Source organism: Heloderma suspectum, chromosome 4 (assembly GCF_057233095.1).
Source record: "Heloderma suspectum isolate Gila_16-S chromosome 4, 16-S_ref, whole genome shotgun sequence".
In the NCBI taxonomy this organism is placed as follows: Eukaryota; Metazoa; Chordata; class Lepidosauria; order Squamata; family Helodermatidae; genus Heloderma; species Heloderma suspectum.
This window is the reverse complement of record NC_139461.1, coordinates 297,204,823-297,349,001: the sequence shown is the minus strand read 5'-3', so window position 1 is coordinate 297,349,001 and position 144,179 is coordinate 297,204,823. Positions and strand designations below refer to the sequence as shown.

Genomic DNA, 144,179 nt, shown 5'->3' with positions numbered 1-144,179 from the left:
AGCCTCCATTGCTCCTCCTAACCCATCTGGTTCTTGCTGGCAGGCCTTAGGATAGATGGAGAGTCTGAGATCGGAGCCCTCTGTCTAGAGAGCACTTATCCTGTAGGATTGCACTCTAAAATATAAATATTTCGGGGGTGGGGGGTAAAACAATTCTCAAAGAACCTTGGCAAAAAATAATATATATAAAATGCAAGTAGGACCTGCAACAGAAGTGTGCAGTGCTCCTGTTCAGGTTTCCAGTCAGGTTTCCTAATTCCACGTTAGGGGGATAATCAGGAAAGGAATCGAACATAAAACTGCCAATATTATAATTGGATTTAAGGCACAATCCTATGCATGCTGGAGCATGCTGGGAGTTGTAGGACGTTTTTCTGTCTAAACTTGCATAGAACTGTGCCCTTGTGTCCAGATCTGTGGTGTGGCCACCACACTTGGAATACTGTGTACACCTCCACACCTCAAAAAAGGATATTGTAGAGCTGGGGAAAGTGAAGAAAAGGGCAACCAAAATTATCAGAGGACTCGAGCAACTCCTCCAAGAGGAAAGGTTCCGACATCTGAGACTGTTTAGCTTAGAGAAATGCGAATGATGGGAGACATGATAGTGGTGTACAAAATTATGCATGATGTGGAAGAAGTGGATAGGGAGACATTTTTCTCCCTCTCTGATATTAGAATCCAGGGTCATGCCAGGAAGCTAAATGGTGGGAGATTTCAGATTCATAGAATAGTAGGTTTGGAAGGGGCCTATAAGACAATCGAGTCCAACCCCCGACTCAATGCAGGAATCCAAATCAAAGCATCCCTGGCAGATGGCTACCCAGCTTCATCTTGAATGCCTCCAGTGTGGGAGAGCCCACCACCTCCCTAGGTAATTGGTTCCATTGTCGTATTGCTCTAACAGTCAGGAAGTTTTTCCTGATATTCAGCTGGAATCTGGCTTCCTGTAACTTGAGACCATTATCTGGGACAGATAAAAGGAAGGAACTTCTTCACACAGCACGAAGTTACACCATGGAATTCGCTACCGCAAGAGGTCTTGATGGCTGCCAACTTGGACAGCTCCAAAAGGGGCTTAGACCAATTCATTAAGCCCCCTTTGAAGCCATCCACATTGGCAGCCATCACTACATCTTGATTCATAGAAACTAAGGTTCCCAATAGCTACTCGTCATGAAAACTATATATTACCTCCAATATCAGAGGCTAGAGAACAGAAGCAGGAAGATGCAATTGCACTCATGTTCTGCTTGTGGGCTTCCCATAGGAATCTGGTTGGCTACTGTGGGAACAGAATGCTGGACTACATAGGCCTTTGGTCTGGTCCAGCACAACTGTCCTTAGGTTTGTAAGTTCTTATATATGTATTCTGAGTTGGGATTCCCACGACTGAAGTAATGCACCTTGTTGTTGTTCAGTCGTTCAGTCGTGTCCGACTCTTCGTGACCCCATGGACCATAGCATGCCAGGCCTTCCTGTCCTCCGCTGTCTCCCGGAGTGTGCTCAAGTTCATATTCATTGCATCGGTGATGCTATCTAGCCATCTCATCCTCTGCCGTCCCCTTCTCATTTTGCCTTCAGTCTTTCCCAGCATCAGGGTCTTTTCCAGAGAGTTTTCTCTTCGCATTAGGTGGCCAAAATATTTGAGCTTCAGTTTCAGTATCTGTCCTTCCAATGAGCACTCAGGGTTGATTTCCTTTAGGATGGACTGATCTGACCTCCTTGCAGTCCAGGGGACTCGTAAGAGTCTTCTCCAGCACCACAGTTCAAAAGCATCAATTCTTCGGCGCTCAGCCTTCCATATAGTCCAGCTCTCACAGCCATACGTTGCTACTGGGAAAACCATAGCTTTGATTAGACGGATCTTTGTCAGCAAGGTGATGTCTCTGCTTCTTACTATGCTGTCTAGGTTTGCCATAGCTTTCCTCCCAAGGAGCAAGCGTCTTTTAATTTCATGGCTGCAGTCACCATCTGCGGTGATCTTGGAGCCCAAGAAACTAAAATCTGTCACTGCTTCCATTTCTTCCCCTTCTATATGCCAGGAAGTGATGGGGCCGGATGCCATGATCTTAGTTTTTTTAATGTTGAGTTTCAAACCAGCTTTTGCACTCTCCTCTTTCACCCTCAACAAGAGGCTCTTTAGATCCTCTTCACTTTCTGCCATTAGGGTGGTATCGTCTGCATATCGGAGGTTGTTGATAATTCTCCCAGCAATCTTAATTCCGACCTCTGATTCATCCAACCCGGCATTTCTCATGATGTACTCTGCATATAAGTTAAATAAGCAGGGTGACAATATGCAGTCTTGTCATACTCCTTTCCCAATTTTGAACCACTCGGTTGTTCCATGTCTGGTTCTTACTGTTGCTTCTTGACCCTCGTACAGGTTTCTCAGGAGACAGGTAAGGTGGTCTGGTACTCCCATCACTTTAAGAATTTGCCACAGTTTGTTGTGATCCACACAATCAAAGGCTTTAGCGTAGTCAATGAAGCAGAAATAGACATTTTTCTGGAATTCTCTTGCTTTCTCCATGATGCAGCGAATGTTGGCGATTTGATCTCTAGTTCCTCTGCCTCTTTGAAACCCAGCTTGTACTTCTGGTAGTTCTCGGTTCGCATACTGCTGAAGCCTAGCTTGTAGGATTTTGAGCATCACCTTGCTGGCATGTGAAATGAGCGCAATTGTGCGGTAGTTTGAACACTCTTTGGCGTTGCCCTTCTTTGGAATTGGAATGTAAACTGACCTTTTCCAGTCTTGCGGCCATTGTTGAGTGTTCCAAATTTGTTGGCATATTGAGTGCAGCACTTTAACAGCATCAATTTTTTAGGATTTTAAATAGCTCAGCTGGAATACTGTCATCTCCACTAGCTTTGTTGTTAGTAATGCTTCCTAAGGCCCACTTGACTTCACTCTCGAGGATGTCCGGCTCAAGTTCAGTGACCGCACTATCATGGCTATCAGGGACATTCAGATCTTTTCTGTATAGTTCTTCTGTGTATTCTTTCCACCTCTTCTTAATCTCATCTGCTTCTGTTAGGTCCCTGCCTTCTTTGTCCTTTATCATGCCCGTCTTTGCACAAAACGTTCCCTTGAGATCTCCAATTTTCTTGAAGAGATCTCTAGTCTTTCCCATTCTGTTGTTTTCCTCGATTTCTTTGCATTGTTCATTTAAGAAAGCCTTCTTGTCTCTCCTTGCTATTCTCTGGAACTCTGCATTCAGTTGGATATATCTTCCCCTTTCTCCCTTGCTTTTCGCTTCCCTTCTTTCCTCAGCTACTTGTAAAGCCTCATCAGACAGCCACTTGGCTTTCTTGCATTTCTTTTTCTTTGGGATGGATTGAGTTGCTGCCTCCTGAACAATGTTACGGACCTCCGTCCATAGTTCCTCAGGCACTCTGTCTATCAGGTCTAATTCCTGAAATCTATTCCTCACCTCCACTGTATATTCATAAGGGATATGATTTAGGTCATACCTGAATGGTTTAGTGGTTTTCCCTACATTCTTCAATTTAAGCCGAAATTTTGCAAGAAGCAGCTCATGATGTGAGCCACAATCAGCTCCAGGTCTTGTTTTTACTGACTGTATAGAGCTTCTCCATCTTTGGCTGCAAAGGACATAATCAATCTGATTTCGATATTGACCATCTGGTGACGTCCATGTGTAGAGTCGCCTCTTGTGCTGTTGGAAAAGAGTGTTTGCTATGATCAGCGTGTTCTCTTGGCAAAACTCTATTAGCTTTTGTCCTGCTTCATTTTGTACACCAAGGCCATGCCTGCCTGTTATCCCAGTGATTTCTTGACTTCCTACTTTAGCATTCCAATCCCCTGTGATGAAGAGGACATCTTTTTTTGGTGTTAGTTCTAGAAGGTGTTGTAGGTCTTCATAGAACCGATCAACCTCAGCTTCTTTGGCATCAGTGGTTGGGGCATAGACTTGAATTACTGTGATGTTGAATGGTTTGCCTTGGATTCGTACTGAGATCATTCTATCATTTTTAAGATTGTACCCCAGTACTGCTTTTCCCACCCTTTTGTTGACTATGAGTGCTACTCCATTTCTTCTAAGGGATTCTTGCCTACAATAGTAGATATGATGGTCACCTGAATTAAATTCGCCCATGCCTGTCCATTTTAGTTCACTGATTCCCAAGATGTCGATGTTCAATCTTGCCATCTCATGTTTGACCACCTCCAGCTTACCCTGATTCATTGATCTGACATTCCAGGTTCCTAAACAATATTGTTCTTTACAGCATCGGATTTTCTTTTCACCACCAGACACATCCACAGCTGAGTGTCCTTTCGGCTTTGGCCCAGCTGCTTCACTCTTTCTGGCGCTACTTGGAAATACCCTCTGCTCTTCCCCAGTAGTATATTGGACACCTTCCGACCTGAGGGGCTCATCTTCCGGCGTCATCTCTTTTAGCCTTGTGATACGTTCCATGGGGTTTTCTTGGCAAGAATACTGGAGTGGGTTGCCATTTCCTTCTCCAGTGGACCACATTTTGTCAGAACTCTCTGCCATGACCTGTCCGTCTTGGGTGGCCCTTCACGGCATAGCTTATGGCTTCACTGAGTTACGCAAGCCCCTTCGCCACAACAAGGCAGTGATCCATGAAGGGGAATGCACCTTACAGTTATTTAACTTCAGTTATTGGGCAGCTTACAGACTGTATAAATAAATATATCACACGCCCTCAGGAAATAATTGATTTGGCTCTTAGTTTCTAAATCTGTCCATTCCCATAAAGAATAAAATGTTTTTAAAACTCATTTGGCCACACATGTTTTTTAACTGTCTGTATTTCTCAATGTGAGTGGTTTGTTCATAAATGCATCTCTTTCAGGCATTAAAAAGACAATAAATATGTGTTTTGTTAAAGAGGGCTCGGCAGCCCAGTGGAAAGAAACAGTGGTTTGGCCATCTTGAAGAAATTATTTAGCTTTGGGTTTTATACTCAGCAAACATTCGAATGGCTAAAAATGATAGGAAAAATTATCTTAATATATTCCTCTCTTTTTAATAAAAAAAATCCACAGAGTTAAAAAAATATATATAGAAAAATGTATTTTTATTTATGATTCTTTTTTCTAAGAGCCAGCACAGTGACTGGTATAAATTAATGAATTTATTTATACATAAGCTATTGCTCATATCATGATCATATCTACTCTGGTTGCAATTGAAGTCTTTTCTGGTTAAGGAGTGCCACCTTTTTTCCCTATCAGAGCTTCTGTGACTTTAAAGGTTGTGTAACTATCTGAAATATAACAGATCCATTACTGCATCTCTATGCTTGGAAGAGCTGCAGCTGTTATTTCTTGCAGGTCAAAGGACCTTAATTAAAGGCACAGAGGCCTTGCCAGAAAAAAAATACATGGCAACACTACTATTGGCTTATCTGGCACTGTAAATATTCCCAGCCTTGGGTATTCCTTCAGAGATAGGAAGCCTAATACAGTTGGGGTCACAGGATTGCAGGATCCGGATAAGGAATAATGAATGCAATCAGATAATAGCGATTACCTTTAAAGCAGGGATAGGGAACCTCCAGCCCTTGAGCCAAATTTGGCCCACCAGCCCAGCCCATTTGGCTTGCAAGGCCTCAGGTGAGGCCCCACTCCATCCCTGAAGCTCCTCCCACACAAGCCCCACTGTCTGAAGGTATCAGGGAGAGGACTCCCCACTGTGTATTTGCATTCAGAGATAACAGCAGCAATTCCCCTTAGCGCATCACTCACTCTCCCAACTGGGTGGACGAGTGGCACACACCTAGACTCTGGAATATCCTGCCCAGAGAGGTCCACGTTATCCCTTCCCTGATCGTTGGCTGACACAGTGTGAAGACCTTCCTTTTTAGGACAGCCTTTGGTTGTTAGTGGTTTTAGATTGAAACTACACAATACACTAAATATGTAGCATGCAGCTCATGCTGCCTTTGTTTTTTACTCACAAGTAAGTATATGGGATTCGGACCACTGAGACTGGGTAGGGGAGGTTTAAATCTTCTCACCAGGTGCTTGGTGTACTGCTGAAATGCAGTGCGTGCGCACACACAGAGCTAAAAAAAGGAAACTGCCTCCATAGCAACCAACGGCCCAGTTCTTGGCACAGGTCATCCACCATGGCCACCAAGTCTGTTTTCATCCCAAAAGCAGGTCTGAACCCAGAAGGTTGAGTCTTAAACTCTTTCCAGGCTTTTTATTTACCACCACTGTTTTCCAGTTTGTCTGACTCTGGAAATCGTCCCCAAACAGATTTGAAAATAAATATTTGTCTCCTGTTGGAAACATAACCTGACCACAAATATGTACCACAATCCCAAATGGTGATTTTTATTGCCATTTGTTTGTCTTACTCCTTTAAAATAATAACAATGCATTGACTGAGTATAAATTTCACTATTAACAGTAGAATAAAGGAAGGAGCTGTAGATTTCCTGGGAATGTACTTACACAGCTTGATAGCTTTTGAAGGGACTCAAAGATAGCAGCAGCTTGATGAGAAAATGCTGCAAGAGTTCAGGCAGATATATGTCACCCTAGTTAAATAAACTTCAGGACTGCCATGGAAATTCTTAGGCAAATGTTTTTTAACCTGAGAGGCTTACAGGGCTGCCGATTTGCCAGAAAATACAGCACTGAGCGGCAGCAAGAAATTCAACCATGGAACAAATGTGAGAACTGCAGGTTCTTGGCCAGTGAAGGCTGCTTAAGCTTGGTACTTCCATCTCTTCACATCAGCACCCTTTCTTTTGCTTCCACAAAGTCAACAGCCACATGCCAATGGCAGAGTATCATGTGTTAAACTCAGAGAATAGTACTCCTCTTTGAACAGACTCAGACTCGTGCAGAATAATAGCAGGAAAATGATACATTTTGCAAGCTGAGCCATGGCTTCTTCGGGGGGAAATTTTCTTTTCAATTCTCATTTTGAGATTTACAGTGCGGGTGTGTGTACACTATATAATACACACACACACCAGTTAAATGAAAGGACCATAGCTCAGTTGTAGAGCACGTGCTTTGTATATAAAAGGTCCCAGTTCCAATTAGGGATGGACAGGCTTACCCAAGCCCGCCTTGAACGCCACTCATCAGACCCACCACCCATCAGCCATCCCTGCTCCCTCCCAGTCCCTCGCCCTGGGGGCTTGGCCTGTTTTGTAAAGGACCATTTAACGCAAATGGCAGCTGTAAGGTAACCCATTTACACAAGATTACAGGCTGCCATTTGTGTAAAATGGGCCTTTACAAAAAAGGCCAAGCCGCCATTTTGCAGCTTGGCAAGGGACCAAGTTGGGCAAGCGCAGGGATCTGAGGTCCAGGCCGCTGAGCTGGCAAGAAATCGCTGGGCCTTGAGCCCCAACCAGATGCCCACAACATCCCTAGTTTCAATCCTTGGCATCTCCAGGCAAGGCAAGGAAAGAATTGTTTCTGAAACCCTAAAGAACTAGCTGCTGGCAGTCAGGATAGCCTCTTTTCCTTTCCACTCATGGAACAGCGTGTTGCTGGTCCAGGACATAGAAGAGGCGTGAACAGCCTCAGGCCTGTGGCCCAAATCTGGCCCATTGATTGTCCCAATTGAGCCCTCCAGCATCCTGCAGACAGCCACGCCCCCTCCCCTGGCCCCACCCCTTTCCCTCAGCCACAAATCATTTGGTGGTTTCCCAGCTTTTGTGCATTTTTTCCCCATTCTGAAAGGTTGAAATAACTCTCCTAAGGCTCAGTTACTGGCAGTGAGAGCTTTACACTAAAATAAGCTGCTATTTTTTATATGTTGTGCCTTAGCCCTGGCCCTGCTCCCTTTTGCCTTTGGCCCTGCCCACCACTGGAATGCTACTGGTGGAATGACTTCTCTCTGTCATGCCCTGAGTAGAGGAATCCTCCTCAGAGAAGCATCTAGAGCCTCCAGAAACCAAGGATACACTAAATCAGTCACTGGCAACAGACCCAGCGGAGCTTGGGCCTTCAGGGGAGATGGCTCCAGGTCCCTCCCTGTCAGGGAGGGGACTCTGATTCTGGAGCAGAGGCTGAGCAACTTTCCTCAGGAGAAAGTGACTACTCTTGTGTAGGGCTCTGGCCAGAAAGCTCTAATGGACAGCAGCTGAGTCTGGGTGGCACTGAGCAGCCTTTGTGGTTAAAGCCTTCTGTCAGAGCTGGCTAGTTGCTGGGATCAATGTCTTATCAATTCTTCCTGGTTTGTGTTGTCTTGTGATTGAACCTCTGTGCTACAGGCCTTGGATTCCTGCTTGAGTCTGCTGCTGGATTGTATATGTATCTGACTACCTAACTGTGTTTGACTGCTCCCTGTCTGACCACTCCTGCTCTGCCTGACTCCATGCGCTGGACTGATTGCCTGTGCTTTGACTCTGTGCCTGTTACCTCCATCACTTCTGCCCTTGAACTGAAACTTGTCTGCTGGAACATTGGTCTGGTTTACTACTTGGCCTTGCGGCCAGCCCTATCACTGAGACTGCTACAGCCAATGCAGGGCACTCTCAGAGTGAAAGAGGTTCTGCACTGCTGGCATAGAGAAAGGATAGATGGAGGCAGGAAGTTATGGTTTGCCACATAAGAGGGAAGGCACTAGGGTAATGGCAAGGAGGTGGCCCTAAGCACAATGTAGAAAACTTGACTTTCAGTGGTACAAGGTTGGATGGACAAGGGACAGAACAGGTAGATATTGAGAGATATCAGGAGAAACAAAGTGAAATTAACTTAAGCTGGCATATTTACTAGCTTTAAGGAGAAAACAGATGGCTTCACAGCCTGGTTTTTCACAATCACTTTGAAATTAGCAATGGTCCCATGGACTTTGGGTCATTAATGCAAAACAGTGGGATAATCACCCTATGAGGACAAAGACTACAGTGCGCGCAGTCATTTCCTGTCCCATATAGACCAAAGCTACAAGGGCAATGAAACAACCAAGGGCCAACTTGGCTGTTTTTAGCATCCCTTGAGATGACAGACTCAGCCCTTTTTAGGCACCCCTGAGACCTGATTGGTGTGGGATGCAGATGCAAAAAATAGAGCTTGAAACTGGAGGGCAGTGAAGCAGGGCTTCTCCTGAGGCCCTAACTATCCTGACAGAAGTAACAAACCTGGAGAGAGGCAAGGGAACTGAGAGAAAGAGGGAAGCCAGCAAAGTGTCAGGCACACTTGGCTTGAGATACTGCAAAAGCCCAGCAAAATGCCCTTGGCTTTTAGCTTGGCCATAAGAGGGCTAAAGCTAGGGATGTCAGAGAATTCCGCCACAGATCTGGGTGAGGGCGAATGCCAGTGCATTCGGCCCCCCGAAATCCATGGCGGAACAGCCTGCCACCACCCCCGCCCCCCGCGGATCCCCCCCGGGACGAGACTTACCTGGGGCGGATGTTCCGGACGGCGGCGGCTCCAGCGGCAGTGGCGGTTGATCTTCCAACCGGCTGCCGCCACCGCCATTTGCAGTCTCGTCTTTTCTCTTTTTTTTTTTTACATAGTAGTGATAGGCTATGTAAAGACTTAAGTAGCCTATCACGGCTGGGTTAAAAAAAACGCGTACGTAAATGGCGGCGGCTATGGCCGTCGCCATTTGTGTTCCTTATTTTTGGTCGTCTTAGTCTATGTAAATATTTACGTAGCCTAAGACGGTGAAAATAAAGGGGAACGCAAATAGCGCCCGCTACGCTATTTGCGTCCCCCTTCTTTTCTTTGTCTTAGTCTATGTAAATATTGACATAGACTAAGACGACCAAAAATAAGGAACACAAATGGCGACGGCCATAGCCGCCGCCATTTGCGTATGCGTTTTGTTTGGTTTTTTTACCCAGAACCCTCCGCAGCCAGAAATCCGAAATCCGGCTGCGGACAGCCCTGGCCTGGGCCTGGCTGGCTGCTCCGCGGAGCCGCTGTGGAGCACAGCCGGCCATCAAGGTTTCCAGGGGGGGAGGACCGGATCGCCTCCCCCCCGCATCGAGGATTCCGGGGGGAGGGACGGAACGCCTCCCCCCCCATGAACAGAATCCACGAAAAGTTAAGTGACTTTCCTACATCCCTAGCTAAAGCACTGAAGTGAAGAGGCATCCATCCGTAACAGTCACACCACCTATTCTCACTGTGAGCCACGGTCCTCCTGGATCTCTGAGCAACACGACAAGGTCTGTAGCCCAAATACCGAGGCTGTACACACAGTGTACAGCAGTTCCACAAGTACCTTGGACAGGTAGAGTGGTGGCACTAACCAGAGTGTGAGGGTGAGTGCCCCTCTGATCCCCTGTATTGCCAAAGTGATTTGGTTCTTGATTTTACCTCATATAAGGCAGATCACGGCAGGCAGCTGTCCTAAGACTTTATTGGCTAACAAAAATATTACAAAATAGACCCACTGGGTTTTAACCATGGCATATATGAACACCAGCGATCATTCAAGTGGTCCCAAATTATAGCGTGTCCCCCAGGCAAAGGCATGATACCTTCTTTCCCTTGGTGGACTGGATCTCTTTCCAGGTTGTAGTCACAGCACCTCTCTGGCTTCAGTGGTCTGGAATCCCAGAGGCAAGGAGAGAGGCAGCAGTGAAGTCAGCAGCTTTTGGTAGTGAACTCTCACACCAGGCATCTACTGGCATCCTTCCTTCCTGTTTCTCCTAGGGATGTATGAAAGTCACTTACCTTTCCGCGGATTATGTTGATGGGGGGAGGCGTTCCGTCCCTCCCCCCAGAACCCTCGACGGGGGGGGGGGGAGGCAATCCGTTCCTCCTCCCCCAGAATCCTCCACGGCTGGCTGTGCTCCATGGCAGCTCTGCGGAGCAGCCAGCCAGGCCCAGGCCAGAGCCCTCCGCAGCCAGATTTGCGGCCGCGGAGGGCTCTGGGTAAACAAAAAACAAAAAAACCCACGTACGCAAACGGTGGCAGCTACGGACGCCGCCATTTGCATTCCTTATTTTTGGCCATCTTAGTCTACGTAAATATTTACATAGACTATGATGGCAAAAATAAAGGGGAACGCAAATAGCGTAGCGGGCGCTATTTGCGTCCCTTTTTGATTCACCGTTTTAGCCTACATAAATCTTTACGTAGGCCAAAATGGTGAATCAAAAAGGGACGCAAATAGCACCCGCTACGCTATTTGCATTCCCCTTTATTTTCACCGTCATAGTCTACGTAAATATTTACATAGACTAAGACAGCCAAAAATAAGGAACACAAATGGTGGCGGCCATATCCACCACCATTTGCATACACAGTTTGTTTGTTTTTACCCAGCCATGATAGGCTACATAAATCTTTACGTAGCCTATCACGTCTTTTAAAAAAAAAAACTCAACAAGACTGCCAACGGCGGCAGTGGTGGCAGCCGGTCGGAAGACCAGCCGCCAAAGTCACTGCTGCCCGGAACATCCGCCCCAGGTAAGTCTCCTCCCAGGGGGATCCGCAGGGGGGTGGCAGGCCGTTCCACCACAGAGTACAGGGGGGCAAATGCACTGGCATTCAGCCTCACCAAGATCCATGGCAGAGTTCTCTGACATCCCTAGTTTCTCCAGCTGTCTTTTATAGTCCATTAGTGCGGCCTTGGCAGTCTGTCCTGTAGGCTTAATCCGTCCCACCTGTGCTGACTGCCTACACTTGTGGGAAATGCAGCATCACCACCCAGTCCTAGCAGTCTCTGCTTAAAGGGATATTCCCATGGCTGCTCATAGCAAGCAGCCCTATAGCTTGGCAGCTTCTAGGAGCTGCTGTGTCCAAGCTTTCTCCTCGGGAGTAAAGGCATGAAGGGAAGCTGTGACAGGTCACACCTGGCTCCTCGAAGCACAATTCATCTGCCGGTAGGTTCCCAATACACCCCCCCCAAAAAAAGAAAAAAGTTTTTAAAAGGAATTACCACCTGCAGCCAGCACATCCCCCCATCTTTGGTCTCTTGGGGGCAGCACACAGCAGCACTGGCTGCCGCTGCGAGATATGGTGGGCATCTAAGTCTCATTTTTTAAAATCATGCATGTGCCCGCAGCATGCATGTGTGCAGTCAGCCTTTCCCTGGTGATAACTACTGGTGGAGATAACACTGTGAAGCTATCTTACGGGAATGCTACAATGATTGATATGGTTATGTATTTGCAGGACTTTGAAATGTGATATCTGAGGGCCAAGGTGTAGATATTCTTTCCTCTTGGAAGCAAGCCCTGCCTCTGGTGATGCCTTGGCTCCACCCCTGATGACCCACCTCTGTCCCACCAGCCACAGTGGCCACCATCCACCCTGGGCAAGCAGCCATGCTCGTAATGTGGTTGGGCAGCACCACTTGAACGGACATTGCCTAAATACAGCAATGGGTGGTTCACCGTGTATGACGCTCTATCAGAGTATACAAGGCAGCGAGGTAGCATAAGCAGAGGGGAAAGCTCTACACCTGGAAACATGGGTGTAGCCGCTGGAAGGGTAGTGCTAGGTGTGGAATAACAAGGAATGGGCAGCTAACCAGGTAAAACCAGGGAAGTCACAGGTCAATGCAACAGAGTATCTGTGTGTCTTGAATGCTGTGAATGATTTCTCAAATAAGGGCTTAGACTCAAAGGTAGTTAAAGAGTTCAGCCAAGAATAACAAGGAGGCATTGACTTTGGATGTATCAAGATGGGTTAAGCAAAAGACTCCCTAGTTTAACTCTTGGAATGAATCGGAACCTTCCAGAAGCATCTGGCCACATGATTAAATTTTGGCTGGCAGTTTTAGGCATTGCAAAGCCATAATTCAAAAAGACAATTTAGATAATAGTTCCTTGAATAAAAAGGACCATGAAGGATAACCTGGTGGTGCTTTAACATTATAGTCTATCCGGAGGTGAGGACACTTCAGGGTTGCAGGATATTTCTCACTGGGGTTTTAGACTGTCTTATAGGTTGCCCAACTAGGGTGGTGACATGACTATTAAAAAGACATTTGCCTATAGCCAGGGTCCCCAGACTTTACATCCTTATTTCAATTAGGTGGGAGGACACATAGGTCATGAAGTATATATACATCAGGTTCTAGCAGCTTGCACATTACCATTAGGATCCTTTTGCTTCTAGGTGTTTTATACAGCCTTCCAGAGCAATCCAACATACTAGACAAGGTCCCAGGGTGTCCCCAACAAAATATACATGGATAAGCCATCACAGCTGAGCTTCTCAGTAACATTGCTATGACCACCTCACTCCAAAAGAGTCCACTTGCACACAGAGGTCTAGCCGACAGGCACTACGGACTGTTTGTCTCCATGGCAGGTTAGGACAGCAACACCTAGGAGCCAGACGTTTCCAGTCACGGTACTTTCAGAGGAATTGCAAAACCTTGTTCTTCCAATAGGCTTTGGCTGAACTGGGTCTTTTCCATAGTTGTTTTAGTTGGTTGTTATTTGCTGTTTTTATTAATTTATTCTTTATGATGTGAACCACTACTTGGAAAAGTGAAATTAAAAACCATAAATAAAGAAGTTAAATAAAACAAGAATTTCCAGTGCTAGACGACTTTAGGAAATACTCCAGCGTAATACGTGGCATTGACAGCAGAACTAATTATCTACATGATTTTTCTAGGGTATGTGGATTGACAGAGAGGATAACATGGGCTGGCCTGGACCCATAGAGCAGTTATGCAGATAGCAAAGCCCTGGGTGACATTTAGGAAGGGGGATCAACTTTCCAACCCTTTTCAGTCCACCTGTGATTATTCCTTAGAATATTTCTGGTTATTGTGTGAGGTACTAAGAAGTAACTATTTAAAAGGATCTTAAAATATGACAGTGCAATCCTATCCATATCTACTTAGAAGTAAACCTCATTGAGTTCTAGGAGACTTACTCCCAGGTAAGTGTGTATAGGACTGCAGTCCTAATCTATTGAGTCAGTGTTGGGTCATGGTTAGACTGTCAGGATAGGACTGGGTAGACCCAGCTTCGAATCCTCACTCAGCCATGAAACTCATAGGATAACCTTGGGCCAGATGCGCTCACCAGTCCAACCTACCTCACAGGGTTGTTGTGAGGTTCAAATGTGGGGGGCAGAAGCATGAATGCCATCCTGAGCTCCTTGGAGGAAAAAGGTAAAAGAAATTTAAAAGAAAAAAGATCTTAAAGCAGGCCTGTTTTATCTTGTACAGTTACCTTTACGTGCACACCCAGGCTGAAATCCTATCCCCTCTTACCTGAGAGTAATCCCCACTGAACTCAATGCTACTTACTTCTGAGTAGACATGTATAGGATTATGCTGTAAAACCTGAAATGCTCCTCTGAACAAGGACTGGCATACCATGTTCACAAATACGTGTTTACACGGTTATTTGACAGACTCATGTTGTGCATGACAAATAGGTTGACCAGATGCAAAAGATGATGGGGCTACTGGTTGTGTAGAAGCAGGGACTTCAGAAGATATAGCGTATCATGACAAAAGTAGACGGGGCTCCTGTACCTCTAATTATACAACTAATAAAGATGCAGGACCCTTGCCTTATTTTGCACCCTAGTGCCAAATGTACTTTTTACTTTGGTTTTGTCCTGTAGCTTTAAACTTTTAGAAGTTTTACACAGTGTTTTGTCATGTTGCTGTATTTTATGGTTTTGACTACTGCTGTGCCAAAAATTTCTCCCACTTTTTTTTTTACCATTCTCATTCAATTTGACAGAAGAGAAATTGCTTCCAAAAGGAAATTCAATGATGAAGAAATTTCGGAGAACTCGTGGGTTGGGTTTGGGCTTCTTGGGCTTACATTACCTAGGAGGTTGCTGTGGAGTGAGCACAAGTGTCCTGTTTTTCATTGCACAATCATCTCTCTGGCCACCTGTGGCCTCCTCAGCTTCCCACACTTCAATTAAAGCCCAGTTTAAGGCATCATGAGGTAATTCCTCCCATGGGGCTTTTTTGGATCAGGACATGCAGGCAGTCTGGGAGGCCAGCTGTGATGAGGTAAGCTCAAAACACCACAAAAATACATTATAAAACATCCTGAATGAGGGAGAGCAATGGAAGCCCTTTTCATGGGGGAAGAAAACTTTCAGGAAATTAGAGGGCAGATTTGGCAGAGCATTAGCTCCACCTCATCCCTGGAGCTGGACACAACACTGCCCCCACCTGCATTGTGGTGGATGCAAAATGAGGGCCAGCCTGCCAAGACACTTAATGCTGTTGCGGCAACCCCCCCCCCCAAAACCCCTTACCAAAAAAGAAGAAGCTGTGCTACAAGCCCTGCCAATGGGGAGCCCTAGCTAGCTGGGAGAAACTGTGGAGAATTTCTCCTCCCCCTAGAGAGATTTGGTGAAATTGTCTCCCAAATTTCTCTGCCCACAAGTAAGGTGGAGAATTTCAAGAGGCCATTTGCACACAGCTCTAGTTTTACCTGTTGTGAACCACCCAGAGACCTTCAGCTATTAGGCAGTATAGAAATGTGATAAATGAATGTAATAAATGAAAAGCCCTTACTTCATGGCTACATGAGTGAGTCAGGCATTCAACCAAACAGCCTCTTAGAGAGCAATCCTATGGCCCCTAGACAGTGTCTGACACTGCTCCAGCCTCGGAGGGGGGAATCCACACTACACCCACCTCCCCCTTGCAGCGGATGCCGAAAAAACCATGCCAACTGCCTCTCCAAGGTCAGGAACATGACTTTCGAGAGGAGGAAAGGGGGGTCAGGGAGGGGGGATTGAAGAGGCCAGGCTATGAGCTATCCAGAGTCCTCTTCAGCCTCCTCTCCCTCCCTCCAAAGTGCCCCAGCTAGATGGGCAAAAAAACCTGTCTAATGAAAATTCAGAGCAGGAGGAGCAGGGAGGCACTGATTGCCGCCTCTGCTCCTCTTCTTCTGCACAGAATGTGCCGAAACCTAAATGCAAGTATTTATATACGGGCTTTATTTCAAAACAGAAAAGGCATTCCCCCTTGGTACATGAGGAAAAGCTTACCCCCACCCTGCCTTTCGGCTCGTAGCATTTTTGGCCATGGTGAGGAAGAAGGGAACAAATAAAAACAAGAAGCTCAAGAAAGCGCCAGCAACAAAACATTGCTCGTAAAATAAAGATTAAATAGCCAGAAATGGCAGCAATTAGGACTGGAGATCTTTTCCCCTCTCAGCCAAGCTGCATAAGGCTGGCCCTGTCGTAGCACAAACCATTGGCAGCGTTTTCCCTGCCCTCACAGTCTAGCGTCGGGATGGGGTTAGCCTGGCAGTGGAAAGGTAGCAAAGAACATCACTGACATGGGAGAGAAAGTGCCTTTACAAGAAGTAGTCATTAAAAGAGGTGTGCAGTCCAGCACTGTAGATTGGCAACAAATTTGGAAGAGGCAAAATAAAATGTTTAATTGCTTTTCTGTTGTAGCAGCCTGAGTGTAGAATGCCTTTTCCAAACATATTCATCTGGTACCTCCATTTTCTTTTAGATGCCAGGTGAAAACTGCTTTATTTATTAAAGCCTATGGCAAGTTTTAACTGTGGGTGGCTTTTGACTTGGATCTGTTTAGTGTGTTTTTTATTTGTGTTTTGTAACTGCATTACATTTTAATTTGATTTTAATCTTAGTTCTTGTTTTTTAATTGTTATAAGCTGTCTCAAAGTTCAATTTGATGGAAAGGACAGGGGTGAAGGGAATATTAAAACCATCAATAAACAATGGGAATTCCAATATAGACTTCCCCCCTTTTTAACCACCCCATGGGAGATTTCAGGGGGGAAATGGGTGGAGGGAAGGTTTAACCCCCCTCCCAGAGCACCATGGTCCCGATCCATGGTGGAAACAAATTATCACACATAGCTAGAGCATGCATGATCAGCAGAATGTTTAGTTTGGCCCTTTTGGCCCAGCACGTGGGAATGGGCCTGATACTTGAAAGAAGAGTTAGGCAAATCCATGGAGGGTGTGTCCAGGACTGAGTCCAGGGTTGAGGGGGCCCTGCAAGGCCAGTGTCAAGGGTAGAGATGATTGGGCTCTTGCCAAGGACCCACACCCCAGCAGGGGCCCACCAGCAGGAGTCCTGTGGACTTGCTCCTCCTCTTCACCCAATATCCCTTGCTTGCTCACCTGCCTCTCATTCTGGTCCAGAGAACTGCAGTAGTGAGAAGGATGAGCAGTAGATGCCAATGCCTGTTTGCTCACTGGCTGCCTTCAAGCAAGCAAGTGGTGAGGAGCAGAAGCAGGAGGTGCAAATGGCGGTAAGAATGCAATACTTCTCACTGTAGTGGGGAATACTGTGAATAGGTGACCTGTGTGCCTGCTGAGTCTGCTGTCCAGGTGCTAACTTTATGGACAACCTCAAGCCCCCTGCTCTCCCTTATAGTTTCTTTATCTTTAAGCGGCACTTGGACTTCAAATGGAGGAGGGCACTTTCAAATAGAGTAGGACTCATGGCCACCTTAAAGGGGGTTGCTTGATTTACTGTTCCAACTGAGGATCTACATCAGAAACCACTGAGGGGGGGACTTTCAGGATTGGCTGTTCAAGAGGGTATAGGGACCACATCATGAGGTGGGGCTTTGGAAGCACCAGCCGACCTTCAGAAACCCTACTCACCACTCTATGGATCCAGGCTCTACAGTGAAAATATGTAAAACTGAAAATATATAAAACCAACACATTTCCTTTCCATTGTTCGTTTGTTAGTTAACCTCTCTTTTCTTTTATCATGGGAAATACACGTTGACAAAGGTATTTAAGCTACACCCTGTAATTCTCTCTTCACTTTATCATCTCAGGTTTGTTTTAAAATTTCAGGAATCCTGTTTCACATACAACATTGTTTGTTGTTACTCTTTTTTTCAACCTTGTTTCCTGGCCAATACTGACCCACCTGCCCATCAGCTTTCAAACTATCTATAAAATTACATAAATACATTAAAATAAAATGTAATGAATAACATTAATGAATAAAGCTGCAGATAAAACAACAGCAGTGATTAATTAAACAATAGCATGAAGGTTAAGAGTTCCAATCGGAATGGCAAACAATTTATTTTTTAAAGTAAGTTTTTTGCCATTGGGATTGGAACTCTTAACTCTTAGGCTGGGTTCAGACAACACACCAACCCACCGTGGGTCGCTCCTGAACATGATGTCGTGTAGGGAGCACTTTTGCCGCCCATGATCGGTATGCTGTTGTTGTTGTTGTTGTTCAGTCGTTAAGTCATGTCCAACTCTTCGTGACCCCATGGACCATAGCACACCAGGCCTTCCCATCCTCTGCTGTTTCCTGGAGTGTGCTCAAATTCATATTCATTGCATTGGTGATGCTATCTAGCCATCTCATCCTATGCCATCCCCTTCTCCTTTTGCCTTCAGTCTTTCCCAGCATCAGGGTCTTTTCCAGGGAGTTTTCTCTTCGCATTAGGTGGCCAAAATATTGGAGCTTCAGCTTCAGTATCTGTCCTTCCCATGAGCACTCAGGGTTGATTTCCTTTAGGATGGACTGATTTGACCGCCTTGCAGTCCAGGGGACTCGTAAGAGTCTTCTCCAGCACCACAGTTCGAAGGCATCAATTCTTCAGCACTCAGCCTTCCTTATAGTCCAGCTCTCACAGCCATACGTTGCTACTGGGAAAACCATAGCTTTGATTATATGAATCTTTGTCGGCAAGGTGATGTCTCTGCTTCTTACTATGCTGTCTAGGTTTGCCATAGCTTTCCTCCCAAGGAGCAAGCGTCTTTTAATTTCATGGTTACAGTCACCGTCTGCGGTGATCTTGGAGCCCAAGAAAATAAAATCTGACACTGCTTCCATTTCTTCCCCTTCTATATGCCAGGAAGTGATGGGGCCACATGCCATGATCTTAGTTTTTTTTAATGTTGAGTTTCAAACCAGCTTTTGCAGTCTCCACTTTCACCCTCAACAAGAGGCTCTTTAGATCCTCTTCGCTTTCTGCCATTAGGGTGGTATCGTCTGCGTATTTGAGGTTGTTGATAATTCTCCCAGCAATCTTAATTCCGACCTGTGATTTCTCCAACCCAGCGTTTCTCATGACGTACTCTGCACATAAGTTAAATAAGCAGGCGACAATATACAGCCTTGTCGTACTCCTTTCCCAATTTGGAACCAATCGGTTGTTCCATGTCCGGTTCTTACTGTTGCTTCTTGACCCTCGTACAGGTTTCTCAGGAGACAGGTAAGGTGCTCTGGTACTCCCATCTCTTTAAAAATTTGCCAGAGTTTGTTGTGATCCACACAATCAAAGGCTTTAGCGTAGTCAATGAAGCAGAAATAGACGTTTTTCTGGAATTCTCTTGCTTTCTACATGATCCAGCGAATGTTGGCGATTTGATCTCTAGTTCCTCTGCCTCTTCGAAACCCAGCTTGTACTTCTGGTAGTTCTCGGTTCACATGCTGCTGAAGCCTAGCTTGTAGGATTTTGAGCATAACCTTGCTGGCATGTGAAATGAGCACAATTGTACGGTAGTTTGAACACTCTTTGGCATTGCCCTTCTTTGGAACTGGAATGTAAACTGACCTTTTCCAGTCTTTTGGCCACTGTTGAGTGTTCCAAATTTGTTGGCATATTGAGTGCAGCACTTTAACAGCATAATCATTTAGGATTTTAAATAGCTCAGCTGGAATACTGTCATCTCCACTAGCTTTGTTGTTACTAATGCTTCCTAAGGCCCACTTGACTTCACTCTTGAGGATGTCTGGCTCAAGTTCAGTGACCGCACTATCATGGCTATCAGGGACATTCACATCTTTCCTGTATAGTTCTTCTGTGTATTCTTTCCACCTCTTCTTAATCTCATCTGTTTCTGTTAGGTCCCTGCCTTCTTTGTCCTTATCATGCCCGTCTTTGCACAAAATGTTCCTTTGAGATCTCCGATTTTCTTGAAAAGATCTCTAGTCTTTCCCATTCTATTGTTTTCCTCGATTTCTTTGCATTGTTCATTTAAGAAGGCCTTCTTGTCTCTCCTTGCTATTCTCTGGAACTCTATATTCAGTTGGATATATCTTCCCCTTTCTCCCTTGCTTTTCACTTCCCTTCTTTCCTCAGCTACTTGTAAAGCCTCATCAGACAGCCACTTGGCTTTCTTGCATTTCTTTTTCTTTGGGATGGATTGAGTTGCTGCCTCCAGTCCTGAACAATGTTACGGACCTCCGTCCATAGTTCCTCAGGCACTCTGTCTATCAGGTCTAATCCCTTAAATCTATTCCTCACCTCCACTGTATATTCATAAGGGATATGATTTAGGTCATAGCTGAATGGTTTAGTGGTTTTCCCTACCTTCTTCAATTTAAGCCAAAATTTTGCAAGAAGCAGCTCATGATCTGAGCCACAGTCAGCTCCAGGTCTTGTTTTTACTGAGTGTATGGAGCTTCTCCATCTTTGGCTGCAAAGGACATAATCAATCTGATTTCGATATTGACCATCTGGTGACGTCCATGTGTAGAGTCGCCTCTTGTGCTGTTGGAAAAGAGTGTTTGGTATGATCAGCGTGTTCTCTTGGCAAAATTCTATTAGCCTTTGTCCTGCTTCATTTTGTACACCAAGGCCATGCCTGCCTGTTATCCCGGTTATGTCTTGACTTCCTACTTCCAATCCCCTATGATGAAGAGGACATCTTTTTTTGGTGTTAGTTCTAGAAGGTGTTGTAGGTCTTCACAGAACCGATCAACCTCAGGTTCTTCGGCCTCAGTGGTTGGGGCATAGACTTCAATTACTGTGATGTTGAATGGTTTGCCTTGGATTCATACTGAGATCATTCTATCGTTTTTGAGATTGTACCCCAGTACTGCTTTTCCCACCCTTTTGTTGACTATGAGTGCTACTCCATTTCTTCTACGGGATTCTTGCCCATCTAGTAGTAGATATGATGGTCACCTGAATTAAATTTGCCCATGCTTGTCTATTTTAGTTCGCTGATTCCCAAGATGTCGATGTTCAATCTTGCCATCTCATGTTTGACCACCTCCAGCTTACCCTGATTCATTGATCTGACATTCCAGGTTCCTAAACAATATTGTTCTTTATAGCATTGGACTTTCTTTTCACCACCAGACACATCCACAGCTGAGTGTCCTTTTGGCTTTGGCCCAGCCGCTTCACTCTTTCTGGCACAACTTGGAAATTCCCCCTGCTCTTCCCCAGTAGTATATTGGACACCTTCCGACCTGAGGGGCTCATCTTCCTGCATCATATCTTTTAGCCTTGTGATACGTTCCATTGGGTTTTCATGGCAGGAATCCTGGAGTGGGTTGCCATTTCCTTCTCCAGTGGACCATATTTTGTCAGAACTCTCCACCATGACCTGTCTGTCTTGGGTGGCCCTGCACAGCATAGCTTATGGCTTCACTGAGTTACGCAAGCCCCTTCGCCACAACAAGGCAGTGATCCATGAAGGGGGATCAGTATGTTACCCACCCCCAATTACCCACCCCCAATTACCCACCCTCTGCAGAGTGGGTACGGGCCTCCAGGGTGGATTACCATGCCATCTGTTGGGCGTTCCGTAGGTGAATTCAAGTGCTCCATAGATAAATCCCTGTGACCATTGAGATGGCCGCCTAGAGCATCCAGAAGTTCCGGCGATGCTCTAGCCTGCACGGCTGAACTCTACGGTCACACTCACCTAGCAGCGCAAGTGTGGCCAGCGCAAACACATTCCTGCCACAGTGGCCACTGGGATACGTGGCCGCAGTGGTGGGAGGACAGAAGAGGGAGTGTGGATAGCAGTGGGGTACGGGAACCATGCTGCCCAGCATAGTTCAGTGATCGTGTGGCGGGAGAGCTTGTCATGGTTTCTCTACCACTCCCCACAGCAAGGTTCCACTACCCACCCTCTCCCCATGATCATGTTAATGGGCCCTTAAGGTCTTAGTTGACCTTCCAAATGCAGGACAGGAACTGGCTAGATGGGTCTCCCTAGGAAGAGAGTTCTATAGAGATGGTGCCACCATAGAGAAGGATGTGAGTCTGGTAGAGACCCATGATACTTCCACTGGTGGGGGACCCCCATAAGAGGACCTCTTCAGGAGATCAGAAGGCATATGAGGGAGGATATGGAATCAGATGAAGCTAAAGGTCCAGTTAGTCCAGGATCCTGTTTCTCACAGTGGCCAATCAGATGCCTCTAGGACATGGATGGGCAGATATTTTGGACTTCAACTTCCAGCATTCCTGACCATTGGTCCTGCTGGCAGGGACTTCTTGGAGGTGAAGCGCAAAACATCTGGAGATCTACCTTCTGCCTGGCCCTGCTCTAGGAAGCCCACAAGCAGGGTATGAAGGCAATAGTGTCTCCTGCTGTTGCTTCCCAGTGGCTGGTACTTAGCTAGATGTGGCCTCTGAATCTGGTGCCTCCATTTAGCTAGATAAGATTTTTCTGCTGCATTATGCATCATTTTTCACTTGCAATTTTACCAATATACGTTTTTTGCCATTTTATTGACCATTCATCCAGTTTGGAGAGATCCTTCTGGAGCATTATGTTCCCCAGAACTGTTTCCCTCCACACAGCCATTTGTGGAATGACCTGGTTTCCACTTATGGGGAGGGAAGGTAGCTCAGTGGTAGACCGTAGTTTTCAGAAGGTTCCAGTTCTATTCCTTTCAACTGCAGCTCAAAAGATCAGGCAGCAAGTGATGCAAGAGACCTTTGCCTGAAACCCTGAAAAGCTGCTGCCCCTGAAATTGAAGAATACTGGGCTAGATGGAGAAATAGTCTGACCTGGCAAAAGGCAGCTTTCTATGGGCAGTATCCAATGGTGTCATTTTTCAAACCCAAATAGTGTCAGCAGAGCTCCATTACAGAAGTCCATCACTGGGAGATTTGGCCCTTTCGGGGCTTGCCGGAGTTCTGTGGTGTGCCCAACACAGCTTGCATTTGTGAGCCAAGCCCTGGTCCCCCCCACACCCCAAAATCCGGGAACCTTTGCCATATGCTTTTATTTGTGGAAATTGTCAAAAATTTGTGCAACTTACACAAATTGCAGCCAAAGTTTGTGCAAATGTCTATTTCTACAAATTTTAAAAAAGGGAAATCTGTTAGCTAGCCCAACTCACTGCAGACTGAATCAGGCCAGCTAGTGGAAGACAAGCTGAAGTCCAGTGGGCTGAGCCAATGAAAGCTCATCGAGCTCCAAACCCCAACCAGATTTCTCCAACATCTCTAAACTCTGCCAAATCTTTCCGTTGCACAAGTGATTGTGCATTATGCTTGTATAACAGGTTGTGTAAGTGTAATGCACAACCAGTTGCACAACAGGTTCTGGGAGCATAATGCACAACTGGTTGCACAACCATGTTTGCACAAACATAACTTTAGTTGGATTCTCCTCTTGAGCATAATTCGAAACCTAGGCTCTGTTAGCACAATGACATTTGCACTAGCAGAATGAAACAGCTGGATACTGCCCATAGTTGCTACTTCAGTTAGTGGACCTAATGGATGGTGCTCAATGGTCATGCTGGCTGGGAATGATGGGGGTTGCAGTCCAACACATCTGGAGGACACCCAGGTTTGGGAAAGCTGGTTTAGAAGATACTGTGTGATGATCTGAGCACAAGCTGAACAGTTCATAAGAAAGGCTTTCAAGTGCAATTCCACTGAAAAAGGGTTGCCTTCAACCCAAAGGATAAAACCTGAGTTAAATCAAGTCATCTGAATGGATTTACCTAATGAAGACCATACCAAGATCTTGGTGCCTGATGGATAAGTAGTTTGAAGAGCCATCTGTCAGGGATGTTTTTGGTACAGGTCCTCCTCTCTTGGGGCAAAGGCTTCCACCTCAGGTGTCTTCCATATCTATGCTATCATGTCCCCTATTTTGTATCTACCCATTTTTAATGTGCCTGAATCCAACAATCTGTTTGCCAGTCTCCTCCTTCAGTGCATCTTTCCACTCTTTCACAGGAAGAGTTTGGAAGATGTAATTAGCCTTCTGACCTGACCCCTATGGGCTTCATGTGACTCAGCTGGATGACCAGCTGGACTCCAGGCTCCCATTCCAAGACTCTGCTGCCCAGCAGGAAAGCAAAAAGGTGAGTCTTTCATGTAAGCAGATATCCTGGTTGAACGTCACAAAAAGGGTTTTCACAGGCATGGCGGGTCTGTGTGTGTATAGTTGCTGTGCAGCGGTGTAGCAGCCATATCGGGGGTCAGACTAAGTAGCCTCATGCAGTCTCATGCTTCATGTTCTTGCTGAGCTCTTTCTCCCTTGAATATATTGTTGTAAGCTGACGAGACACAAGAATTCCTTATCTTGTCAAAGGTCATACAGTTGTATATCTTGTTCTCTGCTGTTCTCTTCTGTTCTCTCCTTATCATGGCTACCCTATAACCCAGTTCTTGTATTATAAACAATAGTGCTAAGAGAAGAAATGTTGAGGATTGCAACCCCATGCGGGAGGGGGAGGAGGAGCCGTTTCATATGTGTCACAATGTCTATAAAACCAATGTGCTAATGTAAATCGGGGCTTCTGGCTCTTTGGAAATGATTCCAGCCTTAAGCCCGCGCGTTAAATAAAGAATCTCTTTTTCCTTCACTCCGTGGTCTCTCTGACTCTGGGTTCTGCAACATAAATGGTGCCATGACTCAGATGTGGCAGGCTCTGAGCCAGACAGGTGGCAGTTGCCTGCTCTTGATCGCTGCACCAGGAGGACGAGCTCGGCGCATGCCTCCCTTTCTTGGCGCCACCGACCTTTTTGTCGAGTGAATGGGAGAAAGCCTGCACCGGGATCGCCCAAACGGCAGCGAGCGGCAAGAGAACCTTGGGAAGCGGAGGAAGGAACTTGAGCCCTGCCTGTATCGCAGCTGCAATTGAGTTGAAACCCACATTGGAAGCCTTCAGGAGAAAGGCAAGTATATGGGAAAAAGAGGGCCCCGCCTTTAGGGAGAAAGGCCACTGGGCAGAAAAAAAGAGGGCCCCGCCTTATGAAGAAGGTCAGTGTTGGTGGTATACGTATACAAAAGAACCTACTCCTTGCGGGTAGAAGGGGGGCCTGATCACACCCCCGAGTGGGTGCCAGTATCCAGCACGTCAGTAGGAAGCTGGGGAAGCCGTTTTCCGCTCTGGTAAAAAGTGGGGAAAGTGGGTGGCAGGGACATATGGATGCAGTGGAGAGAATGATTGTGTGAGTGGCTACTGCGGTTTCTGAAGCATACCGTTGACCGTCCGGGTGCCCAGGCCAGTAGCAAAGTGCGTGGTGTGAAAAATCCTCTTGTGTTGGCCAGTGAGACCCCTTACTCACTGACCAATTCCCATTCCCTAATTGTGTCTGTCTTCAATTTAGGAGGGAGGCTATGGGTGGTGGGGGAAGCAAACCTTGCACCCCCTTGAGATGTATGTCAAACAAAGAAGGAAAAAGTTTTTTTAAAAAAAGATTCAGAATAGAAAGAGAAAACAGCAAAAAGCTCAAGGTCGAGCTGAGAGGAAAAAAAGAACAAGATCTGAGGCTGTTAATTAGAAAAATGTTGCAGGACAGTCTGGCTTTTAACAAAGCGTGGGAGCGTGAGAGTGTAAGGCCGAAGAAGTAGCTGTTAGCCTAGCGCGCCGAGAGAGGGGGGGCAGGAAAATTGCCCACAACGTTCTGAGTTGTACAACATCATCACCTCGCCTAATTGAGATAAAATCCCTAAGAAATGGAAACTGAAAATGAAGACCCAGAAGATGAAGGCAAAATAGAAAATAAAGGTGAAGAATCAGCCCCCAGAGCACAGGCTAGACCCCTCTTCTAGTGAAAAGTGTGCCATAAGACTGTCCCAAAGCAGAATGAAGCGGAAAGACCACGTTGAAGATCTCTGTCAAGGTAACCGTGTTTAGCTTTGAACTGTGTTAAAATTGCATAGAGCCTGTAGCTACTGACCATCAGCTATATGATATCTGAAGAGCGTAACCATTAAGCTTTTGCCGTGGGATTCCCTGCAATGAAGAAATCTCACTGATTCGAGTGTCCAGTGTTACACTGCCTAAGTGTGTGTACTAAAGAGACCGAGAAACCAGACAGCATGTTCCTGGCCAAGCCAAAATCACGCTACTGCCATGCTCCTGAAAGCTGCAATAAACTGTGTAAGCTGAGAGACCCAACCTGATTGAGAAGAAGATATTGGAGCAACTGTCTTAAAAAAACAATGAGATCTGTGTAGCTGGCTGGCTGACGCTGTCAGTGATGTTACAACTTTAAATTAAGACTGTTTTCCTGTTTGAGACCCCAGCGAAGAAAGCTGAACCGAGTTATTTGTTGCCCGTGCCAAAGCAAGAATTTGGCTGCCCTGTACCTCATCATGTCCTGTTTTAAGCTTGGGATTTACAAATACAAACAAACTGAGAAGCTTGCCTTTAAAGTCCTGCAAATCACCCCACCGCCTCCCCGAAGATTAATGGCTGCTTGAAAAATGCAAGTATAAGGCGATGCCCATCACCCCCCAGCGTCCTGAGTTTCAGCACTCAGTGTTTCAGTGCTTTCGTGTAGCAGGTTAGAAGAAAAAAAAAAAAGACTAAGTTTTTAAAATGTCTGTGAGAGAACCTGACAGAAGTAAAATAAAATTTACAGAGGAGTTGCCCAAGTTAAAGTGTCATGGCTAGAGAGCTGAGCTGTGCCGCTCTGTTTAGACAGAGGCCTTGCTAAAAAGTTAAAGGCCCTTGTCTGTCAGAAGGGGTGTAGGGCCACACTTTCCCTTTTTAAACTGATGCAAAAGTGGAGAGCCTTTGCTGGAAACATCTCATCTTCATTGCCCAGAGCCTTCACTGTTTGCCTCCATCATCATCTGGGCTTTTTAGAGACACTCTGCACATAAACTAAAATTTTAAATTGTCAAAAACTTGCCATGGACAGTGCTGTGAAGCTTTTGATAAACTTGAACTCTCATCACTGTGGACCGTGTGTCTATGTTTGTAGTCAGCTCAGTGTACAGCAGGCTAAGTTTGATCTATAACTTTTAGATTTCCTTCTGCTAGAACTCATGCAGCATAGAGTTGCCGATGCAAAAATGGTGACCTAGAACTCTTTGCGTGTGTGGGTATGTCCGTCCCTTAATTTTAATAGGCCCTGAGCTTTCAGCCAGAAGAGCAGTATGATTGCTGGATCTGCTCCATCATGCCTTACCATGCAAAAAGTGTTTTCCATTCATTGTGTTAAATTGCAGAAAAAGTTTGTTGTGTATATTTTATGATTTCTTAAATATCATAAAATATATGTTATATTTACAGATTAGTGTTAGTTGCAACTCCAAATGATACTAAGTGTGGTTCCCAATGGATGACAAGGAGAAAAGACAAAGTCAAGTAGAGAAAAGACAAAAGCAAGTAAAAAAAAAAAGGAATAGAGAAAGTAGAAGACAGAGAGAAAAAAAAAGAAGAAAGAAAAGGCAAGAGGCAAAGAAAAAACATTTATAAAAAAGAAAAGAAAAGTGGCCATAGTTGCCCCCAGGGTAAATTAAAAGCAGCTGATTGTGCCTGGAGCTTATTACCTGGGGTAAAGTAGCCACAATAATGTAATAGTTCTTTAAGATAAAGAAAATCTAACTAGAAGGAGAAGAAGAACCTATCCCAAATGTGTGTCATTGGGACTAGTGTAAGGCAGAAAGGTTTAAGTAAGTGAGTTTAACTTGAAAAAGATAAATAAAGAGACAAGGCTGGTGCATGGATCAGAAAGTTTTATATAAAAAGTTTGAAACATGATCTGCAATACAGGCAGATCAGCAAAGAAAAAGAAAGCAAAAGAAAGAGAAAAAATTTGTCTTCCCATACTAATAAATAAAAGTGTTATCAAGCACTTTGGGAAGCGAAGTTGTTTACAGGAAGCTGTGCCTGAGAACCAAACACTTCTAGCCTATGCTGAAAATGCTTGCTAGGGTTGTGCTGCCTCATGGGTAACATGTATGGTATAAAAACCCATTTAGCCCAATAGCTCGTAGTTCAAAGAAGCTGTCTGATCCAACCATTAAGTACGCCTGTGTGCTGTAAGTTACCCAATAAAGTCTCCTTGTAAGTAACCCCCCCCTGCTGGAATCCCAAAACACAAGCGGGGCTAGAGCGCCTCACCCAGTATCAAACCCTGCTGTTAAAAGCCATGAAAGCAGGTATGAAGAAGTCAGTTAATATGACCAAAGTGTCTAAAGTGCTGCAAGGTGCCACCGAGGCCTCAGAGCGCACTTGGAGCGTCTTTCAAATGCCTATCGCCAGTATACCTCCCTCAACCCAGAGGCCCAAGAAGTCATGGATGAAAGAAGAAAAGAAGACCCGGCAGAGGCAGAAGATTCTTAAAAAAGAACCAGTGTGCCCAGTGTAGACAAGATGGACATTAGTGGCATGAATGCCCAAATAAAATAAATCAAATACACAAAGGAAAAAACCAAAGGGGCCAGAATGGGCGAAAAGGGAGACAGCTTGAGAAGGGCCGTGACATTGACTGTGAGGGGCCGTGACATTGACTTCATAATTGACACTGGAGCAGCATCAAAAGCAAGCAAACGTTAGCCTTAAACAAGAAGTTCAAACACTGAGCAAAATTCTTCAAGCCCAGCATCGCTTTGTCTTAAAAAAATAAGCCATTCCCATCACAGAAGCTCATCCTTTCCAACCAAGAGTTAAAGTATAAGTTAAAGAGGGAAAAATAACCCTTTGACTCCCAGATGGAGCGGACTGAAAACTGTCATACTTTCCACCCCTGCAGCTATGAAAGCAGCTAGAATTAAACCCTGGATACATTGGACACAAGTCAAGAGAGCGAGAGGGGGAAAGTAGACTATAAACAGAAATCCTGAAAATCCTTTAAAAATCATTCTGAAAAAGCAGTAAGAAGACTCAGGCTAGACCTTACTGTGGACACACCGGGAAACTGTCCCCCTGCGTACGGTCAGACCTGCAACTGGAGAATTGAAGAAGGGGACTAGACCCTACTGCAGCTTGCCAGGTGAATAGCTGCCCAGCGTACGGTCAGATCCCAAAGAAGATCAAACATGCGTGTTGTAGTGTTAGTAGTGTTGCATTGTGTCTCCTTAATAAGGTGCAAAAAGGGGGCCAGCCCCTGAAAAGAAAAGTTTGTCCCAGTGATTTGCTGATAATTACTGGCTTCACCTGGCTAACATCACGAGAGTAAAACTTTTTTGTTTGCCAAGAGGTATACCTGCAAACAGGCTTATTAGCTCTTGCCTAATACCTGTCTGTAGACATCCTGGGAAAATTCAAAAAGATACCATGTTAAGAGTTTATGGTGTAAGTTTAACTTATTCCCAAAATGCTAATTGGGGCGTGGTTGCAAAGATCCTACCCCCTACAGAGTTCACTCTACGCACCCCCATCGTTGCTGAAACAAATGCTACGTGTGCACGAATGCTTAATTGTCAAAAATTTTCCAGAAAATATAAAGCTATCCCTGGCCCCCTTCCACTGTAATAAAATTCAAAACATATCTTTTAATAATGCCCACATACTTTTGCCTCATGGATGGTTTTAGACATGTAGTTCCCGCACTTGGTCATTCATTCCTGCCAACTTGTCTAATAACCACCCATGTTGCCTCAGCCGCCAATTAAATTGGTGCCAATTCTTCCCCTGTAGCCGGAGAAAATCCATCAACGGCAGCCTCGAGCACTCCAACTAACTAAAAATTGTAATAGTCATGTGCAGTTATATTCTGACTCAGAAAAATTGGCCTTAATGTCACTAGTTGGGGTTCCAGGTTTAGCCTTGGCTAATAGTCTAGAGATCAACCGGTTAGCTTGCAGCTTAGCCAAAAGCATAAATGCCACCTCACGAGCATTGTCATTGTTAAATAAAAAGCTGCGTGATCTAAAAGGTGCAGTTCTAGAAAATAGAGCTGGTATAGATTACCTCTTCCTTCTTCATCATTTAAGTTGTGAGACACACCAAAAGCTCTGTTGTTTTAACTTAACTGATAATGGCAATGCTGTAGATAAACAAATCAACAAGCTGCACAATATAGTAGCTTACAAAACAATAAGACAAAACAATTAGCTAAATTAGTTAACCCCTTGGCTTCCAGATCTTAGCTAACTTGAAAGCATTGTTCATCCTAATTCTACCAGTGTTGTTCATAAAGTTCTGTTATGTCTCTGCGTTCCTTGTCTTATGCGCTGTTTAACCAATCTGTTTTATGTCTCAGCTAGTAAAACTGCTGCCCTCTATGCTCTAATAGCCCAACAAGAGGCTAAGTAATATGTATGTCACAAAAAGCTTTGTATAGTTATCAGAAATGCTATAATTGTAATGAAATTATGCATTTAAGGGGGGAATGTAGCAGCCATATCGGGGGTCAGACTAAGTAGCCTCATGCAGTCTCATGCTTCATGTTCTTGCTGAGCTCTTTCTCCCTTGAATATATTGTTGTAAGCTGACAAGACACAAGAATTCCTTATCTTGTCAAAGGTCATACAGTTGTATATCTTGTTCTCTGCTGTTCTCTTCTGTTCTCTCCTTATCATGGCTACCCTATAACCCAGTTCTTGTATTATAAACAATAGTGCTAAGAGAAGAAATGTTGAGGATTGCAACCCCATGCGGGAGGGGGAGGAGGAGCCGTTTCATATGTGTCACAATGTCTATAAAACCAATGTGCTAATGTAAATCGGGGCTTCTGGCTCTTTGGAAATGATTCCAGCCTTAAGCCCGCGCGTTAAATAAAGAATCTCTTTTTCCTTCACTCCGTGGTCTCTCTGACTCTGGGTTCTGCAACAGTGGAATGGTTAGATTTGGAATAACACAGTGTCCAGCTAGTGGCCAAGAACTGACCACACAAGGGAAATTGCTTTGTTTAATGGATGCTTTCCAGTTACTGTTGCAGCTGGTTTGTTTGTCCTTGAGACACTGTGAAGGGAATGTAAACACACTATGGCTAGTGTGGTGGTATTCCTACTCCATTAAAAATAACAGGCTGCACTTTGGTATCGTCAACATATTGGGAAGAGTTAGAGTCTTTCTACACGAGGCTTTTATTGTGTGCTCATGATTGCTCACTCATAGTAGTTTGTGAGTTCTTTCTATGATGTTTTCATCCTCCAGGGCCTCTCCCAAGCTTTACAACCATTATCATGTTTTTTTCCCTAACAAGGGAAGTCTGATATTATTTAGAAATGGAGGAATGAAAGTCTCCTGTAATTGTGCAATTTTGGTATACCACAGCACCATCTGGTGGTTGTATAATGAAACATATAGAAAGGCAGAAAAAGATGCCCCACGGGGGAGGGGGGGAGCACATGTAAAGGAGCCGAACTTAATCCTGCAAAGAATCCAGAATCAGAAGCCTCAGTAAAGGTGCAGGATAAAAGCCTCATGTAGAAATACCCTTCGACCCCTACACACACCTCAACCAGTCCTTTCCACAGATAGTTGTCTCCCTGGTTGACAGCGATCATATCACAGTCTACTAAGAATACTCTAAGATTTTAAAACCTTTGGCTGGGCAAGTTGTAGGCCAAAAATCTAGAGGGCCATAACTCCCATGATCCCTCAACATTGGCCATGCTGGTGAGGGCTGATGGGAGTTACAGGCCAAAACATCTGGAGGGCCACAAGTTGCCCATCCCTTGTTTAAGAGAAGAGATAAGGCTCTTACAGATTCACGAATGCACCAAACAAGCATAGAAATTGTATGTGATGGCTTGCACCAAAACCTCCACACCTGTAAGTCAGGGAAGGACTGTGTGGCCTTCCAGATGTTGCCGGACTACAACTCCCATTATCCTAGCTGGCATAACCAATGCCAAGGCCAGCCCTCCCATGAGGCAGGGTGAATCCCCCACCTCAGGCGGCAGATCAGGGAGGGCGGCGGATCCCGTGCGCCTGCCACCCCTATGCCGCCGCTGCCCTATGCCTCTCAAAATGAAGCATAGGGTGCGTGGGTGGGCAGGAGAAAAGCAGCTGCTGCCACTCCCATCACCCACCATATGCCTGACTCTGAATAGGCATAAGTGGGCAGCCACTCTGCAGAGCCGAGCAGGCTTTTCTGCAGCGAAGAGAGGGTCTCACCAGCATAGGAACGGGCCCATCTGCAGACTGTTTGCTCAGGGGGGAGCATCTCCAACCTGGAATTGGCTCTGCTCCCTGCCAATACATAGCTAGCACGTCAAGAAGAAAGGTTCTGGCTTATACATTTCTGGGTGGATTCTACTTCAGTTGAAGCAGCATTTGTCACTCCATCCTTTACTGCAGCTTTAGGCAGATCCATGAAAGGGGCATGTCTAATGGCTCAGTCAGCTCACATAAACATTGCATTGATGGAACAACTCAGCAGATTGCAAACAGATGTCTCTCTCTGTTTCTCTACTACTTTGCAATCAACACAAACTGATCCAGAGCATTCAGCTATACGAAACTCTCCTCTTAATTACCTTATTTGCGAGGCTTCTTACTTAACCTTTTTAAAAACAAAGTTCGCTCCCCAGCTTCTCAAGCAAAGGCCTCCCACTGATTCTACTCAGCAGCAGCCCACAAGGGAAGTGTTCATTTGAAAAGGGCCCTGGATGTCCCTTATGTTTTGTTGCCGATTACTACTTTGTTATTCAGGGCACAATCCTATGCAGGGGAGGGGGGAGTCCTACAACTCCCAACTTTCCCCAGCCAGCATGGTTTTGCTGGTTATTCTTGAAGGCAGCCTGGCCCCCCGCAAATATGTTGGACTACAGCTCCCATCACCCTCTGTTTGAATCTTAAATGTGTGAGTCCACCCCACCCCCTCTGCAAGCCTCAAAAGGGGTGGTAAGTTTTTCTCTGACTGGCTTTGCTGGCTGCACCAGTGAAAGCCTCTGCTGGGGGGTGGGGGGCGGATTCTCTGCAGGGGGCATTCCCCTTCCCCAACAGTTTTCACATGTGCAGCCCCTTTAAATGTCCCTATTCAATTTCGTGGAGCAACACCTCTCTAGTAGATTGAATGGGGAGGGGGCAGATGGTGCTAATGGAAGCGAAAGGAATTACTATACCTGGGAGAAAGATGAACTGAACTGGGGCTTCTGATGGACCAGCCTCCCCCCAAAACTGGTGCCCTCCAGATGTGTTGGACTACAACTCCCGTCACATCCAGCCAGTAGGGCCATTGGCTATGGGATGCCTGACATTTCCAAGTTCCTACTCGGAAAGTTGTGTTGCCCATTTCGCAACAGAGCATCCCCCCTGCAACTTTGTGAACAATTAGCACCTTCTTCTTCTTAAGGTGCCATCTCCTATTGGAGGTTAGCTATCATTACAGCTATTTTTGTATTTGATGCGGCTGCTCTGAATAGTTGGATAGAAGTACAGCTGAACCTTTCCCTCAGATTCTTTAACCGTGATGATTAGCACCAGATTACTGAAATGTCCTGATCTTGGAGGCAGGGAGCAATGCTGGGGGCTCTACCTCCCCTCCTTGCCCATCTGCTCCATTGTAGCAAACCAGGTTTCCCAAGTTGCATTGGAAATACAAGACAGCAGGAACAAATCCCTCCCTTTCCCCTGCCCTCCCCCCCCCAAGTGTCAGCAAATACTACAATCTGCAGGCAGCTGTTTGAGAGGGAAAAGGGTCTTGTATATAGTTTATATTTCATGGATTAGAAGCTCCAGGAATGCTGAGCTTCCTCCCTCCCTCTCTCCCTCCCATCCACCCACCACCACCCAGTCTCTCCAGCCTCCTGTCCTTCCTACACACACACACACACAGCCTTCCATTCATCCATCCATTCAAGCAGGCTGCAAATACGTTTGTCAGACCCTCTGAGACATACTTGAAATACCTCAATTCTTCCACCACGGATCACTGCCTGAGGCCTGTACACGCGAGCACACACTATTAAACATTGTGGACAACACTCCTCTGGCTATTATATTTGTTTAACCTGCAATCTAGGGTGGCCACTTATACACTGCCAAAAAAAAAAAAAAGGAAATACATCACCAAAAAAGAGGACAAAGGAGAATACCAATTTGCATAACATTTGCATGTGGTTATTTATAGGTATAGAAGCACTTTTAGAAATAATAGCTATAATTTAAAAAATTTCCAGAGGGGTAGCTGTGTTAATCTGTTGCAGCAAAAAAAAAAAAAACAGACTTGTGACACCTTAAAGACTAAGACATTTATTCTGACATAAGCTTTTGTGGACATATGCCAGAATAAATTTCTTAGTATTTAAGGTGCCACAAGACTCTTTGTTATAATTTAAATAGAAATGCAATACCTCTCACCATAGAATGTAAGAACATAAGAAGAGCCCTGCTGGTTCAGATCAAGGGTCCATCTAGTCCAGGATTCTGTTCACACAGTGGCTAACCAGCTGTCAACCAGGAGCCCACAAGCAGGGCATGAACGCAACAGCACCCTCCCACCCATGTTCCCCAGCAACTGGTGTACCTAGGCTCACTGCCTCTGGTACTGGAGGTAGCACATAGCCATCAGGACTAGTAGCCATTGATAGCCTTTTCCTCCAGGAATTTGTCCAACCCCCTTTTAAAGCCATCCAAATTGGTGGCCATCACTACATTTAATTTTTGTGAACCACCCAGAGAGCTTCAGCTATTGGGCGGTATATAAATTAATTAAATAAATAAATAAATAAATACTGTGGTAGCGAATTCCATATTTTAACTATGCGCTGTGTGAAGAAGTCCTCCCTTTTTTCTGTCCTGAATCTCCCACCAATCAGCTTCATAGGAAGACCCCAGGTTCTAGTCCTTTGAGAGAGGAAGAAAAATGTCTCCCTGTCCACATTCTCCACACCATGCATAATTTTGTAGACCTCTGTCATGTCTCCCTTACCCCCATAGGGGTAAGACTGACCAGGTGATCTGTGTGCCTGATCAATTTGCTGTCCAGTGGCTGACTGGTGATGGGTAATTTCAAGAGCTCTTCCTTCTCAAGTTTTTTTTTTTTTTTTAATCTTCAAATCAGACTTGGACTGGACAGCTCTTCAAACAAAAGACTGTCCTCTGACAGCCTTTCAGACAGAAGATTGTTCTCTATAAAGTAGGACACCTGGCCACCCTACATACATGTTCTTGTCCTGCAATGGTTTAAAAGCAAAGGGGTTGCCTGTTCTTTTGTCTAGACATGCCAGACATGCACAATGCTACATACCAGCTTTCCCAACCTGGTGGCCTCTAAATCTTTTGGAATGCAACTCACATCACTCCTGACCCTTGTCCATGCTGGCTGAGGTTGATGGGAGTTGAAGTCCAAAACCTCTCAAGGGCACGAGGTTTTGGGAGGCTGCTATATACTAATAGCACACTCATCATCTGAGTGCCTATGTAGCCTAAACAACACCATCCATACACAAGAGGGAGGTATCAGCAGGCTTGGGGAACTCTTAAAGTTTGCAGAAATACAAAAGAAACTTTGGAGGAGGGAAATTCCAGAACAGCCAAATGAGGACTGAACATGTTCGGTGGGGATGCTATGCCGACTCCCTGTTGAGAGGCAGGGTGGAACCCAGAAAAACCTGGTGGAGCCAGAAGGGAATATTCTGAAAAAGAGCTTGTCTAGCTGGTGGGATCCCTGAATGGGAGCACTCCACGTTGGTATGTTCAGTTGCAGGTCTCCGCTGCCTTGTTGTCATGCACATGCATGAGCATAAACACTAAAATAATTCTGCTTATTACTCAAAGATTTGGGGAAGGGGATAACAAGGATCAGGAGGCAGGAAAGATCTCTGCTTCCTTGAGAGCCACTGCCAGTCAGAGTGCCCTCTAGATGTTATGGACTACAACTCCCATAAGCCATAGGCAATATGGCCAATGATCAGGGGTTGTGGGAGCCTAAGTCCAAAACATCTGGAGTGCACCAGGTTGCCTAGCCCTACACTAGATAATGTTGGGCTAGATGGACCAAGGATCTGACTCGGTATAAAGGCAGCTTCAAATATAACTTCCCGAAACCCAAGAGGTCTGCTGAAGGCTGAAGAACAGCAAGTCTAGCCACTCGTGCTAGCAATGTTTTTAAAAGGCATCCCCACTGTCAGTGCCAGAGGCAAACTAGGGATGAAAGAAGGACAGCTATTTAACAGGGACAGGTTGTGCCCAAATTAAATAAATCTGAGCCTGTTCCTGGAAAATAGGGATAGTTGGAGCTAGGGTATCCATCACCAAAAAGGAGGAATGCATCACCAAAAAGGGGTGGAGGACAGATTTGCATAACATTTGCATATGCTAATTTATATGTCTAGAACCAAATTTAGGGGAAATTGTTTGGACTGGACAGCCCTTCAAATAGAGGACAGCTTCAATAGAGGACTGTCATCTGCAAAACAGGATGCATGGCCACCCTGAAACATAGGGCATATGTTGTCAATGCTGAGCCAAGAGTCCACCATGATCAGACACGGAGGCTTTTCTCTTGTGCAGTATTTGCACCTGCTCTACCTGCAGCATAAGTTCCAACCATGCAGCAGGTTTCTGTGGCACCTCCGGAAGCCGCAAGAAAACTGACCAGCCTGCCTGAAGCCAGGCCTAGATTTTTGCTGGCTTCTCCAGAGCTGAGCTTCTGCCTAGTGTGGTGTAGCTGGAGGGGCTTGGCATCATCTTGAAGAAGCCCCTTTTCTGCAGGGGAGTTCCTTACCATACAGGGCTCAAGGGGAATCTAAGGCTTACCAGTGCCTGTGTTGTCTCATCACAACCCTTTCCCTGGCTGTTTGCTGATAACAAGTTACAGTGTGATGCCCAAATTTAAGGTGATCCAGCACACTGAGAATTAGAAAGAAGAGCCAGTGTGGTGTTATAGTCAGATTGTTGGACGGGGACTGGGGAGACCAGGGTTCAAGTCCCCACTTTGCCATGAAGCTCACTGGCTTTGAGCCACTCACTGACTTTCAGCCTAACCTACCTCACAGGGTTGTTGTGAGGATAAAATTATTTATTTATTTATTTATTTATTATATTTATATCCCGCCTTTTTTCCTCTTTAAGGAACCCAAGGCGGCGTACGTAATCCTCCTCCTCTCCAGTTTAGCTTCACAACAACAACCCTGTGAGGTAGGCTGGGCTGAGTCTGTGAATGGCCCAAAGTCACCCAGTGAGCTTCTATGGCCGAGTAGGGACTAGAGCCCAGATCTCCCGGCTCCCACTCTAACCGCTACACCACACTGGCTCTTAGTGGAGTGGAGGAGGATCAGGTATGCTGCCTTGAACTCCTTGGAGGAAAAGGCAGGATATAAATGTAACAAACAAGCCAGTAAATACTCCCTGGGTCAGGAGACCTGAGGTGAAACCCCCCGCTAAGGCTGCCTGGACATACATCCTATTGAACTCTGTGCAGATTTCTGGATAAACATGGATAAGATTGGACTGTTAGGCATGGAGGGGGCTGCATATGTACTGCAGTGTGCCCTAGAGTGGTACTGTCTCAGACTAGACTTGCCAAAAAGGTTGACCTGCCATGTGTCCTGCTATACAGTGGATGCTGCTCTATTTGAAGGGCTGTCAGAGGACAGCCCTCTACTGGAAGGCATCCTCTATTTCAGGGGTGGGCAACTTGTGGACCTCCAGATGTTCAACTTCCCTTAGGCCTCACCATTGGCTATGCTGGCTAAGGCTGATGGGAATTGTAGGCCAAATACCTGGAGGGCTACAAATTGCCCACCCCTACTCTCTTTGAAGGGCTGCCCACCACAAGTTAAAGATAAACAACCATAAGAAAAGAGAACGGAGTCCTTGAAGTTGTCCATCAGTAAGTAGCAGATTGAGCAGGAGGCACACCAGTCACCAGGGGAGTGTCTCCAGGAGCAATTCACTCCAAGCTGGCTGCGTTTGCAAACCATTCAACATCACAGTAATTCAAGTCTATGCCCCAGTCATAGACTTGAATTATATCATTCTTCACTGATGCCGAAGAAGCTGAGGTTGATCGGTTCCATGAAGACCTACAACACCTTCTAGAATTAACATCAAAAAAAGATGTCCTCTTCATCATAGGGGATTGGAAATAGGAAGTCAAGACATAACCGGGATAACAGGCAAGCATGGCCTTGGTGTACAAAATGAAGCAGGACAAAGGCTAATAGAGTTTTGCCAAGAGAACACGCTGATCATAGCAAACACTCTTTTCCAACAGCACAAGAGGCGACTCTACACATGGACATCACCAGATGGTCAATATCGAAATCAGATTGATTATGTACTTTGCAGCCAAATATCAAGAAGCTCTATACAGTCAGTAAAAACAAGACCTGGAGCAGACTGTGGCTCAGATCATGAGCTTCTTATCGCAAAATTTCGGCTTAAATTGAAGAACGTAGGGAAAATTTAGTTTTTGTGAACCGCCCAGAGAGCTTCGGCTATTGGGCGGTATAGAAATGAAATAAATAAAATAAATAAATAAATAAATAAATAAAACCACTAAACCATTCAGCTATGACCTAAATCATATCCCTTATGAATATACAGTGGAGGTGACGAATAGATTTAAGGGATTAGACCTGATAGACAGAGTGCCTGAGGAACTATGGACAGAGGTCTGTAACATTGTTCAGGACTGGAGGCAGCAACTCAATCCATCCCAAAGAAAAGAAATGCAAGAAAGCAAAGTGGCTGTCTGATGAGGCTTTACACAAGTAGCTGAGGAAAGAAAGGAAGCGAAAAGCAAGGGAGAAAGGGGAAGATATACCCAACTGAATGCAGATTTCCAGAGAATAGCAAGGAGAGACAAGAAGGCCTTCTTAAATGAACAATGCAAAGAAATCGAGGAAAACAATAGAATGGGAAAGACTAGAGATCTCTTCAAGAAAATCGGAGATCTCAAGGGAACGTTTTGTGCAAAGACGGGCATGATAAAGGACAAAGAAGGCAGGGACTTAATAGAAGCAGATGAGATTAAGAAGAGGTGGAAAGAATACACAGAAGAACTATACAGGAAAGATCTGAATGTCCCTGATAGCCATGATAGTGCGGTCACTGAACTTGAGCTGGACATCCTAGAGAGTGAAGTCAAGTGGGCCATAGGAAGCATTACTAACAACAAAGCTAGCGGAGATGACAGTATTCCAGCTAAGCTATTTAAGATCGTAAAAGATGATGCTGTTAAAGTACTGCACTCAATATGCCAACAAATTTGGAACACTCAGCAATGGCCACAAGACTGGAAAAGGTCAGTTTACATTCCAATTCCAAAGCAGGGCAATGCCAAAGAGTGTTCAAACTACCGTACAATTGTGCTCATTTCACATGCCAGCAAGGTTATGCTCAAAATCCTACAAGCTAGGCTTCAGCAGTATGTGAATCAAGAACTCCCGAAAGTACAAGCTGGGTTTCGAAGAGGCAGCGGAACTAGAGATCAAATCGCCAACATTCGCTGGATCATGGAGAAAGCAAGAGAATTCCAGAAAAATGTCTATTTCTGCTTCATTGACTACGCTAAAGCCTTTGATTGTGTGGATCACAACAAACTCTGACAAATTCTTAAAGAGATGGGAGTACCAGAGCACCTTACCTGTCTCCTGAGAAACCTGTACGAGGGTCAAGAAGCAACAGTAAGAACCGGACATGGAACAACCGATTGGTTCAAAATTGGGAAAGGAGTACGACAAGGCTGTATATTGTCGCCTGCTTATTTAATTTATATGCAGAGTACATCATGAGAAACGCCGGGTTGGATGAATCACAGGTCAGAATTAAGATTGCCGGGAGAATTATCAACAACCCCAGATACGCAGACGATACCACCCTAATGGCAGAAAGCGAAGAGGATCTAAAGAGCCTCTTGTTGAGGGTGAAAGTGGAGACTGCAAAAACTGGTTTGAAACTCAACATTAAAAAAACGAAGATCATGGCATCTGGCCCCATCACTTCCTGGCATATAGAAGGGGAAGAAATGGAAGCAGTGACAGATTTTATTTTCTTGGGCTCCAAGATCACCGCAGACGGTGACTGTAGCCATGAAATTAAAAGACGCTTGCTCCTTGGGAGGAAAGCTGTGACAAACCTAGACAGCACAGTAAGAAGCAGAGACATCACCTTGCTGACAAAGGTTCGTATAATCAAAGCTATGGTTTTCCCTAGGGATGGCGGAGAATTTCTCCACAAATCTCGGGGAGGCCGAATGCCAACGCATTCGGCCCCCCGAAATTGGTGGTGAAATTCTCCGCTCCCCCCCCCCCGGGATGGGACTTACCTCCCTCGAATGTCCCTCTCGGCGGCGGGTCCTGGCGGCGGTTCGGCAGGGGCAGGGCGGTGGCCGGTCTTCCGACCGGCTGCCGCCACCGCCATTACAAAGTGAATGTAAACACACACACACACACGTGATAGGCTACGTAATGATTTACGTAGCCTATCACAGCTAGATTTCCAAAGTCAGCTGTGATAGGCTACGTAAATCGTTACGTAGCCTATCACGTGTGTTTTTGGGTTTTTTTACACTTTACTTTTTTATTTCGCGGCCGGGGAGACGGGGCGCTTCTCCCCGGCCAGAATTTCAGCCAGGCGAGGCGGGGCACCTCCCTCCCGGCCTGAATTTCGGCCGGGCAAGGCTGGGCGCCTCCCCCCCCCCGGCCTGAACTTCGGGGGGAGAACCGAAGCGCCTCCCCCCCATCGCAAAGCAAGCTGAGGGACCAGATAAGTGACTTTCGTACATCCCTAGTTTTCCCAGTAGCAACGTATGGCTGTGAGAGCTGGACTATAAGGAAGGCTGAGCGCTGAAAAATCGATGCTTTCGAACTGTGGTGCTGGAGAAGACTCTTATGAGTCCCCTGGACTTCAAGGAAGTCAAATCAGTCAATCCTAAAGGAAATCAACCCTGAGTGCTCATTGGAAGGTCAGATACTGAAGCTGAAGCTCAAATATTTTGGCCACCTAATGCAAAGAGAAAACTCCCTGGAAAAGACCCTGATGCTGGGAAAGAAGGCAAAAGGAGAAGGGGACAGCAGAGAATGAGATGGCTAGATAGCATCACTGATGCAATGAATATGGACTTGAGCACACTCTGGGAGAGAGCGCAGGACAGGAAGGCCTGGTGTGCTATGGTCCATGGGGTCACGAGGAGTCAAACACGACTGAACAAAAACAATGGATATTTGACGTCGTGGTCATCCAGCAGCCACCCTGGAGCTTATCATGGAAAAACCGGATTTCCTGAGACTGCTTAAGGTCCGATTATTTTCCTCAAGTCAGGTTCTCTGCGGTATAGTTGCTGTGTGCCCCAACCCCCACATTTAGCTTGGGAATGCTAGCCCTACGCAGGGGTGTGCCTTTCACCATTACCCCAGTCAAGGGGTGTTTCCTGTCCCTGTGTTTCCAAGCACAAACCAATTCATGTCTGCGCAGAAGTAACTTCCATTGTGGTCAGTGAGGCTTGTCCCCTGAATGTGCATATCAGAATTTACAGAGATCCCCCCGCAACTGAAATAGCACTAATTCCCTAAAGTCTGTAAAGCGCTTTCTCGAAGCTGTAATTCTCCATTGTTTGGTTTATTGCCATTCGGAAGTAACTACTTCCACCTTCGATCATCCAATCCTGCACAGCATCAGGTTAGAAATGGGGCTGGTTTCCCCTCACTGCCTTTCCCAGCACAAACATAAGTGTGTCTACTCAGAAGTAACCCCCATTGTGGTTAATGAGGCTTGTTTCCGAAATGCACATTCCCAAAGTTACTGAGGCTCCCATGAATCAAAATAACGCACTTACGAGCCTTCTTGTCAAAGCTTCGAAGCATCAGAGCTTTGATTGGTCGCAATTAATTGACAGCAGGGAGAAAGCTGTGTTCTTTGTTGCTTTAAGGATGTAAGTAAGCGGGGGGGGGGAGAGAAGGAGATTGTTCGAGCTTGGGCAGGTTCAAGGCAGAGGGAACACTCTGTTCTTGTAATGATTGTTGCTTTAAGGGAGCAAGTAATACAGGGGGAGCAAGAACGAGAGTGATTTTTATCAAAGGAGAAAGCGGGGAGAGCCTGGAGGGGAAGCCTCTCTTATTGTTTGAGCAGCCCCTGCCAGTCAGATGATGTTCACTCCAACCTCACCCCCACCCACCCCACCCGGAGGTATGTTCTGTGAAGTGACTTATACTGGTGCAGTGCCTCACCCATGGAGCCCTGCCTGGATCAAAGCGCACCAAAGCCAATCCCTTGAAAACATCAAGTAACCCTCTATTCACTTCTCCTCCCATTGTCATGGAACACACACACACCTGCCCCGGTCACAGTCTTCCCCACTATGGTGAGCTAGTAATTATTTCTAAATTTGCATCTACACTTATAAATTAGCATATCAAATTTTATGCAAATCCATGTCCTCTGCTCCTTGTTTTGTTTTGCTGATACATTTTCCCTTTTCTTTATTTTTTTGGCAATGTGTAAGTGGCTACCCCACAGAAAGTCTGACTAGCACTATTATACAAATTTTATGCATGGGGGACTCTCACTCCTTTCAGTAACTGAAAGCAGTATGGGAGAGTCTTCACTTCCCACTGAGAAAGTTAGCTTAGCTTAATGTTTAATTAACTTGTTAAATTGGGGTCCAAAGGTAGGATTGGAGTCATGGGATGTCAAATTTAGGCATAAATCCCTGATATCCAAAGTGCAAGATTAATTGATAAAATAATAATTGCTGGATTAAGAAGATGTGATTTCACAAATGAGAAGTGAGCTGGAGCTAAACTTTCAGGAGACATGCAATTCAGACCTTATCTTTTCTGGGAAGCAATTCTAAGCTTTCCTTGGTTCAGCACCCAGGTCTTCAGTCTGTTTTTCATGAATTGGTCCAACTCAATTTGCATTGAGTCATTGAGTCAGGCCACTTCGCAGGTTTTCCTTTTTTTTTTTTTTCAATTTGCGCAAATAGAGATTACCACAAATTGTGGCTGCAATTTGCATAATTTGCACAGATTTCAGGGCAATTTGCACAAATTACACAAATTTCAGCTGCAATTTGTGCTGATCTCTGTGCAAATTTTAAAAACTTCACGGATTTGGGCGGAAATCCGCAGCTCAGCCCACAAGTATGAGCTGAATTGGCCACACCGGGGAGCTCCACCAGGCCAAAAAGGACACAGATTTCCCAGCGACTGACATCCCTATCCTCAGTATCTTTGCTCAGAGCTAGGTTTTAAAAACATCTAGTTTCCACTTTAACTAACTTGTCTGGTTGTTTTCTATATCCTTGGACACAACCACCAGGCAGATCAAGGAAGACAAGTTCTCCCACATCTCATACTGTATATCATTCTCAAATTTTGGCAGCATTGGAGCGACTATTTAGTAACTCACTGCATGTGCTGAGTCCAATGCAGTGCCCATGAGCACCAGTGTGTCTACAGACACCTCCCTGGGTGCCCAGCAGGCTCCCTGTCCCTCCTGATTTATATTTTATTTCTCTTAAGATTGTTTTAATTGCATTTGTTTTTAACTGGGAGGCTAGCATGCTGCAAAGTGAAGTGCCACCCTCCAGCGCCATATTTGTTTGGGTTCAAAAGAACGGTTTTGTGCATTGGAGCGCAGCCCCCCCCCCCTTCTGCCTTGTATGTAAGTTCTTGGGCAAGTTACTTTTCTTTTAGTCTCACTAGTTTCCCTTCTGGAAAATAAGTGTTTTGTGACCAGCTATGCCCTCCATGGCAACCATTTTATGACTGCGTAAGCCGCTCCTTTGCAGCCATTTTGTGGAAATGCCCACAACACTCTTTCAAAATTCCAAATGTGCCCACTGACCCAAAAAGGTTGGGGACCCCCAACCTAGAGAGAATAACCTAGAGACAATAAGCTGATCCTATTTTTCATCCCTCACCTACCTCCATGGGACCAGTCCTTATCTAGCTAGTATTGGCTGGTCATAGTGGGGGGATTAAAAGGTATACACTTCTCAGGTGACTGAGGAACCACAGTTTATTCTTTTTCTAACAATACTCCATGGTCCCATGTACATACTGAATGCCCAACCCATGTCTTGTCTAAAATTTGGACCATAATTGCACCTATGCCTTAACAACGTCCTGCTGAGTTGGGAGGAGGGTGTTTGCTCCTCTGAGCCCAATCCTATGCATGTTTATGCAAAAGGGAGTTCAGTAGACTTACTTCCTTGCAAATCCAAGAGAAAAAGGTGCTTAGGGTTTTAGCCTAAGCAGGAGACAAGTCCTTTTGAAAAATGGCCCCGCTATGTGCAAGCTACATCTCCGGTTAACAGGGGCTCTGCGGCAGAGCATATGCTGCTATCCACATTGGGTTATGTCAGCAGATGTGTCAGCTTAGGCAAACAATTGGGGCCACTCAGGCTGTTAACCTCTGAGACAGCAGGTCAAAATCACATTAGACCGGCTACTCGATCATAAATCCAACCCTGAGAATGACTTTGTTGTGACCTATGTCAGAGGTGTGCACTTAACCAAGCCTCCACCTCTACGGTCTTCTGGGTGGCATCCCAGAATGACATGTACTACAGGGAGGGGAAAGCCTGAACTCATCAGATGGGGGAAGTTCACGCAGCAGCTGTCGATGTACTGCCTGTGAACAAAGTGCTTCTGGGGGCCATATGGCATCCTTCACAATTATTTAGGTGTAAGGAGCAGATAGATAGATAGATAGATACAGAGACAGAGACAGAGACAGAGACAGATATGAATGATTGGACTGCATCTTGCATATCTCTGGCAAACATGCCTTGACAGGCGCATTATTTGATTGTATTGCATTTATCTGCTTACTTGTGTGTTTTGCCTGCATGCATTCAAGGAGCTGTGCATGACACACATAACTCGGCATGCACTCTAGGGCTAGGCATGTTGCAAGGCCAAATTCCGTCTCCTTACCTCTTCCATGTAAGGATTACACGGAGAGGCCTGATGACAGGGCCTTGCCTGTTCTTGCCTGTTACACAATAAGTAAGGTGCATGCTGCCTTATCTATGGGTCATATGGATCTCCAGTATTTCGCTGGTGACACCTTTGACCCGGAGTGCTCCTGTCCTTCCAGATGCTTGTTGACAACTTTCAGAACTCTGCGCTCCTCTTATTGCTTTGTCCCTTCCTTTTCCACGGCTCCAAGGGGGAGCATGCTTTTCTCTTGTCCATACTTTTGAACATCAGCCTTTAATTGCTCCAACAACCTGTAAGGCACCCACAATCAGGTCTCAAACAGGGGACTGTATGTCATGGGGGCAGGGAGCTACTGGGCTAGTTTCTTCTGTGTTTCAGCGCCACCACTGAGGATGGGCCAAGGGTGATATTGCAACTGTCAGCTCAGCAGGGGGCAGGTGACACAAGGGGCCAATTGGATTCCACCTGGCCTTATAAAGCTGTTGACTCTGGCCTGACTCTTTAGTCCAATCAACTCATTGCTCAGGCAATGACTGAGGTGCCCTCAACCTGCCTGCCTCAACTACCACGCTGCCTCCAGAGGATCAACCCCGATGGCAGCCATCTCTGTGACAAGCTATGCATAAGGTCGATAATGTAAGGCAAGATGGATCAAGTTCAGTTCATGCCAGCAAAGGATTCTTTCACTGCTTGCTAGTAAGAATCAGTTGCAAGGCATGGGCGCTTGACTGCTATTGTAGGAAGCAACCTGATCCACAGCACTGTTCAGAAAAATTACTTGGTGTTGATTCCGTGGTTGGCAGCAATGCCCAGCAAGACAGGGCAGCTGCCTAGAAACTGTGGAACTCTGTAAAGCCCACTGAGCCAAACCCTGGAATGATCCCTAGTCTATTCTCCTCACCCTGTTCTGATTAAGTATAATAATGGAAAAGAAATAATGGTGTGCTCTTTCCAAGGACAGACAGGTTTCTGGAGGTCGGGGGGGAGGGGATGCTACTGCCAGTCTCTTGCCAGAAGTCCCACAAGTGTTTTAGGAATCAATCCTAAGGATATAGACCAAAGCCTATCCAAAGCTCTGCCAACGAGAGCCAGATAGGTTGAGAAGAACTCAGAGGCTTTTACAGCCTCCTGTTCCACCTATTATGATATTTACAGCTAGGCAGGCCTCTGAGCCTGTCTAGCTTCCATACTGGCAAGTGGGTGGAACAGGCAATGGAGAGCCTTGTAGATCTGCAGATCCACACCTCTCCTCCCCACCTCCTCCCTCCATCCTCTTCCGAGGTCACTGTTGTAACCGCAGAAGAGAAGCCGCCACAGTGCTTCCTGCTGTGGCTGTACCAATATGAAAGAACTACTAGATTCAGACAGAATGGGTTGTGCTTCCTGGGAGGAACCAGAAAGTAGTTAAGGGCAACACCCACTGCTTCTGGCTTGAGGAGAGTGGGGCCACAACCTGAGAGAACTCTGTAGAAATGCCTTTGTTTAAATAAAACTGAAACATTTGTTTAGAAAGCAGAGTCTATAAGGTGCAGTCCACCAACTTTTAAACCGTGGCTGCGAGGTGTGGGGGCAGGGGCATGGAAGAATCCAGACATGGCTTCCCAACCCCATAGCCCCCAAACTTAGGATTGCTCTGTTATTCTCTCCTTGGCCATGCAGGGACCTGTGATCAAATGGGAGAAAATAAGAGCCCTTCCCCCTGCCTATCTGTTCAGACCATAAGGCCCAGTTCAAAATCTCTTCTAGAAAGGCTAGAGCAGTGGTTGGCAGCAATGGTTAAACCTAGGAAGCTGCCTCATACAAGTAATGGGTCAGAGGTGCAGGAACCAGGCGGCCCCTTGCCCTGAAATGACACAGTAGAGGAAGTATGATAGTACTTCTTTTTGCAGAGCTAAAAGAGATTAAAATGTAAGTCCTATTTGTTTGCTCAAACTTTTAGAGATGAGATTGATGGGCCCTGATTGAGCTACGGTCTGCCCTTCTTAAATCCCATTGAACTCAATTGGACAAATTAGCCATGTCTAACTTAAGTTGTGGTTTGCCCAGTCCAGTTCACAGCCAGTTTTTCTTACCTCCAAGCAGCTGCAGCTTCTCACCATTTTTTTCTAATCACTCGCATAATTTCTGCTGTTGATTTTTTTTTCTTTGCTTTATTGTTTGCTGGTTTAAAGTGGATATTAAATTGTTTTATTATTTTTGTTCTTCTAATTTTGCAAAGCACCACAAGTGAAAGGAGAGTGCAGGCTAGAAATGTTTTAAACAAATACACTTTCCGTGTGACTTGTTTTGGGTGAGGATATAACAGCCACAGTGATTCCCATGTTTGTGGCTGCTGGGAAAAATGCTGCTATGATTATGGAAATTGATACTGGGTGTATTCACGTGGCTCATATTAGTATCCCCCCCCATGCAATTGTGTGCATCTCTGTACACAAGAAAAGAGAAGCTGTAGTTCCCCACTTGTAGGGGAAACTGATTGTGTGAACCCAGCCTTTGGAGTTAAGTCATAACCAAATAATTTGGTTTTGCAAAATCCAAATGCTACAGGACAATGCCACTGAGACTACATCATCTTAAATCCACTCCATCTTAATTGGAATGTTATATGTTTTATCTTCAGAAAGATGCTGGATTCAAATTACAGGAAGGTCTTTCCATATGGAATCTTGCCTCCTATTTTCATAGGGCTGACAAGCTGTAATGTTGTGATTTCTGTCTTAAAAGAATAGGACCAAGTCCTGCATAGTCTATAAAAACACAATGTGTAAACTGATTTAGGCCCTGGGAATCTGCTCCCCAAATCCATGCCATTTGCTCATTTGTGATCAGAATGCGCTTCTACAAAGGCCTATAGAAACCGGAAGGTTGGGTTGATGTACTAAATTGTTTCATCTTTAAAACGCTAACCAGCTTGACCCACAGCTAACCCATGACTTGATAAATTGACACCAGAAGGTGTTGAATTAGGTCTTCATTCCTGTGAAGTTAACACATTTCCTTGGGGTGATGGGTATAGTGTAACAAAATACAAATTAAAAAGGCATGTAGGTGCTTTTATCTCACTGATGAGCTTTTGCATCTGATCTGTTGCAGGGTCATGTGAGTGCTGGGCAACTTCAGGGGAAGTTGTAGGTCAGTTCAGCGTTGTCATTGTTTCTTTCTCAAATGGCCATCAAATCGTGACATGTTGGTGATGGGGTGGCCACTTATGCATTGCCAAAAAAAGGAATTGCATCCCCCCAAAAGAGGATGAAAAAGGACACCAATCTGCATAACAGTTGCACATGCTAATTTTTATGTATAGCTGCAAATTTAGAAACAATAACTAGAATTTAAATAGAAATACAGTGCATCTCACTGCACTGATTCCTGCATTGAGCAGGGGGTTGGACTCGATGATCTTATAGGTCCCTTTCAATCCAACTATTCTATGATTCACCATAGTGGAGAAGACTGGCCAGGTGACCCGTGTGTGCCTGCTCAGCCTGCTGCCCAGGCGTTAACTGTTGATGGGCAACTTCTGAAGGCCACTGCTGCTCTTTCTCCTTATGGTTTCTTGGCTTTAAACCATTTGTGGCCTGGAGAGGCCTTCAAATACAGGACACCTTGCAATAGAGGGCAGTTTGCTGCCAGCTCTCCAAAACAGAGGACTGTCCTTTGTGAAGCAGGACGTTTAACCAGCTTATCAGCTCTTCTGGTTCTCCCAAATTCCCTTTCGAAGTTTTAAATTCATATCAAAGTATGGAAGGGAAGCAGCGATCGCACATATAAATCTCCTTTCTTCTTTGTTGCTGTAGTAAGGTTGTGCACACAGCTTCATTTCCTTCCAAACAGCAGTGAAATGATGAAGGGTCCCAGGAAAGCAAAACAAGTCACATATTCCACACGCATCTCCATCTCCATGCTGCCTGCAATTTTAGGGCACTTGGGAGCAGACTAGAGCTCGACTGGGAATGGATCCCGCAACAGCAGGCCTAATGGGGAGAGAGGAAGGGAGTAGTGATACCGCATATAAATCTTTCTTCAGACAACTAAAGGTAAGGTAGCCATATCCTCTGTTTTGCAGAGAGCAGCCCTCTGTTTTTGTCCAGTCCACTTTTAGTTTAAAGAGAAAGAACCATAAGAACTGTTGCCCATCAACTGTTATCACCTGGACAGCAGACTTAACAGGCAGGCACACAGGTCACCTGGTCACAGTCTTCTGCAGTATGGTGAGATTTACTGCATTTCTATTTATGTTGTAATAATTATTTATAAAATTGCATCTATACATATAAATTATGATGTGAATCCTTACCAGTTGATGGTTTGTTTACTCTGAATTGAGTCCAGGATTTCCTTCTCCACTAGGATGGGACCTCCACTCAGGAGAGGAAGGGCTCCAGTCATGGAAGGTCACTCCAGATGAGTTTTAGGGATCCCCCCGCCATTCTCACAGCTCACCCATTCAGCAGGGGCTCCTGGCTCTCTAATTAGCATTTTTAGGGGAATGGAGGGGTGCTATGGAAAGGAGGAGGTGGGGAAGTCCACTTCTATGAGCACAATTGATCCAGAGTAAATCTGGATCCAACATTATATATCCAGAGCAACTTTCAACCAATGTTTCTCAAATTACTGAGTGTATTACTGAGACTTGGGTGAGTGAGCTGGTTGGGGTTGACCTGACTCAGCTCTGCCCGCCTGGGTACTTGGTGCAGCACCAACATAGGTTGGAGGGCCAGGGCACGGGGTGGGCGGGAGTCGCTATGGTTCATAGAATTTCCCTGTCTGTCACCAGGAAACCACTCCACCTTGGAACAGGCCTTGAGGGGCCGCACCTGCTATTGGGCCATAGAGACAGACTGGGGATGCTATGGTGTACCGCCCACCCTGCTGCCCAGCATCCTCCCTGACTGAGCTGGCAGAGGCAGTCTCGAGTGTAGTGTTGGAGGAACCCAGGACGGTGGTTCTCTGGAGTTCCAGCTCAGGACTTCATGGCCTCCATGACAACCATGGGGCTGTCTCAGTTTGTCATCGGCCCAACACATGAAGCAGAGCATACCCTTGATTTGATTTTTGCTCCAGGTTGTGAGTTGGGTGCTCTGAAGATTGGGGGAAGGGTCCATGTAACCCCATTGTCATGGTCAGACCATTTCCTGGGGAGGTTTGAACTCACAGTGTTATTTCCCTCCTGCAGGGGTGGGGGACCCATTTGGATGGTCCGCCCAAGGAGAGAGATGGAATCCAATGGATTTCTGAATGCTCTTGGGGATTTTCCAGTGGAGACCACTGGTGATCCAGCCGAGGCCCTAGTCTCACTGTGGAACAGTGAGATGCGGAGGGCCATCAACTCGATTGCACCTGAGTGCCCTCTCCAGCACTGTAGAGCCTACTCGGCTCCTTGGTATACTGGGGAGCTGCAGTCAATGAAACAGGCTGAATGTTGGCTAGAGCACAAATGGCGTAAGACTTGAAGAGAGGATGACTGAGCATGCTCTAGAGCACATAATCGTGCCTATTGCGTGGCGGTGCAGGCAGCAAAGAAGGCCTATTTTGCTGCCTCCATTGGGTCCTCGAGTAGCTGTCCAGTGGAATTCTTCCAAGTGGTTAACAACCAAGGGTTGTTAACACCCTCCACAGCAAATGGGGCCCTGGCCCTGTCGAGGACCCACTGTGACCTTTTTGCATCGCACTCTGAGGACAAAATCTCTTGTCTCCGTAGGGAACCTGATGCTGTTGTTATCACAGTTCTAGTTGAAGTGTCTGATGCCACAATCTGCCCGATTTGGTGGGATCAGTTCCAGTTCCTGTGGCCTGATGATGTGGACAAGGTGCTTGCAGTAATGCAACCAACCATGTGTCCTCTTGATCCCTGCCCCTCTTGGCTGATAAAAGTGAGCCAAGGAGGTATGACTCGGTGGGTTCAGGGAGCGATAAATGCTTCCCTGCGGGAAGGGGTGGTCCCTGCTATCCTTAAGGAGGCAGTGGTGTGGCCACTCCTGAAGAAGCCCACTCTGGACCCAGCATTATTACACAACTACTGCCCAGTTGTAAATACCCCTTTCCTAGGGAAGGCACTTGAGAGGGTTGTGGAGGAGCAACTGCAAGCACTCTTGGAGGATATTGATTCCAGTCTGGGTTTTGATCTGGTTGTGGGATTGAATGGTCACCCTGATGGATGACCTTTATCAAGAGAGGGACAGGGGGAGGGCAACCCTGTTAATTCTGCTCTATCTCTCATTGGCTTTTGATACCATTGACCATGGTATCCTCCTGAACTGACTCCGTGGGATGGCTATTGGAGGCACTGTGTTACAGTGGTTCTGGTCCTACCTACGAGCTTGATTTCAGAAAGTAACATTGGGTGACTGTTCCTCAGCCCCTTGGCAATTGAGCTACAGGGTGCCACAGGGCACCATCTTGTCCCCAGTGTTAACATCTATATGAAGCTGCTGGAAGTGGTCATTAGGGGATTTGGAGCTAAATGCCATCACTATGCTGATGACATGCAGCTCTGTCTCCCTCTGACATCTGAATCAGGAGAGGCTGTGCAAGTCCTGGATCAGTGTCTAAGCTCAGTAATGGGCTGGATGAGGACCAATAAACTGAAGCTAAATCCTGGCAAGACGGAAGCGCTATGGGTGAGTGGTTCTTGAGTCTGGGAGATAGGCTCATTGCCTGTTCTGGATAGGGTTGCACTCCTTCTGAAAGATCAGGTTCGTAGTCTGGGGGTACTCCTAGATCCATCGTTGTTGCTAGAGGCCCAAGTGGCCGCTGCGGTTCGGAGTGCCTTTTACCAGCTTCAGCTGATTCGCCAGCTACGGGCTCTCCTGGACTGGGATAGCTTGGCCACAGTCGTACAGCCATTAGTAACCTCAAGACTAGAATACTGCAACACGCTCTATGTGGGGCTGCCCTTGAGGCTAGTCCAGCAGCTGGAGCTAGTGCAGAATGCAGCAGCTCAGCTGTTGTTGGGAGCTGCCTCTTTTCAGCATGTAACTCCTTTGCTGAGGGAACTGCATTGCCTGCCTATTTGCTACCAGGCCGATTTGAGGTATTAGTACTAGTGTACAAAACCCTAAACAATTTGGGACCAGGATACCTGAGAGAGCGCCTCCTTCCTTACCAACCTGCCTGGTCACTGAGCTCATCAGAGGGCTTGCTCCTGGTGGTTCCACATGGACATATGGCCCAGTTGGAGTCCACCAGGAAGAAAGCCTTCAGTGTAGTGAGAGCCAGTGTAGTGCAGTGGTGAGAGTGACGGACTGGGAGCCGGGAGATCCGGGTTCTAGTCCCCACTTGGCCATGGAAGCTCACTGGGTGACTTTGGGCCAGTCACAGACTCTTAGCCCAACCTACCTCACAGGGTTGTTGTTGTGAGGATACAACAGAGAGGAGGGGGAGGATAATGTAAGCTGCCTTGGGTTCCTTGCAAGAGGAAAAAAGGTGGGATATAAATGCAATAATAAATAAATAATAAAATAATAGTGCCCCCCTTCCTGTGGAATTCCCTGCCTTTGGAGGTCAGGCAGGCACCAACGTTGTGTTGCTTTTGGCACCTCCTGAAGATGTTATTATTTCGAGAGGCCTTCCTTGCATGACAGCCGCAGTTATTATGTTCAGAATCTGTTCTTTTAAAATGTTTTAATTGTTTTAATTATGAGGTTTCATTCTTTTATATTGCTGTTCACCACTCCGAGATCTTTGATGTGGAGCGGTATATAAATATTGTAAATAAATTAATTAATTAAACTGTCGGAATTGAAAATTGTTATTAAACTGCAATAATGAAACAATAGCACTTATACAAAGACAGATCATAAAAAAAAACAATTTATCAAAGAGCAGAACAAAACCAAAGTCTGTAGTCTTAAAAATGAAATAAAAAACAGACCCCCATTTGCTCTCCAGAAGTCTTTGCAAGCTTTTCTGTACGAGGTTTTTATTATGTGCTTATCATTCCCTACTCATGGTTGTGTACAAGTTCTTTAGACCATGTTGTGACCCTCCAGTTTCGCTTCTGTGTCTAACCAGCACTTTCAGCAATTATTTTTGGAGCAGGGGAAATGCAGCCTTTAATTGTGAAATTGAAAGAAACCGTTTTCTTCACATGTACATTTGCAGTATTCCGCTATACCACAGTGCCACCTAGAGGGGCTGCTATGGGAAAGCAAAAAAGCTTTCCCATATGTAGCAGAAAAGCAGGCAAGGAAATGCTCTTTGTGCAGTACTCGGATCTCAATACTGCGATGAAACCGCAAGTAGATACAGCTTGTAGAAAAGCTGTTTGTTTGTTTGTTTGTTTATTATTTTTCATTCTGAGGCCTATAAAACTGGTTCTCTTGGTGTTGTACAATTGTAATATAGAACAATAGCATAATAAAATATAAAACAAAGATATAAACAATACAAAAGCAATATGACAAAAATAACCCAGAAGCAAATACAAAAGCCAACATGGTTTTAAAAATAAAGCTGTGTCTTCACTCCCCATGGAAAACACTGAAGAAGTGTGCCCTCTGAAGCTCCAGAGGGGAGAGGGGGAGAGAGATTCCATAATGCTGGAGCCAATGTGATAAAAGTCCTGCTCCTTGCTGAAGAAATTGTTGCCCTCTGTCCTGGTGGCAACAGTTGGCTGGGAAGGGCCAGGACTGGCTCCACATGTAGGTTGTTGTTGTTCAGTCGTGTCCGACTCTTCGTGACCCCATGGACCATAGCACACCAGGACTTCCTGTCCTCCGCTCTCTCCCGGAGTGTGCCCAAGTTCATATTCATTGCATCAGTAATGCTATCTAGCCATCTCATCCTCTGCCATCCCTTTCTCCTTTTGCCTTCAATCTTCCCCAGCATCGCATCAGGGTCTTTTCCAGGGAGTCTTCTCTTTGCATTAGGTGGCCAAAATATTTGAGCTTCAGCTTCAGTATCTGTCCTTCCAATGAGCACTCAGGGTTGATTTTCTTTAGGATTGGCTGACCACATGTAGGTAGCAATTGCCAACCGCAGTGCAGGGTTAAATTGCTGCCATCAGGCAAATTGCTCACTGGTGGACTGCTCTCTCCTCCACTGGGGCTTCCCCCGTAGGTCTCCCGGTGGCAGTGGCAGAGAGAGCAGTGGTGGTAATCTTTTGAGCAGGACCAGACACCTGGATTGAGCTGCCATTCCCCAGAATGCCCTGGACTGAAACTATGTTGGGGGCTTTGGGGGAAACATAAATGGTGGCTAAGCCCAGATGCTGGGTGCCACTCAGAGTACTGGGGCAAAGAAAAATGTGTAAAGGGGGCTTGGGGCAGACACAATTGGTAGGCCCTCTTGGGGTGCTGGAACCCCAGCCACTGCCTAAGAATGCCAGATGTTGACGCCAGCCCTAGGAGAGAAGTACAGGAAGAAGACACGGAGGGGTGGTTTCTTCCCCACTGCAGAAAAGCGTAAAGGGGATGTGATTCGGAGACATTTTGGACATCATGAAAAAGTCAGGTAACAAGATGGGCAATCAACTTGTGCTTTCTCTCCCCTGCACGTCTATCTTGCTCTTAATGGATCCTGCACATCTCTCCAGACAAATAAAAGATTAGTCCCAGGAAAGATAAAAGCACAAGCCATTTGGGCATTCTGCCTGCCACTTTTTTGTCATGTCTGGAACAGCTGCCCTGTAACTTTCACCCAAGGAGTAGCAGTAGCTGGGAACTCACTCTTACTAGTACACATAGCCTGGCAATACTGAAATTTCAGCCTGGAGCAAATAGAAGAAATTAAGAGAGAGAGAGAAATGGAGATGAGATAGGGATGTATGGCTTTATGCAATTGGGTCCTTTTATCCTTAATTACATGTTGCAATTTTTTTTAATTGTTCATCTGCAAGATCTTTTCTTGCACAATAGTAAATAGACAAATCAATGTGAGAAACATTAAAGCCCATTTTGAGAACTTCAAAGTCCCATGTGGAGAACTGTTTTCCAAACATCCTTCTACTGAGGGTCCTTCTTGTATCAAATCCATATTTGCATCCAACTTACTCCTGCTTATCCACATTTCTCATGGGGTTGGATCCAGGACCTGCCTTCCACAAGAGGAAGGGACCTTCCACAAGAAGGCCTCTGCTTACAGAAGATCCCTCGGCCCGATTTTTGGAGATCCCCCTCTCTTCCCAGACATCACCACTCACGCCTTTCAGTGAGGTGTCCTGGCTCTCTGCGTAGCATTTTCAGGGAGCTGGTGGGGCTGCCATGGGAAGGGACAGTCAGGGAAGTCCTCTTCCATCGGCACAGTTGATCCAGCTTAATTCTGGTATGGCTGGTGCTCCTGTCGAAGCCCAGGTCGCTCTGTGGAATGCAGAGATGACTCGGGCGGTTGACACGATCGCGCCCAAGCACCCTCTCCCTCTGAGCAGAGCCCGGCCAGCTCCTTGGTATACACCTGAGCTGAGGGCAATGAAGCAAGAGGGGAGACGGCTAGAACACAGGTGGAGGAAAACTTGTGCTGAGTCTGACCGAACACAGGTAAGAGCCCACTATCGAGCCTACTCTGTGGCGGTGAGGGTGGCAAAGAGGCAGTTCTTTTCCACCAGCATTGCATCTTCTCAGTGTCGTCCAGCGGAGCTTTTCTGAGTGGTTCGCGGCCTGTTACATTCTGGGCCAGGGAGAGAGACGGTGGAACCCTTGGTAGCACGCTGTGACAAGTATGCGCGGCACTTTGAGGATAAAGTCGCTCAGATTCGTCATGAATTGGACACCATGATTAATGCAGTTCCATTGGTAGAGGTGTTCAGAGCACCGTCTGGTCCAGTTTTATTGGATGAGTTTCAGTTACTGAGGCCTGAGGATGTGGACAAGGTGCTTGGCCAAGTCCGATCGACCACTTGTGTGCTTGACCCTTGCCCTTCATGGCTTATTAAATCAAACAAGGAGGGGTTGTCCGGCTGGGTCCAGGAGGTTGTAAATTCCTCCTTGAGAGAGGGAGTGGTGCCTGCTGCTTTAAAAGAGGCAGTAATTAGACCACTCCTGAAAAAGCCTAACCTGGACCCAGAGGATGTTAACAATTATAGGCCAGTGGCCAACATCCCCTTCCTGGGCAAGGTGCTTGAGCGGGTGGTTGTAGGACAGCTCCAGGCACTCTTGAATGAAACGGATTATCTAGATCCATTTCAGTCGGGCTTCAGGCCTGGTTTTGGAACGGAAACTGCCTTGGTCGCCCTGTGGGATGACCTCTGCCGGGAGAGGGACAGGGGGAGTGCGACCCTGTTGATTCTCCTTGACCTCTCAGCAGCTTTCGATACCATCGACCATGGTATCCTTCTGGATAGGTTGTCTGGGTTGGGAGTTGGAGGCACTGCACTACAGTGGTTCCGCTCCTACTTGGATGGCCAATTCCAGAAGGTGGTGCTGGGGGATTATTGCTCTGTGCCATGGCAATTGTGCCATGGGGTTCCACAGGGCTCTATTTTATCCCCCATGCTGTTTAACATCTACATGAAACCGCTGGGGGAGGTTATCCGGAGGTGTGGGCTGTGGTGCCATCAATATGCGGATAACACCCAGCTCTACCTCTCTTTCTCATCAAAACCAAGTGAGGCAGTGGCTGTTCTGAACCAGTGCCTGGGCACGGTAATGGACTGGATGAGGGCTAATAAACTGAAACTCAATCCAGACAAGACGGAGGTACTGTTAGTGGGTGGTTCGTCTGCCTGGCTAGGTGATATTCAACCTGTTCTGGAGGGGGTTGCACTCCCCCTAAAGGATCAGGTTCATAGTTTGGGGGTGCTCTTGGATCCAGAACTGTCACTTGAGGCACAGGTGAACTCAGTGGCACGGAGCACTTTTTATCAGCTTAGGCTGGTATACCAACTACACCCTTATCTGGACAGAGATAGCCTAGCTACAGTTATCCATGCTCTGATAACTTCTCATCTGGATTACTGCAATGCGTTATACGTGGGGCTGCCTTTGAAAACGGTCCGGAAACTTCAGCTGGTCCAAAATAGGGCAGCAAGATTGTTAACAGGGACTGGCCTGCAAGCTCATATTACGCCAGTACTTTTCCAGCTGCACTGGCTGCCAGTCCATTTCCGGGCCCGATTCAAAGTGCTGGTGTTAACATTCAAAGCCCTTAACGGCTTGGGGCCAGGTTACCTGAAGGATCGCCTCCTCCCATATGTGCCTGCCCGGACCTTAAGATCATCATCAGCGGCCCTTCTCCGTGAGCCCCTGCCAAAGGAAGTGAGGCGGGTGGCTACTAGGAGGAGGGCTTTTTCTGTTGTGGCACCCTGGCTCTGGAATGAGCTCCCTAGTGAGGTTCGCCTGGCGCCTACATTGTACTCCTTTCGGCGCCAGGTGAAGACCTTTTTATTTTCCCAGGAATTTTAGCTTTCTAAATTTTTATCTTTGCTGTTTTAAATCTGTATTTTAAACTCATGTACTGCTGCTAGGTTTTATTGTGGTTGTATTGTTATATTGTGGTTTTAATGTTCTATATATTTTAAATTGTTTTATTGTGTGTTGTTTGGTTTTAATTTTTGTGAACCGCCCAGAGAGCTTCGGCTATTGGGCGGTATAGAAATGAAATAAATAAATAAATAAATAAATTCTGTATCCAGCCCATTATCCACAGTTTTGGAGGTGCTGAGGACAAAATGTGTTCTTTATCATTGTTCCGATTAAAAGTTCTTTGAATAAGGCCTTTTTTCTCCATCCCCTCAGACCAAGGTACTGCCTCTTACATAGTTCTGTACATTACTCCTAAATCTTTGCATACATCTGTGATTTTTCACTAGCCGATTCTTCCTCTTCTGGACTGCAATTTCCCCTCTGTCTTAGCCTGTTTGCTACAATTGTCATTTTTGTTGTAACAAGCTCCATCAGCCCAGCATTGCAATAATCCTGTCTTTAAAACCTTGACCACTGACATTCTCCCTGAGCATGTTTCGTGTCTGGGCTATTGTAGGTTCCCCAGCCCTGAAGGCTGTTTACTTCGTTGCAAGGCTCCGCTTTTATCTGAGAGCGTGTTCCACAAAAGCTCCCCTGGGTCCCACTTCAACAAGGTCTCACAAGTTCATCGGCCAGATGTGGATCTATAGCAGACTTAAACAGAGCAGACGACTCTCCTGGCCTGCAATCCTACTGCATTAAAATCCATGGGAGTTTTGTCACTGGCTTCCTTAGGTGTAGAATTGCACCCCAGTGGGGAATTTTCCATCCAAATGTATTAAAATACAACACTTGGGAAACCTGCCTAGGTTTGACACAACGTTCTAAATGGCTTTGGGCTTCCAGAACTTTCTGTTTGTAGCATCACAAGGGCAATGATTGTATGAAATCCCACCGACTTCCCCCAAGAAAGTGCATCAAGCCCTAAGGTGGCCATGTGTCCTCTTTGACAGAGGACAGTCCTCTACTTGAAGGGCTGCAAGAGGACCGTCCTATATGTCAAGGGCTCCAATTCCAGTTTAAAGATAAAGAGTAATATGAACTGTTGCCCTTCAACAGTTAGCACCTGAACAGGCAGACACACAGGTCACCTGGTCACAGTCTTCCACACTATGGGGAGATGCATGTATTTCTTTCTAATTACAATAACTATCTGAAGGTGCATCTCCTCCCAGATTTATATAGCTGGACATTAACATCATGGTCTGAGGCCCTCCAAATGAGGCGAGGCTGGTGGCTACAAGCGAGAGGGCCTTTTTAGTGGAGACACCCCATTTGTGGAATGGGGTGTCCATTCACCCTTCCCAGAGTGGCTCACCTGGTGCCTACACTATGGTCTTTTCAATGCCAGGTGAAAACCTTTTTATTATCTTAGGGCACAATCCTGTGCATGATTAGACAGAAAAAAGGCCTACAACTCCCAGCAAGCCCCACAGCTGGGAGTTGTAGGTCTTTTTTTCTGACTAAACATGCATAGGGTTGCACCTTTGGGCATTTTATAAATGGTTTTTAATGCTTTTAGATCATTGAACTTTTACTCTGCTGCTGGTTGCATTTTGGTTTCTTGTGCTGTAGTGTTTTTACTCTTTGCCGCTGGCTTTATCTTTGTTATATGCTGATTTTATTCATTGTCATGTTCTTTGTGTTTTGTGGTTTTAATATCTGTACAAATAAATCAGCATATGCATGTTTAAGACAAATCATTATCCTCTTTTGTCCTCTCGTGTGATGATGTATTTTCTCTCTTTGGGTGATGTGCAAGTGGCAACCCTAGCTAAAACAGGCTGGAATAGGGATGCCACCAAAGTAATGCTGGCATCTGGGTTGGAATTAGTCATGGTGAAAGCATTTTTTCATGGCACCAGGACACAATGGATTTGGCAGGTTCCCATTCTGAAAATAAGCAGACATCTCCTGCAAGGGAAGAACTGGGAAGTTCTTTCAATGACACCTTCCCATGCTGGAGGCTTGGAGCATGCAGCCTGCCTGCACTCTGAAGTCATCAAGAGAGGCTCTTCTCTCTTGCCTGCCACCAAGGGTGGTTAGGTAGGTGTGTATAAGTGATAAGGCCTTCTCAATGGTGGCCCCACTGACTCAGCTTCCATCAGCAGTTCATCAGGCCCTTTCTTTGCAGGTCTTCAAAAAAGCTCTGAAAACCCAGCAATTGTTGGGCTACTGGTATTTTCTGTTTTTATTTACTTGTACTGGTAATCTTTAGGTTGGATTCAGATACTTAGAGTAAACCCATTGAAATCAATGGGACTAACTTATCCCATTGTTTTAAAGGGTGTACTCTAAGTATGACTAAATCTGGATCCAAGCCTTTGTTTTCATGGATTTTTACTGACTGTATACTTACTGATTTCTGTTGTATCTACTTGTATGGTTTTTACCTTGTATACCACCTTGAGAGATTTCCACCCTTAAAGACAGCCTAAGAATAAGTTTCCATATTTTAAAAAAAGATCGCAGTCTCTAGTATAGCCTAGGAATGTCCCTAGGTCAGCCTAGGACACCCTTTGCATGCCTGAAGACATCACTTGTCCCTTGCCATACCGGCAGGGCCAGTTCCCAGTGTGAAGGGGCACTAGGCAAAATGTCCTCTGATGGGCCCTCCTCTGTCAGTGGGCCCTGGCTGGCAGTGCTATGTCAGGAGCATTGTGGGTAATTAAAAGGGTGGCTACATCCAGCTGCCTGGCATTCCTTGGCGGTCCAAGCCAGGAAAACAACTCTAAGGGCAGGAGTACCTAATCCTTTTGAGTACATTTGAAATTTTGAGAGAATGTCATGGGCACTCCCACAAAATGGCTGTCATCGAGGGAGTCTTGCCCATTCATAAAATGTCTACCACGGTGGGCATGTCTGGTCACAAGACATGAATTTCCCAAAAGGCAAACTGTTGAGAGTAAAAGGAATGTGACTTGCCCAAGATGTGAGGAAAAGTACAAGGCAGAGGAGGGGGCAACACTTTATTTTGTGGCATAGCAGCCTCTTGATTATTATTTTTTAATCTTAAGAAATAAAATGAAAGACCAGGAGGGGCAGGGAGCCTTGCCGGGGCCAAGAGACCACTATGTTGGAGACCCCAGTCTAAGGGGATCCAGGGCAGGCCTCAGCAGCGGCCCCTGCCAGGGTGCTGGGCTTATGGCAGTTGCCCAAGAATGACAGCCCTGCAGATCAGAAGCCTCTGGGCATGCACAAAGACTCAGCTGCACTTGGTCACGCTAAGGGGCCTCGAGTCTGTTGTATTCTAGAGGTTTTAATTTTGTGAACCGCCCAGACAGCCTTGGCTATTGGGCAGTATAAAAATGAAATAAAATAAAACTGAAATAAATTAAATGGGTTGAATTCATTCCAGTCTCCACAATTCACTCCAGCTTTTTGGGTAAAGGGGGCTGAACTATTCTACACTCCCGCAAAATTGCACCAAGCAGTCCCGCACATTCCAATCCATGTGCAGTTTTGAACAGACTGTCTGAATAATCAGACTCTGTTTTTGTATCCCACTGAATAACGTGCTTTTGTGAATGCAACCAAGAGTGGCATTTGCCTACTTGTAACAGCGGATTTGTGCTTTGATTGTCTGAACAGGAGTCAGCTCATATCAGCTGAGAAATCCCATTTCTCTTTGCATTAACAAAAGCAATTTATTAAAAAGAGGGCATAAAGTCTGATCCATGGTGGATTCATTCAGGCAGTATGGTGTAATAGTCTATCTATGCCATTATTTTCTTTTTTATGCTTGCCTCGACAATTATAAATAGTTTAAAATCCTTCCAGTGATATTGCCTGGATGATCCCCGAGTTTTAGCATCATGAGAAAACTTTCTCTGTATCCATTCCACAGCATGCATGACTTTATGAATGTATCGTGTCGCTCTTTAGTTGCCTTCTTTTCTAAACTAAACCCCCCCAATGTTATTTTCTTTCATTGTATGGGAGGTGCTCCAGTCCCATTATCATTTCGGTTGTTCTTTCCTTGACCTTTTCCAGCTCAATAATATCCTTTTTTGAGATGTGGCAACCAGAAGTGTATCCGGCAGTCCACGTGTGGACATTGCACCACAGATTTATATAATGATATTACGATGCTGGCAGTTTTGTTTTTGATCCCTTCCCTAATTATCCCTAGCATAGAACTGGCCTTTTCCCCAGCAGGCTTACACTAGCCCAAAGTTTCCATTGAGTGTGTTAGGGTGGTGAATGTGCTGGCTTCAAGCTATCTCCTTCCAACATAGCCTTACTAAAAGCTGGTTGTTTGCATGAATGTACTTCAAATGATTACTCAACAGTTGCTAACTAGTAACTGGATTGCAATTTAAGTCCATTGAAAAATGTGTTTGAGATGACACCAGATGAAAGTTCCATCTGCATGGTGAGATCTGTAGCGCCTTATTCCCAAGTCATCACACGTTGCTGTCATCATGGGGTGCATGTGTGAACCATAAAAATAGGTGACCAGCCAAGGCTAATCAAGCACCTGTCTTTTGATACCTCAAAATAGAGTTGGCATGCAGACAGTGAGTTCACCTATCAAGAAAGTGGGAAAGAGTTGCTTGCAAGTTTCCAGAATCATCTGGCTGGCAGCTGTTGGAGGCAGAATACTGGATACTGCTGTGCTGAAAATTACTTAAGCATTTTTTCAACCATTCTCATTCAGTTTAATTGAAGAAAAATGGCTTTCAACCAGATTTTCAAAGGAGAAGAAAATGTCACTGAAATTCTTGTAGTTGACGTGCAGGGATTTTGTCCTTACTTTACTTTGTTTGTTTGTTTATTACATTTCTATACCATCCAATAGCCAAAACTCTCTGGCCTGTTCACAACAATTAAAACCATAAAATACAGCAGAAGATGCGCTATAAAAGTTTAAACATTTAAAACCACAATATAAAATACAAGTAAAAGCCAAAATCTAGCAGCAATACAATGGTTTAAAATACATTAACTGACTTAAAACTGAAACTGAGGGCTCATCTACACCAGATTTTTACTCTGGTTGTGCTCTACCAGTAAGTCAATCAAGTCAGATGATGTATGCCCTGCCCCATAACTAATGCAGTCTTTCTTGCCCTAAATCTGTTTTTTTAACTCTATTTGTGACAGGTTTTCCAGTCACAGCGGCTTCAGTGCAGTTTGGGAGTCCATGTGACCTCAGCTGGCTTCAACATGGGCTGATGGAAGCAGCACTGATTTGCGGAAGGGAAGAGTTGCATGGGGCAGGCGCTTTTGTCTACCCAGAAGTAACTCATTGCCGTTGGGATGGCAGTCAGCCCTGGTGCTTTGAAAGGATGCTGTTTTGACCCCGCGCTTAATTGCTGCCGGCGCCTTTAAATATTCACTGAGCACAGGAGTGGGGAACTGGTGCTGTTTTGACCCTGTGCTCAATCGCTCCCTGTCCCTTTAAATGTTCACTGCATGCAGGAATGGGGAGCTGCTTAGAAAGGGTGCTGTTTCAACCCTGCGTTCAATCACTGCCTGTCCCTTTAAATATTGTATGCAGAGCCTTACTGATTTTAAAAGCTTCGGGGGGGGGGGGAGCAACCCTCCTCACTTCTCCACACCTACCCATTTGATGACGTTCAGCTCTACTCATTTGCCCCATGCAAATGGATTTTTTTAATGTATACACTGCATAACTGGCTATCGTTTGCCATGGGAGGAGGAACCAATTTCATGAAAATCTGTATTTAAACAGAACTGCCTCAAAACCCATTTCCATGTAGATTGGCTCCCAGTTAAGAGGTGAGTGTAGTGTTTGCGACTGTGCTGCTTTCATTGTTCAGTCTTCTCTGCAATGGCCTGCATCTTCTCTGGCTTCCCGCATTTCAGTGAAAGTCCAGGGAAAGACATCATGAGGTAATTCCTTCCATGGGGCTTTTCAGGTCAGGAAGCGTAGACAGCTAGGAGAGTGAGGGGTGGGGGGGACACAGCTAGGCTGCAGTGCCATGGAGGGTGAGGGGGGGGGGACAGCACCCTTGGCCACCTCTCAATGAAATGCTTAGCTCAAACACGACACCAAGAGAAATTCAGAAGACTTTTAAAGCACCTTGTGCATGTGACAGGAAACAGAAGCCTCTTTCACAGGGGAGGGAAACTGTTGAAAAACTGGAAAACCAATTTCAGCACAGTCCTAACACTGTTCTAAAGGAGCTTTAGTCTGATCCAAAACAGTTCTTATGTTTCAGTGGCAAATGGCCTTTTAAACCCAATTTTAGCTAACCGATTCACTTACCAATTTCATGTTGGAACTGAGTTCTGAAAGGCTCAAATACGTTTTCTACGAAACAGATACAGCTGCTTCACAGCGGTTGTTCTGTTTTTTCTCCACATGAAACTAATAGCTTAGTTTGAAATACCGGATTTAAATGCTGTTGTTTATCAGAGTTGTTGTTGGTTCCCTGTTTTGACGCTATGTTTTACAATCCTTCTCACTCGCTCTTTGTGGGGATGCACACTCCTTTGGTTTTCCATGCCTCAGGACCCATTCTGTGATCTGGGGACAATTTTAATATTGCTTAGCACATTGTTTGTGAAAATGATTCTTACAATATGACCATTTGCGAGTCTAATCATTGAAGAAGCAATATAAATAGCAGATCAGTGTGGCGGCGGCAGGGAAAGTATATGTGTGTACCATTGGGAAAATGTCTGTTGAATAATTATGGCAGAACAATGAAACAATCCCATCTTAAAACTAACTTGCTGTCTTTGTGTATACTGTCTGTTCGTGTGTTTTCTTATGTTTGTAAATTTTGCATATTGTATTTTTAATGTTTTAAACTTTGTAAACTGCCCAGAGAGCTTCAGCTATGGGGCGGTATAGAAATGTTGTTGTGTTGATGATGATAATAACAATAATAACAACTTTGATCTCTGCATAAAAATTCTGACAAAAGTGGATAGATCCTAATTTACATTCTGCTTGTTTCTGCAGAAATCGCCCTTGGTTGGCATGAGACTTAGAGAGCAATCCTATGGCCGCTAGTCAGTGGCTAGACAGCCATAGAATATCCAATTTTCTGGGAACCGGCCTCGGAGCCCATGCTCTGAGGTGGGTTCCCGGACAACCGACCTTTCCCCTTTCCGCGCTGCCTGTGAGGCAGCACGGAATGGCCTCACATTTCACACTTGGAAGAGGATTGCAGAGCGGCCAAAACAGGGTGTTCTTGGGGGGGGCGTTCTGGGGGGGGGAAGCGGAAATGCCGGTACGACACATCCTATGTGTTATCCAGCAGCCACCTCCCCCGCTCCGCCTTCCCTCAGCTAGACAGCTGAAATCCGCTGTCTAGCCACAAATGCAAGGCAGGAGAAGCGCAGCGGGAATGATCCCCTTCACGCTTCTCCTGCCCTGCATTGAATAGGCGGTCGCCTCCGAGTTCAGAGGCAGCCGCCTATCCCCATAGGATTATGCCCTTAGGTATTTTCCCCATGTTGTAGTGATGGCAGTATACAAGGAAAAAGGGGATCTTGCCTATCTTTTGTGTAGGAGGGGTAGGCAGGGAGATTGCTGCAAAGGAGAAAGATGTTTCAGCAACTAGGGGTGCGCACAAAGTACATATTTTCCAGAGGATAGCCTCTGTTAGTCGATTGCACCAACAACACCAAAGAATCTTGTAGCACCTTAAACACTTATTCTGGCATAAGTTTTTATGTGTTGCCTACTTCGTCAAATGCATGGAGTATTATGGAAAGTTTCAGGTTTACATACAATCCCTATGGGAGGCGGGGCAGGGGAAGAATTGTAATCAGTGAAGTCTGAAGGAAATTAAATGCAAAAAGTGACAATCACTTTACTAACAGTGGTAATTTACAGTGCAGTTGTTGCTGATAACACAAACACGCTGGCACTAGGTAAGCCAATTAACACGTGTAGTGTGATAAAAATCCCTTATCCTGATTCAAGCCTCTGGCGATAGAACTAAACCTGTTGACGAATGCTAATACCTCAGGCTCTTGCTCTAATCTCTCTTTAAAGTTTTTCGCTACACAACGGCCATGTTAAGGTCAATGACAGAGTGTCCTGGGAAAGTGACGTGTTCTCTCATTGGTTTTTTAATATTGCCATTTCTGATGTCAGATTTGTGTCCATTTATTCTTTTCCATAGAGACTGGCCTGCTTGCCCAAATATACAGTACATCGTACACTTGCATCGTGCTTACACATCATTGAAGAAATGAACTCAACTGTTAGCCTTGCTCCCCTGCCCCAGTTATGGCCATTTACGTATCATCATCAAAAATGAAACCCAAGGAACCCAAGGAGGCTTGCATTGTCCTCTCAGCCCAACCTACCTCACAGGGTTGTTGCTGTGAGGATAAAATGGAGAGGAGGAGGATAATGTAAGCCGCCTTGGGTTCCTTGCAAGAGGGAAAAAGGTGGGATATAAATGCAATAAATAAATAAATAAATAAATAAATAACTTGTTTTTATCTTGTAAGCCACCTTGAGAGGGTCCTGCCCTTAAAGGTGGCCTGAAAATAATTTTAAATAAATAAATTAATTGCGAAGGAAATGCATTAACAAAAAAGGCAACAAAGGGACATAGATGTGCATGTCCTTCAGAAATTTAGAAATAATTACTGTAATTTTTAAAAAGAATATTTATTTATTTATTTATTTATTTCTATACCGCCCAATAGCCGAAGGTCTCTGGGTGGTTCAAAAAAAGTAATACAATACAGAAATACAATGCATCTCACCATGGTGGGGAAGACTGTGAAGAAGTGACCTCTTCTGTCTGCTCCGTCTGCTCTCCAGAGGCTAACTGCTGAGGGGCAACGTCAAGGCCCATTCCTTCTGATGGTTCTTTAGCTTTAAACTGCAGTTGGACTCGATGGCCCTTCAAACAGAGGACAGTCCTCTGTAAAGTAGGAAACATGCCAACCCAACTCCCAGATCAGGTGAGCAGAACTGATAACACTTATCTACTCAGCAGATGATGATTGTTGGGTGTTACGTTCTCACAACTTTGGCTAGGGCCTTCCTAAAGCAGGATTACTATCAGGGTTGACCGCCATTTTCTTGGTGGAAAAGTGGGGTATAAATCAAATAAATAAATCTCGGACAGCTCCCGAGACCCTAATGCTACAACATGGCACGATGTTCTTTGTTCTGAGCTCCCCTTAACGTCTTCGTCTTTCTGGCGCTCCTAGCTGTACTAGATGACTGGGTCTAGATACAACAGTGCCCCCCCCCGCCTTTTGGGGTTGATAGGCACATTTGGAATGTTGAGAGAGTGTCATGGGCACTCTGACAAAATGGCTGCCTGTCCGTGAAATGGCTGCCATGGTGGGCATGACTGATCACAAAACACACCTTTCCCGGACAGCAAACTGGTGAGGCTAAAAGGAAAGTAGCCTCCTTAAGACCTGAGGAAAAGTACAAGGAAGAGAGGTGGGGTTTGAGCTCCAAAACAGAAAACCACTATGTCGAATTCAAATAAAGATGGAGCTGGAGGACAGCACTTCATTTTGCAGTATATCACACACACCCCACCTCCCCTCAGTTAAAAAAAAGTACTTAAAAATCTTAAGAAATAAAATTAAAACCTGGCAGGGCAGGGAGCCTGGGCACAGCTGCAATCTTAATGCCCCACAATATATTTGAAAGGAAATGTTGAGTAGCCAGCTGAATCATGATGTTGCCATCCTACCTATGATTTAAGCAGCTTTGGAAATGAAACACAACCCAAACATTTCCTTCCTCTGCCCTCCCCCCAACTACACACACACTCCAAAAATGTTATTAGGAGAATGTGCTAATAATAATAACAATAAAGCTCAGCCAAATACCAAGATAACATAAACAGAGAATTTCAATATTCTTTGTTTAGCTTGCCTGATTAAGCCACATAATCCTGAAAGATTTTGCTGTACTATAAACCTTTCCATACCTAGGAGATTATAAACATATCACTCCTCTTCTTTTTTAGTATGGCAGCAGAAACAGATCTTATTTCATCTGACTAAAATGTTCCTTGACTGCCCCCCTAGCGGATTCCAGCAAACAGATTCAAGAGGCTTAAAGTCTGCATGGGTGGCAGACGGTTATTTTTTGCACGGCTTTGCTCATTTTAGCTTATTATTGACTTTTGGGAGCTTTATTCTCCCGAATAATCAATTGGAACCAAGTTTTGAATGTTTCAGAGCTGCACAGCCACCACATCCCAGGCTGCCCAAGAGAGGTTTTGAAGGTAGGAATCACATAAGCGGGTGAGGAGCAGGGACAGCCACCCTCAGGTGCGCCTTTGAAACCCAGAACCTCTCCTGGTGCAAGTTAGATGTCTGACTGGACTGCTAGGAGGGGTCCCAATTCATTTGCGGAGTGAGCAGCCTTCTGCTTGCCCATCCCTCAACAAAATCAAAGAGCCATTGTTCCAGGCTTTGGACGTTCACTTTTGAGTTTGCTTTGCAGACTGAAAAAAAATGAAAGGTTTGCATTGTTATCTTCCCATTCTAATAGGTTGAAATGCCTCTCCTAAGGCTTAGTTACTGGCAGGGTGGATTGCTTAAAGTCATAATTTAAGGGTGCAATCCTATGGCGATGACTGTAAGCCTCCGAACTCAAAGGCTTATGGCCATCCTGTGCAGGGCAGGAGAAGTGGAGGAGGCAATCTTCACCTTCACCACTCCTCCCACCCTGCATTTTTCCCCTCCAGGAATTTGTCGAACCCCCTTTCAAAGTTATCCAAATTGCTGGCCATCACTGCATCCTGTGGTAGCAAATTTCAGTTTAACAATGTGCTGTGTGAAGAAGTCCTTTTATCTGTCTTGAATCTCCCAGCATTCAGCTTCATGGGATGACCATGAAGTATTCTAGTATTATGGGAGAGGGAGAAAAATGTCTCCCTATCCACATTCTCCACACCATGCATAATTTTGTACACCTCTATCATGACTCCCCTTACCCTCCTTTGTTCCAAGCTAAACACACCCAGCTGTTGTAACCGTCCCTCATAGGGGAGATGCTCCAGCCCCTTGATCATTTCAGTTGCCCTTTCCTGAACTTTTTCCAGCTCTACAATATCTTTTTTTAGGTGTGGTGACCAGAACTCTGCAAAGTATTCCAATTGTGGTCGCACCATAGAGTTATATAAAGGCGGTGTGATATTGGCCATTTTATCATACTACGTTTATATAAATAAAGCGCCTGATAATTGCAATTTCTTCTGCCTGCCAGAAGAATAGGATATTATGCAGATCTTCAACATCTGCAGCAATTTATCTTGTATGGCGAGCTTTAGAAGGGAAACTGCAGCACTGGAATGGAAAACAGTTAATTCCCTTCTATGAATTTGAAACAATTTAAAGATCGGATCGGATGTTGCTTTTCTGTCGTTCAGTTTTATTGGAACAACTTGTTTCATATGTCCTATACTGACAGGCATTTTAAAATTTAGATGGATCATCTAGATGGAAAGCAAGCAATACCACACAGAGCACAAAACTTGTTGAAGTCTTGCCCAGCCTATTGAAGCCATGGGTTCTTAAGCCCATATAATGCAGTTCAGCATTTAAAGCTGCCCCAATAAGTATTTCTGGTTCAAAAGAACCTCCTTCAGCATGTTTACTGCTGCCCTGACCATGGATCAAATACCATCTGTTATTCGTATGGAGAGTTACCATTAGCTTAGTTCTCCTGCAACTAATGAATAGTTGAAAGCGGAAAAACTAAGCTGTAGCCGATCACTATTCTTTAAAGGGTTTCAGAGGCTTCAGATGATCCATTCATGCCCAAGACAAAATGAATGCCAGCAGTTTGTTCAGCACTATAATGCAGCAAAAATGTATTGTGTTCTTCAAACACGTGGCTGATAAATTCTACACAGACATAATGAACCAAGAGGCAAGAGAGAATCAAGTTCCAAACATCTTTCTGTGCCTTCCCCTCACCACCACACTTCGAGCTTTCATTTATAGAGAAAGGCATCCCTTCTGCTTACTTCACATTTCTTGGCAGCCTACCTTTTCTTGATTTATTTCACTTCTCAACTGCCCAATAACCAATCTTCTCTGAGCAGATTACTTTTTCAAATGCAAACCACAGCCTTTCATATACTCAACTTCATATTGATCTCACTAAACAGGAGCCTATGGCAATTAACTAGCATTTCTTTTGGCTCAATCAAAGCTAAAGTACATCTTTGTTCGCTGTTGTATTCCAATGTTTCTCTATCACTCAGCCTAACAATTGAAGATAGATGGGGATAGGTTGATAACTCTCTCATTGCCCTCCAAACAAATGTACTCCCCACTCCACCCCGGGCCTGAATTCTGAGAAGAAAAATATATAGTTCAGTCTGAACTGAACTCAGTGCATATTGGCTAGCATCTGTGACATCACCAACACAGCGCTTTTAACTAATGTACAACACTTAAGATGTTTTATAGAGAAAAAACCAATAAGCTTTATGCATATATATATATATAAAAATATCTGCCTTCCCATCCTTCAGCAGTGACTGTTTAAAAAATGTTCACAATTTCTTTTGTTTTGTTAGTGTGACTGATGAATACACACACACAAGTAAATGCATGCTACTTTAAGAAAGAGAGAAAGATAACCCACTTGCAGTGCAATCCTATACAGATCTACTCAGAACTTATATATATGAACTTACTCCTAGGTATGTGTATATGGAATTGCAAACTTTACAGTATGATCCTATGGCCCCTAGACAGCATCTGAGGGACCATAGCATAGTTCAGATTCCCAGATCTGAGGTCAGAGGCAGCCCTCCAGCTGTGGAGCTGGGAATTGGAGCTCCAGCCCCTTCCCCTCCCAGCCAGTGTGGAAAGAACCACTCCAGTTGCTTTCCAAGGCCACGTGACCTCAGAGGATGAGAAAAGGGAGTGTTTCGGAGGATGGGGAGGAGACTGGAGAGGCCAGGATACAAGCTATCCTGAGGGCTCTCCAGCCTCCTTCCTTCCCCCTCCAAGACGCCTTCACTAGATTGGTGAAAAAGCCCATCCAGCAAAAATGTAAGGCAGGAGCAGAAGGAGGCGAAGATCGCCTTTGCCACTTCTCTCGTCCTCCATAGGATGACCGTAAGCCTCCCAGTTCGGAGGCTTACGGTCATCACAATAGGATTGCGCCCTTAGTGTATAAGAGAGGCAGAGACAAGACTGTGAGCTGCTGCACCTTCTTGGAAGGGGGAACTGTTTGCGACTCCTTAGTTCCATTTGCTGATATATACGTGTAGAACTCAAATTATAAACAGGGCTGGCCTTAGGGGTGGGTGAGCTGGGCAGTCGTCCAGAGCACCAAGAGGTGAGGGGGTGCCAAGCTGAGCTCAGTGGCTGTGTTTTTTTAATGTACTGTCTGCAGTGAGCTAGGGTGGCAAAAAGCCAGTGTCCATGACCTTTCTTTCAAGGTTTGACTGGTTGTTTGGGAACTAACTACAAAAATGATCTTCCTTCAGTTAGCTTTAAAATATGTTGCTTTTCAGTTTCCACTTTGATGTTATTTGCGCTAGGTAAAAAACAGTGGAACAATTTGAGGCAACGTTACCAATTACTTAGCGCTTCCAATACTGTAAACCCTATAAGGAAGGAAAGGTTCCTCCTGTGCAAGCACCGGGTCATTACTGACCCCTAGAGGGACACCACTTATGCTGGCATTTTCATGGCAGACTATAGCGGGGTGGTCTGCCATTGCCTTCCCCAGTCATGACTACCTTTCCCCCAGCAGGCTGGGTACTCATTTTACCGACCTTGGAAGGATGGAGGGCTGAGTCGACCTGAGCCAGCTATCTGAGACCCAGCTTCCGCTGGGATCGAACTTGGGTCGTGGGGAGAGTTTCGGTCGCAATACTGCCGCCTACCACTCTGCGCCACACGAGGCTCTATGTAAACACTATAAGCACCATATAAATAATAATAAAATAAAGCTGTAAGAGGTCAGCTGGTTACCTTTTTCATTTATACATTTTCTTTATTATTTTTAAAGATAAAAAATAATGGATATTCTAAAACAAAGAATGTTTACCAAAAGAGCAAAACTGCTACAAAACAAAAAATATCATAAGTAAAACCTATGATAGCTCTGCTGTGTTGCAGAGAATGTGGCTTTTAAAATTTTGGCTTGTGCAAACCTTAGCACAGTGGTGGAGAGATCAAGGTTCTGAGCAATGTCGCTCCGGATGAACATCACAGCTGCACCAGGCCCCATAAATCCTCTGGGTGTCCCTGCAAAACTGACTGGGGGGGGGGGGCAGGGTGCATCAAAGGCACTCCTCACCCAGGGTGCTATTTATCCTAGGGCCAGCCCTGGTTATAAAGGTAGCTTTATACCATGGGGCAATGACCTGCCATGATGACCACCCTTAGAATGCTAATGCTGTCGTTTCTGTTAGGTGCCATAGTGCTGAACTGACACCCTGCATCTGCTGCTGAAACTAGCTTGGCAGCACTCCCTGGAGCTTTGGTTGCTAGCACAGGGATCTCTTCCTTATCTCCAATCTCTCAACGGATTTCAGAAAGGAATTCCCATGCTAGCACTAGGCTTTCCATAGCTGGTGGTAGCAAGGGAAATCCTTTCCTTTTCTCCCATCTCTGATGGGAGATTAAAGATCAGGGAAGGTTTTCTCTTGCTAGCACTAGCAAGAGAAACCCCAGGCTTCTATATGTTTGTGTGTCTATGTGCACATGTGTGGCCCCCTGGTGTACCCCTGACTTATTACCCTTCCACTCCAAAGTCCCACTTCCAATAATGGAGGGGGGGGTGCCCCAAAATTAAACATCAAATTCTTGAATTTCTCCCCAAAGCTGCTGTATAATGCTCTCTGACTTTGTCAAAAGATCAGTCAGATTCAAAGTGGTATAAAAAGTACAAATGTAGTTGTCTTTTGAAATAAGATAAAATAAAAGCCACTCAAAGCACTAAAGAGTGGCTGTTTGCTAGTTCTCACACCAAACATGGAAAAAGCGGAAGACTCATGCAGGTTTCCATCTTTAAACAGCTCAATAGACCAGTCATGTGGTGGTAAAGTTTGAAGAGCAGGTGCTCATCTTGATAGTGTCCATAGCCATGCCCCCAAGGAGGGTCCAAAAATTCAGGCTGCTGTGTTGATCCATATCAAGAAACTAGTTCTAGTGGTTATCATCTCTACAGGAGCAGGTGTTTTGTAAAGCTAATGGGTCTAAATTGTCCATTCAAGACCAAGCCACTGCACGATACTTTGCATTACAACAGGAACAATATATTGTTGCTGGGAAAATTCATTTCCCGTAGCTACTATGAGGATTGTATCTAAGCTCAGAGGGAACAGGGAAGTCTGAGGGGGGTGGCAAATGACATCAACAGCCCTGCTAATAAAAAAAAAAAGTGCCAGTGCTGCATCCCTGTGACCCCCTGGCTCCACTAAACCACTGGTTTACCCATGTCTGGGAGCTCTAATCTGGCCATGGTTCCAAGATGCAAAATCTGGCCATGGTTCCCATACTTAGATGTCTGTTATGTGTGGAACACACACACACACATACACACACACACACACACACACTTCCATACAGAGATATATTTATATGTATACATATTTATATAAGTTGTCTACATGTAAAAGCATGGTGCTTCCCTAAGAAACGACTTCAGAAGTGTTTGAAGTAGTGATGGGCAGAAATTAATTCTATTTGCATTTTCATGTGAACATACCTATTTCACAACATGCAATGCAAAATGCAGCTATGCTTCAGTATTCACATGTTTCTGAATTCTGCAATCCCGTTCATCAATTCTAAAAAATGTGTACAAAAATCTGTATATTAGGGTAACGTGTACACAAAAATGCCTATATTAGGTGATATGGGTTGCAAAACAGATGTGCATATTATGGAAAATTGTATATAAACATGTGTATGTTGGGAGAAATGCATTACAAATGCACATAATTTTTGTGCAGACCTTTAAAAAAAATCTCAAACTGATGCAGAAACTGGACCAAATGAACTTAAGACTGGAAAAACTAGGAAACTGAGTAAAACTGAAATTGACAAATTCATCCATCCCTACTCATACACACATTATGTTCAACACCGCAAGGAAGTCGCAACCAACCTGAGACTCAGTGGGTTCTGTGTGACTTAAGGATGATTGATTTCTTGGCTTGGGGCCATAGTGTTTCTTTATTTGATCTATCTTTTGCTATGCTAATGAGCATCTAGATTATATAAAATCTTTTCCTTTATTGTCAGAGATCCATAATAAACCATATGTAACTCTACTGAGTCTTGGCAAAACCGATATTCTATTATACATCAGCAATAAAATGGATGGCATGTAAATATAGTCTGTTATTTAAGTCAGATTCCTTTATATGATAATTATATTAAATATAATATAAAGTTTATATGTTGAAGGTCACATGCTTGACCATACTTGTAGTTATAAAGTTAAACATTTTGTCCATACATAGAATTTGTAGAAAAAAGAAATCCGAAGTGGAAAAGCAAAAGCTAACCTATCCTATAACAGTGTTGACTCACCTACATCAGGAGCAGGGAACCTCAGGCCCATGGGCTCAGCCCGGTGTTCTGGGGGTCCCATTCCAGCCTCCTGAAGATCCCCAGATGGCCCCACTCCTTTCCCCCAACCGCCGATCATTGGGTGGTTTGCCAGCTTTGATGCAGTTTTTCCCCCATGCTAAAAGGTTGAAATGCTTCTCCTAGGGCTTAGCTACTATGCATGTTTGGAGTCAGAAAAAGTCCTACAATGCCGAGCATTCCCCAGCCAGCACAGGGAATGCATAGGATTGCACCCTTAAACTATATATGCTGAATCCTTTTGGTATTTCTGGCCCCACCCCTTTGCCTTTTACCATGCCCCCTCTGCCTTTGGCCCTAACTACCATCAGAATGCGGCCCCCGAGAGCTTCTCCAAAATGGAATTCAGCCCTCCGGCCGAAAGAGGTTCCCCATCCCTGACCTACATCTCTGGGAGGAAGTAAGTGATGATGCAGGTGACACGTTCTAGTGCCAGGAATTTAGATGAGAGATAATGAGTTTCTGGATTCTCAGGAGCTACTTTATTCTCCAGACAATAGTCTGTGTCTGTCCCCCAGGACTATCTGACCCCATATCAGCTCTCCTTACAGATGGTCATGCTCTGGATAAAAGTTATCATTCAAATACTAAGGGATACAGAGTAGATTGTGACGGAAAGGAAAGGAAAGGAAGCTGTTGAATGAAGTGATGCTGAGGATGCGCTTGCTGAACGGCTGGTGGAGTCTTTCGCTTTTATAGAATTCATACTACACAGCAATAGAATAAAATGCACACAAGTAACAAGTGAAACTGGGCAAAAATCCAGTTGGATTGGGGCCCTAGTCTGGGTGCTGAGACTTCCTTTAATAATGACAAGGGCAAATTTCATATGTCCAAATTCCATAGATGGGATTTCAGGATCGTAACAAAAGGTTAGCTCCTTAAAACAGATTGATTTCCTGCCTTGCTTAATTAAAAGAAACACACACAATAAGCAAGGAGGCATTTTTCAGTACAATAAATAGTTTACATCTCTATCAAATGCACAAAATCATGACAGAAAAACAGAAAACTAGTATAAATGTGATACTGGAGAGATATTTTACTTTTTATAAGTAGAATAATTTATTTATGTAATATATTCATATTTGTCAAATATATGTATTTGACAAAAGATCTCTTCCTTTCTTGCTTAAAACAATGTCCATTATATCTTTGCAAATTTGATATAGCTGATTTGGGGGCTGTTTGTTTTGTATCCATTGTTTTGCAGCGAACCAAAGAGTTCATGTGTTCAGTTTACAGTCTTGAATGTAAAATATAAAACTTTTATAGAAAAATCTCAGTTTTTACCAAAATATCCTTTGAAAGGTTCCTGACTACCAATAATGAATTTGTTTTTCCTCTTTTTCTCCATTACCAAACACTGGATGAATGTTCTTCGGGCATCTTCTTAAGTTAAATATCCCCCCCCCCTTCATTCAAAAGGTCCAATTCAGGCCATTTTCTTAGGGTGTGTTGAATTATATCCAATCCAGAGACATTGCCTGTTCCTCTTCCTCAAGAGTAAGCTTTCATAATAGCATTTCACTGTTCCCACCCTAGTGTCTTCCCAACGAGCCCTTCTAGCAATTCAAAATAAGGGCTACTATATGGCTTTGAAATGAACTGCCTTAGCAAATGTATTTTTAATGTTTCAAAGTTTCCATCTTAGGGAGGTTTCCGGGGGGGGGGGGGGGGCATGGCTGGACAAATAAACTAGTGTTGTATTCACCAATATGTCTCTCGTAGCATCTATCCTGTAGATATGCCTTAGAATTTCATTTCAGTGCAGAGATAAATGGTGCCTAAATCCAATAACCTATGAAACACTCACAGTATACTATTAGCTTGCTATATTTTATAATGATATTAATATTAGCCATTCATATTTAATCTGCATAGATAGTCATTTTAAAAATGCCACTGAAATTACAATATGAAAACATGTTCTAATAACATTAGGGAAAAAGGGATTTCTTTTTTATATATATATAAAAGTGACAACATTGAATACAGACATTTTTCTAATGTACCAATTTCTCCCATGAGAGCTGTCTACAGAAAACTGGATGTTCACATACAAGTAAAAAGCAAGTAGGTGAAACAGGTTTTTTTTCCCCTGTCTCATGTGGTGACCAGGTAAGTAAGTTTTACCCCTTGAACTTGTGTGGTGGGAGTTGTTGTCTGCACCTTAAAATGGCAAAATTGTTTCTATCCAAAACAGACGGAAGTTGTCATGTTCTGTATGATGTACAACACTCTCACCAGAACATTGCAGAACAGTTCAGTGTTCTCCAGGCAACAGAATTCTCCACCTTCAAGATAGCAACAGTTCAGGAAAAGTTAGCACCTAGTCCTAGATAATCCATTTCTGAATCTGGGCATATTCATCCACCTTGGGTGAATTTCGTATCTTAGGTAGTAGCTTCTTGACTTCATACCTTTGAAAAAAGACACATGTAAGTATCAGTAGCTAGACATAGTGAAAAGCTTATCCAGATACACATTTCTTTTGCATGCTGAACGGATGATGAATGTAAGGGCCAAAAGACAGAACAAACAAACACTGAGAGACAGTGTAGTGGTTAGAATGTAGTGGTTAGAGTGTCAGACTAGGACTAGAAAGGAACAAGTTCATATCCTCACTCAACATGAAGTTCCCTAGGTGACCTTGGGCCAGTCACTTTCTTCCAGCCTCATCTACCTTCCAAGGTTGCTGTAAGGACAAAATTGGGAGAGAACTATGGGAGCATGGAAGGCACTAAGAGAGGTCCATGCTCCGATAGTTCCAGAGGATTCCAGAACTAGAGTTTCACTCAACATCCCACTCTGCTAATTTCTAGGGCCTTCTATACACCAATCACCTTCAGACTAACCCATACCATCCAAATTACAGTGCAGGATGTAACTCATGGTTTAACATTGGTTTGTTTAACAGATGACTAGAGTTTGTTTTAAGCCACGATTCCTGGTTCGGATGCAGCAACAAGACAGGAATTGTAGTAATTGAAACTGGATGCTAGCACAGGCCACCTCCCATCCCCACAGGAGGCGGAAAGGGGAAGCTTCATTCAGACATGCAGAAGTTCATCCAACCATGAACTACTGCTGTGTGAGAAATGGGCCACTCTGTGTGAAGTCCTTGAACTCTCTGAAGTGCTATACTAAGGTTAAGAAGAAGGTTTTTAAATATCCTTCAGTCACCAAATAATTCTTCTGGCTTATGCTTCTCTTATTGATTTATTAATAATACTTATATATTGCTTAATATAATAAAATTTCTACCTGGTTTACCTATAAATATTAAAAATCACGATTAAAAATACATTATTAAAAACAATTTTGCATTTTATATATATATCCCACCTTTTCTTCCTCTTGCAAGGAATCCAAGGCGGCTTACATTAACGTCCTCCTCCTCCTCTCCATTTTATCCTCACAACAACCCTGTGAGGTACGTTGGGCTGAAAGTCTGTGACTGGCCCAAAGTCACTGTGTGAGCTTCCATGTCCGAGTGAGGACTAGAACTCATATCTTCTGGCTCCCAGTCCAACACTCTAGTCACTACACCACGCTGGCTCTGTATTTGTATTTCAACTACAATAACAATAAAAAGCAATACAAAGAACAGCAGGATGGTGCAGCATATAATTAACTGGAATTAATTACAATTATGCTTTTCGGTTTGCACCATACAAAGTAATTGGATTGGATTTGGTTGCACTTTTCTGAGTCAAGAGAAAAGATAGCGCTTTACATTTTGCATAACACATTCCTGCCTTGAGGCAAGCTAATTCTGCTTTGGCTGGAGGAGCAAGGGGGATTAAAAATGGTAATAAATATGCATGCATTCAGGTTAAAAAAAAAAAAAAAAAGCCTACTACTTGTCTCTAGGCATTTTTATTTTTATTTTTACTTCTGAAACTAATAGATTTGGCAATTAATCAAAATATTTACTTGCCCTCCAAATGTCCATAATGAAAATATAGACCATACCTCTGTACTCAGAAGCAGCTGAATCCTGCTGAGCTACTCAGTGAGAATGGAATCCTTTTTTTGATGGGGCTCTGTTTCTGCTGTGCTGTTCAGTTCCTCCTTATTATTGCTGTGGAAGAGAAGGTTCATATAGGTTCCACTCACGGGGTGGAAGCCCCAGGGCAGGATGATGATGTCATTTGCCACCCCCCTCAGACTTCCCTGTTCCCTCTGAGTTTAGCTACACTCTTCTCAACAGCTGGGGCAAATGAATTTTCCCAGCAGCAACATATTCTTCCCTGTTGTAATGCAAAATATTTTGGGATGGCTTGGTCTTCAACGGGCAGTTAAGACCCATTCAATTTACAAGAAGTTCCTGGTAGAGATGTAAACTGAGAGAACTGGCTTTAACACAGTTGCCTGAAGTTTTGGACTCCCCTTGAGGTGAGGCTATGGAGGCTGTCATGATGAACACCTGCACTTCAAAATTGACCACTACACCTCTGGTCAAGGACTGCATGAAATTAGCCAGACAGCTGCAAGTTGGCCACCACTGGCTTAACAAAACAAATGGATGTGACATGCTTGCCATTATTCCTGCGATGCTGCACCACCAAGAAACATTAAAGATTGTTTTCTGTTTCTTCCATTCACTAAACACACATGGGATACGACAAAGTGCTGAGCTTGTACAATCTTACTTTTTTGTTTCAAAGATTATATATACCCTTCCAAGGCCACTGCATCGCTCAGAGCAGATTACAACAGTTAAAAGTATCACTCTCACTTCATAAAACAATATAAAAATAAAGCCAACAAGCCAAAAGCTTGCCAGAACAAGGAACTTTTCACTAATCAAGGGAATGTTTAAGAACATCAAAGCTTCCCTCTTGGACCAGGCCAAGACTCTCCTAGGCCAGCACTCCTTTTTCAACAGTGCCCAGCCAGATGTTTTTCAGAAGGTCACATTCAAACAGTTAAAATGGTGGCTGTCCCTACTGTTGGTCGAGGATCTTACAAATGGGAACACGAAGGCTCTAAACCAGGGGTGTCGGACCTCTTTCAGCCCAAGGGCTGAAATCCATTTTGGAGAAGCTCTTGGGGCTGCGCCCCAGTGATGCATGGGGCCAACGGCAAAAGAGGTGGAGCCAAAGGCAAAGGGGTGGGGTGGGGGCAGAATATCCAAAATGCTAGGATGTTTTTGCTTAAAGCTCATACTGCCAGTTACTAAGCCTTAAGAGAGGTATTTTAGCTTTTTAGAATGTGGAAAAACCTGCACAAAATCCAGGAAACCACCAAACAATCGGACATCAAGGGAAAAAGGTGGGGCCAGGGTAAAGGGGGTGGGGCTATCTGGGGAATGCCAGGCAGCTGAATTGGGACAGCAGGTAGGGCAGATTTGGCCCACAGGCCTGTGGTTCTGCAGCCCTGCTCTAAATACCCATTAATAGACTCATAAGAACATAAGAAGAGCCCTGCTAGATCAGATCAAGGGTTCATCTAGTCCAGCATTCTGTCCACACAGTGGCCAACCAGCTGTTGACCAAGGAACCCACAAGCAGGACATGAGCGCAACAGCACCCTCCTGCCCATGTTCCCAGCAACTGGTGTATATAGGCACACTGCCTCTGGTACTGGAGGTAGCAGATAGCCATCAGGACTAGTAGCCATTGACAGAGTTTTCCTCCAGGAATTTGTCCAACCCAGTGGTGTAGTGGAGGCAGGGCTCGCAGGGACGCAGCCCCAGCACTTTTTCATTAGCAGGGACTCTGATGTCATCTGCCACCCCTCTCAGAATTCCCTGTTCCCTCTGAGCTTAGCTGTGATCCTCACTGTATGTTGGAATGCAAAGTATTTGGGATGACTTGGTCTGGAATGGCAATTAAGACCTATTCCCTTTACCAAAGACCTGCTCCTGGTGGAGATGAAAACTCCTAAAAAATGTTTGTTGATATGGATCGACACAGCAGCCTGAAATTTTTGGACTGCCCTTGGAGACTGTCACAATGAGTTCCTGCACTTCCAAATTTACCACTACAACAGTGTGTGTGTGTGTGTGTGTGTGTGTGTGTGTAGTTCAATCCAGCTGGGTGTGTGGATGTTTCTGCTGGAGGGGGAGAAGGGAGATATAATGAAGGAGCTTAGGGAAGGCTAATGGGTAATGTTGGGGCGCTAAGGGTGTGTGCAAGAGGGCTGTTTTAATGAGAAGGGATCTGTCCATGAGGGCTGAGTTGAGAGGGTGAAGCTTCCATAGAGTATCATATTTTGAAAACCTAAAACGTTTGTGAGTGAGTGAAAAATATTTTAACACCACCCTTGCATTTTTTTCTCAGACATTCAATTGAAATACCCCTGCCTTACTCTCAGCTGCACTGTTTTTGGATCCCAGTTGAAGGTTGCATATCTTACAAGATTGTATAATCTTAGAAGGGGGCGTGGCTGTGACTGTCACCAAGGGACCCTGCACTTCTGAATTTGCCACTACACTACTGGTCCAACCCCCTTTTAAAGCCATCCAACTTGGCGGCCATCATTACATCCTGTGGTAGCAAATTCCATAGTTTGACTATGCGCTGTGTGAAGAAGTACTTCCTTTTATCTGTCCTGCGTCCCACCAATCAGCTTCGTAGGATGACCCCGAGTTCTAGCATTTTGAGAGAGGGAGAAAAATGTCTCCCTATCCACATTCTCCACACCATGCATAATTCTGTACACCTTTATCATGTCTCCCCTTACCCTCCTTTTTTCGAAGCTAAACAATCCCAGCTGTTGTAACCTTCTCTCATAGGGGAGATGCTCCAGCCCCTTGATCATTTTAGTTGCCCTTTTCTGCACTAATCCGTCAAACCCTTTCAAAAGCCATCTGAGGCCCTATTCACGCAAACATCCAGCCACACCAGAGCTACTTCTTCATGGTACTATGCTGATGCAGTTGCAGTGTGTGTGCAGATACCAGAACATACCAGCTATGCCGATCACACAGGTCTTCCCTGCCCAGCGGGTGCCTGACCTCCTTCCAAGGAGGTCAGCAACTGGGCAGGAAAGAGCTCAGGAATTCTGATAATCACACAAATACTACAGCCACAAGGCATTGCACCATATTTATTATTATTTATGTTTTATTTGATTTCTATACCATCCTATAGCTGAAGCTCCCTGGGCAGTTTACAACAATTCACGAGATAAAATACAGCATAAAAAGTCAATATAGAAAAAATTAAAACTGCTTCCCACTTGGGAAGCAGTTCCCACCTAGCTGTGGATGTGTGTGAAAGGAGCGGGGCGGGGGCAAGAGACCGTGCTAATAACTATCTTGAAGTAGTGAATGCTATATCTTAATTCAGTACTTTGTGGAAAAGTACTTCCCTTTGTCTGTCCTGAAGCTCCTGTCCATCAGCTTCACTGGGTCAGCCAGAGTTCTAACATTATGAGTGAGGAAGAAATATTTCTTCCTGCTCTCTCCATGCCGTTCACAAACATCATTCTGACATGCAGATATCCACAGAAGAGCAATCTTACCATTGGCCACTCTGGGTCCTTGTGCAAAAACGCATGCATGGCTTGTCACATCTGTCTGCACAAGAGCAGCGCAATGGAGGCCATTTTAATGAATGCAAACTCTTGCGATGCTTCTCAGCAGACCTTTTGCCCCTGAAATTTCCCCTGTAATTAGCCAGCCCATATGGAACGGTCCTCCTGTAACAAAAGATAGAAACATGCCTTAGCATTTTTGAAAACTATTGTGGACAACCTTCTCATATGAGCATTTCCATCCCCTACCTCCTAACCCCTGTTCAGTGAAGTGTTGTCTGGTACTGAACTCCCAACAAATACAGGATTGGATCCAGACTTAGTCATACTTAAGTCCCAGGTCATAGTCTGAAGGCTATGAGGCAGCTACCTTGCTGAAGCTAAGCAGGTCTGGGTCTGGTCAGTGCTTGGAGGGGAGACCACCTGGGAACCACATGTAGCCACCTTGAGTTCCACAGTGGAAGAAAGGTGGGATAAATTTATTATTAAGAGTAGACCCATTGAAAACAATGGGACTTTTATTTTACTTATGAAAACTAACACACATTCCATTGATTTCAATGGGCCTGATCTAGGTGTGACTCAGGCTGGATCCAGCCCATGGATGTTGAATGTGACCAACAGAACTCCAAACGATTTCACAAGCCAAGGAAAGTTCAGCCTCACTTTGCAGTTCTGCCTTGCTCTGCCCCATCCACTAAACTAAAGTCAGAGATTGGTAGTCGTATAGGCAATCCTTTACCTGGGCAAAAGCCCCACTGAACTCAGTGGGAATTCCATGGGACTTACTTCTGAATAGACATGTATAGGATTGTGCTGCGAGAGTGAAAGCTGTGACCCAGGAAGCCGGCAGTTCAATTCTCGCATCAGCCACAAGCTTAGGAGTTGGCCTTCAATGTACCATATTTTCTTAACCCCAGTGCCAGAACAGCAAGATGATGATGATGATATTGATGATGATATTGAAGTATTGTAAGGGATGCTAGATGGACCTCTTGGGTTGCTTGCTATTTTATTGATGATTTCCCACCATTTCCACATCTACCAAATGCATTAGGTTGCTTGTCCAGTCACAGGACAGTAACTCCACAAGTATGTCTCACATCAGAGCAGCAGAGAGAAAGAGGGAGAAGGGTCCAACTTCCTCCCTCCCTTGTGTGCTGCTGCAGCTGCTTCTGCCATGGCCCCAGGGAGGTATCTTACAGGGAAGGGACAGGTGTGTGGTGAGGAAAGTGGCAGGAAACGGGGCATTCTTCTCCAATTCTGATCAAAATGCGAGCTGAAGAACAACTCAGGGCTTCAGCAATGCTCACCTCCTTGAGGCTCTATGACAGTGGTGCAGAACCTCTTTCAGCCTGAGGGCCGAATTCCATTTCCGAGAAGCTTTCGGGGGCCACATTCCAGTGGCAGTCAGGGCCAAAGGCAAAAGGGGGTGGAGACCAAGGCAAAAGGCCAGGGCCAAAAATTTCAGAAAAATACCAGCATCTTTTAGCTAAAAGCTTTGGACGGGGCATTTCAACCTTTATGAAGGGGGGGCAGGGGGAGGAATGGTACGAAAGCCAGGAAACCACCAAATGATCGATGATTGGGAAAAAGGGATTGTGGACATCTGGGGAATTCCAGAGGGCCAGATTTGGCCCTCAGGCCTGAAGTTCTGCACCCCTGCTGTAAGAGCACCCGAAGTTCATACCTGGGCTCAAGCCCACAAAGCTTCACCAGCATCCCTAGCTCAGACATGCTGCAAGTCAAATAGTGCAATTGCTGGTTGCCAACTACTATCATCAGGAAGTAGACTTTACTGCAGTCATGCCCCACTGTGCTCTCTGATCAGATTCCAAGTTGGTGTTGGGGTTTGCTGCTGGCTTGATGAATCATATCAGGTCTTAAGGATGCTTTCTCCCATTAACAGCATATGGCTACCACTTTTACACCTGTCTAGTGGAGGGTCTGCAGAGCCCAAAGGAAGGAGGCTGGGTGTGCCCAAGGATTCTTTGTAAGATGGCCTCCTCAGCCTCCTCCCCTCCCCGCCCACAGAACTGTCCCCTTTCCCTCCAGTCCAGCATCGGAGAGGCAGCCAGCACCACCCCCTCTGCACCAGCTGGGAGGGGAGCTCAGACTCCTGGGTCAGACATCGGATCCAGGAACCCAAACTATCTTATGGCCCCCCAGATGCTGTCTAGGGGCCATAGGATTGCTCTCTAAGTTGCATTTCTCCAGTGCTGACAATCAGCTCAACTTTTCACTACAATCATGCACTTTGGACTAATACATGGGGATAATTTTCATACTGCCATATGAGTCACTATGTTTTATACCAAGCTCAGTTGGTTCAGCATACACTTACATGTGCAATATCATAGGCCTCCATATCTGAAAATAATCACCATATTCAGAAAAAGGATACAGTTGGTTGGCTATGCTGCTGTACTATGAGGCCAGGCGAGCTAGTCCACTAAAGAGGATGAAAAATCCCAGTTTAATATGAGAAATAAGCCAATATTTTTCCTGAGTTTAAGAATAAAGCTGAACCAAAACCACTCACAGTTTTTGATGAATATTGTGAACAGTGTAAAAAAAAAAAAAGAACACCCCTCTTTCAACCATTTTTGAGATATTACTTGATCTCACTATGATCACATAGTGAAATCTGACTGGCTACATAGCATCATAATATCATTTCATTCACAAAGTAATCCCTTATGGGCTGGGATCGCTCATGTGCCTGATTTAGAATGGAGGGTGGGGGAGATCAGCAATGGGAAAGATGGCATCAGAAAGATGGGGGGCAGGGAGGTTAAATATTTACACAATGTGTTTTCCAGTAAATATTTCTACCCTACAAAAATCAGTATTTTGGCTAGAAAATTGAAAATGGATAATATTCAGTGCAGCTCTATTTAAGAACAGAGTATTTCGTATCAGTGCTGTATGTGTTCCAGAATTCCTTAGAAGCACAGCACTCATTTTGAAAGCATGTTTTTAACCACTCCATTGCAACGATAGGCTTGAAAGGGTGTGCGTAATGTCTCAAGAAATTTCAGGAGCCAGAAGATTTCAGACCTTCAGGGTCTCACATATCTCCTTGTGACTCTCCATGGTTGGGGAAAAACGGAAGAAACTACACAAATTCAGCAACAATATGTCAAATTTGCAAAATTTGTACAGAACTCCGAATTCAGCTTTGCATTGCACAGAATTTGGGTTAAGTGGTGCTCAGTATGTTTGTGTGTGTTTAGTGCAAAGTCTATGAATGTCAACTCCTTTTCCCCTTTTAATAAAAAGCATATTTCTAAAAGTGGGGGCAGGCAAAGTAAACATGTTGTGAAGCAAATTACCTGGGCACAAACCAATACACATGAACACAAGGGAAGAGAGTAATGTGCGGTAAATATGGGTGAATAACAACGACAACAGCAAGCTAAAGTATACTGTATAGAATGCAACCAAACCTAGATATAACAAAGATCGCCCTGATGAGATGACAAGCGGTCCTGTAACTGCAGGCTTATGGTTTAGCAGATATAATCGTTTAGCAAATGCAAGGCAAATATTCATCACAGATCAACAATCAAGCCATTGCCACACATGTATAAACCTACCAAATTGCTTGATAAAATCTTCTCAATTGTAGACACATGACCCATTAACTCCAAACATGTAGTATAGCAAGTGCTGCCTTGTGCCAAGTTGTACCAAGGTCCATGTAACCCCAAACCATCAAATCTGAACTCACAGCAGCTCATGCTATACAGATGCTCCTTTAACTGGAGATGCCAGGGGCTGAACCCAGGCCTTTTAGGCTGCAATCCTATGCACACTTACCTGGGAGTAAGTCTCATTGAACTCAATGGGACTTGCTTCTGAGTAGACATGTATAAGATCGCACTGGTTTTTGGGTAGTGAAGGAACTTTGCAGTACCACTGGTCCACTGTGAGCTCTATAAGGACACAATCCTATGTGGATAGTTGGCAGCCTCCAAACTCAGAGGCTGCTGAGTACCCAGTGCGGGGCAGGAGGACAGTGGAAGCTATCTTCGCCTCCACAATCCAGCTGCCCTACACTTCTGCTAGATGGGTGATTTCTCTGCGGTTCTCTCTGTCCCAGTTGGGGGGGAGCAGGAGGGGAGCATGGTTTCCTGGCTCCCAGGTGGGAGCCCTGTCTCCAACCTCGGAGCCAGGAAACCGAACAATCCTATGGCCCCTAGACATTGTCTAGGGGCCACAGGATCTCTCTCCCTATTACGTAAACCGAGCATATTTGCATATATTGGTTTGTTGTGCCATTTATTCTGTTACTCATAAAAGAGGCCGAGGACCCAGTCCAGACTTGTAGAAACTCTTGTGTTATGAAGAACCCCCAAATTCTGCCGATCTGGGGAAATGTGGCCTGTATCTCGATGGGGACAAGGGTTTTTTTGGTCTTGGAGAAGGGCAGAAAAGCAGGTCCCATAGGATATTGAGGCCTTGCACAACCCAAGAGGACCTGCAGACTTCTTGCATGAACTTTCTGGCCAGCCACTGTGCTCTGATTGCCTTAATTTCTCTGTGTTAACACTTGCAAATTTCAGACCTTGCCTTAAGACAACAACTACAGAAGCCCCCACCATGAAAATATTTTATGCTGATTTCTAACATTCCTGTTTAAGCCAAATAGAAGGAAAAATAAAGAATCCAATGTCTTTTAAAGCTGCAAGACCCTGAAAACCCAATATTGTGTAATATTATAGTGTGCCTACATGACTCTTTTGTCACCTTTGTTTAAGTCCATCACCAAAATCCTGCTGGCTATCTTGCTCACCTGGACCTGTGAAGCCAGAAATATGCACCCATCAACTCCCATCTTTTCCTTACATCAGGAAAGAAAGAGAATCCCACTGTCTTCTTTCTTCCCTTAATGTCTGACACCTAAAAATCCATTTTCAAACACCCATGAGTAATCTTGGAAGACTTGTTTTTTTTTATTCTGATTACTACATCCTGAGAGATAAAGGATAAAACCAGCAACCCAAATTCATGGAACATGCAGAGAGGGAGAGAAGGAAAGAGGACTCCTTCCTTCCTTTCTGCTCAGAAGAGCAATCCCCCCCTTTTCCTCCCTTCTTTCCCAGAGAAGGAACTCAACAGAGCTTCCCATCACTTCACAAGTCAGCAGATAAGGAGAGGTGAATCTTTGCATCATCTTCTATTCTCCTTCTCCCTTTCCCTCCCTTTTCCTAATATTCCACCCATACTGCTGAAGCCTAGCTTGTAGGATTTTGAGCATAACCTTGCTGGCATGTGAAATGAGCGCAATTGTACGGTAGTTCAAGCACTCTTTCCAAAACCCTGCATTTGCTCTAAAACTCTCTCACAATCCCCCAAAACAGTCTGTTACTCCTTCATTGAAAAATATCAAACTGAAAGTTCCTTCCCCCCATCTTTCTCTTCCTCCATGATCAGCTACACATCCAAACACACACACACAATTTTCTATGCATCCCAGTGTACTTCACTATTGACTTTATATGCTTATCTTTAACTTTCTGAGGGTTAATGTATGATTCTAATTCCCCAAGTGTATGTATAGTTCTAATTCCCCTGATGAGTGATTTTAATTCATTTTAAATTCCTCTTTAATAAATCAAAGAATTGCTTTCAAAAACCTTGTTGTGGTCTCTGACTCTCTCAACTTTTGAGAGTATCAGGTTTTCCTAAGCGCCCACAGTTCGACGCCAAAAGATCCCTCAAGTGTGTGTTTGATTTACCTGTATGTGATATGCATGTCCATGTAAATTAAAGCATACTTTATAACACTTGTCAGAGACGCCCCACTGAACCTCCATGAAAGCCCACACAGAAATGGGTGAATCCATCAAACTCGATTTTGCTCAAGGTCTTGTTTTTCCACTGCTAAATTCAATCCATTCCGATTCTGCATAAGATTGTGATTTTTTTTTTTTAGCCTGCAGAAAAATATCTGCAAGTTATCCAAGACTCAAATTATTTTAGAGTCTGTGGAATTCTGAGTAGGCATCACCAAGATGTGAATCAATTGTGAATTTTTACGGCTGTAATGTTTCTTGTAAATCAGGTAATGACTACATATATAAACATTTATCTGTTTTATCTTATACAAATATATAGATATCTGTTTTATACACACACACACACACACACTTATATATGCACTTTATCTGTTTCATTCAAAGGATGCAAAAATTTTCCAGAAGTAACTGTGATAGATTTTTTTCACTGGTTCATTCTTCTTTTCTTCCAGTCTGATATGTAGGCCTTTTGGGTCAAGTTGTTTGTTTTATACTATTTTCAATTTGGATTATGAGTATAACTTTGCATTAAAGAAACTCGGAGAGCAATCCTATGGCCCCTAGACAGCGTCTGGGGGGCCATAAGATTTTTTGGATTTCTGGATGCAAGGTTGGAGACAGTGCCCAGGAGTCTGAGCTCCCCGCCCCCTCCCAGCCAGCTGCCTCTACAAGCTTACAAATGCGAACTTGGAGAGGAGGCAAACAGGGTAGTTCTGTGGGTGGGGAGGGGAGGAGACAGAGGCGGCCAGCTTACAAAGAATCCTCTGGCTGCCCCAGCCTCCTTCCCTCCCGCTCCGCAGAGCCCCAGCTAGATGGGCAAAATCACCTCCGTGCTCCTCCCACCCTGCATAGGATGCCCATCGGCCTCTTGAGTTCAGAAGCTGCCAGGCATCCAGACAGGGTTGTGTCCTCAATCAATCAATTCAAGGAATAAGGTCCCAAGTACTGGTGCAGCGCACTAGCTAAGAGCGCAAGTTGAGAAGTTCCCAGTTCAATCTCCCATAAGTCATGAACCCACTCTTGGGTTCAGCCCTGACTTCTGAATTATGGGAGTAATAATATAGCCTTACTTTACAGAGCTGCTCTAAGGATTACTGAGATAACATACGCAACAAACTTTGAACATCAAAATGCTATGTGAATGTCAAGTATTAAATAACATCAAGGAAATCCTAAAGCAACTTGGACTGCTGCCGTTGTATTTACATGATTGGTATTCATGGTGATGAAGGCAATCAGAAATTGTTTTTGTTGTATAATTGGTTCGCTGGGGATGCCTATGCATAATGAAAAACCTCTGTGATCTGAGTGCTTGCACAGAAACCTTCTGAACACATGCTTAGTCCAATAAAAAGATACAACTTAACATAGTCCAGTACCATTAGCATTCATGCTGTCCATGAATGAGAGGATTTACAGAGTTCAAATTACATCCTTGTAACTGCACAGTAGCAGTGTGTGCCCTGGGGGTCAAGAAAGTTGCATTCTTTCAAGAAGGCAGAAGCATCTTGTCTTCCTTTTTGTTCTACTATACCTGGAATGTTCCAAAACACTCTAAGTGCAATTTTGGCCTTGGGCAATGCTTACATCTCAAATCTGAACAACGGAAAGTCAATAATTGAGCTCGATGGAAATACATGAATCCACAATTTCTTTCCCCAGCTGTGTGTTGGAGCACACAGATGTGCCATCAGAGAAAGAAATGCGTCAGGAGAAATAAAACAATTAAAACATTAAAGGCTCTTATGAGCCCAGTGTACCCACCAAAAGACGAACCTGCCCACTTTGTTCCCTGCATGATTCACTGCTGCCCTGGCTTCCTTCCAGTCAGAAGGTGTGTCTAGAACACTTGTAGGTGTCCTACTTTACACAGGACAGTCCTCTATTTGAAGGTGTCCTCTATCTGAAAGGCTGTACGTTCCAAGCCTGTTTTAAAGATAAAGAGCCATAAGAAGGGAGAACCCGGGGTTGTGAAGGTGCCCATCACAACCTGGACAGCAGACTGAGCAGACACACAGGTCACCTGGCCACAGTCTTCCCCACTATGGGGAGATGTATTGCATTTCTACTGAAATTTTAGTAATTCATTTCTCAATTTGCATCTATACATATAAATTAGCATATGCACATTTTATGCAAATGTGTGTCCCCTTTTGTCTTTTTTTTGGTGATGCATGTCCTCTTTTCGAAATCCATAAGTGGCCACCCTAAGACTAAGTTACTTGCTTAGGAACATAAGATAGCACCTTCCACTAATGGTTGGTAATTCAGACTCTAAAAATAAGCACTCTCAGGTGCTACAGTGAACCTCCAATTTTGATCTGAAGAAAAAATGTGTCTTAGCTATCAGATGTTTGGGGAAACTGTTCTAGACATAGCTAGAAGGTGGTTGTTGTTCAGTCGTTAAGTCGTGACCGACTCTTCGTGATCCCATGGACCATAGCACTCCAGGCCTTCCTGTCCTCCGTTCTCTCCCGGAGTGTGCTCAAATTCATACTCATTGCATCGGTGATGCTATCTAGCCATCTCATCCTCTGCTGTCCCCTTCTCCTTTTCCCTTCAGTCTTTCCCAGCATCAGAGTCTTTTCCAGAAGGTACATTTCCCAAGAATCTGTTCTTTCTGGGGGTCAAGGTGTGTCATCCCCATAAAACAATTATAACACAAAACTCTTTCACTGAATTAAAGTGGCCAACTGATTTCCTTATTAAGTCCTACTACCTTAAGTCCTCCCCTTCATGGATCACTGCCTTGTTGTGGCGAAGGGGCTTGCGTAACTCAGTGAAGCCATAAGCTATGCCGTGCAGGGCCACCCAAGACGGACAGGTCATGGCGGAGAGTTCTGACAAAATGTGGTCCACTGGAGAAGGAAATGGCAACTCACTCCAGTATTCTTGCCAAGAAAACCCCATGGAACGTAACACAAGGCTAAAAGAGATGACACCGGAAGATGAGCCCCTCAGGTCGGAAGGTGTCCAATATACTACTGGGGAAGAGCAGAGGGTATTTCAAAGTAGCGCCAGAAAGAGTGAAAAGGCTGGGCCAAAGCCGAAAGGACACTCAGCTGTGGACGTGTCTGGTGGTGAAAAGAAAATCCGATGCTGTAAAGAACAATTTTGTTTAGGAACCTGGAATGTCAGATCAATGAATCAAGGTAAGTTGGAGGTGGTCAAACATGAGATGGCAAGATTGAACATCGACATCTTGGGAATCAGCGAACTAAAATGGACAGGCATGGGCAAATTTAATTCAGGTGACCATCATATCTACTATTGTGGGCAAGAATCCCTTAGAAGAAATGGAGTAGCACTCATAGTCAACAAAAGGGTGGGAAAAGCAGTACTGGGGTACAATCTTAAAAACGATAGAATGATCTCAGTACGAATCCAAGGCAAACCATTCAACATCACAGTAATTCAAGTCTATGCCCCAACCACTGAGGCCGAAGAAGCTGAGGTTGATCGGTTCTATGAAGACCTACAACACCTTCTAGAACTAACACCAAAAAAAGATGTCCTCTTCATCACAGGGGATTGGAATGCTAAAGTAGGAAGTCAAGAAATCACCGGGATAACAGGCAAGCATGGCCTTGGTGTACAAAATGAAGCAGGACAAAAGCTAATAGAGTTTTGCCAAGAGAACACGCTGATCATAGCAAACACTCTTCTCCAACAGCACAAGAGGCAACTCAACACATGGACATCACCAGATGGTCAATATCGAAATCAGATTGATTATGTCCTTTGCAGCCAAAGATGGAGAAGCTCTATACAGTCAGTAAAAACAAGACCTGGAGCTGACTGTGGCTCAGATCATGAGCTTCTTGTTGCAAAATTTCGGCTTAAATTGAAGAATGTAGGGAAAACCAGTAAACCATTCAGGTATGACCTAAATCATATCCCTTATGAATATACAGTGGAGGTGAGGAATAGATTTCAGGGATTAGACCTGATAGACAGAGTGCCTGAGGAACTATGGACGGAGGTCCGTAACATTGTTCAGGAGGCAGCAACTCAATCCATCCCAAAGAAAAAGAAATGCAAGAAAGCCAAGTGGCTGTCTGATGAGGCTTTACAAGTAGCTGAGGAAAGAAGGGAAGCGAAAAGCAAGGGAAAAAGGGGAAGATATATCCAACTGAATGCAGAGTTCCAGAGAATAGCAAGGAGAGACAAGAAGGCCTTCTTAAATGAACAATACAAAGAAATCAAGGAAAACAACAGAATGGGAAAGACTAGAGATCTCTTCAAGAAAATCGGAGATCTCAAGGGAACGTTTTGTGCAAAGACAGGCATGATCAAGGACAAAGAAGGCAGGGACCTAACAGAAGCAGATGAGATTAAGAAGAGGTGGAAAGAATACACAGAAGAACTATACAGGAAAGATCTGAATGTCCCTGATAGCCATGATAGTGCGGTCACTGAACTTGAGCCAGACATCCTAGACAGTGAAGTCAAGTGGGCCTTAGGAAGCATTACTAACAACAAAGCCAGCGGAGATGACAGTATTACAGCTGAGCTATTTAAAATCCTAAAAATGATGCTGTTAAAGTGCTGCACTCAATATGCCAACAAATTTGGAACACTCAACAATGGCCGCAAGACTGGAAAAGGTCAGTTTACATTCCAATTCCAAAGAAGGGCAACGCCAAAGAGTGTTCAAACTACCGCACAATTGCACTCATTTCACATGCCAGCAAAGTGATGCTCAAAATCCTACAAGCTAGGCTTCAGCAGTATGCAAACCGAGAACTACCGGAAGTACAAGCTGGGTTTCGAAGAGGCAGAAGAACTAGAGATCAAATCGCCAACATTCGCTGCATCATGGAGAAAGCAAGAGAATTCCAGAAAAACGTCTATTTCTGCTTCATTGACTACGCTAAAGCCTTTGATTGTGTGGATCACAACAAACTGTGGCAAATTCTTAAAGTGATGGGAGTACCAGACCACCTTACCTGTCTCCTGAGAAACCTGTACGAGGGTCAAGAAGCAACAGTAAGAACCAGACATGGAACAACCGATTGGTTCAAAATTGGGAAAGGAGTACGACAAGGCTGCATATTGTCACCCTGCTTATTTAACTTATATGCAGAGTACATCATGAGAAATGCCGGGTTGGATGAATCAGAGGTTGGAATTAAGATTGCTGGGAGAATTATCAACAACCTCTGATATGCAGACAATACCACCCTAATGGCAGAAAGCGAAGAGGATCTCAAGAGCCTCATGTTGAGGGTGAAAGAGGAGAGTGCAAAAGCTGGTTTGAAACTCAACATTAAAAAAACGAAGATCATGGCATCTGGCCCCATCATTTCCTGGCATATAAAAGGGGAAGAAATGGAAGCAGTGACAGATTTTACTTTCTTGGGCTCCAAGATCACCGCAGACGGTGACTGTAGCCATGAAATTAAAAGACGCTTGCTCCTTGGGAGGAAAGCTATGGCAAACCTAGACAGCATAGTAAGAAGCAGAGACATCACCTTGCTGACAAAGGTCCGTCTAATCAAAGCTATGGTTTTCCCAGTAGTAATGTATGGCTGTGAGAGCTGGACTATAAGGAAGGCTGAGCGCCGAAGAATTGATGCTTTCGAACTGCGGTGCTGGAGAAGACTCTTACGAGTCCCCTGGACTGCAAGGAGGTCAAATCAGTCCATCCTAAAGGAAATCAACCCTGAGTGCTCATTGGAAGGACAGATACTGAAGCTGAAGCTCAAATATTTTGGCCACCTAATGCGAAGAGAAAACTCTCTGGAAAAGACCCTGATGCTGGGAAAGACTGAAGGCAAAAGGAGAAGGGGATGGCAGAGGATGAGATGGCTAGATAGCATCACCGATGCAATGAATATGAACTTGAGCACACTCCGGGAGAGAGCGCAGGACAGGAAGGCCTGGCGTGCTATGGTCCATGGGGTCACGAAGAGTCGGACACGACTGAACAACTGAACAACAACAACCTTAAGTCCTATTTCCTTATTAAACCTACTACCTTTTTTATTTCTAAGAACGTGGACTCACAGTAAAAGTTATATCGAGACACACAAAGGAGGCATTTACAGGTGTCAGCCATAATGCAGGAGGCAATCTACTTGCATCGTTAGTTCATGCAAAAGACAGCCAATGATCTGATCTGGGCATAATGCTAAGCTATGGTTTCGTGTTAATGTGCACAAGTCTCGGGCTCATGTGCTTCCCCCTCCTCCCCTCTAGCATGGTCATGAGGAAGAGACTGGAAGCTTTTGCTTACGTTTTCAATTCACTATGGTTTATCATTACATTTGAATCAAAAACAGTGGGCTCTTGATTATGGTTTAGGGCAGTGGTGGGCAACTTTGGGAAGACCTTCCACCCCCAGGCATGCTGCACCTCTCCCCCACACTGCACCAAGCTTTTTTTAAAAATGAAAAAAATGAAAAATGGCACCCAGAGCACCAAAAAGATCCAAATTCATTTGTTTTCAAGCTAATTTTAACCCTTTTGGTACACTATAGCTACAAACCTCCAGATGCCATTTTGTTTTTTAATTATTATTATTTTACAATTTGGGGGGCTGCAGGAGCTGCAGCAGGGGGCAGTGAGGACTGCACATTGCCCACCCCTGGTTTAGGTAAACAAGCTAGGACTGTAAACCACAGTTTGAAGCTGGCACATTTTCCTAAAATATAGTTAAGATTAACCACAGTTTAGAATTTGGACATAATGCTGAACTGGGGTTAATCAAACTGCTTAATCAAAAATAGAAGTGAAAGCTTCTGATCTCCTCCTTGCAGCCACAGGGGAGGAGGGGAGGGGAGAGCGCATAAGCCCTGGGCTTGTGCAGGTGACATTAACCATAATAAACATCAAACTTTAGTGTTCTGTCCCAAACTCAGCCAGTATTGTGTAGTCGCAAGAGTCCCCATTCAACCATGATGCTCACTGGATGATCTGTCACTCTCTCAGCTATTGAGATGATAAGATTGGGGGGGGGGGAGGCACACTGCTAAGGATTCCTTGGAGGAAGGTCAGGATAAAAAATGTAATTAGATTAATTACCAATGTCCACAGACTGGTTCCACCAGTGCCGTCACAGCAATGTTTAAATTAGACATTTAGAATCCACATCATTTGGATGATCAATTAACCAATTAAGGGTGCAATCCTATGCATATTTAAGACAGAGAAAAGGCCTACAACTCCCAGCATGCTTTTTCTGCCTAAATATGCATAGGATTGCACCCTCATCATACTTATAAATTATTTCTGAAAGGTTATGAGAGATGGAAGGAAGAACAGAAACAGCATTTGTGAGTGGGAGAAGTTTGGATAAGGAGTTGTTAGACACCCACCCACCCCTATAGTATTACAAGTATTATTTAGCTCCATTCTCTGCCTTGGGGCATTCAAAGCAACATGCAGTAATTAAGCTGTAAAATAAATTATAATACAATTTTTTTAAGCCTATAAAGAAAGCCATTACCCCATAGCACCCTTACAGCTTGATCCAATATGTTTACCCAACAGTAAATCTCAGTGATTTACTCTCAAATAAGTGCGCATAGGAGTGCAGCCTTAGTACGAACATTCCTAAAGAGATTTATGCACAAATGTAACCAAAGAGGGGGAAATCCCCCTCCCCTTTAGCTTTACTACTGGGCCAGCAGGGTTCCGACATCAAAAGTGTCTGTAATAGGCAATCCAAAGGGTAAATGCTCTCAGAGGAAAGAAAGTGATCTGACTTTTCTCCCAGCCTTTCAAAAAAGGGCATTATAGTATCTGTGAATCTGGCAAGGGGCCTCTTGGCTGACTGCTAGCAGGAGCATTTTTACTAACTCTCTGTGTGGCCAACACACCCCAGCTGTCAGGGCATGAGCTAGCCAGGCCTCATGGAGGGAAAATCCCAACAGAAACAATACTGCATCTTAGGACACATCACATGTGATGAATATCCTACACAGGTAAGAACATTAAATACTGGCTTGCTGGATCTGACCAAAATGTCTGTCTAATAGTACAGGAATGGGCAACCCTTTTGGCCCCAAGGGCCATGTAACATGCCGGGAGATGGGTTGGGGGCCGCGTGCACAGACTCATACTTCTCTGCACACACACACACATCTCAGTGAGCAAGGATATGGAGGTTTAAACCTTCCCTGCCTGCCTGCTAAGATTAAGGGATCAAATCACTGGGGTGGATTTTAACCCCCCGCCACACACACACACACACACACCAGGGATCCTGATCGAGCATTAGGATCACTGGGAAGGGAGAAGAGATTTAACTTCTTCTCCCTTCCCACCAATCTCTCCATCAGGATCACTGGCAGGGGTGAAGATACCACCAGCAATCATGATCCATATCACTGTTTCCTTGCTAATAGCAGCAAGAAGACAGCGATCTGTTCTCCACCACCACCACCACCCAGCTGAGACCTGATCAGCTGGGTGATGAGAAAAAGTGGGTAGAGCACCCCAAGGTAGTAGATGTCTCCAGCTCCCAACTAAGGCACCATGGAGATTACTGTTCCCTGTTGCTTCTCTTGAGTATTTTCATGGATGTTCCATTTAGCTGTCATGGCTAATAACCTTAAATTGACCTGATCTCCATGCATCTGCCCAATTCTTAAAATAAAAACTTGGGGCACAATCCAATGGCCACTAGACAGCGGCTGGATGACCACAGGATTATTCGGTTTTGGGGAACTGACCTCAGAGCCCATGCTCCGACGTCGGTTCCCAGAAAACTGCCTCCCTGCCCACTCCCCCGCCGCCTTCTGGCAGTGCAGATCATCCCCGGCTCCGTGCTCATAAGAGCAGCACAGAGCAGGAGGAAAGGGGCCATACAAACATGTGCAGTTCCTGATGAAGAGTCAGCTTAAAAATTATTTCATAATAACAAGCAGCACATTTTCTTGTCTTTCTTGGTTCCACCAGCTTCATTATCACACCTGAAGCTGATCTGGGGGGTTTAGATGTCCACTATTGATATTATAGTCTGGGGTCCCCAACATTTTTGGGTTGGTGGGCACGTTTGGAATTTTGAGAGCTGCAAAGCAAAGTGCTGCCCTCCAGCGTCATCTTTGTTTGCGTTCAAAAGAGTGGCTTTGTGTTTTGGAGCTCAGACCCCATCTCTCCCTTAAGTTCTTGGGCAGGTTACTTTTCTTTTAGTCTAAACAGTTTGCCCAATGGGAAATGAGTATTTTGGCCCACCATGGTAGCCATTTTATGAATGGGCAAGCCCCCCCATGGCAGCCATTTTGTGAGTGCACTCGCAACACCCTCAAAATTCCAAATGTGCCCACTGACCCAAAAAGGTTGGGGAGTCCTGCTCTGAGGGATAAGATAGAGGATCCCCAGTGGGCAGAAAAGCAGCTGGGGGAGGGTAGCAATTCTGAGTGGGCAAACAGCAGGAAAGGGCAAAGATTAAGCAGGCCTCTCCCCACTGCCAATCCTTTGCTCCCAGTTTCAGCCTCACATGGCTGCTTTTCATTTAACAACAACAACACAAGTAGGAACAAGCAGAACAGAACACTCTGTCACATGCACTTTGGCCCTGTGGCATATCACCGTACATTTCCTCCTTCCACTTAGAAAGCCAAGAAGAGCTTAATCATCAAAATCGATGGCATTCTGCAGCCATCTGCTGGGAGTGCCACACGGTTCTGCTTTTTAATCAAGGCAGCACTGAAAGGTTATAAATTCGCTGTGTAATCCAGAGAAAAGCAGTGTCAGTCCTTTGGCTGGAGAGGGGCTGCAAGAAGATGATGACAGCGGAGGAGGGAGTTTGGCAGCAAAAGGTGTTGCACCACGGTTGAGGGATGGCCTGAAAAGACTGCTACAAAAGAGATGAACGTGCAGAGAAATGTGGGGACGAATAAGGAAGCACTCAGGCAGGCAGGCAGGCAGAGGAGAGGTGTGTAAAATCAAGGAAGTGTTATGGCAATAAAGGGTGAAAGTAAAGCAATTTAGAAATGAGCCTGCTGAAATAAACTGATAACATGATATCTAATCTCACTCCAGTGCAAGACTTCTGAGCCTCACCCAGAATGCTGGCTGACAGTCAGCAGTCGTTTATTACAAGCAAATACTTGTAATTACTTTTTAAAGCCAGACACAGGCAGGGGAACATAGGTAGTTTTATATAAACCACCTATGGGTCATTTCATACATTACACATGCTTCTAGGTGTATGCCCAAGGTACCACAAGTGTACACCTAAAAATATAAAGTCTGAAATTATGACGACGATGATTTAAGATATTTATATGCCAGTTTTCAGGAGAACTTTGGTTGACACAGAACTATTAAAGCAATAAGGATTTTAAAAACTATATAATAAAACAACAAGCTACAGCAGGTGGGGGATATTTTGAAAACCAAATCTCCCCTCCCCTCAGGGGCAAGATGGCCTGTGAGTAGCCCTGTGGTGGCAGTTGAGCAGGGCCAGCACAAGTCCTCCTGCCACCTGAGGCGGGAGGTCATGCTGTCACCACACACCATTGCCGTGGGGATCGGGGGAGCGTGAGCCACTTCCACACACCACTGCCAAGGAAGCGTGAGCCACTGGGGATGGGGGGGAACATGAGCTGCCGCTGTGCACCTCTGCCGGAAGTGGGAGGAGAACAAACCGCCACCACTACCTGGAGTGGGAGGAGCGCAAGCTGCCACTGCCAGGGATGAGGAAGCACGAACCGCCCCTGCCTTGTGGTTCCCCCTGCCAGCTGCCGCCACCACCCACTTTCCCTCTTAATGCCTCGCTTTGAGGAAGGACCCCTCAAAGCGAGGCATTTGGGCTGGGTGGGCTCTGTGGAGAGCCACACCAGATGTTTTCTTGCCGCAGCCTTTGGCCAGGCCGGCACGGCTCTCCAGAGCAGCCACCCACCTATGCCCTAGTCAGAGTGACACATAGGGTGGGCAAGTGGCAGCTGCTCTGGAGAGCCATGACAGCTGCTTTCCTGCTGCAGAATTTGCCTCAACAGGAGTGTGGCCAGCGGGGATCTCTGGAGCGCTCACCCTATGCCCCACTTTGAGAAGCATTGGCCAGTGGCAGCATTGGGACTCTCCGCCCTCCTGGCAGCAGGGTACACAGGATCTGCCATCCTTCCAGATCTGCCACCTGAGGTGGGGGATTCATCCCGCCTCATGGGAGGGCCAGCCCTGCCACTGACTGAGGGAGGGGCTGTCTCAGCTGGAACACCAGAAGCTAACTCAGCCTTCCCTGACCTGGTGCCCTCCAGACGTTTTGGATTTCAACTCCTTCAGTCCCAGCCATCATGGCCAATGGTCAGGAATGCTGGGAATTGTAGTCCAAAACACCTGGAGGCCACTAAGTCAGGGAAAGCTTAGGTAGATGATGGGCAACTTCCCCAGCTGGTTTCTGCTGTCTCTCTTTCCTCCCCTCAGAGCAAGTTCGAGGAATCTTTCATCCCCTCAGGGCAACTGCCCCCCTGAGTAGCCCTGTGGGGAGCAGTTGGTGGAAGGAGGGCTGCCACAGCTTGAGCACCAGCACCTAGATGGTAGAATACAACAAATAAGTGCTTGCAAGCAGACATCTTGTACAGGTATGTTTACGAAAGAGCTGTAGTTGGTTGCCTAGCTCCCTGCTGAGCGTATGTTTGTAATATGTGAAAGCCTGAATTTAAAAGAACCCTACATGAGGAACAACTCTGAATTTAAAAGTGAAGGGGAAGCCAATCAATTTCCTCACCACACCCCCCAAAATTGGAGAGCTCCCTTTCCACATGACGTGCTGCACCTAATCTTTTGAAACGTTGCAGTTTTCTTTCTTAGGGTCTCCGTTAGGGTGTCAGTCATTTTCTGCACAATGGTCCATGAGGAACAAGAGGGGGAAATCACATCCCCCTCAGAATGTCAAGTCTTCTGTTGCACAAAAATCCCTGCAGCTATCTTTCTGCCATTTGGCAGGCTTGACCCCCCACCCCCTGCTCCCCAGGGAAGCTATCTCTTTAATTTTCATCCAATTCTGCCCAGAAATAAAACAGGTTACCGATAGTTCCCCCCTCAAATAATCTAAATATAAAGGTACATAGCACAAAATCCCCTCCACTTCTTTTCTAAAACTTGGCAAGTGTAATCTCCTCCTGAGGGGCTACCATGCCTACAAATATCATCCACTTCTGACCCAGAAAAAAAGTATATTTTTTAATTTCCCAAGATAGTCGATGGAAGCATGAAGCGTCAGATTTCCAGACCCTGGCTCCACACTGAGTCGGCACAGATCGACTCCAAATTGGTCCAAGCAGAAGTAGGCCATTCTGCAAAGCGCCGAGCCCATACCCATCCATACGTTTGCAATTTGTGTACAATTTGCAAAACTACCAGTCTCAAAGCAGTACATAGCAATGCCTTGTTTTCTGTTTATTCTCCCTGTTTTACAGGTAGGAGGTCATCTAATCCAAATTACATTATTCTCTCTCACTTCACTCTCTCTCTCTCTCTCTCTCTCGATATATATATAGATGAGAGGGAGGGAAGGAGAGATAATTATTCTAGGATAATGCAAGGAGAGTGCCCATGCAATGTTACCACGGAGACTATAGTTTAATATGGAACCATGCAAAATTCTGAATGCTCAAACTAGATCCAGATGAACTAAAAGATGTACTAGACATCTCAGCTCCCAGGAAAGATATTACAAAATGTCTTTGCCTCCAAGCCATTTGTCTTCTTTCTAACGCTTCAAAAAACACACAAAGAAACAGTCAAATTGTCATTTCCACCCTCCTCCTCTCCTGTGATCGTGGACTGATACGCCTGGGTCAAAATTAAGGCAGAAGAAATTAATTTCTGTCTCACTGGATCTCATAAAACAAATCACAGAGGTCCCAGCAACAAGAAGGGGAGGGGGGGCTCCAATAAATATCTGTATTGGGAAGGAGAGTGTGAAATAATGCAGAGCCTTTGTTTCAACAATGCACAAAGCATGAGTGGAAAACTCTGGTGTCTGACTTTTAAATAACCATGCACTAAACAGCACTTACTACTCTTCTATATTATAATGCTCAGCAACATCAGAAAATACAGCACCACAATTATATTAGAAATGGGGGAGAATTTCATTTGGGCCACATTTTTAAGTGAACCAACCTAATTTGCTCTTCTCAGACCACTATGAAGACCAGAACACAGTTATTCTTTGGATTAGAAAGGAAACGTTCCTCCTGTGCAAGCCCCGAGTCATTACTGACCCCTAGAGGGACGCCGCTTGCGCTGGCGTTTTCATGGCAGGCTATAGTGGGGTGGTTTGCCATTGCCTTCCCCAGTCATGACCACCTTTCCCCCAGCAAGCTGGGTACGCATTTTACCGACCTTGGAAGGATGGAAGGCTGAGTCGACCTGAGCCGGCTACCCGAGACTTGGCTTCTGCTGGGATTGAACTCAGGTCGTGGGGAGAGTTTCGGTTGCAATACTGCCGCCTACCACTCTGCGAGACTTCTCCAAATTTTGCAGTATAGTTCTCAGCTCAGAAGGCTGCATGCAGAAATGCATTTTCTAGGGCAAGTTGGATACAAAAATGCATCTTTTATGGCAAGTTGTGTATGGAAATAGTTGTGATTTTCATGCAGTTTTTTAATGCACAATAAAGCATATATTGGATGGAATGGATTTATGACAGAATGCAAACCACATGGACCAGATAGATTGATTTGTCCAACCTAAAATTATATACAGGACACATTAGCTTTATGGCTTAGACTACCTGGTCCACCTTTCTGCCTCCAATGTTGGCCAGCAAGAGGTCTACCTTCAAAGGTCATCAACACGGCATGAGGGAAACAGCCATTCTGGGTTGTTTATATTCTGCATCTGATAATCAGAAGCATACTATCCTTGAATGTTCCATTTTTAACTATCTTGGCTAATAGCCTCTATGAATCCATTAAATCAGCCGCTTTGAGTACCATTTCCTGGTAAAAAGGTGGGGTGTAAATTAATTAAGTCAGGGCACAATCCTATGGCCACTAGACAATGTCTAGACAGCATAGGATTTTTCGGTTCCCAAAAACGTCACCCCCTCGTTGGCAGCGCAGTTCATCCCCAGCTCCGCGCTCATAAGAGCAGTGAGGAGTGGTGAAAAGGGTTCCTGGGGGCGGGGTGGGGAGGACACCACAGAAGCACTGTTACAATGCTTCCTCTGTGCTGTCTGGAATCCCCCAACCACCCCACTCCGATGCCCCTTGGCTAGACTGCCAAAATCGGCTGTCTAGCTGCAAAAGCAGGGTGGCTGGAGCACAGAGAAGAGGATCCCCTCCATGGTCCATCTACCCTACACTGGATAGTCGGCCACCCCTGTGTTTGGAGGCGACTGTTTATCCCCACAGGTTTGTACTCTCAGGGCACAATCCTATGCATGTTTAGACAGAAAGAAGTATTACAACTCCCAGCATTCCCCAGCCAGCACAGCAGGGATGCTGGGAGTTGTAGGACTTTTTTTCTGTCTAAACATGCATAGGATTGGGTCCTAAATAGATAAATTATTTTTAAAAGCCATCAATACTACTGGTCTTCATATGTCATAAGAACATAGGAGGAGCCATGCTGGATCAGACGAAGGGTCCACTTAGTCCAGCATTCTGTTCACACAGTAGCCAACCAGCTGTCGACCAGGAACCCACAAGCAGGGCATGAGCGCAGCAGCACCCTCTCACCCATGTTCCCCAGCAACTGGTGTACATAGGCTCATTGCCTCTGGTTCTGGAGGTGGCACATAGCCATCAGGGCTAGTAGCCATCGATAGCCTTCTCCATGAATTTGTCCAACCCCCTTTTAAAGCCATCCAAATTGGTGGCCATCACTACATCCTGTGGTAGCGAATTCCATAGTTTGACTATGCGCTGTGTGAAGAAGTACTTCCTTTTATCTGTTCTGAATCTACCACCAATCAGCTTCATAGGATGACCCCGGGTTCTAGTATTTTGAGAGAGAGAGGAAAATTTCTCCCTATCCATATTCTCCACACCATGCATAATTTTGTAGACCTCTATCATGTCTCCCCTTACCATCCTTTTTCCAGGCTAAACAATCCAGCTGTTGTAACCATCTCTCATAGGGGAGATGCTCCAGCCCCTTGATCATTTTAGTTGCCCTTGTCTGCACTTTTTCCAGCTCTACAATATCTTTTTTTAGTTGTGGTGACCAGAACTGGATACAGTATTCCAAGTGTGGCAGCAACACAGATTTGTATAGGGGCAGTATTATATTGGCAGTATTATTCTCAGTTCCTTTTCTAATTATGTCTAACATGGAGTTTGCCTTTTTTACAGCAGTTGCACACTGGGTTGACATCTTCATTGAACTGTCCACCACAACCCCAAGATCTCTTTCCTCATCAGTAGGGGTGTGCGAAACACTTACCCTGATCCAGCCGGCAGTGGGGGGGGAGGCGATCAGTCCCCCCCCCCTCCCGGAATCTTTCCCGGGTGGCTCCGCTCCACGGCAAGGCTGCGGAGCTGCCAGCCACTGCCGGGCTGTGGCCGCTACAGTGGCCGCCATTTGCATCCCTGCCAAGCCGTGATAGGCTATGTACGTATCTATGTAGCCTATCACGGCAAAGAGTAGGGGTGCAAATGGTGTAGAGGCCGCCATTTGCGTCCCTGCTCTTTGCCATAATAGGCTAAATAAGTATCTACGTAGCCTATCACGGCTTGGCAGGGACGCAAATGGCGGCCAGCATAGCAGCCATTTGCGACCGCAGCCCGGCAGCAGCCAGAAGATGACCTGGAGCCACCGCCGCCAGGTAGGTCCGTTCCGGGGGGGATTTTGGGGGGTGGCAGGGGGGTAGTCCGTTCTGCCACGGACTCCGGGGGGGCAGATTCTAAAGAATCCGGCCTCACTGGGGTCCATGGCAGAATTCTCCAACATCCCTACTCATCAGTAACTGCTAGTTCAGATCCCATCAGGCTATACTTGAAGTTGGGATTTTTTTGCCCCAACATGCATCACTTTACACTTGCTTACATTGAACTGCATTTGCCATTTAGATGCCCATTCTCCCAGTTTGGAGAGATCCTTCTGGAGCTCTTCACAATCCCTTTTTGTTTTAACCACCCTAAATAATTTGGTGTCATCTACAAACATGGCCACTTCACTTCTCACTCCTAATTCCAGATCATTTACGAATAAGTTGAAAAGCACTGGTCCCAATATAGATCCCTGTGGGGCCTCACTATTTACTTTCCTCCAATGGGGAAATTTACCATTTATTCCTACTCTTTGCTTTCTGTTCTTTAACCAGTTATTGATCGATAAGAGGACCTCTCCTCTTATTCCATGACTGCTAAGTTTGCTCAGGAGTCTTTGGTTAGGGGCTTTGTCAAAAGCCTTTTGGAAGTGCAAGTAAACAGTGTCTAGCAGATCACCCTGTCTACATGTTTATTGACACTCTCAAAGAACTCTAAAAGGTTAGTGAGACAGGACTTACCTTTGCAGAAGCCATGTTGATTCTTTTTCAGCAGGGCTTGTTCTTTTATATGCTCACTAATTTTATCTTTAATAATGCCTTCAACCAATTTACTCGGAACAGACATTAAACTAATGGGCCTGTAATTTCCAGGATCCTCCCTGGATCCCTTTTTGAAAAATGGTGTTACATTGGCTATCTTCCAGTCCTCTGGTATAGAGGCTGATCTTAGGGGCATGTTGCATATTTTGGTTAGAAGATCAGCAACTTCATATTTGAGTTCTTTGAGAACTCTAGGATGGATACCATCTGGGTCCGGTGATTTATTTGCTTTCAATTTATCAATAAGGGTGAGAACTTAATCTTGTGTCGCCACTATTTGCCTCAGATCTTCAGACTCCCTTCCTGAAAATATCAGTTCAGGTAACGGTATGTGTCCTATATCTTCTGCAGTGAAGACGGATGAAAAGAATTCATTCAACTTCTCTGCAATTTCCTTGTCCTCCTTCAGTATTCCTTTAACTCCATTGTCATCCAATGGTCCAACTACCTTCCTAGCTGGTTTTCTGCTTCTAATATATTTAAAAAATTCTTTATTGTTGACCTTGATGTTGCTAGCAATATGCTCTTCAAAATGCTTTTTTCAACTCTTATTGTCTGCTTGCATCGCCTTTGTGCAAGCTTGTGCTCCCTTTTGTTTTCCTCACTTGGGCAAGACTTCCATTTTCTGAAGGAAGCTTTCTCTTCTCTAATAGTTCCCTTAACACTGCTTGTTAACCATGCCGGCGACCTCTTGGACTTCGTGCTTCCTTTCCTAACCTGCGGCATACATTTTAGCTGGGCTTCTATTATTGTGGTTTTGAGTAATCTCCAAGCATTCTGAAGGGATTTAATCTTCTTGACCCCCCCCCCTTTTAACTTCCTTTTCACCAGTTCCCTCATTTTAGAGAAGTTTCTTCTTTTGAAGTCAAATGTGACTGTGTTGGATTTCCTGGCCAATTTTCCACTTAAGTATATATTTAATCTGATAGCACTGTGATCACTGTTTCCAAGTGGTTCAGCAACATTTTCTTCTTGTACTAGGTCCTGGGCGACACCATTTAGGATTAAATCCAAGGTCGCCTCCCCTCTGGGTCAGTTCCATGACCAACTGTTCTAGGGCGCAGTCGTTTAGGGCATCGAGAAATTTAACCTCTTTGTCGTGGCTGGAACATGCATTTACCCAATCAATGTGGGGGTAATTGAAGTCACCCATTATTATAAGACTTCCCTGTTTGGAGGCCTCCCTGATTTCATTTTCCATCTCAAGGTCACTCTGAGTATTCTGGTCTAGGGGACAATAGCATGTTCCTAGCACTAAATTAGTTTTGGAGCCTGGTATTGTCACCCACAGTGCTTCTGTGGAAGAGCCTACCCCTCTTAAGTGTTCTAGTCTGCTCAACACTATGCCCTCTTTGACATACAGGGCAACACCTCCCCCAGTACGCCATTCCCTGTCCTTCCTATAGAGTTTATATCCAGAGATGACTGTATCCCACTGGTTTTCTCTGCTCCACCAGGTTTCTATAATGCCCACTATATCCAGGGTTTCCTTTAAAATCAATGAAAACTTATGGTCTGTCAATGGATACCATAAGTTATTAGATACAGTATTGAAAAAAATGCATTGCTCATTTGTCTTCAGCCTGATCCACATCAGCTCACAACAGTAGTAATCAAAATTATAACTGGAGACCTGCCAAAAAAACCCACAACCTCAGTTTTATTTTATGTGCACTGCTACCTCTCTCTCTCTCTCTTTTTTTTTTTTTTTACTGTAAATTAAATGCAACATTTAAAAAATAATAATCATACTTAGGTTGAAAAAGACGGCTCTATGTTCCTGTCTTATTGTTTTGTTTTGAGAACAACTTTGCTTGTGCTTTGCTGGACTGCCAAAGGATTTCTTCCACCTCTTTTTTTCATAGTATAGTTTATACAAAGCTTCTTTCTGCTTCCCTTCACTGTAGCGTATGAACCTTATACAACACTTTTGATATCGCTGTTTGACAATGTAATAACAAACATCTCTTTAACCTACTTTAGAAATATTCATGAAGGGTGTTTTGCTTTCACACACCTTTATTTTCATTATTATATTTCCTGCTAACTGAATTTATATCTGTTTTTTTCCCTCTCATTGGTTGGGCCATCTTGGCGGAAAAGAGAGGACAACCGTTCAGTACTGGTTTTTTATGCAATCCCTTTTTTCTCTTTCACTTGTTTTATTCTATGAGTTTTCCACCCATTTTTCCCCTCACAGAATTTCTATTTTGCACTCTCATTCATACCTTTTATTTCTGATTACTTAAACTTCTACAATTTCTTTTACTGTAGGATATTCATTGATTTAATGTTCATACATTTTATATAATGTATTCATTGTATTGTTACTTTTTTCTGAGGTATTGAATTGAAAGTTTATTGATATTTTATTGTAACATTTTTATTGTTTTACTGTATTCACTTTGGTATTATGTTGTTAGCTTTTTTTGGCTTCCTTTTAGAAGGAAAACCAGGGTACAGACATTTAATGAAATGAAACTTTAAAACGATTGCTGCTCTCCGAACCTAAATACCTTGTTCAACTACCATTGCCTTATTCCTTTTCTTCTTTCCTTAGAGGCACAACTGTTTTCATCTTTATTTATAATTTTAAGCTCTTTCCCCTTTTCTCTGTTTATATCAGGGATGGGGGAATTCTAGTCCCCATTCAACACCAGTCACTATCTCCTATCAAAGATAACAGATATCCCCTCCTCCCTCCCATGCTGCAAATGAGGCATTTAAAAGGCCTCCACTGGTGATAATGGAGGCTTTTTAAAGCTGCAAGACAGCATACGGGGTATTTGGGGGAGGTCATTGCTGGGGAGGGGAGGGATAACCTTCCCCAATCCTATGATCCCCCTCTCCAAAGAAAATCACCCCTTCCCTGCTTTTAAAAAGCTCCCATTGATGCCAATGGAGGCTTTTTAGAAGTCTCAATGCAGTGCAGGAGGCTCAGTCCTGGGGAGGTAAGGGCTAACCCTCCCCTTCCCAATGCTGAGACTCCCCCCACCCTGAGTGCAGAATACAGTGGGGGAGGAGTGATGTGCGCATGCGAGTGAATACGTGTGAGTGAATTTGTATGATCGTGTGTGTGAATGAATAAATGGGGCCTGGGCAATCGTGTTGGGCCAAGATGTCAGCAGTGGGATGGCCCACTCTGGGCTGTGGCCCAAACCGCTGCTGGCATGGACTCCCAACAACATGCTCACCCAGAACAAATTCTGCTTTCAGGCTGAAAAAGGTTCCCCAATCCTCATAGAATCATAGAATAGTAGGGCTGGAAGGGGCCCACAGGACCACCAAGTCCAACCCCCTTCTCAATGCAGGAATCCAAGTCAGAGCATCCCTGACAGATGGCTGTCCAGCCTTGTCTTGAATGCCTCCAGTGTGGGAGAGCCCACCACCTCCCTAGGTCATTGGTTCCATTGTCGTGTTGCTCTAACAGTCAGGAAGTTTTTCCTGATGTTCAGCCGGAATCTGGCTTCCTGTCACTTGAGCCCATTATTCCTTATCCTGCACTCTGGGATGATGGAGAAGAGATCCTGGCCTTCCTCTCTGTGACAACCTTTCAAGTACTTGAAGAGCACTATCATATCTCCCCTCAGTCTTCTCTTCTCAAGGCAAAGCATGCCCAGTTCTTTCAGTCTCTCTTCATAGGGCTTTGTTTCCAGTCCCCTGATCATCTTGCTTGCCCTCCTCTGAACCCTCTCCAGCTTGTCTGCATCCTTCTTAAAGTGTGGTGCCCAGAACTAGACACAGTACTCCAGATGAGGCCTAACCAGTGCTGAGTAGAGGGGAACCAGTACTTCCTGGGATTTGGAAGCTTTGCTTCTATTAATGCAGCCCCAAACAGCATTTGCCTTTTTTGCAGCCGCATCACATTGTTGGCTCATATTCAGCTTGTGATCTACAACAATTCCAAGATCCTTCTCGCTTGTCGTGTTGTTGAGCCACATATCCCCTATCTTGTAACTGTGCATTTCATTTCTTTTTCCTAGGTGCAGAACATGGCATTTATCCCTATTAAATGTCCTTCTGTTGTTTTCTGCCCAGCACTCCAGTCTATCAAGATCACTTTGAATTTTGTTTCTATCTTCCAAGGTATTAGCTATCCTGCCCGATTTTGTGTCATCTGCAAATTTGATCAGCATTTCCTGCACCTCCTCCTCCAAGTCATTAATAAAAATGTTGAAGAGCAGTGGGCCCAGGACTGAGCCCTGCAGTACCCCGCTCGTTACTTCCCCCCAGTTTGAGAAGATCCCATTGAGAAGCACTCTTTGAGTCCGATTCTGTAGCCAACTGTGGATCCATCTGATCATTGTTTCATCTAGCCCACTTTGAGCTAGTTTGCTCATCAGGATATCATGGGGCACTCTGTCGAAAGCTTTGCTGAAGACGAGGTATAGTATGTCCACAGTATTCCCACAGTCCACAAGGGAGGTTACCTGATCCAAAAATGAGATCAGATTAGTCTGGCAGGATTTGTTCTTGACAAATCCATGTTGGCTTTGAGTAATCACTGCATTGTTTTCAAGGTGCTTACAGACTGATAGCTTTGTAATCTGCTCCAGAATTTTCCCAGGGATTGATGTCAGACTGACTGGTCTGTAGTTCCCAGGTTCCTCCTTTTTACCCTTTCTGAAGATAGGGACAACGTTAGCCCTCCTCCAGTCATCTGGCATTCACCTGTCCGCCATGATTTCTCAAAGATAATAGACAGTGGTTCCGAGAGTTCTTCTGCCAGTTCCTTTATTACTCTAGGATGCAGTTCATCTGGCCCTGGGTATTTGAACTCATTCAAAGTAATTAGGTGTTCCTTGACCATATGCCTATCGCTCTCAAGCTGCAATCCTGCCCCTTCAGCCTGTACTTCGCCTTTGCCAGGGGGCTCATAGACCCTCTTTTGGGAGAAGACTGAGCCAAAGTAGGAATTGAGCACTTCTGCCTTTTCTTTGTCATCTTTTATCATTTCGCCATCCTTATTTTATAGTTGAACCACCATTTCTTTCCTCTGTCCTGAGGTTTATCTCTTTATTCTTCGAACAAAACCAGCGTTATGTTCTGTATGCCTGGGGAAACGCCTAGGTTGCCTGTCCATGACCTTGTTTCACTGCTCTCTCAGTTGGCAAAGTGCCCCAAGTATCACAGAAAATAATTAAGGTGCAATCCTATGCAAGTTCAGACAGAAAAAAAAGCCTACAACTCCCAGCATGCCCCAGCCAGCATAGCTGGGAGTTGTAGGCTTTTTTTCTGTCTAAACCTGCATAGGATTGCACCTTAAAACAGGCGTGTTGTCTTGCCTTAAGACCTTTGTTGAAAGGCAGACTACAAATGCCTAAATACAACTTCAAAAGCAAGGCATGGTGGACCTGCCCACATAGGATGACACGCTGGTTACAGCCAAAGAGACCACTTGGTGCTTCCCTGCAGGAATATGTTTCTTTTACACTCAATGTGTCAAACTGAGTCAGTGTGGTGTAATGGCTAGACTAGACTGGGACTTGGGAGATCTGATTTCTAGACTCCACTCAGCCATGAAGCTCACTGGATGACTTTGGGCCAGTCACTGACTCTCAGCTTGACCTCCCTCACAAGGTTGTTTTGAGGATAAAATGGAGAGGAAAAGGCCCATGTAAGCTGCCTTGGGTTCTTTGAAAGAGAAAAAGTTGTAGGGTATAAATGTAATAATAAATACAAATAAATAAGAACTGCCCACTGGGTAAGGTGACAGACTAGCCGAAACATCTTCAATTATGACTAGGAAAGGTTTAACTTAGTTAAAGAAAAGCAAGTCATGTGTTCACTACTCTATCTCCAACTTCACTTCCCATTCGAAAAAGCTAGGAAAATCCTTATCCTTTTGATCACTACAATGTGCAGTCTTAAACCTCATCTTATTTATTCTTCTCATCAATGTCTGAGAAGAACCAAACATTAAAATTCTCATGCAAAACAGCAAATAATGTCTGTCTCTGAAGGAGTCCAGCAGAACTAGTAGCTTCCAAAAAGGATTATCCTCTGTTTTGCCTGCGGTTTTTTCCCATCTGTGGTCAGAACTGTAATTTCTCCATTATTTACTTTTAATAGCTTGAGACTTTTTATTCACTCTTCATCCTTCTGCCCATCTCTCTCATGCAAGCTTACAAACACGTGCAGAGAGAGCCCAAGTTCTGTGGAATTCTGCATGCTAGTCTCCCAAAAGAGCACTGTGATTAAGGAAGGTCTCAAGATCATATCCAAAATTAAATTTTACAGTCCGGTCCTATTGTTTTCAGTAGGTACGATCAAGTGGAAGTGCTTTCTGTATCCATGTCATCTTAAGGCGTAACCCAGGTACAGCAGCCAACAAGACTGTTGCACAAACCCGAAGAAGAAGAGGAGGCATCTTTTCACAGTGGCAAATTACGAGCTCCTATATTTCTAAAAACATGTCTATTCCACCTTTCTGCCTTTAAAAAAAAAAGGTCCCCAAGATGGCTAATAAGTCTTTGCTTTAAAAAAAATTACAACAACTCAAAAATACACTAAGAGTTGACAAATGACAGATAATGTTAGCCAGTATATATAAGCAGTTCATCCTACAGGTCCCTACCAAATGCTGGATGGAAAAACCATGTCTTGACAGTGCAGCAGAAGGCCAGCAGCAATGGAAACAAGCAGTCCTCTTTTGAAGGAGAATTATTCATAATTTTGTTTGGGGTTTCATAGTAATGTTTTTATGATGTTCTACATGGTATACAAATATAATATCATTAAAAAGAAGTTTTCCCTGAAGCATAAGTCAGCCTTCGCCAGCCTGGTGCCCTCCAGATGTTTTACACTACAATACTCAGCATTCCTGAACATTGGCCACGCTGGTTGGGGCTGATGGGAGCTGAAGTCCAAAACATCTGAAGGGCACCAGGTTGGGGAAGCCTTGACATAAGCTTCACTTCTTTCAATGCGTAAATCATATGCAACTTTGCAACAATATTGTTTTACATTCCCTGCTTCCCTGCCTAGTTGAAAGTTCAGGGACTCCTTTGCAGATCAGTTTCCTTTGGAGGCTTGTCATATTTCTGCAGAAGGTGTTCATTTACACACCCACAAACAATGAAAATATATATTCAATAACCAAAAAGCCCTGCCAGTTTTAAGACCAGAGTTAAGGCTATCTCATGTTGGCTCAAGCTCTACAAAGCCAGATAATTAGAAGCTACAGCTGATGCCTTAACAGATGTGCCCCGTGCTCAGCGATGCTGCTGTGCAATGTCACTAATTGTGCTTGCATACAACTTACCCTCCAAACACCCACACTTTTCCTGAATCTTTCAGGCCCAAAGCCAAATGGGAAGGATGGAGTGCCCGGGATTGCCTTCTGAGCCTTTAAGTTTTGCTAGAGGAATCTTTCTGGGAGTTGACCCATGCCAGTTTGTAGCTTACACCAGTAGGTGGAAGGATGGGTTAAGCAGTGAGAGGGAGCCCTTTTCTAGTAGTAAGGCTACATGCTTCATAAATCAATACAGGACCAGGACAATATGGGGCGCCTTTGCTGACCAAAGAAAAGCTTCAAGTTTTTAGCTCAACAGGTGTCATTTTTATAAGCAGTAGAACTTTGAAGCTTATAATGGCAGAACCTTTAACTCAACAGGCATGCCTGTGCCATATAGATACAGAGAGACAGGGTGAAGGTGAGAAGTAGGCAGATACACAGACAGGCAGTGCTAGTATTACATTATCAGTCCCCAGAAGGAGAATTCTTGAAAACTTCTTCCTGCAAAATAGAGCCAGCTCCAAAACTGCAAGCTGTTCTCTCTGCTCTGCATATTCAAAGAGTGCCCGAAGCAGTCTTCCCAACCTAGTTCCCTCCAGATGTCTTAGACTACAACTCCCAGCATCCCCCAGCCAGCCTTGCTGACTGGGGGATTCTAGGAGTTGTAATCCAACCAATCTGGAGGATGTCCAGTTGTTAGCCCAAAGGGTTCCTTTTAGCCACAGCTCTGGTCCAGGTATCTTCTACCATGAGTTTTTAGTTTAATATTAAACTAAATATGGGCCATTAAGCAAATATGTATTGTTCACCCTCAATTAGCAAGCTACATAAGAGAGAGCTCTCACACTTGACCTAATAGGATGATATAACAGTATTAAAGACCAAAATTTTTATTGCAAAAAACAGTATTTAATCCTTAACATTCTAGTAGAAAGCTTTACATCAGTCAACCAATTGCAAGTCACACACCAATCTATTACCCAGCTCAAGAACAGATGAGGATATGCTTGCAAACTTTAAGACCCTTAAAAAAACACATTAAAGAGCAATCCTATGTCCCCTAGACAGCGTCTGGGGGAGATAGGATTTTTCAGTTTCCCAGCTCTGAGCACATAGACAGCACTACGAGTTTGTAGCTGGGCACCATGCTCCCCACATCCTCCCCCTTGTAGCTGGGGCAGAGAAAACCTCCATGTCTGTCCATGCTCGTAACATGGAGCACAGACAGGGTGAAAAGGGGGCATTCCCAGGGGTGGGGAGGAGACTACGGAAGCTGTTTTAGAGAGCTTTCTATCTGGTCTCCAGCCCCCTCCCCGAAGCTGCACTTAGACGCCTGAAATTGAGCATCTAAGGCAAACTGCAGGGCAGCCTGAGCTTGGAAGGAATCCTCTCCTCCGTGCTTCAGCTGCCCTGCATTGGATAGGCAGTTGACTTCAGAGGAAGTTGGAGGCGACCACCTTTCTCCATAGGATTGCACCCTTAACTTTTCAAACTATTCCAAAAACAATAGCTGAAAAATAACACAATATATGAGCGTAAAGGATCAAAAATAATTTTCTCAAGAGAGAAAATCCCCGCCCCGCCGCGCCCCCTGGTGATGCCATGTGAAATCAGATTGGTAGTAATGGGAAGAATTTTCAGCATCTGTGGCTTTGGCAGAAGATTTCAGTTAGTCGTTACAATCTACAACATGAAACAACCATGCAGAAACAGATGTATGAAATGCTAGTCTCTTATCCACTGCTCAAAAGCAAAAGTAACTGGGTTTTGATTTCAATAGACAGGATCTCAGAAACCAACTGAGGATGGCTGGGTGAAAAAAGAGAACAGGGCTCCTGAACTTTTAATCATTGTGTGGAATAGGGGATGCCAACAGGTATAGCAAATGCAGACTCTTTTGATTAGGCTGATTGTTTGGATCATTTCCAATCTGTTTTCAGGCCTGTGTTTGGGATGAAGACAGCCTTGGTTGCCTTGGCGAATGACCTGCATCGGAAGCTGGATGGGGGACTGCACCCCTGTTAATTCTGCTGGCTCCTCAGCAGTATTCAAAACCAACTGTGCTATCCAACTGGGGCAGTTGGCTGATGTGGGACTCAGGGATGCTGTTTTGCGGTGCTTCCACTCCTATTTGGCTGAACAATCCTAGGTGATGTTGCTGGGGGAATAGTGCTTGGCCACTTGATCATTGGCTTATGGGGTTCCTCAAGGCTTTATTTTGTCCTCTCTGCATTTTAACATCTAAATGAAGCTACACGAGTTCTGGGTTTGGGTCTCAGCATTATGCTGATGATACCCAGATCTATCTCTCTTTTTCAATTGATGCCAAGGATGCTGTCCTGAACCACTGCCTGGATGCATTGAGGGATTGGATGTGGGCAAACAAACTGAGGCTCAATCCAAACAAGTCAGAGGTCTTGTTAGTCAGTAGGCAATCTAACCTGGGAGTGGAAGTACAACTGTTCTGGGTGGGGAAATCCTCCCTTCAAAGATCAGGTTCACTGCTTCGGGGTGCTCTCAGAGCCAGTTCTGATCGTGGAAGATCAGGTGGTGGTAGCAAGGGCTGCCTTCGATAAAATTCAGCTGGTGCGCCTGGGGAAGATGGATCTGGCCACAGTGAAAAGAGTTCAAAAACTACAGCAAAAATTCTCCACCAAATGTAGGAGTGCTTCCTGGTTATAGACAGGCTTTCAGCTAACTTCAGGAGCATGTGCATGAAGGTCTATCTCCTCCTGAGTTAAGGAGCTTTGTTCTTTCTCCAAGAACAAACCAACCCACTTATGGCAAGCTCCCTTACCCATGATTTTAAGAACTTACTCTGCACTTACAGTTAGTACACACAGATTACAATGGATTAAACATTCCTACAAAATACAGTGCATTCTTGTCAACAGTACACGTTACATTCACGCTTTTTGACAAGCCCATACTTGCAATCTGAAGTGGTACAGCCCTGATGGCTTCAGCAACTTCAACCATGATGTAATGGTAAATTTTGAAGTGCAGGTGCTAATCATAAGGTCCCCAAGAAGAGTCCAAAACTGCAGGCAGCTGTGTTGATCCATATCAACAATCCAGTTCTAGTAGTTTTCATCTTCATCAGGAGCAAGTCTTTTGTAAAACTAATGGGTCTTAATTGCCCATTCGAGGCCAAACCACCCCAAAATACTTTGCATTACAATGTATTGTTGGATGGTCATTAAGAGAAGCAGTGAATCATGTGGTGGATACTGAGAATGGGTGATAAGAAGTGAATGAAGCTTCACTATGCAAGAGGCAGGAACATAGGAAGCTGCCTTATACTGACCTGGGTCACACAAGATGAGAAACCATGGTAGGTTGTCAGGCTTCTTGGTTTCGGAGTGACTTCATGTGATGTCTGAACCCAATATAGTTTCCTCAGCATGGTTTGTTAACCATGCACAAGCCACCTTGAGAACCCATGGCTTGTTGTTGGGTTGTTCAGGGTGGCTTGTTTTCAGAGTGGCTTGTTGTGATGTGCCAGATGTGAACCTGGCATGATGGGTTGTCCATGGCTTGTTGGAAAAGGCTACACAGCTATCTGGCAAAAGTAGTGAAATCCTGGTCACTTCTTGTGATCTCACTAATGATATTCCCTCTCTATTATGTCTTGAAATGACACTAGTCAATTTACTCCTCTACTTTGTTGTCTCCCTAGACAGTGATACCTTTGTTTTTTCACCTTTGAGAGATTTGCACATATTTAATGTTATTTTTTTAACTTTGAAGATGAATTGCGCAAATTTAACTTTACTTCTACATTGTTTTAACCTCCAGGAAGATTAAAGGTGTCCCCAACCAGTCGTGTCCGACTCTAGGGTGTGGTGCTCACCTCCATTTCTAAGCTGAAGATCCAGCGCTGTCCAAAGATGCTTCCGTGGTCATGTGGCCGGCATGACTGAACACCGAGGTGCACGGAACGCTGTTACCTTTCCCGCCGAGGCGGTACCTATTTATCTACTTGCAATTTCTTGCTTTTGAACTCTTAGCTTGGCAGGAGCTGGGACTGAAGACAGGAGCTCACTCCGTCACGCGGCACTCGGGTCTCGAACTGCTGACCTGCCGACCTTCCAGTCTGCAATTCAGCGTCTTATCAGCTTAATCAGCTGACACTGATTAACCACTAAGCCACTGCAGCCCAGCCAGGAAGATTACTGTGCCTTAGCAAATTTGCGTAAATCTTCCCAAAAGTTAATAAAACAAAATGAAGTTACATTTGTGCAAATCTCCTTGATGGTGAAAAAAATTCTACAAAATAAACTCTGCTCTACTAATGAGTGCATTTGCGCTGCTAACCCCAGTAGGCTGCTGAGGTTGTGCCACAAAGGCCCCTGGGGTATATGCTAGGAGCGGGTGGGAGGACTAAGGGTGAAACAAGCCACAGCAAGCCACAGAGAACCTGATCATTTGTTGGGAGTAACGTGGGCTAGCGAGTGAACAACCAACCCACTGTAGCTTATTTTCAAGGTGGCTTATTGTGATGTGCAAGTCAGACCATGAGTTCATCTAGCCCAGTATTGCTGACACTGATTGACATCAGCTCTCCAGAGTTTCAGGCAGAATTCTTTGCTAGCCATACCTGGAGAAGCCAGGGATTAAACCTAGAACCTTCTGCATGCAGAGTATGTGCTCTACCACAGGTTGAGGAAGGGAGGGGAAGTTAAGAAAGGAAAATCTAGGTTTGACATGTTGTCCTGCTCTCTCTCCCTAATCCTTCTGTGCTACCTTTACACTGGAAGTGCAAATGAAATTATTTCCAGGTATCCTAAATTGACAAGCCTGAGCTTCTAAAACACTTCTTTTAAAACTGCAGAAGCAGCTGTGCAAAGTGCAGCCAAGAGTCACTACTGTTGCTGCTACCTGTCATTTAAATAGCACTTGCCACTTTGTTTCTGCATAAGTAGCGTAACATTACTTGCAGTATGGATGGGGCGGGTGCGTCCATTGAGATTCCATGCTCTAAATTAGGGGTAAGGAGCCTATGGCTCTCTAGATATTGCTGGGCTACAATTACCATCATCCCTTACCAGTGGACATGCAGGCTGGCGCTGATGGGAGTTGAAATCCAACATTTAGAGGGCCACGAATTCCCCACGCTGCTCTAGATGCATAAACAGCTTGCACATCTCTCTGAAGTTTCATTTTGAATTTGACACCAGCCATGTGAAAAACTAAATTTTAGCTCACTCACGTTTCCTCTCCCCACAAACCCAAGTAACCGCACTCTGGAGAAATCCCCAGAATTCTTCAGAAGCAGCAAAAGTCTTCTTGAGTCAGAACTGACATTTTGTTCCATAATTAAATTAAAATTATCTAATTCCCTGACCACTCCGTACTCATACCAAGCCTACTGTGCTAAGAGACAAAAATGTAAAACATACCAGAAACCAACAAAAGAAAAGGCAATTAAAACAACCCTGTATCAATCACTGGATATTACAAGTCTTCTTTTTCTTTACGTTACAGGTAGAGAAAAGGGGTGGGGGAAGGCTTGTGCCATTTCTGGAAAGTGTTCAGCCTCAAGACTCCAACGGTTTGGCAACTGCCCATTTGGCAGTTGGAATTAATGAGGAAGGCATCTATTTGAATTCAGTTATACTATACAGTGGAAAAGTGGGTTTTATGATGTTACACACCTTGAGGCTTTGTAATTAAAAGCAGGATGAAATTAAAATATAAACTAGCCTGTTGCCTTTCAGTATACCCTGTGGGGCATACAGGGAGGCAGCTTTTGGCTCAACAATTTCGTTGAGTAACACTGGTCAATAAGCAACACACGCTTCCTGCTTCTACCACATCTGCATATTGGCTCATCTAAAACACTTTCCCAGCCTTATTGACCTAGTTAAATCCCATTCCCTGAAAATAAGAATGCATATATACTATATTATAAAACCATATGAGAATGGGGCTTTTTTTTCATTAACTGAGACATATACTGTTATTAAATGTTTTAACTGTGGGACGTTTTGCATTTTAAGCCTTCATGTTGTAAACCATTTTGAGATGTGTTTTTAAATATAGTCAAGCAGTCTATAAAATAAACTTGCCAAGTTGAATGAATGGTGTGCGCAAGGTGTTAAAGCACTTCCAGAAAGCAGTGAGGATAGAGAAGCAGTTACACAGACTTGTTTCAGAGCTTAAGAGCACAATCCTATGCACATTTAGTCAGAAAAAAGCTATGCTGGCAGGGGAATTCTAGGGGTTGTAGGACTATTTTTCTGTCTAAAGGTGCACAGGATTGCACCCTAAAGCAGGGATAAGCAGCTTGTGCCTCTCCAGATGTTTTGGGCTACAATTCCTATTCCTATACAGGCTATGCTGGTAGGGCTGATGGGAGTTATAGGCCAAAACATCTGGAGAGCCACAAATTGCCCACCCCTGGCTTAAAGGAAGCTATCATATCTGTATGTGCAAAAAAATAAGTGTTCAGTGAAAACCTGAACCTGTGGTCCATACAAAGCCAAAGCGGTTCCTCTTAAACCCAAGTACCTTCAGTTTATTGAAATGTGCATATGCAAAACCTGAGCATGCCCAGTCAAAGCATACCAAACATTCCAAAAGCTAAGGAGGGAGTTAAGGAATTTAGAATGCTGATGATTAAGGGCCAAAGTCACTGAGTCACTGGAGATCCATCCTTATCCCAGCTCTTTTACATTTCTTTTAAAGGCAGCCAAAGGGTGGGAGATTGGATAAACACCATGGCACTGGCAGAGAAGAGGTAAATCCATTCCCTCTGTACTATTGTCCCAAATGCAAGCCCTCCAGGGGGAAGCTTACTGGTACATTAGACTCAGGAGGTTTAACAGCACCCAGGTGATAGCACAGCGGCCTATTTCAGAGCAGGTTGGAAGGAGACAGAAAGGCTTGACTTGGTAGAGAAGAACCTACCTTCTCTTCACTAATTATGTTTGCATCATATCTTTTCTCCAAGGAGCTCAGGGTGGCGTATAGGTAGTTTTCCAATCTGATCCTCACAACAACCCTGTAAGGTAGGGTAGTGATTGACCCAAAGTGTCCCAGTTAGTTTCAGGCTTTAGCAGGCATTTGTGCTGGGGTCCCTCAAACTCAGGGCAGAGCACTGCCACTGTTGCCCCAGCAAGACAGAATACTAAAGAAGTTGCAGGTGGTAAATAAAAAAAGTAGGGCACAGTTGCATGGCGCTTGGTCTTTAGCCACAGGGACAGGTTTTTGCTAAAAGCTGTGGTGAATGCAAGTACAGTAGAGAGTCAGGGTACCTGATTCTGAATACATACAGCAGCTGCATAGAACAAAAGACAATCCAATTCAAAACAGTGTTTTCTATTTTAACCCACTTTCATAGTTTATTTGCAGTCCATGCCATGGTAAAATTAAAACCATATGATGGCTTTAAAAGCCAACTTGTCAAAATCAAGGACTGGAAATGGCAAGCCTGTTTTACTAAGGAGCATCGGTGCACTGTTAAGCCCCTCAGGTTGGAAGGTGTCCAATATACTACTGGGGAAGAGCAGAGGGAATTTCCAAGTAGCGCCAGAAAGAGTGAAGCGGCTGGGCCAAAGCCGAAAGGACACTCAGCTGTGGATGTGTCTGCTGGTGAAAAGAAAATCCGATGCTGTAAAGAACAATATTGTTTAGGAACCTGGAATGTTAGATCAATGAATCAAGGTAAGCTGGAGGTGGTCAGACATGAGATGGCAAGATTGAACATAGACATCTTGGGAATCAGCGAAACTAAAATGGACAGGCATGGGCAAATTTAATTCAGGTGACCATCATATCTACTACTGTGGGCAAGAATCCCTTAGAAGAAATGGAGTAGCACTCATAGTCAACAAAAGGGTGGGAAAAGCAGTACTGGGGTACAATCTTAAAAATGATAGAATGATCTCAGTACAAATCCAAGGCAAACCATTCAACATCACAGTAATTCAAGTCTATGCCCCAATCACTGAGGCCGAAGAAGCTGAGGTTGATCGGTTCTATGAAGACCTACAACACCTTCTAGAACTAACACCAAAAAAAGATGTCCTCTTCATCATAGGGGATTGGAATGCTAAAGTAGGGAGTCCAGAAATCACCGGGATAACAGGCAAGCATGGCCTTGGTGTACAAAATGAAGCAGGACAAAGGCTAATAGAGTTTTGCCAAGAGAACACGCTGATCATAGCAAACACTCTTTTCCAACAGCACAAGAGGCGACTCTACACATGGACATCACCAAATGGTCAATATCGAAATCAGATTGATTATGTCCTTTGCAGCCAAAGATGGAGAAGCTCCATACAGTCAGTCAAAACAAGACCTGGAGCTGACTGTGGCTCAGATCATGAGCTTCTTGTTGCAAAATTTTGGCTTAAATTGAAGAACGCAGGGAAAACCACTAAACCGTTCAGGTATGACCTAAATCATATCCCTTATGAATATACAGTGGAGGTGAGGCATAGATTTCAGGGATTAGACCTGATAGACAGAGTGCCTGAGGAACTATGGATGGAGGTCCGTAACATTGTTCAGGAGGCAGCAACTCAATCCATCCCAAAGAAAAAGAAATGCAAGAAAGCAAAGTGGCTGTCTGATGAGGCTTTACAAGTAGCTGAGGAAAGAAGGGAAGCGAATAGCAAGGGAAAAAGGGGAAGATATATCCAACTGAATGCAGAGTTCCAGAGAATAGCAAGGAGAGACAAGAAGGTCTTTTTAAATGAACAATGCAAAGAAATCAAAGAAAACAACAGAATGGGAAAGACTAGAGATCTCTTCAAGAAAATCGGAGATCTCAAGGGAACGTTTTGTGCAAAGACGGGCATGATAAAGGACAAAGAAGGCAGGGACCTAACAGAAGCAGATGAGATTAAGAAGAGGTGGAAAGAATACACAGAAGAACTATACAGGAAAGATCTGAATGTCCCTGATAGCCATGATAGTGCGGTTACTGAACTTGAGCTGGTCATCCTAGACAGTGAAGTCAAGTGGGCCTTAGGCAGCATCACTAACAACAAAGCTAGCACAGATGACATTCCAGCTGAGCTATTTAAGATCCTAAAAGATGATGCTGTTAAAGTGCTGCACTCAATATGCTAACAAATTTGGAACACTCAACAGTGGCCACAAGACTGGAAACGGTCAGTTTACATTCCAATTCCAAAAAAGGGCAACGCCAAAGAGTGTTCAAACTACCGTACAATTGCGCTCATTTCACATGCCAGCAAGGTGATGCTCAAAATCCTACAAGCTAGGCTTCAGCAGTATGCGAACCGAGAACTACTGGAAGTACAAGCTGGGTTTTGAAGAGGCAGAGGAACTAGAGATCAAACTTTCACTGGATCATGAAGAAAGCAAGAGAATTCCAGAAAAACGTCTATTTCTGCTTCATTGACTACGCTAAAGCCTTTGATTGTGTGGATCACAACAAACTGGCAAATTCTGAAAGAGATGGGGGTAGCAGACCACCTTACCTGTCTCCTGAGAAACCTGTACGAGGGTCAAGAAGCAACAGTAAGAACCAGACATGGAACAACTGATTGGTTCAAAATTGGGAAAGGAGTACGACAAGGCTGTATATTGTCGCCCTGCTTATTTAACTTATATGCAGAGTCCATCATGAGAAACGCCGGGTTGGATGAATCACAGGTCGGAATTAAGATTGCCGGGAGAATTATCAACAACTTCAAATACGCAGACGATACCACCCTAATGGCGGAAAGTGAAGAGGATCTAAAGAGCCTCTTGTTGAAGGTGAAAGTGGAGAATGCAAAAGCTGGTTTGAAACTCAACATTAAAAAAACGAAGATCATGGCATCTGGCCCCATCACTTCCTGGCATATGGAAGGGGAAGAAATGGAAGCAGTGACAGATTTTATTTTCTTGGGCTCCAAGATCACCGCAGACGGTGACTGTAGCCATGAAATTAAAAGACGCTTGCTCCTTGGGAGGAAAGCTATGGCAAACCTAGACAGCATAGTAAGAAGCAGAGACATCACCTTGCTGACAAAGGTCTGTCTAATCAAAGCTATGGTTTTCCCAGTAGTAATGTATGGCTGTGAGAGCTGGACTATAAGGAAGGCTGAGCGCCGAAGAATTGATGCTTTCGAACTGTGGTGCTGGAGAAGACTCTTACGAGTCCCCTGGACTGCAAGGAGGTCAAATCAGTCCATCCTAAAGGAAATCAACCCTGAGTGCTCATTGGAAGGACAGCTACTGAAGCTGAAGCTCAAATATTTTGGCCACCTAATGTGAAGAGAAAACTCTCTGGAAAAGACCCTGATGCTGGGAAAGACTGAAGGCAAAAGGAGAAGGGGACGGCAGAGGATGAGATGGCTAGATAGCATCACTGATGCAATGAATATGGACTTGAGCACACTCCGGGAGAGAGCGCAGGACAGGAAGGCCTGACGTGCTATGGTCCATGGGGTCACGAAGAGTCGGACATAACTGAACGACTGAACAATGCCTCATACACCTAGAATCTCCATTTTGTCCCAGAAGGCTGGCTAAGCAGGAACCTAGGATCAGCCAGGGTGAGTAAGCTGTCAGTTTACACTTGCTTACATCTAACTTAATTAAGGACGCAATCCTATGCATGTTTACTCAGGAAAAAGTCCATATGTAGGAGTGGTAGGACATTTTTCCAGCTAAACATGCATAGGATTGCGCTCCAAATCATCAGAGCCAACCCCACTGGTATGCCAAGAATTGGGACTCTGGAACCTACAAATGTCTCTCTGATTGCAGAGTCACTATTCTAATCAAGCTACCCAAGGTAGATTTTCAATTGGCTAATCCAGAGCCCTGGTATGAAAAATGCTCCAGTCATGAAGTACTACACCATGGTAAACATATTAGTAGTCATTAACAGTCGTTAATGACTACCTCTATGCACATCACTTTTTGCAATCCTATGATTTCATATAACAGAGGTACATAACCTCAGGCCCAGGGCCTCAATCCAGTTCACTGAGGTTCCCGGATGGCCATGCCCACTTTCCCTGGCCCTGCCCCTTTCCCCTGACCACCCATTTTGGCAGTTTCCAAGCTTTTGTGTTTTCCTCCATTCTAAAGGGTATGATGTATTTTCCTCCATTCTAAACGCTTATGATGTATCACCCTTCCCCAACGTAAGAGCCATGCTGGATCAGACCAAGAGTCCAGCATTCTGTTCACACGGTGCCAACCAGCTGTCAACCAGGAACCCACAAGCACAACTGCTCCCACCCACATTCCCCAGCAACTGGTGTACATAGGCTCACTACCTCTGGCACTGGACTTAGCACATAGTCATCAAGACTGGTAGCCATTGATAGACTTTTCCTCCAGGAATTTGTCCAACCCCCTTTTAAAGCCATTCAAATTGGTGACCATCACTATATCCTGTGGTAGTGAATTCCATAGTTTGACTATGCACTGTGTGAAGAAGTCCTTCTTATTGTTTGTCCTGAATCTACCACCAATCAGCTTCATAGGATGACCCCAGGTTCTAGTACTTTGAGAGAGGGATAAAAATGTCTCCCCATCCACATTCTCCACACCATGCATAATTTTGTACACCTCTGTCATGTCTCTCCTTACCCCCCTTTTTTCCAAGCTAAACAATCCCAGCTGTTGTAACCTTTCCTCATAGGGGAGATGCTCCAGCCCCTTGATCATTTTAGTTGCCCTTTTCTGATTATTGATTATTATATCACCACCACTCCTCATAAATATTTTTATGACACCAAGTACTGCTTCTAGCGCCAGAATTTCAGAACCTCTATGTTCTCCCAACCTCTTCCTTGAGGTAATATGTTAGAGGGAGTGTATGTGGAAGGAATACATCAACTATAACCTCAGCAACCACTACTGTTGTGTTTGTTTCCCTTTTTTATACAAAACCCTTTTATAAACCTTTATTAGGATGCTGCCACCACCCTCTTCCCCATGAGGAGAGAACCTTCAATGTGTGTGTGCATGTGCGGGTGGGTAGGTGGGTGTAAATTCATAGGCTATGGCTTATTTCTTTCATAGTTGCATCTAACCTTTTTTCTGGTAACAAACAAGACCGAGAATGGCGTAGTTTGAAAGAACAAATCAAACATTTGTTCAGGGTATAAGATGTTTCAATGCGGTTTGAGTTTTGTGTGGTAAATTTCTTGTTTCAAGTTCTTATTAATTCCATACCTACTCTACTACTTCTAATAATAAAGCTTTAAAATAATAAATATACCTCCCTCCACCTTCCAGGGGTATCTAACCACCCCCAAAGCTAGAGCCCAGTGCCCTAATCCCTTAGAAAGCCAAACCCTATTTCCCGCTCTAAAGAAAACCAAGTGCTCCTTATTCCCTCGCTCTCCCAAGTGAAGGAACAGCCAATCAGGATATACTTTTTAAAACCTGAACAGTCTAACTCCTCCCTCCCACCTACTTATCATAGCCTTTAGGAGAAAGGATATGTCAGAATACATCAATCATGCAAACAAACTTTCAAACATACAATTAAACAACAAAACAAAATACCATTTCATCACAACACTCCTTCATAACACTCCAAAGCCATTCAGGGCTAGAAAACTAAGCACCAGCGCCTTGAACTGGGCCCTGAAACAAATTGGCAGCCAATGTAATTCTTTCAGAATTGGTGTAATATCGCTCTGCTTAAATAAAGCAGTTAGAATTATACCCTAGATTTCCTTTGTTTTTGCAATAACATCCCCCCATTATCCCCCAGTCAACTAAGGCTTTAAAACAGGTTTCTTTCCAGGAGGAAAGAAAGAGGTGGTTAAGCTTCTCTCAGCCTTCAACCTGTCCCGCCCTTCCCTCCCATATCCAGTTTTCTTTCCCCACCTCCATGTTTGTTATTATATTATACACAGTCTCATGTTTCCCTTCCAAATTTTCTAACAAAAAGCCTTAGAATATGTAAAGGTTAAAAGGACCTGGAAAGGCTTTATTAGCTCCCAGCTCCACATCACAAATCATAGGTGGTCAGCCCCAAATCTTGTATTCAGGCCTCCAGCATTCCAAACATCTTCTCTGTATCTCTCCTCCTCTGGGGTTCATAAATATTGCACTCTAATCTCTCTCCCAGCCCCCAATTTCCAATTTTTCTCTTGTTGTTTATTAGTTCAGTCGCTTCCGACTCTTCGTGACTTCATGGACCAGCCCACGCCAGAGCTTCCTGTCGGCCATCGCCACCCCCAGCTCCCCCAAGGTCCAGTCCGTCACCTCCAGAATATCATCCATCCAAGAATATACAGAAGACCTGTATAGGAAGGATAATAATATCGGGGATAGATTTGACGATGTGGTCAGTGAGCTAGAGCCAGACATCCTGAAGAGTGAGGCTGAATGGGCCTTAAGAAGCATTGCTAATAACAAGGCAGCAGGAGATGATGGTATCCCAGCTGAACTGTTTAAAATCTTGCAAGATGATGCTGTCAAGATGATGCATGCCATATGCCAGCAAATTTGGACAACACAAGAACAGCCAACAGATTGGAAAAAATCAACTTATATCCCTATACCAAAAAAGGGAAGCACCAAAGAATGTTCAAACTATCGAACAGTGGCACTTATTTCACATGCCAGTAAGGTAATGCTCAAGATCTTGCAAGGTAGACTCCAGCAATTCATGGAACGAGAAGTGCCAGATGTACAAGCTGGGTTTTGAAAAGGCAGAGGAACTAGAGACCAAACTGCCAATATCCGCTGGATACTGGAGAAAGCCAGGGCGTTTCAGAAAAACATCTATTTCTGTTTTATTGACTATTCTAAAGCCTTTGACTGTGTGGATCATAACAAATTGTGGCAATTTCTTGGTGGGATGGGGATACCAAGTCATCTTGTCTGCCTCCTGAGGAATCTGTATAATGACCAAGAAGCAACAGTAAGAATCATAGAATCATAGAATAGCAGGGTTGGAAGGGGCCTACAAGGCCATCGAGTCCAACCCCCTGCTCAATGCAGGAATTCAAGTCAGAGCATCCCTGACAAATGGCTGTCCAGCCTCGTCTTGAAGGCCTCCAGTGTGGGAGAGCCCACCACCTCCCTAGGTAATTGGTTCCATTGTCGTATTGCTCTGACACTCAGGAAGTTTTTCCTGATGTTCAGCCTGAATCTGGCTTCCTGTAACTTGAGCCCATGATTCCGTGTCCTGCACTCTGGGATGATCAAGAAGAGATCCTGGCCTTCTTCTCTGTGACAACCTTTCAAGTACTTGAAGAGCGCTATCCTATCTCCCCTCAGTCTTCTCTTTTCAAGGCTAAACATGCCCAGTTCTTTCAGTCTCTCTTCATAGGGCTTTGTTTCCAGTCCCCTGATCATCTTTGTTGCCCTCCTCTGAACCCTCTCCAGTTTGTCTGCATCCTTCTTAAAGTGTGGTGCCCAGAACTGGACACAGTACTCCAGATGAGGCCTAACCAGTGCTGAGTAGAGGGGAACTAGTACTTCCCGGGATTTGGAAGCGATGCTTCTATGAATGCAGCCCAAAATAGCATTTGCCTTTTTTGCAGCCACATCACATTGTTGGCTCATATTCAGCTTGTGATCGACAGCAATTCCAAGATCCTTCTCGCTCGTAGTGTGTTTGAGCCACGTGTCCCCCATCTTGTAACTGTGCATTTGGTTTCTTTTTCCTAGGTGCAGAACATGGCATTTGTCCCTATTAAATGCCATTCTGTTGTTTTCTGCCCAGCGCTCCAGTCTATCCAGATCACTTTGAATTTTGTTTCTGTCTTCCAAAGTATTAGCTATCCCGCCCAATTTTGTGTCATCTGCAAATTTGATCAGCATTCCCTGCACCTCCTCCTCCAAGTCATTAATAAAAATGTTGAAGAGCACTGGGCCCAGGACTGAGCCCTGCGGTACCCCACTCGTTACCTCTCCCCAGCTTGAGAAGGTCCCATTGATAAGCACTCTTTGAGTCCGATTCTGTAGCCAACTGTGGATCCACCGGATCGTTGTTTCATCTAGCCCACTTCGAGCTAGTTTGCTCATCAGGATATCATGGGGCACTTTGTCGAAAGCTTTGCTGAAGTTGAGGTATATGATGTCTACAGCATTCCCACAGTCTACAAGGGAGGTTACTTGATCAAAAAATGAGATCAGATTTGTCTGGCAGGACTTGTTTTTGACAAATCCATGTTGGCTTCGAGTAATCACCACATTGTTGTCAAGGTGCTTCCAGATGGATTGCTTTATGATCTGCTCCAGAATTTTCCCAGGGATTGATGTCAGACTGACTGGTCTGTAGTTCCCAGGTTCCTGACCATGAACAGACCATGGAACAACGGACTGGTTTAAGATTGGGAAAGGAGTACGGCAAGGTTGTATACTCTCACCCTACCTATTCAACCTGTACGCAGAACACATCATGCGATGTGCTGGGCTTGATGAAGCCAAGGCTGGAGTTAAAATCGCTGGAACAAACATTAACAATCTCCGATATTCAGATGATACCACTTTGATGGCTGAAAGCGAGGAGGAGCTGAGGAACATCATGACGAAGGTGAAAGAAGAAAGTGCAAAAGCTGGGTTGCAGTTAAACCTCAGAAAAACCAAGATTATGGCAACCAGCTTGATTGAGAACTGGCAAATAGAGGGAGAAACCGTTGAGTTGTAGTTGTGTGACATAAATAAACAGGGAAATCTCAGCACTGTACCAAACTACAATCCTCAGGACTCTTTGGGAAAGAGCATGACCATTAAACAGATATATGTATGTTTGCAGTGTAGCTATGCTCCAAGAGCTAAAAATCTGGCTACTCGGCAATGAACATAAGACAAGAGTAAGCTGCCCTATCCCCTTCATGGATCACTGCCTTGTTGTGGTGATGGGGCTTGCGTAACTCAGTGAAGCCATAAGCTATGCCGTGCAGGGCCACCCAAGATGGACAGGTCATGGTGGAGAGTTCTGACAAAATGTGGTCCACTGGAGAAGGAAATGGCAACCCACTCCAGTATTCTTGCCAAGAAAATCCCATGGAACTTATGGTCCATGGGGTCACGAAGAGTCGGACATGACTTAACGACTGAACAACATCAACAAAGCTGCCTTATACCAAATCAGACCTTTGGTCTATCTAGCTGAGTATTGCCTATTCTGACTGGCAACACTGTCCACACTGACGAGTCTTTCCAGCCCTACCAGGAGATGCCAGGGATTGAACCTGGGACCTTCAGGATACAAAGCATATGCTCTGCCACTGAACTAGGCCCCATTCCCAATGTTTATAGCTGGAATCCAGAACCATGCTTGAGCAGAACACAGTTTGTACAAATCTCCAATGTGGCTTGATGCCATTTTTTCTTGTTTCCTTGCAGTGTGATTAATTGCAGAGGCTCAGCATTAACATCTCCATATTATCGTTGCATGGCTGAAATTCCAGGAACAGAGCCACCGCTAGCTTCTAGACTACCAGATGGAGGTTCGGGGGCCCCACACTGCCCTCAGGGGGAAGGAGGCCCCACTTTCTGTCCACCATGCACTGGCTCCAATAATCACCCTCATTGGGGATTGGATTTGCCTGAGACTTTCTGGTGGTGGCTGAGCTTCTGTTCATCTGTTGTTATCCCCGCCACTCCTTGCCTGCCAGCCCAAGCAAGCCATTTCACCACCTGCAGCAGTACACTGTGTGTGGCTGCATCGTCTCATGTAAGAGAGAAGGTGGGGCTGTTGCAAGTTGCATGCTTGTTTGCATCCAGTTCCAGCTCTCGGTATGCGTTCGGTGCAAGTGACCAATCACGAGCACACAACAAATGCCTCATGTAGAAATGGCCTAAGGCTAGATCTACACTGGTGCTTTTTATGGGTATTGACGTACACTGATAACTGTTGGGGCACATTACGCATTCCGTATACTGCTTTTCTAGCATTATTTGCCACTTCTTATTCCGTATTATCCAAAATACCGCAATGGACGTCATCGTGTGTGCTACAAGGTATATATGCACAAGAGGGATATAGCATCACCATGATGGGATCGTACCGATATGACACAAGGTGGAGACTGAAGGCTCCCTCAAAGGGCTGGATGCGCCCGATCTCGTCTGATCTCAGAAGCGAAGCAGGGTCAGCCCTGGTTAGTACTTGGAGGAGAGACCGCCTGGGAATCAGGCTTCCTGCAGTGAGCAGGGGGTTGGACTCGATGGTCTTGTAGGCCCCTCCCAACCCTATGATCCTATGATTTGGCCTAGGTTTCGCAGGACTCACAGCTACACTGGCTCTAGGGAGCACTTTGCCCATTAAAAGTTAAGATGTATTCCTATACGTGATAGTGTAGGAAGTCCCCAGTGCAGTTTTCAGCTCAGACATGAGCTAGGGATGCTTCCAGATGGAGGGCTCCTGGTGCCACCAATCAGAAGGCGCTATGCTGCTCTTCTATCTTTTCTTCCTTAACAGATGGTCTGCCGCAAGAAAACAGGTGGAAGAAGTGGTGGGAAAATATGAGAGGGTTGCAAGTAGAAGACAGCAATGTCTGGATCCACCATAAAATTCTGTGAATAAGGCAGGGCGATGACGCCATAAAAATCTAATCTGGAAGCTCCTTGGAGCTCTGGATGAGTTCAGGAATATCCATAGCCAGAGTTGGCAACATTGAACAAAGACAGAAGTGGGGCAGGAATTCATACGTAACTGGGGGGAGGGAGCACATCGTCTTGTGGCCCTCTTTATTTATTTATTTATTTATTTATTTATTTATTTATTTAATTTGTACCTCGCCTTTTTATCCACCAAACAAAATGGTGCACAAGGGAGCTAACAGTAATAAAAGCCAAGATTAAAATAAAATGATGGAGAAATAATTGACAACAGGATGTTGGGTTGCACAGAATTTCCTTAGGAAGGTTTGGTAGGTGGGTTTTGCACAAGGTATGGTAGCTCCCTAAACCACAGTCCCATGTTACATTTGCACCAGTCCAGGCTTGCCATAGCAAAGCCATTCTGCAGCCCCAGCCTGTAATGTGGTGATAATGCTGCTGACCTACCTCACAGGGTTATTGTAAGGAATACTGAGGTAATATAGGAAGCCTTACTAGTAATTCTGCATGCAATGGAATGTCACCAGTACAACAGTACCGCTCCGTTATCAAGAGCCACTTCACGTATAACATGTTTAGGTGTACATCTATCATTTTTAGGTGTACATCTAAGAGTATAATGTGTGAATGAGACAAACGTAGACACAGTATCATACAGGTACACGTGTACATGTGTATCTTTTTTAAATGCCTCCTGAAAAAACACTTGTTCACACAGGCTTCCCATGACCTGGGTAAATTCTGTTACTACCCTGTTTTATTGTTATTTTGTTTAATTTTTTTTAAAAAAATCTTGTTTTTTATATTTTTATACTGTATTTTTATGTGAACCGCTTAGGGATTTTAGTTTATTAAGCAATACAAAAATATTATAAATAAATAAATAATACTGAGTGAATATATGTGAAGCTCTTTGAACTGTAAACAGAAGTACCAGATAAATGTAAAGGATTATTAGAATCATTTCAGTTCCTAGCCTTACAGGCATGTTTTATTATTACTTTTGTTTGACTTACAGCAGCTTCTTAATTGGCTGTAGCCTGGATGACTGCAGCAAGTAGCAACTGCCTTCAGGCAACCAGCTGCATCCCAGTGCTGCAACAACAATATTTAGCATTTATATAGGCCTTTAAAAGCTCTAAGGTGCTTTACAGACATTTATCTTAGTAATCTTTCAAACAACTCTGAGGTAAACCAGGATTATTTTCCCCATGGGGGAGGGCGGCTTGCCTTAGACCAACTACTGAATTTGTGGGAGAAGTGATCTAATCTATTCAGACAATAATTACAAATTTACTAACTGAGTTTACTTTTAAAAGTTTTAAAATATAATGATAATTTTATGAGTAAACTAAGTCATACATAAAATAACTTTAGGAACAGAACGGCTGCTTTATGTTCCTAAAGTAGCCCACCCTAACCTGGTGCCCTCCGGATGTTTTGGACTACAGTGCTCCCAGCATTCCTAACCATTGGCCATTTTCCTGAGGCTGATGGGAGTTGAAGTCCAAGATATCTGGAGGGCACCAGTTTGGGGAAGGCTTTCTTAAAGTAATGAAGTGACTTTAGATCTGTAAAGAGCACTAAAAAAATAAGTATTGCTTATTATTATGACACTTGTCCACCTGTCCAACCACACTTTTCTCCATCTCCCTCACCTCCCAGATCTCCTCACAATGATCAACAGGAAGATCAGGCCCCTGGACCTGGAGACTCCACATCTCATTGCATGGAAAGCAGGCAACCTCACCAATTCTCCAATAAGATCTTGGAAGTAATGACTGCTTCACACAAATTCTCCACCCGAGCCTCATACGCTGCCAAGTGGAAGGCCTTTCTGAAATGTCTTGCTCCAACAGAACAGGACCCAAAATCCTGTGGTCTATCAAGTATACTGGACTTTCTTTTATCTTTGAAATCTAGAGCTTTAGCTCTTTCCTCTATCAAAGTTTACTTAGCAGCCATATCAGCTAATCATGACAATACTGAGGGTTTCTCTCTCTTCTCACGCTCTCATGTTAAAGAGTTCCCTAAAGGACTTGCTAACCTCTATCCACCAACCTCCCCACTGGTCCTGGCCTGGAGTCTGTCAGTCGTACTGGTTCAATTAATGCCCAAACCCTTTGAACCTGTAGCCACAGCCAGCCTTAGGCTCCTCACGATGAAAGTGGTTCTCCTTGTTGCACCTGTGTAGTGCAGCAACCTGGGCTCAGCCCTCTGCCTTCATCAAACGTTACTGCCTGGATATCAGAGCTTGTGCTAATGCGGCTTTTGGCAGAGTGGTCCTTTCTTCAATTTTGGCATGATATTCCTCTCCTCCAGTAGGAGCCTACAACTTCCAACATCCCCCAGCCAGCCATGCTGGCTGAGGAATGCAGAGAGTTGTAGGATTTTTTTCCGTCTAAACATACATAGGATTGCACCCTAAGTCTCTTGCTTTTCAGTCACCCATATGTGTGAGTCACAGAGACCACAAAGAAGGACAGGATGCTTACCTGTGACTGTGGTTCTTCAAGTGGTCATCTGTGAACTCTCACAACCCACCCTCCTCCCCACTTAGATGCCTCACCTTTCTTGATCCCTCTACTGAGGTGGGCTCAGAACGGAAAGGCAAGTGGGAGCCATGTCTGGAGTGTGTGCAGAGCGGGTGGGCGGGGCTCCTGCCTAAAACTCTGTTTAACTCTAGAATGTTCCAAATGACTGTTCTGCACAGGCACATAACCCATATGTATGAGTTCACAGATGACCACTTGAAGAATCACAGTTACAAGTAAGCAGCCTATCCTTTCTGCGTGGAGGGATTCTCTTTTCCTTTAGTGGAGTAATTCAATGTATGGACCGACAAAAGAGTCTTGCATGCTATTATTTTTACCTTTTCCAAACCACAGTGCAAACAAAACTGTGGCTCTCTCCCAGGGCTTCTGCTCATGCAGAGTGAATGCAAGTAGTGGCTGGCAAGTAAGGGAGACCAATATTTGCAGACTCGTGGCAAAAAAGAATTTCCACACCCATCAGATTAGCTACTGAGCCTCTTTGATTTTTGCCTTCCTATCCAATGCTTGCCTTTGCTCACTTCACTTGGGCTTATCTTATGGATTGGTTTCCTCATCTGTTCCTTGCCTGGAGGTTCCCCTAGTATGGTTCGACTTATCTAATCTTGTTTTTCTTTTGCTTACAGTGCACTATATCTGGGTGATGCAACTGGAGCTGTGCCTAAACAGGTGTAAAACCCCGGCCAGTTATACACATCACCTGCACAGCTTCACCAAACTCCAGGGATCAACGTCAACAAACTCCATAGAAGAGCCACACAATGATACATACGTGGGATGCATACAAAATCATGCTATATCTTATTCCAGATTAATTCATGGGATGCATATAAAATCATGCTATATCTTACTCCAGATTCATTCATGGGATGCATACAAAATCATGCTATATCTTACTCCAGATTAATTCATGGGATGCATACAAAATCATGCTATATCTTACTCCAGATTAATTCATGGGATGCATACAAAATCATGCTATATCTTCTTCCAGATTCATTCATGGGATGCATACAAAATCATGCTATATCTTACTCCAGATTCATTCATGGGATGCATACAAAATCATGCTATATCTTATTCCAGATTAATTCATGGGATGCATACAAAATCATGCTATATCTTACTCCAGATTCATTCATGGGATGCATACAAAATCATACTATATCTTATTCCAGATTCATTCATCTGGGGTAACTACCACATCCTGGTTTGGTACTGAAACGTGCAGATTAGAATGCATACTCTGCTTGTAACTATGCATTAAAAGAGTTGCAGTGGGGATATGTATTCTCACTGATTAGACAGGCTGGCATGCAATCAACAAGAGCTGCCGCCAAGCCTGGCTTGCTGACCTAAACAATACCCAAGTGTTTATCCCATTCATACATTTTTAGGTATGCCAACATTGTGCCTTTTTCCTCAGGGCAATGCTCAGGTGAAATGGCTCTGTCCTGCGTCATCCCCTCATTTCCGAAGTCCAGAAGCAGGTGCCAATCCTTACATAGCTAAATGGCACCATCCATGCATGAGAGGGAAGTCTCAGCAGGCTTGGGGGAAACCCAAGCTTTGCAGAAGTACAAAAGTAGCAAAAACTCTGTAGGGGAAAAAAAAATCCTAAAGGGGGAGACCCCAAAAACAAGCCAATGAGGACTGAGCATGCTCAGTGGTCACATAATTCTGACTGACTACTGGGAGGGATGGAAAACTGGGTGGGAGGAGGAATAGGACAGAGTATCTTGGAGGCAGGCATGGCTGACTGACTAGAACAGCAAACAGGAGCACCCACACTGCAACATTTTATTGCAGATTCCACTTTTCCATACTAAAAGAATTTCAGGATTTGCATCAGGAATGGCTTTCATTTAGGTCAAGTTGCAGGGATTGGAGGGGAGCAGGGATGAAAGCATTCTCAATAAAAAATTCACAGTGTGTGGTTGTGTATGTACATACACAAACTAGGGATGCTGGAGAAATTTGAGACAGACTAAAATGAGCTTGGATTTCTAAGAATCCAACCTGCAGAATCCACTGTGGAGCAACCCCCTCAGGTCACGTGCAGTCCATGGACTTTCAATTTTTTTAAAACTACCCCGAAATTTACGCATGTTTATTCATAGCAAAATATGTAAGTTTCTGCTGAGGAAAAGTTGAATGGAATCAGGAACAATACACTAAATGTTACATACTAAAGTAAATTACATAAATTGTTAGAAAACCTCTTACGTAATTATTTGTATTTTTCTGCAGGATGGAAAAAAATCACATCCATCTGCGAGCGAACAATGGAACAAAAGCCTCCTGACAATCTGCGAAACACAGACGGAGTGGATTTTACACAGTTCATACATCCCTAATGCAAATACACACCCAGACATGTCTGTAGTGGAAATCCAAGTTCACCCCCAACTTGGCAAGAAAACTAAAACCTTACCTACTGGAAGCAAACTTAGACATAGCAGTGAACCTGAATATAAGAACGAGATTAATGTTAGATTAATATAGAGTAGAGGGTATAGCCATTTAAAAGCGTGCATTGATGGGTGATGGGGCTGAATCCCGCCTAAAAACTGCTTTGTCTCATCTGTTTATCTCCAACTAGGGCTCTTAGTCACTCTCTGCCAGGAGAAAAGCAGCTGGAAAGAAGTGACGGGGGAGTATAGGCAGGGTTTCACTCTTCCGCTGAGCACTTTGCAACCCCATTTCACCCTCCAGTTTATATGAACGTGGCACAGAGTTGGGTAGAGCTGTCATGATCTCTCATTTTTCTATGTATTGTATTTGAAACCCAAAGGCTAACCCAGTTCATGTGTAAGGATGGCAAATTGTGGATTAATTAATCTGTGATTTGCCACAGCACATGTGGGGTGCATGCGGCTTCCAATTCAAATATGCAACTGGCAATCAGTCCAATCATAGCTTGCTCCATAACATGCGAACCTGCACACTTTGACTTGTTCATGGGTTAAACAACCCAAAATTAACCTACAATTTGCTCTTACATTTATTTTCGATTGTTTAACCCATGAACAACACAAAGTGTCTGGGTTCGCACGACACAGAGCAACCCGTAATTGGGCTGATCAGAGGCTGCAAATTCAAACCAGAAATGGCACATGCCCAGCACAGCACTGCAAATCGTAGTTTAATTAACCCACTATTTGCCACTGTTCTGTGCAAACAGGCCCTAACTCTTTTGGCATTGGATAGCCAGGTGTTGTGTAAATGCAGAGAGTTTACTTATAGTTCTACTGTAAATTTTAACTGCAACTTTTAAGGATAAATATCAGAAACAGGAAATGGTAGAAACGCTCTCATATGAAAACCATGCAAGTTTGCACTGCAGGAGAAGTTATATTCTAAACAAGCCCAAAGCCACCCCTCCGTAAGGATAGATTCCTTACAATTCCAACACATCACTTATATTAGCCTACTATTAGTATACATGTCACACTGGGGTAGGTTTCAACTGACAGTGGTAGTTTTGGCACTGCAAATTAGGGCTTGAATGTTCCATTGGTAACTGACTGCCATTTCCCACTCAAGATGCTTGAATGAGGCAGTCCAGCATGTTTTAGGGGAAAGTTTGGATGCCTACCCGCTTATTCATAATGCCTTACTCAGCGCAAGAAATCTGTCGTGCTGAATGAGACCAAATGTTCTTCTAGCCCGATCCTTAGCCAGCCACACATCTCCAGGAAGTGCACACGCAGGCCCTGAAAACCCTGTTTGCCCTCCAGCGTCTGGTATTCAGAAGGATACTTCCTCCGAACATGGGCACTGATATCAGTGGTTTTATTCCCACACGCCAACCATATTGGCACAAAGTACGTTAAATGCAGAAACTAAAGCCAGATTAAATTACTGCTGCTTTTGGGAGGGGGGAAGGGGAGGACTAATGTGTAACCCCCTTTTCCCACCCCAGGATAGAAGCTTTACCTCCCCACTCACTCTGGGGTGTTGATCCAGATGATGTCCAGGTGGCAGTAGTAAACACACTCCTTATCCTTGTAGGTGTAGCAAGTGCAGCGCTTGGCCCTGCGATGTGCTTCCCCTGGGCCAGCTACTTTCTCCAGGCTGCTGCTGCCGCTGTTGGACAAGACCAGCTCTCCTGCCGTCCCCTCGCTTTCTTTGCCAACTCTGCCAACTCTCTCCCGGAGCCCAGGAAACCTCAGCCCGCTGCTGTTGCTGCTGCCGCTGGGAGACAGCAGGGAACGAGAGGCAGGGAATGAGAAGCCTGCTGGTCAGGGGGAGAGAGAAAACAACGCTGAATCAGAAGGGTGGACTTCTATTCCCACAGCTCTTGTTTAGGCATTTGGGGACAGTAAGAAAGGGGCTACATCTGGAGAAAGATTCATTTGGCTACATCACAATCCTCAGCATGCTGACTTGAAAGAAAATTGCATGTGTGTGTTTTTAACATAATAGAATTAAAACTTCAACCAACCATCAACGGGCATTTATGCGAAAAACAACTCAGGAAACCGCCCGTTATTTAATGTGCCAATATGAAGAGAGACTGAAAGAACTGGGCATGTTTAGCCTTGAGAAGAGAAGACTGAGGGGAGACAGGATAGAACTCTTCAAGTACCTGAAAGGTTGTCACAGACAGGAAGGCCAGGATCTCTTCTCGATCATCCCGGAGTGCAGGACACACGGAATAATGGGCTCAAGTTACAGGAAGCCAGATTCCGGCTGAATATCAGGAGAAACTTCCTGACTGTTAGAGCAATACAGCAATGGAACCGATTGCCTGGGGAGGTGGTGGGCTCTCCCACACTGGAGGCATTCATGACGAGGCTGGACAGCCATCTGTCAGGGATGCTCTGACTTAGATTCCTGCACTGAGCAGGGGGATGGACTCGATGGCCTTGTAGGCCCCTTCCAACCCTACTATTCTATGATTCTATGAAAGGGTCAAATGGAGGGTCAAATGAACTATGAAAGTTCAGCAAATGGAGGATGCCGAGGCAAAAGGAATATAAAATTAAACATTATGGCAGTCTGTATTGTCAAACTGCCTTAGCTTACCAAGCTGAATCAACATTATTTTCATCCGAACTGCTAGGATTTTATTTCCATCTATTTATGTATTTCTTTGATTTCTACAATGCCTGTCTACCAAGAAAAATGGCACTCGAGGTGGCTTACAACTCCAAATAAAACTTGATTAAAACAATAAAAACAGATGCATTAAAACACAATTAAAAACACAATAACAAAATAAAAACTGCATCTAACTAACAGACTTGCTTACATGGCAAAGGCCTGCTGGAATAATGATTTTAATTTGAATAAAAAATCAAATCTCCTTGATCGGCCTGAAATCCTGGATATTTCATTTTTTGAAATAGTAATAATCATCGACTTCAGCAAAAGAGATCGTTATCTTGTCGTGGTGCTGGAGCTTGAGCACCTCAATGATGCCATGAGCTATACCGTGAAGGAACACCAAAGACAGGAAGGTCATGGCAGAGAGGTCAGACTAAATACGATCTCGGGGGAAGGAAACGGCAACCCACCCCAGTATTCTTGCCATGAAAACTAAATGGATCAGTACAACCAGAGTTATGTCAGTATACCATCGGAAGATGGGACTTCCAGGTCGGAAGATGGTCAAAATGCTACTGGGGAGGAACAGAGGATAAGTTCAACTAGCCCCAGATGTGATGACGCAGCTAGCTCAAAGCCGAAAGGACGGCTAGCAGCCGATGGTGCTGGTGGTGAACGACGAATCCGATGTTCTAAAGATCAACACACCATAGGAACCTGGAATGTAAGATCTATGAGCCAGGGCAAATTGGATGTGGTTAGGCAAAAGGAAGAGGGGCCGACCAAGGGCAAGATGGATGGATGATATTCTGGAGGTGACAGACTCGACCTTGGGGGAGCTTGGGGTGGCGACAGGAAGCTCTGGCGTGGGCTGGTCCATGAAGTCACGAAGAGTCGGAAGCGACTGACCGAATAAACAACAAATAATCATCGAAAGGTATGTTAGTAATTTCTGTTGCCAAATGGCATTAGAAAAAAAAGTAGCAGAAAGTTTTAAAAGTTTCATTTCAGAAGTTATAGCCCTGAAGACCAGATTTTGATGTTCTTACTTATTCTATGCTTTTGTACAGCACCTTGTGTGTGTTTTTAACCTGCTTAAGTCGATATATATTCTAGTAAAAATAACAACATCGTTGCTGTTAATCGGAAGCATGTTTAGAATTTCCATATCTGGAGAATTATTTAGGAGGCACCGATTTCCTATAAGATGTAAAGAGTCTTACAGCAAAGGTGGGCAGATGTCTGGCTTGTGAGTTCTGTGTAGCTTTTTGACTAGAACAAGATCCACCAACTGGAGCAGAGTGCAAACTAGTAGTGCAGGCAGGTGGACAGACGCTAAGAATTAAGGAACAGGGTGCCTCTGAGCACATGCTCAGCCCAGTGTGATCAGTACCAGAACCAAGCTCACAAATACATTCACAGAAAAATCCATTCCTGGTCCCCACCCAAGCGTCCTTTTTCAGCAAGCTAATTAGGGGATGGGGGTCCATTTTTTGCAAATGTCACACAATTGGGAGTCAGAAAACCCTGGTGGATCTACTGCAAATCACCCAGGGAAATTCCGTTCTATCTTCTGCCCACCCCTGCTTCACAGCACAATCCTATATGCGTCTACTCGGACGTGATCCGCATTGAGTTCAATGGCACGTGCTCCTAGGTAAGTAGGTCTAGGATTGCATCCTCAGGCTGTAACAAGCTCACACTTCGGAAATCAGTCCCGTTCAACTCCAGGGGGATGACGCCAGAGTGGGCTCGCATCAGACTGCACGGCGCGTTTAACGAGGGCGCGAGGCCCTCTTGAACTCAAGCGGACGAACTCCTGAGTAAACGTGCGCCAGAGGATCGTGATCAGAGAAAGCAGTGGAGGCTGGTGGCTCCGATTTCGGTGGGGCTGTGTATCCATTCTGGGTTCCAGTCAGAACCAGCCAGAACTCTAAAGGACCTATCCAAGGCGCTGACCCCTATCCCCGAAACAGGTTCAGCACCTTGGATAGCTACCTTGTAGTTCTGGCTGGTTCTGACTGGATACACAGCCCCACCGGAATCGGAGCCACCAGTCGCCTCCGAGAGAAAGTGCTCAGAAATCAACATGCATCTCTCCCCCACCCCGCTTTCTTTTCTCTTCGTTTCTTACCTGTACTCGAGAGAATTGTAAGTCCAACCAGTATGAGGAATCCCAGCTCCATGAACTCCAAAGGGCAAGCGTCCCAACTCGCAGGCAAACACAAGAGGGCAAGGAAGCGGGAAGGCAAGAGAGCAAAGCCACGACCCAGAAGCCTCGGCCGCCCGCAAAAGGCCTCCGGCGCCGGGATCTCCGGGCTCCCTCCGCGCGCCGCGGGGTGTCGACTCGGCGCCCGTGCGCAGCCTCGAGCCGCCGCGCGCTTCGCCCTCTGCGGACCTAGTCCCCGAGGAGCAGGCGCCGCGGAACCAAGGCGCGCTCCATGGCTGGCCCCTTCTTGTCCTCCTTCCGTCCTCCCCTCAACCCGACCCAGCAGCTGGGTGGCTTCGGAACAACCGCCAGGCGCCCGCCCGCGAGGCGCTTCCGATGGCCGCCGCGTCCAGCCGCGCTCTACCGCTCGCCTCTGCCCGCTCGCCGCATCGTGCTACAGCCGCCGGAGCCAGGCGAGCCCAGAGCGGGGGGCCGATGGACGGGCGCTGCGCCGACGCCACGCCGGGAAGACCAGCCGACTCTGGCCGACGCGGAGCGCTGCGCGGGGAGCGCGACCCATCGCTTGTCTGGCGCTCTTAGCCCGGCAGCCCGCGGGAAAGCGGCGGGGGGCGCAGAGGGGAAGGCGGGGCGGGGCGCGAGCGAGCGAGCGAGCGGGGTTCTGGCCGTGATTGGTTCTGCCCCGCCCGGGGCTCTGCGTGTCGAGGAGCGGAGGGCGCACAGGTTGCACCAACGAGAGGAGGAGCCGCGAGGCTCATCCCAGATGCGAGAAGCACGCTCCGTAGCCTTCCCCAAGCTGGTGCCCTCCAGACGTTTGGGGCAATGCCCGTCATTTATTTATTTATTTATTATTTCCACATTTCTAATCTGTCTTTGCTCCTCTTGCAAGGAACCCAAGGCGCTTCGTCGTCCTCTCCATTTTATCCTCACAACAACCCTGTTGGGTAGGATAGTCTGAGAGTCAGTGACCGGCCCAAAGTCACCCAGTGAGCATCGCGGCTGAGTGGGGGCTAGAACTGGGACCTCCCGAGCCCTAGTCCAACACTCTTAACTTCTACACCACACTGGCTCTCATCCCTGACTATTGGCTGTGGGACTGATGGGACATGTAATCCAAAGCATCTGGAGGTCATCAGGTTGGGGAAGGCTACACCCTCTACATGCTATTTGTCTCTGATGTATGATACCCACCAGATAAGAGATATATAGAGTTGGAATTTGCAAGGTGATTTATAGTCTTAAGCTGTATTCGCCCTCCTAACAACCGCTGGAGAAAAAGCTGCAGTTGATCTGTTGTGGCTGAAAGTTACATACCCCAGGGTGACTTAGGTTATGGCTAGGTAGCACTTGAACCCAGATGCAAGCATGCTCTTTACTAGACAAGTGGTTTGCAAACGTGTCTGTCAGAGAACACTTTCCACATCAGTTCCTCTACTGAGAAAACTTGCATGTCTGCCACGTGACTCCAGGACATTGCAGAGGATTCTGGGGCATGTTCTAGGGAAGGGGTGGAGAACATGTGGTCCTCCAGATGTTGGTGCTTCCAGGCCCGGGGGGGGGGGAGGGTGGTGTCCTAGTGCTAACAATCAGAATGCATCATGCAGTGATTCTGCCTTTCTTAACGGATTTTCCGCACTAAGAGACTCATCTGGGAGTAGCCATTGTTGGTCTGCAACTCCTATCATCCCAACCAAGCTGGGGCTGAAGGTAACTGGAATATCTGGAGGGCAACAGAATCCCCATACATGTTCTTGGGGGCACGCTCCCAGTTCATGCAAGACATTGGTGAAGGTCTCGTGTGGACTGAGAGCGTGCTGTAGAAGATAACCATCCCTCAGCTGCTCTTTGCAAGGGAAGATTGATATGGATCTGTGTTTCACCGTGATCTGTGCAAACTGCATTTCAAGAAAGTTTCTGTCTGCCATTTTGGGGCTTTTCATTAAGGAACCCTGGATAAGCTTCCAAGGAATCTTGGTATTTCCCCAGAAGACAGTTTAAAAAATGCCACACTAGGCACACTGCTAAGTAAGGTTGAGAGAGGAGCATCCATGTCCTAACGATGTTTACTTAGAAGTAATAACCCTGGATTTCAGTAGGACTTGCTCCCAAATCAGGTTGCTGGTTCTTCATTCAGAGATGGTTCTTCCACTTCTAAATGTCATGAGGCATTGAGACGATGGATACGTTTGGACAGGGGGCTCTTAGAGCTACCAGGCAAAAAATATTGTGCATTTCTTCCATCTTTTCCTCAACATTTTTTCCCTGGTAAGAAAAAAGATAGAAGATGTGATGGGAAAACACTGGATGGATACAAACTGAAGACACTGCCATCTGGACACTCCATAAAATTCCACAGATTTGGCAGGGCAACTGCATAATAAAAGCCTCATCTGGATGCTCTCTACTGATGCCAGCATCTCCCTCAACAGCGAGGGAACAGGGAGGGTGCCACAGAAGCAACAACCTCTCTTGGTGCCTCTGAGGACTTAAGGTGTAGGTGCCATCTCCAGGTGATCACCTCCAGCACATTAATCAGTTGCTGTGCAGTTTGCAGAGGTCTCCAATACTGTTTGAGCATGCTAAAGTCTATTTCAAAAGGATATTGAAAGGGGTGGGGGTGACAAAAGTTCTTCCTTGCCTGCAGATATAGGGCTTCTTCACATGGAGCTTTTATCCTGCTATTGAGATTGGTTACTCACAGAAGTTTGCAGGTCCTTTAGATGATGTCATTAACCTCCAGGGTGTCCCCTGCACTAAATGAACTTTATTCCATTTTTTTTAAAAAAAAATTGAAGATAATGAGCAATGAAATTACCCCACTTGAGTTCCCGCCTTGAAAAAGGAAAAGTGGCAGTAAGAGGAGCTACACCAATGAAACATATGGAAGACTCAGATAAGGGGTGGGAAGGGGATGGGGAAGCACATGTAAAGGGAGTCCTGCACGTGATCCTGTATTTACAATGGATCTTAAATGCAGGATTTTAGACTGGTGTAGAGATGCTCCAAGTGCGCTTCCAGATGAGGTTTTTGTCGTGAATTGCCCTGCCTCATTCATGGAATTTTACCGGGGGGGGGGGGGGACGGGACGGGACAGCATAATCTTCCATTTGTAGCCCTCCCTGTGCATTCCCACCACTTCTTCCGTCTCTTTTTCTTGCCTGAAAAAATCCATTAAGGAAGAAAAGAGGAAATAGCTACACAATGCCATTTGATTGTTAGTGCCAGGGTCTGGAAGCACCCCCAAAATTCCAGTTACAATGAAAAATACTCAGAGCACTTCCCAAGATGAGTAGCACATTCATTGCTTTATATAAGGGCATTGTAGTTACTGCATTGCTACGTTGTACTGTTGGTTTACAATCCTCATGGTCTTTCACTTATTCAAGGGAGGTAAAAGATGTGAAGAAACTATATCCCTCTACACAGCCTGCACCAACCTGGTACCCTCCAGGGGTTTTGGACTTCAACTCCCATCTGCCCCAGCCAGCATGGCATATGGCCAGGAATGCTGGGGGTTGTAGTCCAAAACATCAAGTTCTAGAAGGCTGCTGTACAGTATGTGATGCTAAGAGACTCACTCTAGCTGAGAGCCACACATGGGGACATGGCTGAGCTCATGTCCAAAGTTAGATGAAACTGGAGAACATCCAAAATCACCCGATGAAAAGGAGAGTCTCAGCCTCAAGATGTGAGCTCAGGTCCAGCAAAGATAAAGCGCGATGTTCCCAGAGCTCCTCAATTGACCTGTATAAACAGAAAAGCTACTTCTAGACTGCTGTAGCTCACAAGTCTGGCTGGCTGCCTGCGGCATCTGTTGCTCTTTGTGATATGGGAATGGCTTGTTTGCAGGAGGAACTGCAGCATGTTGTTGTTGTTCAGTCGTTAAGTCGTGTTCGACTCTTCGTGACCCCATGGACCATAGCACGCCAGGCCTTCCTGTCCTGCGCTCTCTCCCGGAGTGTGCTCAAGTCCATATTCATTGCATCGGTGATGCTATCTAGCCATCTCATCCTCTGCCGTCCCCTTCTCCTTTTGCCTTCAATCTTTCCCAGCATCAGGGTCTTTTCCAGGGAGTTTTCTCTTCGCATTAGGTGGCCAAAATATTTGAGCTTCAGCTTCAGTATCTGTCCTTCCAATGAGCACTCAGGGTTGATTTCCTTTAGGATGGACTGATTTGACCTCCTTGCAGTCCAGGGGACTCGTAAGAGTCTTCTTCAGCACCACAGTTGGAAAGCATCAATTCTCCTTCGCCCAGCCTTCCTTATAGTCCAGCTCTCACAGCCATACGTTACTACTGGGAAAACCATAACTTTGATTATACGAACCTTTGTCGGCAAGGTGATGTCTCTTCTTCTTAACTGCAGCATGATTCAAGCCATAATACAATAAATAGCCCTCCATGTGCAAGTAAATAATTTACACTGTGTAGATTTTCTGTCAGAGGAGAGAAGCCCGCTGTGAGCCTTTGCTCAAGAACAATTTTGTGTGTGTGTTTTCTTAAACCTCAGTAATGTTAGCCGTTGTCAGGGCTGCAGGTCAAGATCTCTAGCTGCAACTTATGTCTGAAAATATTCCGAGCACTTCCCGGCTCAAGTTGAAAGTGTGTGGCTTTATAGCATGATGTTCTAGACATTGCCCTGATTCACTGTGCTGTGGCTTTACAATAGTCAGCACCTTTTCATGTATTCACAGATTATATATACTGAGACATCTGTTTTCTGTTATAAATCATCATTGCAACCAGTGAGACATTGACAAGGGCTGTGATCCTTCATTTTTATAATTTTTCTTCTACACATTTTGTAAATTCCCTTCTCTTTGAAAAGTCCATACAGCAATGAGAAGAAGGGAAATATTATTTTCTTTAGTCTTTCTGGGCTTGTGTTGGCTCTGTTCCAGGGGAGTAGCCATGTTAGTCTGTGGCAAAACTAACAAACTGTCTTGGGGCATCTTGGCACAGTGGGTTGAATTCAGACTTAGTCATTCATACCCATTGAAATCAAGAGGGCCCAACCTTGTCATGACTAACCCAAGTCCCAATGATTTCAATAGGTCTACTCTAAGTATGACTAAGTCAGGATCCCAACCTAACAGATTTATCGAGGCATATGTTTTTGTGGACTAGAACCCACTTTGTCAGATACAGATAAAATCCACCGAGAAGACAGTCACCCGAATTTCAAATACTCCAGAAACCATTGTCAGATCTTTACTCTTTTAATAAGATGTCCTGTGGTAAATAATAAAATAGGCAGTTGACAGTTTGCTGCCTTTCATGGCAATCCCAGCTCTACTGCTTGCCCATTGTTGTTTATTCGGTCAGTTGCTTCCGACTCTTCCTGACTTCAAGGACCAGCCCAGGCCAGAGCTTCCTGTCGGCCGTCGCCACCCCCAGCTCTCCCAAGGTCAAGTCCGTCACCTCCAGAATATCATCCATTCATCTCGCCCTTGGTCGGCCCCTCTTCCTTTTGCCTTCCACTTTCCCTAGCATCAGCATCTTCTCCAGGGTATCCTGTCTTCTCATGATGTGGCCAAAGTACTTCAGTTTTACCTTTAATATCATCCCCTCAAGTGAGCAGTCTGGCTTTATTTCCTGGAGGATGGACTGGTTTGATCTTCTTGCAGTCCAAGGCACTCTCAGAATTTTCCTCCAGCACCACAGTTCATCTCAGAATTGAACTGTGCTGCTTGACCATACCTAATGGTAAATCTGGCCCTAACACAGGTGTGGGGAAAACCATTTCCCTCCTCTAGCAACCTCCATCTTGAAAATTCAGCTTGCCCCATCATCTGTATCATCCCACTCTGGGCTCTGTTTTGTCAGGAGAAGGCAGACATACTATAAAGATTGTGCTCACAACTAATTCTTCAGCTGCAGTCAGGGCCAGACCTCCCGTGAGGCAGGGTGAAGCCCCGCCTCGGGCGGTGCAGCAGGAGCAGCAACGAATTGCACCGCTACCCCTGCTCCTGCCGGGAAGGCCCGCTGCCTCCAGCAGGTGCTCAGACAATCCCACCAGCCATTCTCCCACCACAGCATTTGCCAGAGTAGGAGAGGGGGGCTGGCAGGGCTCACTGGAACAGCTGCCAGCACACGATGCTAGTGGGTGTTCCAGACAGCTCCACTGGTCCCACTCTCCCACTGTAGCAAATGCCACCGGGGCTTTCCAGAGCAGCCAGCTGCTCTCTGTTTTGAGGGGATCCTCAGAGTGAAACACCCCCAGTGGGCTGCTCTCAGCCACCCACCCTCTGGCTCACCCTAAGAATCTCAGGGTGAGCCAGAAGGCAGACAGATGGGCTCTCTGG

General features: G+C 45.0%; 1 protein-coding gene and 1 long non-coding RNA gene across 3 annotated transcripts; one reads left to right on the top strand and one right to left on the bottom strand.

Annotated features, from left to right (window-relative positions):
• The first annotated feature begins 25,396 nt into the window (after positions 1-25,396).
• LOC146348915 (uncharacterized) lies at positions 25,397-27,920 on the top strand. Its single transcript, XR_014790756.1, has 2 exons — positions 25,397-25,732; positions 27,133-27,920. It is a non-coding gene; the product is annotated as an uncharacterized LOC146348915 (long non-coding RNA).
• Positions 27,921-73,203: 45,283 nt separating this feature from the next.
• Positions 73,204-138,447, bottom strand: EDN3 (endothelin 3). Of its 2 annotated transcripts, none has more exons than XM_084854300.1 (5): positions 137,844-138,447; positions 134,609-134,897; positions 81,050-81,226; positions 77,552-77,660; positions 73,204-75,996 (listed from the first exon to the last, which is right to left on the bottom strand). In XM_084854300.1, exons 1-4 carry the CDS (start codon positions 137,893-137,895, stop codon positions 77,585-77,587), a joined length of 594 nt encoding a protein of 197 aa, XP_084710426.1. In that variant the 5' UTR covers positions 137,896-138,447; the 3' UTR covers positions 73,204-75,996; positions 77,552-77,584. The 2 variants fall into 2 exon arrangements, with proteins under 2 accessions (XP_084710426.1, XP_084710427.1); XM_084854301.1 differs by having other exon boundaries at positions 134,609-134,894.
• Between the last annotated feature and the right edge of the window lie 5,732 nt (positions 138,448-144,179).

What these genes read in the sequence shown, in the direction of transcription:
- EDN3 (XM_084854300.1), bottom strand. Translation starts at nt 137,895, where the DNA reads ATGGAGCTGGGATTCCTCATACTGGTTGGACTTACAATTCTCTCGAGT. An exon ending in ATCTGGATCAACACCCCAGA is followed by an intron (nt 81,227 to 134,608) that starts GTGAGTGGGGAG and finishes CTTTTGTTACAG; the next exon opens with GAGGACCGTTCCATATGGGC. An exon ending in AGGACCCAGAGTGGCCAATG is followed by an intron (nt 77,661 to 81,049) that starts GTAAGATTGCTC and finishes TCTCTTCCACAG; the next exon opens with CAATAATAAGGAGGAACTGA.